This window comes from Mangifera indica, chromosome 3, assembly GCF_011075055.1.
Source record: "Mangifera indica cultivar Alphonso chromosome 3, CATAS_Mindica_2.1, whole genome shotgun sequence".
Classification (NCBI taxonomy): domain Eukaryota; kingdom Viridiplantae; phylum Streptophyta; class Magnoliopsida; order Sapindales; family Anacardiaceae; genus Mangifera; species Mangifera indica.
The window spans coordinates 10299982-10441094 of record NC_058139.1 but is presented as its reverse complement, the minus strand read 5'-3'; the positions used below and the strand labels follow the sequence as shown (position 1 = coordinate 10441094).

The window sequence follows — 141113 nt, the reverse complement described above, 5'->3', positions numbered from 1 at the left end:
CTTGAGTTTTTAACAATTAACGATTATCAATTTAAGAATATAACGAAGCTTGGGTGGGAATAAGTCGTTTGGCCTTAAAAAAAAAAAAAACAAAAAGAATAATACAAATATTGAAAGAAATTAATATAATGTAAAATAAATATTGGGTTTGGTGAATATTATCATTGGTTGTAGTAATTACTTTTCATTAATCCTATTTAGTAATTTTTAGGATGGTTAAAATTGGAATAGTAGAAATTATAAAAGAGATCTCTTAAGATAAAAAAGTGAAGTATTGATAGTGTAATGTGTAACCCAAAACATTTTTAGAAAGTATAATTTTACCCCAAAACTAAGTAGTATAAGAAAATCTTATAAAGAAGCAAACATACCCCCTCAATTATGATTAAAATATATTCAATAAAACTAAAATCAAATATAAAAATAATATGATTAGTAATTAGAAATAGAGTAAATTTGTTTATACCTAAGAACAGAGAGACCGTAGTCTTACCTATTGTATTCTTAAACTTAAAAAAAATTCACTCAAAATCTAACTCTACTAATATAAAAAACTTGACATAATGTCAAAAAAATAAATAATTATAAGACCCATAATTATTAGACTTTTTTCAAATTACTATATTGTCCGTATATGTGGTTTTTATTAGTAAATCAGTTGGATTTAATAGTTGGGTTACACCAAAAAGGTGTAAAATCAAGCATACCCTAAAAGTTACTATTAAATGTTATAATTCTCATAATCATAATATAGAGGTATATCTTATAAGTGAGATTTTGAAAAGAATCACACTTTTTTAACATTATTCTAACTATATTATACATTTATGATATGATCTAGTGATCCCAATGAACGATTTTTTTTTTTTATAAATTTCAAAAGAAAAAATAACGTCTATGTCATTTGACAATTTGGTGTTTTTTCTACCAAAATTGAGTGAGAATTTTTAATTTGAAAATTCAAACGGGTGAGAACATGTGATTTTGCCAAAGCTTAGGAGAGACATAACAATTTGCTCTTATAATAGTGAGTGTGCGCTTGTGTGTGACAAACATAAAGATTTATGTACGACAATCCTACCCTATTTGGTTGATGTAGTAATGAAATTGTTCCATAATAAATTAATAAATAAAGAATTTTTTATTTCTAAATATTATATTATTAATTATTAATAAATAATAAATATTAACTTGATTATTCATATCAACGAATAAGAAAAAAGAAAAAAAACTTAGACGTGTATTGACACTCAAAATTAAAGATGGTAATAAATCATATCCATTTTGTGTCAGACTGATTTTAACACAATTTATCATATTTAAATATTGGATTATGTTTAAAGCCATTAATTAATAGGTCACCCTACCTAAATGTGATATTTTAATCAGGCCAAAAGACTTGTTTCCACCCAAGGTTTTATATAATCTTAAAGTTTCATAATTTAATTCTAAGAACTTAAACACTCACCTATGATTTAATTTTTGTTAAAAATCTCAATTAGACTAATACATAGGTTTGTTTAGTCTTCGTATTGATGAATTATCGATGCATCTCCGATGTCCAAGAGAGAGAGGAGTATCAATATAGATGTTAGTCGGCTTCAATCACTGGAGGAATAGTAACAAGATAAAACAAAAAATTCTAGAGAAAAAATATAATAAAATTTTAATTTTATAAAAATTTTTATTAAATAACAATTTTATTTTTAATTTTAATTAATATTTTAAATAAAAATTGATTCATATTTGCGATTTATAAAATTAAAAAGTGAGACCTTACATGAAACCTCGGGTGGGAACAAGTCTTTTGGTTTTTTAATTACAATGACATGGGATTTGGAGAAGAGAAAACATGCCTGATTTCAGAAACTATTTTCCGAAAACCAAGTCAAGTATAAAGATGTGTGTGTCTCCACTTTACGAGCTGGCATTGGTCTTAATGGCGTGGTTCAGCGCTACCAACATGGCATTCATTTGACCAACTTCTACTTGTGAATCAGTCAAATTCTTAATTTGACCAAACATAGTTTTTTGGAATATTAAAGTCTTAAGAAATCATTTTCACACCCATCTCATAAATTTTAATTTTAAAAAATAGTTAAATTTTTTTATAAAATTATTAAAAAAGAAAAAATAACTTTCAAGTTAAACAACACTCTACATTCAAGTTTTATTTTAAAAAATTATATCCCCAATTCATATCTTAATATGTCTTTCAATACTTTAAAAAATAACAATTACATCCTCAAAAAATTTGTCAAAATGCATTTTAAAGTTTATTAAAATTTTGATATTATTAGATGTTTAAGTGATAAATTTTTAAATGGGTAAGAATATTTTGATAATTATATATATATATATATATATATATATGTATATTTACTATTTATTAATAATAGTTTTGTGATTTCAAAAAAAGGGTAAAATAATCATTTCTAAGAAAATTAAACAAATTAATTAGTCAAAATAAATGATAAGTGATAATTTGACTTTCGAAATTTAATAAACGGGAATTTTTCATCGAATTTTGGCTAGGAAATAGTCATTTGGTCTTAATTTAATAAATAAGGCTAAAAATATCATAATAATTTAACTTCCAAGTATTATATCATGTCTTTTTTACTTTTTAATACTATATCATGGCTTTTTTCTATTAAAAAAGTTATATTTTAAACAAAAAAAATTGTAATTTAAATAATTCAAGAGTGGAAGTTTGTTACATCTAAAGATTTACACGAATAGACATTAACACAAATTGTAATTGTAATTTCAAAATCAAGGAAGTAGGGAAAAAACTATGATAAAAATGTTTACTCCATCATCACCCACCATCACACCATCATTTTGTCATCGTCAATCGAAGAAGTAGCAAAAAAATTATATCGATGATTTTCTCTCGTTAGTTTTATTAAAAAATGTATCAAACAAACCATTTTCAAAGAAAAATATAATGAATTCAAAGTAACAAATCTTGCTTCTACCCTTTTTTTTTCATTTATAAGATTCCGTTCGCATAATGTGATAGATAAAGCTTGTTTCAAGAATATAAAAAGAGATTGTTAGTTATGTTTTCGAAAGAGAAAGAAGATTTTTTTTAAAAAAAAGAGATTTTTAATTAGGTTTTCCTAGAAAAAAGAAGAAAAAGTGAGATTTTCAATTAGACATAGGAAGGAAAAAGAAGAAAAACTAATAAATATTTCAATTATATATAAAAAAAAGCAGGAAAGGAGATTTGTTAAAAAAAAAGTAAATTTATTATTATATCCCTTATATATTTAATAGATGTTAAAACAAATTAGAATTTTAGAGAAATTTAGGGAAAATAATTATTTTTTCCTTTTGAATTTTAATTAACTATTTTTATCGATAAAAAGACTAACAAATAAAAAAATTAGACTTATCAAACTTAAATATAAAAAGTTGGCCTAATTAAAATAATTATTTATGTATCAATTTGTATACTCAAAAATATATATACCTAATTTTATTGTAAAAAATATTATTTAATTGTTATAAAATTATATGTCCAAATAAAATTTATTAACTTATTCATATAAACTAAGGTGATAACATGTAATTAGTTATGTGATTAACTACTTTGTCTCTCACTTCGATCATTCAATCGTATGTCGTTATATCATATTATATATACAAATTATTAAGATTTGTTTGTACATATAACATTATCTTAAAAGATAATTTAAATGATAAAAGATGAGACTTGATGTATAACAGTATAAATTTATCTGAATCGTTCTCTAAAAGATAATTTGAATGATAAAAGAGAAAACTATATAAAAAGTACACAATACTATTTGAATCAACTTTTAAAGAATAACTTAAATAGTAAAAGAAAAAATTTTATATCTAAAAATATATAAATTTAAGTTTTTTAATGATAAATTAAGTTAAATTTTTAATTAAACTTCCCTATTTGATATAAGAATCTAACTCAGATCCTCTTTGTGGGCACATGGAGTCCTCTTTATGCGTACATATAGGAATCAAACCTTCCACGGTGTGAATAAGACTCCAAGGATTGGCGCCAAGTCTTAACTGTCAAATGAAAACCCGCCCTAAACAGAGGCGGGATTTTCAAAAAAAAGACTAAAACAATTCACCCAGTGACGAATTCGATGAGGTGTCATTTACGTGTCACATCTTATTTATTTCTCCAACTATTCTCTTTGGGTCCCTCCTTTTCTTTATAACTCCGTTATCCACCTAGATTTTCCCGTGCGACATGGCCCCACTTCCGTCTGATTCGGCGGGAAGATCACTGCATTCCCGCCCAAGAATTTATTACAGTACGGGCTTATAGCATTGCAAACTTTAAACCTTCAAAAGACCAAACGGCATTATTTATGTTTGACGATCACTGTAGAGACGGCGCGTGGGGATGTCACGTGGCAGGAGTTAGATGTACAGACAAAGTTAGGGGCTAAAAATTTATATAATTAGTTAAGTTAACGTGGTTTCTGACAGGCGTGCACGTGATCACCAGACAGTGGGGCCTACAAATGCTGTGGCGTTGAGGTGCGTTTATGACAGGATGATGAGTTGTGAGTTGAAAACGTGTCCAAGATTAAAGAATTCAAACGGAATGCCCATTGTTTAAGGAAAGACATAATAAGTCCGAAAACGTGCCTCCACGACTACGTCCAAGTGATGGATGTATCACCAATTAAATGCATCCACGTGATATATCACCTTTGTGTCCACTGACTTGTTCACGCTTTCCCATTATTCGACTTTTTTTAAAAGGAAAACTTCCATGGTTTCCATAATAATCTCATACAAAATTGACTAGCGTGTAAGATCAATGATTTTTCCATCCCAAATAATTAATATAAAATGTTTTCCTATCAAAATTTTCCTTTGAAAAATCCATGACAACACCAATAAAGCTTCTAGAGTTTTCAACTATTAAGTTGTGAGCAATTAATTAATCAAATAATATGTAACAATTAGGCCAAGTTTTGTGTCCTTTACACAAAAATTGGTTTGAACGACAATCAGAGTTATTTTATCCAAAAGTGGCAAAAAAATGAATCTTATATGACCAAACTCATAAATACAACGCTTTAAATGTTATAGAAACAATGATTAGACGTATCACCAATTTATCAATTGTCAAAGAACGTGTGTAACAAATCCTATCACTTACAGATAATAAGAAGAACTTCACACGATGATATATCCTTTCAACATCTACAAGATTCATTTTCTAGTTCATCTCATGTCTTCAACAAATAAAAATGTCTCTTATCAAATTGGGATCATACAATTAATGTAATTTTTTTATTTTTTATACCATTATAATAACAATAAATTTTAAGAATTGTATTTGAATTAAGAACATTTAGATATAATATTTGCATGTAATGTCTCTTGGGCCTTACTGGAGAAGGTGGCCAAATGCACTCAGTAGATAACATCTCTTGACACATAAAGCAAGACTGTCATCAAACAAGTACTATCATTTCATTGTCACCACATGTTGGCTCTTTATCTAAATACAATAGGTGAGGTAACTTGAGTCGTCGAGCCCGAAGACTTGAATGATAGTTAGTGGATACCATATCTCAACATAAATAGCAGACATTTCTTCAAAAAGATATTATTTGCTTAATGCCTTTGGTGTTGAAACTCTTTCAATCACTTGCCCTATAATTTAAACTTGTGTGACTACCTGAATTCCCATTAAGCCTATTCAAAGAAGATGGTCGAACATAATCAAGTAGATACCATCTCCAAGTGCATGGAAAGCACCTTTCATTAAAGAAACATTGTTTGCTCAACGTTATCATGTATTGATGGCCTAACTGATTGGTTGGGTAACCTTAGTTGTCGAACTTATGGACTAAAGTGATGACCCATGGATATTATCCTTATACATATATACAAAGGCAACCTTCTCTAAAAAAGATATTATCTGCTTAATGCTACTATGCATTGAATTTGCCTTGAAAACCAAAGCAACCCCAATCACCAAGCCTAAAGTCCAAAAAGACATTAAGCAAATACCATCTCCTCTTATCCAAAAGTTATTGTTTATTGAACATTATCATATATTTGATGCTCAAATTGGTTGGATACACAACCCTTATTACCAAACCCATGGGCTAGAGAGGTGGCATATAGATACCAACTTTTGATGTGAAGAGACAATGAACATGATCATCTTATATGTCGATTAGTCACTCCACCTATTTGTTAACACACTCTCTTTTATTCAACTTGATAGCACACTCCCTTTTAGTTTAAACTTGCCTACATAAGTGAGGGAGTTGAGGGCATAGTTAACTTCAATCCTTTTTCTTCCTTAACAATTGTTCCCTTCGAATGGCTAGCTCATCCCTTAAGGTGCTTCCTTCATGAATTCTATCTTTTCCTTTTAGGCCAAAAGTTATCTTCTAGAGATGTAATCTCATCCCTGAGCAAATGACTCTCTCACTTATAAGCATCTTCCCTAATTAATGAAAGTAAGGAACGCCTTGTTGTAATGGAGAATGAGCATGCTCGTGACCTATAGACATGGCAAAAGTTGTTATTAGAATAACACTCAAAACGGTTGAAAATAGAAGCTCTTGAGTAGTAGGTCAACCCATATTATAAAGGATATCAAAATTACATAGTTAATGTTGATTACAATTGTACCTTATCTTGTAGAAGACTTCGTAATACATACTTTCAATTGGTGATAATGGCCATTATGTTTATTTTGATATGACAAAATTAAGAAAAATGATCAATCTTGGACTAACATTAGTTAAGGCATGGTGAAAGTTATGACCAATATTTTTCTACCTTTAAAAATGCAGGGAATGGGCATGGAATGACCTTTCCATTCAACTAAAGACAAAAACAAATTTGAGATCCATAACGAAAATCTAGTATAAAAGGATGTCTTTGGAGTCATTCAAAAGTTAAAGAGGCATTTTAAATAAAGTTTTATATCGATCAAAACTCAGACACTCAAAAAGCTCACAATTTCTTTCCATCATTTATCTTTTTTATTAATAAATTGTATCTTTTGAGATAAGTTTCATGTAACTTTGTGAAATCAGCTTATTTATAGACACTTTCATTACAACATTCTATTGTATTTAAAATTTGTAACGGAGAAATCATGAGAAAATTAAGTCTATTAATTGGATATGAATGAGTGGGCAAAATGGTTAATTGAAGAAATGAACATAGAAAGCTAGAAAGAAACCCTTAACCACTTTAAATTAGCCGAATATTTTACTTCCTTTCTCTCTTTAGATTATCAATAAAACTATATATATCTATTTTAAATATATAAATGAGTATACACTAAATATATGTTATTACGTGATTTTGTGATTTTAAATTAAAAATAAAATAACAATCAATCAAATAATAATTTATATACTTAAAATATTAGATTATTACTGGGTGGTTATTATTTCAATAACTTATTTAGCTATCGTATTGACTTAGGTAAGTTAATTATTAACCTTTACAAGAATTTCACAACTCCTATTCACCCCCTGTTTATAAGTGTTTCTAATCATATAGTTTTATAGGTGATGACACAATAGACATAGACTTCCAATCCATAAGACGAACCATTTTAAAAATTTCACCGTCTTCATCATTGCTTACATAAGATTACCTCTCTAGTTTTACATACATCTACCCACCGGTGGAATTTTAGCCATTAACGTAAAAATTACTAGATAATATAATTTTTTGAGTTGATAAAAAAAGAAATTTAACTACATTTCAGGTGAATTTTAATCAGGCATGTCTTAAAACAATTCATGCTCTACATTATTCAATATTAATTATAGGCTATTAATTATTTTACATATTATGAGGGATAAAGTTCGAAGATATTGAATAAAGATAATTTGTTAATATCATGGTTCAAAGATTTGATTGGTTTAATTGTCAATTATTAACTTATTTAATTGAATCATATGTAAAAATGAGTTTGACTCAATCATTATAAAAAATTGTTTTTTTCTCAAAAATTTATTATAAAAACTTGAATCAAAACTTTATTTATTATATTAGAATATATGTACTATCAAATTAAATTTATTTTGATATTAAATGAGTTAAATTATATATTTAAATATAAATTATACAAAAAAAAATTAAATATTATTTTTGAATAGTTAACAAGTCTAACCACTGATCAACTGATATAATCACTGATTAGACTAAATCACTTTTTCATTAGATTGATATCTGATTCGATTATAAAAATATCGGTTAATATATTTCAATAATATATTTATAAGAAATTATAATCAAGTTTTTTGCCAAATTCTATTAGGTCAATAAGGCATTAATAATTTTTTTCATGAACAGGAAATTCAAATTATTTTCTATTAATTACAATAAGATTCTATGTCCGTTAATAAGTGATTTATTGCCTTTTTCAGTAATTTGAGTTTGTTCTTGTCCATGTTATTGATTTTCTTTCATGAAAAATTATAATCACTGTTATTGCTTCCATCAGTGCTGACTTAAGTATGCAGGTGTTCTCTTTAGAAGTAAACCTAAGCTGAAGATACACGCATGCCGATCTGGCGATGTTTAAAGTCGAATATGCTCGTAATCTCATTAATGCAATTTGAACCAACGAATGAGATTGAATCTTCTGTATCACAATTTGAATAGGGGAAAAGTGCTACTTGATCCGATATTTTTAAGAATCAGATGAGAAAAGACGGATGCACCCTTGAAAGCATAAAATTTTGGAACTACGGAGACGGTGAAAGTGGTGATAAAGGAAGGGTAAAGATGAAATATAGCCGAAAAAAAACAAGAAAACCGGCCCGAAAAAGTGACAGAGGAAAAGCCGATACGAGCGGTGTTGTCACGTGTGGACGTCATAATTCGGGTCGGCAAAATCACAACTTAATTGAGAAGCGAAGATGGGACCCACCAATTCGCCAGATGGAGAGACTCACCCCGTTGATGAAGCATCAACGCTTGTATTGAGTCGAAAGCACGCAAAGTACACTTCAGTTGCAGACGTGGCGTCGGAGCTGGAAACTTTAACCAACCAGAGTCGGTGCTGAGAGGACACGTGGATGAGGTTAATTCCGTCTCTATAAATGGCAAAGAAGCGTGGTTTTCCATAGTACAAAATTTGAAAAAAAAAAAATTGGCGATATTTATATAAATAAGAGAGTGAGAGAATTAAAACAAGGCGTGGTTTGCGTTGCGCTTGCAAGAGAAGAGAGAGAAATAAATGAAGTTTGGTATTTTCTAGAGAAAACGAAACAAGAAAATTGGAGAGAAAGAGTTTGGTGGGAGTTGTTAAAGCGATTTGGTCGAAGATTTAAAGCTAGAGTTTTAAGAGGATCTGGCATTTGATTTCTTCTCTTCTTGTTCTTTCATACTTTCGTGGCATATTAAAGGTTGGAGTGTTCTTCTTCTCTCATACTTTCGTGGCTTATTAAAGGTTGGAGTGTTCTTCTTCTCTCATACTTTCGTGGCGTTCTTCCTTTTTTCTAATTGAAGAGAAACAATGGAGTGGCATTCTTGTTTAGATGAATACCAGAAGCTTGTTATCAGAATGAACACTCCCAGGTTTGTTGTTACTTTTTTCAAATTAAACTTTTAAATTAACTAATTGTTTCGGGGATTTGAAATTTTTCTTTCAAAAATTCATAGCCTTTACTGTTGTTCCAGATCTGGCCATGAAATCGAGACTCGGTTAACGATTTTTTAAATATTTTTCTGACTTTTCTTCAAAGCTTTCTCATCTTTGTAGAATTCAATTTCTTAAATCATGCTTTAGACTTTTCAAAGATCTGTCTCTGGTTGAGTTTCTGGAACAATCACTTGAAATTTTCAAAATTAAAAAGCAGTTTCACTGAATTGACCTTTCGGTGCTTTTCAGGGTCGTCATCGACAATGCCGTTTGCCCCACGGCAACTCTCGTCAAGGTTAGCTTTCTCGAAACCTGATAGCAAAATTGAAAACCCAGGAACCAGTGTTAACTTCAGTGGCTGAGCTCGTTCATTAATATTTCTTTTTAACAGGTTGATAGTGCTAGAAGACATGGAATCTTGTTAGAAGCTGTTCAGGTTCTCACGGATCTGGACCTTTCGATAAAGAAGGCTTACATTTCTTCTGATGGACGGTGGTTCATGGATGGTAATTTTTTTTTTCCTTTTTACTGTTTGTTAGAGTTTCTTTGAAAGTAATATTTACACGTTTTTCCTTTTTATCTGTTTAGTTTTCCATGTGACTGATCTGAATGGAAACAAATTAACAGACGAAAGAGTTATTCGCCACATTGAGCAGGTAAATATGATTTATTTTAGAAATTTACTTCCAAAAATAATTGTAGAATTAATATTTTGAACTAACTTCTGATCAATATTATAGCTAAAAATTTATGTTTTCCTTATGTTTCTGTTATACAGTCGCTTGGAACCATAGAATATGAAAGAGTTAACGGGTTTTGCGGTTTGACTGCCCTTGAACTAACTGGAACAGATCGAGTTGGCCTGATGTCAGAGGTTTTTGCAGTATTAGCTGAATTACAGTGTAATGTGGTAGAAGCGAAGGTGTGGACTCACAACGGTCGAATTGCTTCGCTGATTTATGTGAAAGATTGCAATTCAGGATCTCCAATTGAGGACTTACAACAAATTGATAGAATCGAAGCACGTTTAAGGAATGTCTTGAAAGGAGATAATGACATTAGGAGTGCTAAAACGACTGTTTCTATGGAGGTCACTCATACAGAGAGAAGGCTACACCAGATGATGTTTGCAGATAGGGATTATGAGAGGAAGCCCATTTTTAGTCGGTGTACTAATTACCCTCTAGTAACAGTGCAAAATTGGGTGGAAAGAGGGTACTCAGTCGTGAATGTTCAGTGCAAGGATAGGACTAAGCTTTTGTTCGATGTTGTTTGCACGTTGACAGACATGGAATATGTGGTGTTTCATGCTACCATTAAGACAACTGAAGACAGAGCGTATCTGGTACTTATTGTTTTGTTTATTGGATTATCCCTTATCTGTCAGTTTCTCAAATTGTGATTATATTAGTGTCTTATTAACTCAGTATATTTCAATGTTGTTTCAGGAATTTTATGTTAAGCACATTGATGGAACTCCAATTAGTTCAGAACCTGAAAGGCAACGTGTGATTCAATGCCTACAAGCTGCAGTGAGAAGAAGAGCATCCGAGGTATACTTTAGCATTTCTTCTCAGTTGAATTACTTCATTAAAAATATTTCTCTGATCTGCAAATAGTAAGGGTAATTTATTCGTAATCACAGGGTGTGAGGCTAGAATTATGCATGGAAGATAGGCCAGGGCTGTTGGCAGGTGTGACTAGAACATTTAGAGAAAATGGTCTCAATATCACAAGAGCTGAAATATCCACAAGAAATGAGACGGCAGTAAACACATTCTATGTAACAGATGCCATAGGAAACCCTGCAGATCCAATGATAATTGAAGCAGTTAGACAAAAAGTTGGATTGAGTAATTTGAAAGTGAAGGAATTGCCAGTGATGTATAATGAGAAGTCAGAAAGTGAAGAGCAAACAGTTGGGGTTGGTGGGACAGTATTGTTATCACTGGGGAGTCTAGTGAGAAAGAATCTATACAGTCTGGGTCTGATAAGATCATATTCTTAAAGTGGGAGAAAGAAGAATTGTTCCCAGCACTAGGGTTGTTGGCAATGGCATATTCTTTACTTGAGGATGGGGGTTTGTGTTGTGTAGATACATGTGAATGAAAAAGGTGGAATTTGGTGATAGTAGAAATTAAGTTGGTTATAGTTGGGTTTGGTTGGTGGAATAGATAGACAGATTGGAGCTGCTCCACCATTTTTATATTCAATATAATATTCTTTTTTGTATGTTTTGTTTTGCTTGAGGGGAAGATTTGAATTAGAAGGGATGGTGGGGGTTGTTGATATAATATTATTAGATTTATGGGTGGCTGGCTGGCTTCTGGCTGGAAAGAAGAAGAAGAAGATTAGGTATAAGAACAGAATGAGTTTATACTTGGTAACGCCATTTGTACATAAACTACTTGAAGAATTATTTAGTTAATGGTTGACTTCAATTTTTTAAATTCATTATTCTTCTTTCTGTGGCTTCTCTCTCTTCTTGGGTAAATGTTGCGCCGACCACCGTCCGAATATGTGATTCTTTACAGCTGGATCTCTGTAGTCAGGAAAACTCAGTCAACCAAAAGGCCTGTATCTGTCTGCATTTACAAAAAGTCATATAAACAGGGTAATTAAATGGTGGTCTGTATCAAATATCAAGAATTTTTTTATCGTATATTAAATATTATATTATATAATATAATTTTTAAAAAACAAAATAATAATAAAAATAATACAATATTATTTTAAAAAATATCATTAAAAATTTTAAATTATATATATTTTTAAAGATATAATAATTTATATTAATAATATATATCATATTATAAGATATATATTATATTATATTAATTTGATATATTTAATAATAAATATTATTTTTTATTTATATTATAAAAATACATATTATATATTATATGATGTTATAAATATGTATATAAATACTTTTAATCATTTGATTTTGAAACACCCTTAATATCTTGAACAGAAATAATTACGAGCGAACATATGTATAATAACGATAACAAATTAACTAAAAGTCTAGCCATCTCGTCCGGACAACTTTTGCTTTAAAAATTATATTGTATTTATTCTATTATTGAAATTTCTTTTTCCACTCAGGAAAGAAAAAGCTTTGTCTAAGGGTCTAGGATCATTGCCTTTGTAAACTTGTTTCAGCTTTAAACATATGTAGGGTAGGGATTGAGTTAGGGGGACTTGTTCGGGACAGGGGAAAAAATTAATTATTTTATGGATAAATAAAATAATATTTAAATAAATATTTACAAAATTAGAGATGTTAACAGAGTGGATAGGGGGTTAACTATTTTAATATTCATCCTTATCTTGGCATGGAAAAATTTTTCCAATCCTACTCTGTTTCCGGTATGAGAATGAAGGGAAATTTTTGTTCTTTTCCTGCGAGAAATTTTTCTCACCTTCCCCTCCCCATCCTTACGTGAAAATTTTCTTATATTTTCTTTTCCATTTTTATTAGAAAAATAATTAGATATATATTAAAATTTAGACATATTTATAATAATTTAAAATTTTTAAAAGTAACATAATATTTAGGGAATATGTAGGTGAGATGACAATTGGGGGGGGGGGGGGGGGGGGGGGTGGTGGAGAGGGTGGAGATAAATTAGGAAGGGGATAAATTTTCGTCATTTTTGTTCTAATTTCCATCTTTATCGGAGAATTCTCACTCCATTAAAAGAGGGACGAGTCGATATATTGATTTTATAAATTGAATTATTATCTCTATACAAAATTAATGATAGATGTCTATTATTTATTAAGAATTTAAAAATAAAATTAAAGAAAAGAATGTTAATATTAAACTCGACAAAAAAAACATTTATCATTATTTATTGAGAATTTGTAAAGTTAAATAAAAGGACATTAATGTAAAATAAAAGTCCAAGAGACTTATTCCCATCCAAGGTTAGTCTATTGTGAAACTCTCACCTATTAATTTTTAAAATTTTAAATATTTATCCGTTAGTTGTTAAAGTTAAGAAAATTTGTTAATATTAAGGGTATAATTGTTATTTTGCTAACACTATTAAAAAATAAAGTTTTATCTTATTTCTTCATCTTAATTGTATAAACTAACAATTTTTTCTCACTTTAAGTTTTGAAAATTTATTTTTCCCCCTAGGGTTTATCTTTTCCTTTGCTTCTCTAGCAACCAAAATCAATTTCATTCTGTCAGTGCTCTCTCAACAATCCGTTACCGCTCTCTCTTCGTGAGCATATATCCACGATTATATAATTGCTAGCTTTAGTTGGAGTTCAACAGAGAACAATACAATGAATTAACTAAAAAGAATTTGATCTCCCTTACCTATGCTATTTTATCTTTACTTATAAGACAAGAGGAAAAATTGTATAGGAGATATGTTTATATCTTAGTACACATATAAAATGAAAAATAATGATGATCATTTCTATGAAATGGAAAATAATGATGTTGTGAACATTATCCTATATTAACAAGTAATCGGGATGAAATGCAATTTAATGAAAATCAAAAATCAAGTTTGTCATGTTAGTGAGATCGTGTAATAGAGTTGATAATGCCAAAGTTCCACTCTCCCTTTTATTTTGGGTAGAGAGACTTTTATGGTGTTTAGGCTAACATGAGGTAGGTGACCTATCTAGTCGTTTCATGATACTGTTATATAATAACTAATTGTGTCTTTGGATATCATTTTATAAGTTTGACTAAAAAGAAGTTTGACTGTATAACAATTATCTATGTCGTAACATTTTTAGAATAAATAGTTTTAATATTTACAACATCTATTTAATCTAGTTATACTATTTTAATTCTTGTCTCTATGCATGACTAATTTAATATGTCAATTTTCAAGGCTGTTATTGCTTATAATTTGAAAATTTTCTAGACATTGTATTGAACCTAAGGTATCAATAAATAATTTTGTATTTTGTTAGTTGGTAGAATAACTATTTCACACTCGATTTTTATTTGGATAACCCTTTCCCACCTTTGAACATAAAAAATGACACTTTCCCACCTTCTGTTTGATTATGTAAGTAAAAATCTATTAAATTTTAAGGTAAAATCATATAAACTACAAAGATACTCTTAATAATTGATTTTTGAAGTTCACATGTTAATGTGATAAATTTAATTATTTTTATAATCTTATAGAACTGTTAAAATGACAGAAACTTCCTTTTTCATAATTTATCACATAGTTACAACCACAAAACCATCACCACCACCACCCCCTGCCATTGCTTACAACACCATTTTCCTTTGTGTACTTATGAAACTCTTTCGGTCAATGATAGAAAAATCTACTTTGCCCAATCATTAAATTTTGTCATCATCCTTTCCATTTACGTTTTTATCTTTTTTTTTCTTTTTTCCAATCACAAATCCCCCTCTAACGGTTTCAATGGTGGTGTCAAAAGTCTCCAATCAAACATGCAATCATTTTTTATTAGGACCGTAGTTCTATCATGCATTTTCTTATGACCTTCGTCGATAATCTCTTTAACACTTTGTTTCCTCATCAACATCTTATCTTAATTGTTTAGGGTGAGACATTAAGTAACTTAACTAGTAAATATAGTTACTTGATTTTGTCTAACAGTGAGATTTATAGAGAAGATTTTTGTGTGGTTTGAGATGTATAATTTTAAGAAACTTAAGATGACACTATCAACTCTTATGAAAGTATGAGAGTTATCATGTGATGACATTTATAAGATGATTTATGTACACGTCCATTATAAAAACATTTATTGACAGGTGTTAATATAATAGTTTATGTATATTGAGCATATGAGACTGCACTATAGTTTGTTTCTTACGGGCCAGTGAGATACTTTATGCACACGTTTATAATAGAGACCACCTTTGGATAATTATAGCAATCCACATATATTATGTGCATTGAAAAGAGACTGGGCGAGTTTATTTCTTCCTGTAGCCAAGGTATCAATGCATTTACAATCTAGTCCAATTGATAAAGCCAAGTAAGTGAAGTGATGTCCTTAAGATGGTAACTCAATAGCCATACTTTTCTGAGGAGTAAATGATAAATTGCAACATATTCGTGATTGTGAGAAGGGACATGAGAGGAGCCCTAATGACTTTAACCATGTGCAAGAAAACCATGTCCAATATATATGAGATCTTTGGGAAACTAATGACAAGTTAGTATAAATAGTTACTGTTTCTTAATTTAATAAGTTAGTCCAAATCAAATATTAATCACTATTAAATTGGAACGGATAACTGGTTTAATCTCCAGAAATTGATGTGAAAAGTAGTCAAAGCTGAAAAAAAAATTACAAGGTTTGGGAGAACACCTACTACATGCCTTAGGTTTTTGAAATTATCTCAAATTTGAACTGCATCATTAATAACCTTTTGAGTAGTTGGCATTAACCTTGTTAGGTTACATAAATGTTATAGAGTAAAATTGATCTATTACTCTCCCCTATGCTCAAAATTTCAAAAAAGTTGCCTACTTCATGCCTAATGAAATTTTGCCGTAGTTCCCTTCTCGTGTAGCCTCTCCTCGAGAAGTAACTATTTACAAAAACAATAATTCATGTCTTGACAAATAGATATATATCTCCCGATTAGAAGATATAATCTATCATTTAGCATCATTTCCATGTCATATGTCCACAAAAAACAATAATTTGATGTCTCATCAATTTCAATTATGATCTTATCTTTAATATAACTATTTAATATATTAATATTTGAATTTTGAGTTGTAATTACTGCAATCCCTTTGCGTGAATTATATCTCATCTATATTTAAGTTTAGTTTCGCTTCATCTTAAGTTAAATAATGTAACTCTCAAATCTAACAATCCTCTTAAACATTTTAATTCTAAATCGAAAACTTTTTTAGACATTTTTTTATACTCTGTACATTCACTTTATCAGAACTCAGTTATAAATATTATAATCGTGGATACAAATTTCTAAACAAGTTAAAATATGTGAAAAAATAAAAACTTTAATGTACCCAATTTTCTCTTTGCATTTATTGTCTATCACTTTAATAGATATGAGTGTCTATTATCAAATTATCAACGTGGCTACTATAACCTATCCTCCTAAGATTTCGAGTGTAATAGTTATTAACCAAAATCCCGTAAGGAGTTTGTATCAGTAGCCTCGCTCGGCCTGCATATAATTAATTAATGCCTATTGAAGTGGAGCTGTGGAGGTCAAGATTATACAAACACATGACGTTAGCCATGGCATAAGCATGAATGCGGGTGACAATTATGAAATGAGGACTCAGTTTTGATATATCATGCCCAACCTCTTGACAAGTAGAGAAACCTCTTGATTGGAAAACATAATTCATCAGTTAGCATCCTTTCGATGTCATTAGTCCCTGGCGAAAAATAATAATTTTACGTCTTTTCAGTTTCGATAGTAACCATTTAGAAAGTTAATATTTGAATTTGAATTTTGAATTATAATTACTAGTTGTGTAACCTCTTCCCTGAATGATATATCATCTATATTTAAGTTTAGTTCTATTTCATCTTAAATCAAATGATATAATTTTCAAACTTAGCAATTCCCCTAAACGCTCCAATTTGAAGTTGAATTCTTCTTAAATTTTTTTTTATAATCTATACTTTTACCTTGTCCGAGCTCTCTTCTAAAATTACAAATATTATAACCGTAGACATAAAATCCTAAACAAGAAGTTAAACTCTGTTTAAAAACACTATTATGTAGTTAATTTTCTTTTTACATTTATTTAATATCACTTTAGTAGATATAAGTATCTATTATCAAATTATCAACACTACTACTATAACCTATCTTCCTCCTATGATTTTGAATTGTAATTACTAGTTGTGTAACCACTTCCCTAAATGATATCTCATCCACATTTAAATTTAGTTTTGATTCATCCTAAGTCAAACGATGTGACTCTCAAACCTAGTAATTCCCCTAAACACTCCAATCTGAAGTTGAATTTTTTTTATAACACTTTTTTATAATCTATACATAATACATCAATAAAACTGTATGCACAAATAACGATATATTATTATATAATTAAGTGATATTTTATCTTTAATCTTCAATAATTAAATTTAATACATCTTTATTTATAATTAAATTATACATATAATATTATCTTTTATACATTTACCTTGTTGAAACTCTCTTCTAAAGTTACAAATATTATGACCGTGAACATAAGTCCTTAAACAACAAGTTAACCAATTTTCTCTTTGCATTTATTTCATAAATCTATTGTCAAATTATCATCGCACCTACTATATAATTAATGAATAATTAAATGGTGTATTGACCTTAGTAATTAATGCACTGGAGCTGTGGAGGACGTTTGATGTGAAATAAGCATGGACGCAGGCGACAATTATGATATGAGCACCCAATTTGATACGTCATGACCAACCTCCTGTGCAACTAGCTGTATATGAATACAAATATTTTGTAGTAAAACTAAAAAATAATTATTTTTTCTTATTGTCGTGCATTTTCTATTACCTTAATGGCAACTTCGGCAAAAATTCGACTTGGTAGATGCCAAAACTGAAAAAAGAGAACATGGGGGTGGGGAAAATACAATGTTGGTTTTTGTTGTATAATCCTCTTAGGGCAACTAATAAGACACCTTCATGCTCTTAATTTATCGACATTCCAATTTTACTGGATGTCTCCAAGAAAAGAAGCATCAACACAAAGGTTATTTTATAGAGGAAAGTCGGCATGTTTAGTACTTGGTCGTCCAGAAATGCATTTAAAAACAATACTTGGGATATAATTATAAATATATATTAATTACAGATAATCTTGCTGCCATTTTCGTAGACATTTGTGGTTGTTAGGGTATCAAATTCCATTTGGCAACGCCTACTTGTCTCTGATGGGGCGTTGAGTTTTGCAAAATGTTGAATAAAGATGTATAATTGGGGGGAAATCTTTCACTCAATTTTGGTGTGATTTTTATATATCAAAAAATCATTAGGAAGGGAGAAGATGTTGATGGTAGATTGACAATATCTCAAAATGAATCATTGAAAAAAATGATTGTAAAAAAAGAGAATATATTTTGTGAAAGTGTCACTATAATACTTTGAATTTTAAGAGGATAACTATTAATTCTAAAATATAGCAACTTTAAATAATAAAAAAAATAATTTTTTAAAATTAAGATCGAAAAAAATTATTAATTTTTAAAAATAAAATTAAAAAAGATAAATTTTTATTTTTTAAATAAAACTATTAAATAATATTTTATTTTTATATTAATAAAAAAAATTAATGATAAATAAATATTTAAATTTTAAAAAAATTACATATATTAATTTGAGAAGGAATTAATCTTTGGACGAGAGAAAATCTTTTGACATTTTTGATAAATCCCTTCCAAATTAATTATTTTAATTAATTACCCTTATTTAATTGGATTTCGAATTCGTTAAACGTCTTCCTTGGAATACGAAACCAACTTACTAACAAATGTGTGTTGAGTTAAAGACAGACAGGTCTCAAAAGTAACGCATGAACAGAGGGTTCACATGGCGGAAACTGCGGCGGTTAAGGTGGGTATGTATGGGTGTTCACATGCTGGCGTTTGTTGACTCTTCGTTTAACGAACCAACCACATGGGGAAGATTTGAAGACTGCTTTTAATAGTAAAATATAACAGCCTTTGACCATTTTAAATGAAATTCTAAAGATGCACGCATAGAAACCCTATTTTTCTCTTAATTTATGTTTTCTAATATTTATGGCATGTAGTTATGGCCTTTGTCGGCTACCATAATTTGTTTTTTTTAGACTGCCAAAAGACTTAATCTCAATCTTATAATTATCATTTTTTTTAAATTTAAATATTAATTTATAGTTTAATTTTTATTAGAATTTTTTATTAGATCTAAAGATAAAATTATTATTTTATCAAAAATATAAAAAAAATTATAATAGTATCACATTTCTTTAATTGAGATTTTAAAAATTGACAATTTTATTTCAATCTTGATATTTCTAATTTTAAAAAGTGATTTTCCCTTCCCCAAAATTCCTAAGTTTTGTTCTTTCCTCTCTAATGACAATCTAGTTATGGTGACTCATTTTTTATAGTCATTCAACTATAATAACCCATCTCTAATAATTATTTTTTCATCTCTATCAACGAAGAAGAGACGTCTTTATCTCACTGCCTTTTTTTTAACAAAAAACAAAAATGATCTCTATATCATTAATACAAAAAATATATAGAATCTCGTTAGTTGAGTAATACTGGTAAGGCCAACAATGGGAGTCTTTACTATCTATGTTGCTACATCAAGTCATCAACTAAACCCAGCGGTGCAATGAAGAATAATTTTAATTTACCTTTATTTTGTTCGAAACACATGGCAAGAAAATCTTCAAGAGATTCAGCTTGTGACTATTTAATTGGCTTAATTAACAATACAAACTTCTCAAAATTCCCATGTGATTTGGAGAATCAAAATCTAACAAAAGCTTCTCTTCACCTTATTATTCTTGACACTACTAAGAAGTAATTCTTTGCGTATGACTCAAAATTTTAGGCTGCCATTACTGTCAATGGAAGTGGGTTTGGCTGCATGCATCGCATATGTTCTTAAAACACTAAAAAAAAAAAAAAACTATTCGCAAGACAAAAATAACAATACAATAAATATTCGGTTATTATAAGTGTTATTTTGATGATTTTAGCAACTCATTATTTATAGTCTTATTAAAAATAAATAAATAAATTTATGATTTTAATAAGAAAAAATTATTATTAAAAGTTTGTTTTTCGTCATTTAAAAGTTTTAACCACTGAAAAATTTCACCTTTACTTATCGTTATATCTTTTCTTGTTAAAAATAATAACCATATAAATACTTATAATAGGAAAAACTATAACGATATGTGATAACAAGATTTTTTCTACAATTAAAACTTTTTAAAACAAGAAATAAACTTTTAATAATTATTTTTCCCACTAATGTCAATTCTTTTCGTGGTGAAACTAAACCTTATAATAAGTCATTGATTATTAACTCCAATTAATAACAGGAAAGTTGAACTTTCAAGGGTTAATATGATGTTGTTTCTATTGGCAATACTTTGGAATTATAAGCAGATAAAGACATATGATGGTCTTTTGAAAACCCTAGAACTGTTTTTTATATCGTCGCAATATCATTGTAATGTTCTCTCAATTAAAATAAATCAAGACAAGAATCGAGCCTCAGCACCCAGCTAAACTAGATGGCATCTCATTAGGACAAAAGCAGATTATACCTTTCCATCTACCAGGAAAGACAAGAAATAAGCTCAAAAAACAACTAATAATTATAATAACAATAAAATTAACTATGTCTGTTGTTTTCTTTGTCAAATTCTGCCTCGGGTAGGGATTAAATATTATATATAGTTTGACTGGCTGGCAAGGGGCTGCAACATCCAGCCTCCACTTGTTTGCTGAATATCTACTTGCCCTTTTCTTCAAGAGCCATATTCTCTTATTTTATGATTCCCTTTGGCCTTTGCTACTCCTTGTATGTTAGTGTTCATTCAACTTTGAATTGAATTCCCCAAATTCATCTAATATAATATGTATATAAATGCTGGCGCTTACTTTTTTTGTGGGTGAAGAAGATTCTCGTGCATTTTGATAAGCTAGCTGTTGTCTCATCACTGTGTAGCTGATAAAACTATGCATATGCTTCGTCGGCAAGTAGAATAGTTTTGTTATTAACTTATTGTTAATTATCTCTTTACCGTTAAAAGAGTCGGTAGGTAGCTTTCATTTTATAATCAAACCACAATCTTTTATATTGTCCTGCGTTTCCTCTTTGGACATTTGGTGCAAACTATACTGTCTTATTGATTATTTAGCATTAAAAATATCCCTCAGATTCCACTGATTTGGTATTAGTAATAACACTTTGTGGATCACTACTCAAGTCATACTATCATTTCGGAGTGAAACTAACTATATTAAATATATAAAACTCTGAGTTCAATAATTAATCTAATAATCAACATATTAAATAAATTAAAAGTATAATTTTAATACGATTCTAATGAGTTTTAAATTTAAACTCTTTCTCTTAATAATTTCAAATTCTTTATCATTCAAACTACGTCTTAAAAACAATAACATTTAAAAGTTGTCACAACGTATCTACCGTAACTTTTCTTACTCATTTAACCGTTGACCTAATTAATACGTAATATGCAATATTCAATCCAATTTTGATCATCATTCATCATGTGCAAGTACTACTACATCTTTTGGTTTAATGTTTCTATCATTGGCTGCCCCCCGGCCTGCAAATAATTAATAATATTAATGTGAGGGTCAAGATTATTAAAATATATATGATGTTAGATATGGCGTAAGCATGAATGCAGGGTGACAATTATGATACGAGCGATGTGATATCATGGAGCAAGAAATTTTGGAGTCAAACTAAAAAATATTTGTTCTTTCTTATCGCCATGCATGTTGTATTACCCTAGAGACACATTTGACACAAATTCGGCTTCGTAGATGCCAAGAACTGAAAAAAGGGAACACACAGCTTGGGAAAACACAATTTGGGTTTCTGGTTGTATAATCCCTAAGAGTAACTAAGAAGGCACCTTTTCTGGTCTTAATTTATTGAGGTTCCAATATTATTGGATTTCCTCAAGAAAAGATGGCATATATATTACTTGGTCTTCTAGAAATGCATTGAAAACAATACTTGGTATAATAAATATTAATTACAGGTAATCTTGCTGACACTTTCGAAGAGTTTTGTGGTTGTAAGGGGAATCAAATTCCATTTGGCATTTCTTACTTGTCTCTGTGCGGCGTTGAATATTGCAATATATTAATGTTTAAGTAAAGATACGTCACTGCAGTGCTGGGACTAACGGGTTCATATGAATGTGATCGCTCTGAGAGTCAAATTACAACATTTTCTAGTCATTTAATTAAAAATTTAGATGAATTCGTGATCTGAGTCAGTTCTATTTGAAGATAATGTTGTAGTTGAGTAGATTCATGTTCGTACATCCACTACCACAACTTAGTTTCATAAATGTCCAAATGTTGGATCATGTTATGCACATGTTCATGAATTTTTTACTAGTCTTCTGTGTGGGCATCATTCGACTATACTTATTCCGACATATTTAAAAAAAATTATCCAATTTATTGTCAAAGTTTATCAAATAAGAATTATAACCATATCTTAAATAGTTGATTATCTATGTAAGTATAGCTCTAAATATATTTAATAAAAACCTAAGATTTGAAATGCGACCTAATTAATCTATATGAGAATGAAACATTTAACCAATATTTACGATATTTTATTTTTTATCTTTTCTAAGTGTCGTATCATTATGAAACTTTTATTCTTGTAGCCAATTAAGATACTACAAATTTGACATATCCCAAATATCTATTCACCCAATTCATTTTTCAAAGGTCCTTTTGATTTAGTGAAATATTTCCATTCCTTATAAATGTGTCTATTATTCATTATTTTTGAAGAGTTGTTGCTCAGTTGTGTTTGGTTGGACATAGTTTCAATCATGCTTCGATTTGAAATGTCTAGATATTTTAAGTGAAAGAATGGCAGTAGATCAAACATGTCTATCTTTTGGGTTCTTGGAGGAAGAGAAATATGATGCTTATTAGTATCAAATTTGAAGAAGATGATTCTCTTACTTCAAATTTGAGGAATCTATTATAAATTTAACCTAAAATATGAAACACTACAAAATTGAGAAAATTTGAATAAATACTAAAATAGATCAAATGATAAAGAAATGAATGAATAAATATAAATGGGAAGAAAATTGATGAAATTGAAGAGAGTTTAAGAGTTGAGAACAAAAATATAGTTGAAAAAATGTTTTGTGAGAAATGAAATGAGGGGGTTTGGGGAAGGGTTGATTTGGGCCTTTGGGCACCTCCCCAGGCTTAGACCAGTCTTCGCTCACCCCCGGGATTAACAATTGTTTGGGGGTGGAAGCAAGGTCTGTTACTGAAATGAACATTTCAGCCCAATATTAAGTACCTTCGATTCGGCCTCATTATGCCTAAATCTTTCTGTATAGTGAAATAATTGTCAGTCCAATTAAAACCAAAAGAAAAATTGAAACTTCGATTGAAAAATTTGTTATCTTAACTACAGGATGACAAAAAATAAAGCAATAAATGATCAAACTCCTCAGTCAATAACCAAGATGACCGCTTTGGGATCTTCTAATCTCTTCAAAATGATTCAATCAAGACAAATAACCCAAAACGCTAATGACTCAAGAAAATGGTGCAAATAATTTTTTAAACATGAAATTAAATTCCAAATTTTAGTAGATTTTAAAAGATTTGATGAATATTTGACTTGAAGAGAATTCTACAAAAATCTCTCCCCATTTAAACTCATCCAAATATTACCGATTGGGTCAAAATCAAAATCAAAATTAATCAAAGAATGTGACATCTATTTGACTGTCCTACAAACAAAAACACAAGAGATAAGAGAAAAATATGACTGAATGATACAAAGATTCTCCGAATAAAATTTGAAAAATAAAAGTTTTTTCTCATATTTCTTGCAAAATGAAAAGGCTACAAGAAGGTGCAAATATTCAAGTCATTCCCTGCCACGAGGTGCCAAAATTCAAAAGAGTTTCTTGCATAGTTACGAAGGCTGTCAAAGTGTTCCCTTATTTTCGAAATTTCCTGCCACAAGATGCCAATAGTCAAAATTGCTTCCTATAAAGCTATAAAGTTTCAAGATATTTAAAAGATTCGTCTATAAAACTTAATAATTTTTATAAAGATTCAAATTTGTAATAATTTTATTAGTTAAAATAGTTCAATACTTATAATATAGATGAAGGGTAAGATCTCGATTAAGAACCAAGTTATCCTTTTGCAAGTTCAATAAGATTTTTAAAAATTTTTTCATTCCAAATTTATGTGAAGATTTTGGATTAACAAATAGAAAATATTCTATTTTCAATATATCAAAATATGGTATCTACAAAATATAGTAAACTATTTATTAACTCTTGTCAATTGAGATCACAACCCAAATTTACATGAAAAATTATAAAGAAAAATAAAGAAGAAGGAATTAAAACTCAAAATGCTTATTGAGTTTTACTTTTTACTTTTCACTTTTCTACTTGAATTTTAAGATTGTGTAATTCTTAAAAGCTTTCTCCCTTTTTAACTCTACAATTTTCTTCACATATTGAAACAAATGGCCCAATGATATAAAGAAAAATGAAGAGGCAAAATAATAATAATAATTAAAGCTCAAAAAATGTTTACAGGGTTTTACTGTAACACTAAGTTTCTACTTAGTTTAAAGATGGTATAATTAAATTTCCTAGGGATCTTCTTTAAACCCATGAATTTTTCAAAGCTCATAACATTTCTTGTGGGATTCTCTTCAAAACCATGAGTTTTTTCAAAGCTTAACCAACCCCCTTAAGTCCCAGAATACTACTGCAAAACTTGATACTTCAACCTAATATACTTCTACAAAACTATACATTTAAACCCAGAACTCAATCACAACTCTAAAATTCAACCAAAAACACAACAAAAATACCTTATTTCAACCCAAAAATACAATTATCTGACCAAACCAACTTCAACGATAAACCCTAAAATGGGACCTCCAAGTGGAGATCGAATCTAATTCAGTAGTAGGAGTTGTGCTTGTCACTTACAGGCAACCGGGAAGATTTCAAAGGCATTTGAAAATTTAAAGAAGCTTTATTTCCACTGCCCAAATAGATATTGCCACTACAATAGTTGTTGGAACCTAAAGGAAGATTATTTCAGTCCGTGATGAAGCTTTAAATTTGTGCAAAAGTAAAATATCGATTAGGGTAGAAAAAAGGTATACATTATCCCATATCTTAGATGGCTCCTTATTTCCATTGCATAATTATTAGAGCCATGGCTAACCAAATATTGTGGTTATTATTCAATCCGTGAAGAGATCACATGTACCATAAAATTTTAAAAGCATTTGCTCCAATAACAGCGTCTTTTAATACTTTTTCATGGGTAAATGATTATCTCAAAGGGTGAATAATAATTTAGGATTAAAACTTTTCCAAAAACATTTAATAATTTACTAAACGAAAATATTATTACAAGCATCAGGTCGTTGTAGTATAGTGGTAAGTATTTCCGCCTGTCACGCGGACGACCCGGGTTCGATCCCCGGCAACGGCGTTGTTTTTTTTATAACACAAGCTTTATTTCAGTTTTTAACCGGATTTAATTTTCTCACGTGCTACCAAAATTGAGTTGACATTGTTTTATACAATAAAAAACAACAAAAATAAATTAAACCCTTTTCCAGTAATAATTGAATTTAAAAATCAGCATTTTGTGGTGTTGTGTTTGCATTTGAAAACTTAATAAATTTCTAATTTGAATTATTTTATGGTGATGTGATCTTCCTTAAAGTCTTAAATGTCATTATCTTCACTACAACTATTTTATTTTATTTTTATACTTTTTAAAAAACAAAATTAAGAAGAATTTTGGTTTAAAATAGGTTGAAGCTGAATAATAGGATGATATTGGCGTGAGAGTTGTAAATTGAAAAAGGGCAATAATTTTGAATGCCCAACCGAATATTCAGATTATGTATCATTATTTAATTATGTTAATTTAAAATAAATCAAATATATGATAACATATCATCTGGATATCTAATTAGATAATTAAAATACAAAATATTCCTTATATTTCAGTTGTTGGAAGGTTGATCCATGCTCAGGTTTATGCAAAGTCTGACATTACATTTGTTGTTAGGATGATATAGAGTAGAGTAACCTAAATATAAACTATTAGAGAACTACAAAGAAAATGATGCAATACTTTCAAGGAACCGATGAATATATGTTAATATATAGACAATATGATAATTTGGAGGTACTTGATTACTTCGACTCAGATTTTGCTAATTGTGTTGATTTAAAAAAATCAACTTCTAAGTACATTTTCATATTTATTGGTGGAGCCATATCGTGGAGGAGTTCCGAACAATCATAGATTGTTATATCTATTATGGAGGTTGTGTCCGTCTCTTATCTGAGCTTAGAATTATAAATTTTAGTTTTACACTACTAAAGATTTATTGTAATAATTCAGTTGTTGTCTTGTTCTAAAAAGAATAAAAATAATAATCGAAATAAATATATTGACATTACTCATATGAGAACGTATAAAAGAGAATAAAGTGTTAATTAAACAATTCATCACAAAGTTTATCCTATGTTATAATTGTGATAGGAGTTGATTTCATTGTGTGATTTGGTGTATATGCATGTTTGTATAATGAGACTCATACGCACTATTGGGTTAATTTGTTTTTTGTTATTTAATATGCATATTTTTATTGAAAATAACAATTATTTTGAACCAAAATAAGGTATAAAGAAATAAAATATATTGTGATACATAAAAAATAACACTCATTCTTATAGGATTTATGCCCATGATGTGCAATTTCATTTTTGTATATAAGTAGAGACTTAATTTAAGTCTATCACATGAACTCATGCATTGCATCCAATATAATCCAAAGTGAACCATATGACAAGAGGATATTTATTTGCAAATGGGAAATAAATTATACATAACACAATGTTACTTAAAAAAGGAATAATTTTTTGGGTGGTTTCACTTTAAGCATCACTAGGCAAGCCATTTATCGTTATTTAATGTTTGACTTAGAATCTTACTATCTTTCCCATCATAAATTTATATCTTGTCACAAATTTTTCATCACTGTATTAGAAACCCAATGAAAGAAAGGTCAGGAATTCAACAAGAAGCAGCATAAAGAACACAAATTTATTAATAAAAGTGAAAAAAAGGAACAAAAATGGCATTCAATAGAAACCTTGAGAGAAACAACTTAAAAGAAAAAAAAAGACAAACTTTAAGGAGAATTGAGTACCTGGAATAAAAGGTTTTACATTTTATTTTCTTCACAATCTTGAAATCAATAAAATTATGTGTATTCATTTTAAATATATAAATATATATATTTATATGTATTATCATATTTAATGATTTTAAATTAAAAATAAAATAATATTTAATTATGTAATAACATATATAAATATATACATATTTATATATAAAAAATAAGTACGTATAGTTTTATTATTTTGAAATATAGGCTATTAATATTCTAAATATAAAATATGAAATTTGGATACTATATTAAAAAATATATATTTTGGTTTATATAATTTTTAATTTTTTAATTTCAATAACTTGTTTTTAAGGTGACATTAAATTAAATTCATATAATAATCTTTGTCCAATACCTTTTAGAAGTTAGAGAACGAAACAATGTCCAATAATAATAAAAATCAAAATTAAAAGTCAAGGAGACAAATGCAATGAACTTTGTTTCAGGGGGTGCCCATGCATCTAGGGCTGGATTCGAGCCGAGCCGAGCTCGGGCTCGGCTCAGCTTTTTAAGGGTCGGCTCGAGTTCGGCTCGAGCTCGACTCGAGCCGAATTCAGCTCGGCTCGAGTTCGGCTCAGTAACGGCTCGGTTCGACTCGTTTATTATATCAAAACGACACCATTTTGTATATATATATGGATCAAAATGACGCCGTTTTGTATAAAAAAATTTTTAAAAAAATATACCGAGTCAACCCGAGCTAACTCGGGCTTGGTTCGAGCTCGATCGAGCCGAGCTGAGCCCGGCTCGTTTCGGGCTCGAACCGAGCCGAGCCAAGCTCGAACTCGAGCTGGCTCGGCTCGAATCCAGCCCTACATGCATCCCCTGACCCTATAGTGGCTTCGTCCCTAAGTGCAACTATTGAAGGCCATGTGGAGTCATTGGCTAATCAACATTATGAATGGATGCCACCAAGTCTAGAACTTTTTAATGGCGTTGACACATAACACAGGGCCTCATGCGCTAGGTGGCATGAGTTGAGGCGGAACCATACTGGGCATTGGAACTTGGACAATTGATTGTGTAAATATTCATATGTATGGACGGAAAGGTTCCCAACGTGCAATCAAGTCAAAATGGGCACAGGTGGACAACATATGTCAACTCTCAGGAGACAGGTGCACATAGGCAGACTTGAGTGTGTAGGGTGCACACTGTCGATAGCAACACTTCCGAATGGTATAGAGAGACTCAAGAATCATTAAAAACATTATGGGCAATTGTTATTCAGACAAGGAGTTGAAAAATATGCACAAAACCAAGGCCGGGTGAACAGGCAGAAAAACAGATTTGCGGGCTTTGCGTTTTTGGACGACTTGAATGACTAAAACAGGGGTTTTTAACCATCAGTGTCCAAGTCAAAGAAGGGGACTATCAAGATGATTTATTATTCTAATAAATATTTTTTATGTTAATTATTATATTAATTAAAAATAAATTATATTTTTTTAAAAATCAATAAATAAAATATAATTATAATAAAATTAAGATTATCTTAACAATATTTTAATATCTAAAATAATAATAAAAATAAAAATAATATTTTTAGATTATTTTATTATTAATAATAAAATATTATGTAAAATATTATTACTTAAAAACCAAACATATTACCCCAATCAAATGCCCACCAGAAAACAAAACATCACCAAACTACGAAACCCACAATACAATGTCAATTTATTAAAGTAGCAAAATCAAATAAGTTTTAACATTCCATAGAAATTGAAAAAAAATTACAGATTATAATTCATTATGTTCCCACTATACTGCTGGCATCCGATCCATTGAAAAACAAAGATAAAGAATGAAACAAGGCACATGACATAAAATGCAATTTTTAACAATAATGTAGTCACGTCCTATTGCTTGTAGGAGTGGAAGTCATGTAATATTGGATTTTGGTTGTAGGGTTGGATTCGAGCTGAGCGCAGCCAGCTTGAGCTCGGTTCGATTTATTTATGGGCGGCTCGAGTTTGGCTCGAGCTGGCTCGTTTTTCATTATCAAAACGATATCGTTTTTAATATATATTGACTAAAATGACATCGTTTTGTATAAAAAATTTAAAAAAAAAAATCTATCAAGCTAACCCGAACTGAACAGAGCTCGATTTGAGCTCGATCAAACCGAACAGAGCCTAACTCGTTTCGGACTTGAATCGAGTCAAATCGAACTCAAACTCGAACTGACTCAGTTCGAGTCTAACCCTAGTTGGTTGTGGTGTGCAATCAAGAAGAAAGAGCCCACTTATAAAATGTTAGAGTTTGAGTAATTTGTTCATTTAAATTGAAAAAATTTTAAATATATTAATTTGAGATTGAATAATAAAATTATATAAAATAAAATTTAGATATATCCAATATAATGATACGAGTCTAATTATTATACTTAAAATTTATTTATTCGACAAAGTTGATCAGATTCCAATTAAACAATGAAGAACGTGAGAGATTTTTCATGACAAGTGTTGGCCGGGTAAAAGGCAGAGACAAGATAAGGACAGAACAGGAAAAAGTTAGGGATTATTTCCGTCAATAGGGAAGGAGGATTTCTCATCTCTTTAAAGCTGAGACAAGGAAAGGACTGGAAAAAGATGGTAAACTCACACAAACAGCATGAACAGATCCAACTTTTCATTCCACTCTAGCATTAAACATTCTTCATCTTAATGAAATTACACAAATTACCCTTTAATAAAATTATATATATAAATAATAATATACTATTATATAATTGAATATTATTTTATTTTTAATTTTTAATTATTTAATTATATGATAATATATCATTATTTATACAAAAAATTATATATAAAAATTATACACATAATATTGCCACTCGACAATGGAAACCGAAAGGGTAGGAAGTTTTAAGTTTTCTAAATTACAATCGGTTGTTACAGTTCTGACAGTTCTATGGTCAACAGATGCTTGGAATAGTGCTAAATCGCAAAGAGAGTTTGTGAAAAATGTATCTAATTATATTTGCCAATAATTGGTCTTCCCCTCCCATTAAATGAATTTAAGCTTTACCCTTTATTTGCATAATTTTAACTAATTTCACCTTTAAATTTTTTTTTTTTTTAACTCAGACCTTACTAAAAATGGAGAATATGAATTAGAATAGTTAAGTCTAGCTAAAGGGTTTTTTTTTAAATAATTCAAATTAAAATTTTATAAACATGACAGAATCTAGTTAAAGTTAACTATGTTTGCAATTACAAATTTCGGTAACAATCAACAAATTTTGTTCAAGTAACAAGAATACCCTTGTTTAAAATATAATATAAAATATAAACATAATCAAACAATCGAAAACAAACATAGAATAAAAATTTATGAAATTGTCAACGTAACCATCTAGATATGAGAAAAAAACAATCATTAAGGGTTTGTTTGGTTTGGATATTTTTTATCATTAAAAATGAAAATTTATCAGAAAATATATTATTTATAAGATTAATGAGTATAAATTAGTATTAAGTTTGATAAATAATAATAATAATAAATAATTATTATGTTCGGTTAGATGTAATAAAAGAATATTAAAAGATTATTTTACTTAAATCTTTTTGTTATAATTACTATATAATATTTTGTATGTTATTTGTTATATTACTTAAAAATAAAAGTAGTTTTATCTTAAAAAATTAATAATTAAGGATAGAATCGTAATAAAATTAAGATTAGTTTAATGATTTTTTTAATAACTAAAATGGGATGGTAAAAAATTACCATAATATTTATTATCAATAAATCAAATAAAATAATGTTAATAATAAAAAATAAAGTACATGAATAATATTCGGTTATCAATAACCAAACAACCCTTAAGTGAATACAAATATTACAAGCCTTCGGTCATTCTCCATCATATTTTCCGGTTAAAGGGGCTATCGGAAATTCATGCCAAATTCTATAAATTTGTATACTCAAAATTTAACAAATTTGTCTTTAGATTGATCCACAGTGTCCGAAGTGTAGTGATTTAATATCCATAACCTAGTTTGCTTCCATGTACTTTGATTGGATTCTATGAAAGGAGGGAGACTGTTTCGCTTTCGGGTTCTTAGAAAAAGAGAAGAAGAAGTACGATGTTTTGTAATTTTTTGTGCACGCATAGAATATGACAATTTTGAGATATTTTATATTATTCAATCATCTAATTTCCTCAAACTATTTATTGACAGTTAATATAATTGGATCAGATCAACCCATCATGAATAAATCTTAAACCCAATAAACACTATTTGAATCAATTCTAATAAAAGACCATATTATATAAACTACACATATTTTACTACAAACATATTACATATATGATCATAAATAAATTTATATAAAAAAAAAAATTATTATACCTTCAAAGCTAAATTGAAACGAAACCATAGCAAGTTTGAAGCACACGTTTGGCCGCTAATGTGTATCTGGATGTGGACTTAATAGACTACCACAATACAAAAAGCAAATTCAAATGCAACTGTCAACATTGGAATAACCAAAAAGACTTCATCAATACTAGACAACAAAGGATATTTGGACTTGTTCGTGTTTCACCAATTCAATATGTCAAAATCAAGAAAATGTGTCATATAATCTGCGACTTTATTAAACCAAGTCAAAACTTTGTTCACTAGAGTGAAACAGAAGAGTTAGTAAATAGCTATATATCCTATTTATCCATATAATGTTATTTATCTTTTAAAAGGGTTGATCAGTTATAGATTTTGAAAATTATAATTCTTACGAAAAGAATGTGATCGTTATGAAATGATTATTTTAGAAATTATTAAATAATATTTTTTTTGTTTTACCGATCTTGTTAATAAGATAAGATTATACGGGAAAAATATCGGAGATAATGTTGTTGCAAAAACTAAAATTAAACCAAAATTGAGAAAATTGTATTGTAAAACCGGTTAACCAGCCCATCGGTTTCGGTTCTAATATTTAATTTTTTTTAGTTGGTTTCGGTTTTTTATTTTAAAAAATCTTGGGCTTCAGTTAATGGACCGATTGTTATGTTAGACATAAATTATATTATTTATATATAATGTGTAAAACGAAAACAACTGGCGCCTTGTTCAACTGGTCTATCCAATAATTCTATGTTACCTGTCAAATCCCTTCACCTATAATTATTTTTGCAAGCTAAAAAATTATATTAATGAGAAATATAAATATTAGTTATTTGACGTGGTCATGATTTTTATGCATAATTATTAATATTATATTATATATAATATAATATATATAAAAAATAATATATATTATAAAGTATATTAAACTAATATAATATAATAGATATATGATATGATATGATATAATATATATTTTATGATACAATATATATTATCCAGAAAAATAATAATATAATAGAGGTTTATATGAAAACTCTTGAATTTTTAAAGATATATGTAATATTTTTTAAAGTAATGATATATTAATTAGATTTTTTATTTTTTAAATTATATTATATGATGTAATATTTAATATATAATATAAAAAATTAAATTTTTAATAATGATATGATACACAATTTTACTATCATGAGTTCATGAACTTTACACATATGAAAGAGTATGCATAATAGATTTTTTAATAAAATTATTAAGGTTGTACAGATGATTTTTGCATATTTAATTTTTTAGTTTTTCTAATCTAAAAAATGAAATTTTAAATGAAATTGATTAAATTTTGAAAAAAAATTTGACGGGTTGAAAAACCGAAAATGCAATTAATCAGTCCAACATGACTATTTAATCAATGTTATTGGATTGGTCATGACTCGCATCATAGAAAAATCGAAAGTTTCAATTTAGTTAATATTTTTAGTTGATGCATCGGTTATTCGACTATGAGTAGTCTTATTATTGGGTTGGATTTAAAACAAGTTTAGTTTATACAAGTTCAAACATAAGTCCAAGACAATAAATATGAACCCGAATATGAGTTTGTAAGTAAAACAAAAAATGAACCAAGTCTGAATCCGAACTAGAGTCGTGCTCAATTCACGAGTCAAACATGACTCATTTAAACTCTTAGCAAATGACATCATTTTCAACTCTACCTAAAGATAGGGTTAGATTCAAAGTGGGTTTGTTCAAATTCAAAACGGGTTTAGCTCAAATGAGTTTGAACACGAATTTGAGATAACATACACAAATCCAATCATGAATATGTGTTTGAGTGAGTTCAATAAACTCGAACCGAATCTAGGCCAAGTCCAATTTAAAACAAAACGAAGGCGAGTTAAGCCTTATTTAAGCTTAGCTCAACTCGTTTCCAACGCTACTTATTGCCAACCTCCATCTTCTATGGATGGGAAACAACACGCGCAAGTCATGTTGTTAACCAAATTGCAATGGTGTTTTTAAATGTAGATCTTGTAGAGTTTTGGTTGTGTGGGAGTGATGGGTTGAACAAGGACGATGAGATTTGGAGCAACCGTAGGAGAGTAGATTTAAATGACGGGGAGAAAATAAAATTTTAAATGGTTGTTGTGGCTATCACATTAAGACAAAATGGAGAATCATTTTTTCCCATCCAAGTTTCTTTTCATTTTTAATTGCTATAAAAAACATATTTTCATTTTAGATTAACTTCTATTAAAAAAATTAATGTCATAAAAAAAAAAATTTGAAAAAAAATTTTCTATTATACGAAAACTTTTAAATATAAGAATTTAACCTTTAAAATTTCAAAATTTTCAATAATCTCTTGAAAAATTTTAAAAAACTTATAATAGTTTTAAAAAATTATAATTTTCCCCTGATATATAGTTATACAATAAAGACATCTCTATTAATATGAAAAAAAAAAAAGAGAAGAAGAAAAGATAAGAGTACAAGGAAAAGCAAAAATAAAAGAGTTTTTATATAATTTGGATATTTAAAATGTTATTTTTATTTTTTTCTTAATTTAAGATTACATGATAATTTCATATTATAAAATAATAAGGATAAAATGATAATTTTATTTTCTAATACTATTATTTCATTAATAAAATTTAGTTTTGAGTGGAAAAAAATGATATTTATACTTAATTTTAAATGAAAAAATGTTTTAAAATTAAGGTTTGAGTGGGAAAACGTAATTTCACTCAATATGAAAATAATTTGTAAATATTTAAACAAAAAAAAAGTAGCAATTGGATGTAAAAAAAGTTTAATTAATAAACCAGGCCTGATGAGGACCACTTGGAAAGAAGAGTTCAAGTGGCAATTTCTTATTAAAAAAAATTAGGAAGCTTTTTATATCATATTATATGTAAAAAAAATTATGTAATATGTCAGGTGTGACAACCGACCATAATTTAAAAAATAATAATAATAATAATAAAATTATATGCCCATTTGCAAGCCAATATTCATTAAAAAAACAAAGGAAGAAAATAAAGAAAAAAACAAAAAAGATGGTCGTGGGAAGATAATAACCTTATATTGTGCATCGAACTCATCAAATATATATATTTTATCAAATACTCTTAAATAATTAAATATTTGGTCTGTTCTTATCTAAACTCAATTTTTTTTTTTAATTTCTTTTATTGTTTTTGGTAACTTAATCTAATCAAAATTTTCAGAAAGATACCCTTTGGTTTTGCTATTTCATTTCATCTTGGTCAATGTTTGTGGTCCCCTCGGAAAACATTGAAGAGTCAAAATTTACTGGAAATTAAATCAAATTTGTTACGGAATTCTTCTTTTCTCACACAGAATAGAAACATTGAAGAGCTACAGGTAATGGTTGTGAGGCCCCATAAAAAGGTAAGGCTTGCCTTGCCTTGTCTTGCCTTGGCTGGCTTAGGTTAGGCCACTCTTCTTTTGTTTTTTTAATTTTTCTTCCCTTTTGCGCATAATTTCTTCAAGCTTTGGCAATCTAAATTTATTTACTTGTCATTCACTCAATTTAAAAAATAATAATATTTATTTATTATTATTATTATTATTATTAAATCAATTTGTCCACTTTCTCTGCCCCTTAAAAAAAGAAAAATCATCTACCCACTTTGATATTTATTTTAATTTATTATTTCTACACCGGATTCCAACTAAAACAATATAAAATAATTATCAACATATTTTAACCTATTATATCGACCATTACAATTATAATATAATATAATATAATATTATCTAATTATTTCCTTTTTCATTTTTCTTTTTTACTCTCATTTCAGATATACTTACAAAGTTAGCTCAACAACAAAAATCAATGTTTCTTATTATCTCATCTTTTCTAATTCAAAACTTCAAAATCAAGATCAAATTTCAATCTTTTTCTTCAAATTTCCCATAAAAACAATATTATTATTATTATTAATTATATTTAAAAATACCACCATTTTTAATCTCTGTTTCAGCTTTAATTATTCTTTCTAATCTCAAAACTCTGCTTCTGCTTAATAATAATCACTGCCAGCCAAAACCTCTTCTTGTTTATCAGCTTTAGTAAGTTTAAGTTCTGAAAAAATTTTCTTCTTCTTCTTCTGGGTTTTAGATTTACAGGTTTATTTTTCTGGAATTTTTTTGTTTTTTTTTTTTTTTTAACTTTAAGTCTTGCTGCTGTAAGTTGATTGAGCTTAAAATTCAAATGGGTTTTCTCTAAAACCCTCCAAAATACGTAAATTTTTTTTATATATAAAAATAGAAACTTAGGGTTTATCTATGGAAGAAGCACCGAGAAAACCAGTAACTCCAGCCACAACGGGTGGGGTAACAGTTGTTGGATCAGATGCTCCTTTGGATTACCAGATATCTTCAAGATCCGAAAACCCGACCGCGAACCGGAACCCAAATACTGGATCCGCCCCTGCTCCTGCTCAGCCTGCGGCGGCGGCGGCTGCGGCCACGTTCCCTGCTAAGAAAAAACGTGGTAGACCCAGAAAGTATGGACCCGATGGCACGGTCACTATGGCTCTCTCTCCCAAGCCCATATCTTCGGCGGCACCGTCGCCTCCGGTGATCGACTTCTCCAGGTCGGCTGAGAAGCAAAGGAAAATGAAGCCGGCCGGCTCGGTCAGCAAGTCAAAGTATGAGCTGGAAAATTTAGGTAATTATAACAAAAGTTTTATGAATAAACATTGGTACTCGATTTGGGGTTAAAAGTTGAGATTTTGAATGGTTCTGATAGTATTTTTGGAGTGAGCGAGTGAGTTGAGAACTTGAGATGTATAAACTTTGGTGGTGGTGGTGTTGGTTAGAAGTGGGACCTTCGATTAGATGCTTATGTTGAGAGATCTTGTTATATTGTGTGTGTGTGGATCGGTTTGGTATAGGAATGATGGAATCTCGGGTTAATGGGTTGTCATTTGGGTACTTGTTGGGTACCTGATAAACTCTGCTAAATGATGCAGGACAGGACACCTGTATACTTTTTGTTACTGACTGGGTGAGACTGAGTGAACAGGGGAAATTTTTTTCTCCATGTTTTATGTTTCGTTATGATTTTGGTGTCATATTGCTCTGACTGATTTTTAGGCTCTGATGTGTTACGTGTTAAGTGGGGTGAGTTCTCTTCCAAGTGGGTAGATGAATACTATGAGTTAATGACTCACGCCTTTGACTTCTTATTCTTGCCATCTTTTTATACGGTTGGAGCGTTGGCTACGCAGTTTACAAGTTTTCATTTTTCTGAAGCGCTAGTGAAAGCTTGAACATTGACGTGATTACTAAATTATCTCCCTGTCTACCTCGTCTCTTCACTGGCTTCTTTTGTACCACAGTTAAAATAAGCATCTTTTAGATATACAGCCTTCGTTACTTTGAAGAAGCAAACAGTGGAGTTTTCAAGTCATCAACACTTTATCATTTTTTAAGCGAATTGAATACAGTGAGATTGAGCATTTCATACGCAGTAGCTAGTTACAGAATTATCTCTTCTTTTAACTGCGTGACCACTGACTAGTGGGTAATAGAGATTCTGAGCTGTCAAATTCCCCAACCGCAGGATATATTTACCACATATGTTGTGAAAGGAGTCTAATTCTTGTTAATTTTTATTTTATCTCAGTCAAATTTTCATGTTGAGCATGAGGAAGTATCTACTTCCATTCCTTGTGTACTTTTATGTTTTATCGATCAATTTTCAGTTGCATGTTATACATGTTATTTTTGACATCAAGAAGTGAATGTTTTTTTTTTTTTTTCTTTCAAGCATGAGAGAGCCATAGAAGGGAAATGATGCCATTTTAAATAAAACCTTAGATTTGTGAAAGCAGTCTAATTCTTGTTAATTTTTATTTTATCTCAGTCAAATTTTCATGTTGAGCATGAGGAAGTATCTACTTCCATACCTTGTGTACTTTTATGTTTTATCGATCAATTTTTAGTTGCATGTTATACATGTTATTTTTGACATCAAGAAGTGAATGGTTTTTTTTTTTTAATCTTTCAAGCATGAGAGAGCCATAGAAGGGAAATGATGCCATTTTAAATAAAACCTTAGATTTCTTACAAATGTTAAGGTCCTTGTGAACCAATAGCATCTTTCACTGTTTACTCTTATCATTTAGTTTGTAAGGTTTCTACTAGAAATATAGTCTATTACAACATTGTTTAGGTGTATTGATTTAGAATGTGTGGTTGAACAAATTTGCTATTAAATTGTTATATGATGTGCATATTTATCTATTTGCTTTGGTTTCTGTATTGGTTGAAAGCAAGGATAATACCATTATCTTGTGTTTTCCTTTTTGCTTCCCTTTTCCCACTCTAGTCTCTTTTTTGTGAATTCAGTTTGTTACTTCGAAAATTTACTTAAGAAACACACATGCCTTGTGTATTGAGTATGGTATACTACAAATGTACTGTTTGTGAATCGTTTTCTTAATTTAATTGCAATAGTTGTTACAGTTATCCAGTTCTTTGGATTCTTATACCAAAGTGATGGCATGTGTTATTGTTTTCCTTGTGTTACTGATTGCTAGACTTATTAAATTTGGTGGCGCCATTTTTTATTCAATTAATAAGTACAAAATACATAAGAAGTCCATAATGTCTATCAATCTTGATAAATCAAAGGCTAGGAGAGAAACAGACTTACTAATCTGAGAAGATGATAGTAGTTCTTGTACTCCTATTATTCAATGAATGTAGAAGATATAAGCTTAATCATGTTTCCTACAGAGTACTGATTTTTGAAATTGTGCATGAATTGCCAGTTTGCTTGATCATGGTTATTGTCTGTGAATAAACAATTAATTGCAGATTGAGAACTTCCACATTACTGTTACTTTATCTTGTTTGAATTGACCTTTTGTAGGGGAATGGGTTGCATGCTCTGTTGGTGCTAATTTTACACCACATATCATTACTGTTAATACAGGAGAGGTATATTTTTTATCATCACAGTTTCTTTAAGAATTTTGTTCTTTCTATATTCATGGTTTGAATGCAGTATCTTCTGTATCTCCTGGGCTTAAAAAATAAAAACCATGGTTGGGAGAACTGTAGACATAATTTGAGCTATTGGCCCTAACTTTCTCTTTCCTATTTTTCCATCCAGGAAATTGCATAGTCTTAAGAAAGTATTGAACTTAATTTTGCTGCTAACTTCTCTGGAATGATTTCTGTGTCCTCTTAGGTTGGATGGAGTAGGTCATATACTAATTTTCTGTGATTGTGATTTGTTTTAGGATGTAACAATGAAGATCATATCGTTTTCTCAACAAGGACCTCGGGCCATATGCATTCTCTCTGCAAATGGTGTGATCTCAAGTGTAACACTGCGTCAGCCTGATTCTTCGGGGGGTACATTAACATATGAGGTGGTGCATTTTCCTTTTGAATGAGATGCTTATATTTGGTTGACCTATTATAAGTCCTTCAGATTGAAATGGCAGTTTGATACTCAGTGTTAAAAATAAGATTCACTGTCAAATTTTTTTTTTTTTTGGGGTAATTTGGTCTGTCAATCTTGGTGTTACATGAAAGTTAAATTTTTTATCTTTACCAACACATTGTAATGGTGTACTTGTGAAGATTCAGATTGAGTTTGTGTTCACCTTGTTGGAAGGAACTAAAATAGCAGTACTCTGTCTTGTTCTTTGTATGATTTTGTTTAGAAAATTTTAACTTAATCATGAAGTTAATGGTGCAATATATGAAAGTGCTGGAAGAATGATCTGCAGACTAGAATGAAGTTGGTAGTAGTAAAACATTCATATAGTTGATGCTAAGACCATAGCTTTGTCATTAAGACTGGAAGAATAGAGAGCAATGCTAGAAGGACCAAATTGTTGTCATCTCATCCTTGGAAAACTGATTAGGATAGTTACTCAATCTTGTTCTTCAATGCTGCTGTACCTGGGATTTTCTTTCTTGTCATTCATCTCTCTACCAGATGTTAATCAAGTTTTATGACTTCAAATGATATTTTCCTTCCCTTGATGCAACCAGTTTTATCTTTAGTTGAACCTTTACTTTCACATACATTCTCCATCCCTAATTTTATTCCTATTATTTTTGTTTAATTTTAAACTGGTAACGAACAGAAATCCCATTTGTTTCCACTGTTGTTCTTGCAGGGTCGGTTTGAGATACTTTCCTTATCTGGTTCATTCATGCCTAGTGATAGTGGGGGAACAAGGAGCAGATCTGGTGGGATGAGTGTTTCATTAGCAAGTCCTGATGGACGTGTTGTAGGTGGTGGAGTTGCTGGTCTTCTGGTGGCCGCGAGTCCTGTGCAGGTTTGTCAATTTTCCTTTGTTTTTTTTTTTTTTTTGAACATCTTGATTTCATGATTGCACTTCAAACATCTTAAGAGTTGAATCTTAAATTCTTATGGCGTTTTGTTGGTATATCAGGTTGTAGTAGGCAGCTTTTTGGCAGGGAACCAGCATGAGCAAAAGCCTAAGAAGCAGAAACATGAGCCCATATCCACTGCTACTCCAACTGCTGCTGTTCCTATTTCCAGTGCTGATCCAAAAGGAAATTTTACTACCACATTCCGTGGCGATAATTGGTCTCCATTGCCATCAGACTCGAGTAAGCCTACTGACAATAATGCATCTCAGCCTGTAGGGTGATGTAAAGAGCCTCAACATATCATGTAATGTACCCATTGCTACTGACAACATCAGCAATCAAACTAAACTCCATTTGTTGAATCTCACCTCATGTGTTGTTTTGTCTGTAAACTTTGTGAAATATTTATCATTATTCCATGAGTTTAATCTGGGGTATTACATGTTGTAGTTAGGCGATTAGGTAGGGTTCTACCACTGTTGTGTCATGTAGAATTTTGATGTAATATTTTCTTCTAGAGTTGCCTTTTTCTTTAGAGTGATGGATTATTATTTCCAGCATTGTTTTGTTTTTGAACATCATTCACCAATTGCTTGTTTATCCTATTATATCTCAGCGACGGTGGTCTGACCTGCCTGAAACACTAACTTCTTTTATGTGTTCCAATTTTATGATGTCACTGCACTAGTCACTTTTACAGCGTTTTGCTTCACATTCAGAGAGTTGAGTCTTAATCTCGAAAGAATAATATTACATATACAAATAAATTTTACTTCTTATTTATACAACCTAAAATAAAAATATGTTATTATGTTATTGAGTGATTTCGAAGTTAAAGAAAAGATAAACAATAAATTAGTAATATTTATTTGTATATATAATTTTACTCATCTCTTCGGTCCACAGTTGATTTGTGGATTATATGTCTCTGAAAATTGATAATTTTAAGTCAGCTCTCATTTGCATCAGGAGCAGTTATCAACGTAATTAAATAATTTAAATACCATTATCAAGATTTATTTAATTGCTAAATAAAAAGTTGAGCTTCAACTTCATCTCCCAAGAATATCTTTCTTCATGTTCCTGCCTGTAATATGAAGAATAATGCCTATATGAAGCTGGCTGGGACAGGGACTGGGACGCTGTTCTCTGTATTTCTAATTTGTTTGTAGCTGCTAATTCTGCTTATGAACAATTCATTATCAACAATATTTATTCAGCTTTCATCAAGTCCTCTTTATCGTTGTTTAGCATCATCATATTCACCATATAATTGTTGGGAGCCACCAGCCATATGCTAACCAATTTGAGGTCTGCCCTTTGTTCGACTTCATCAGAGGCAACAGTAATGAAGATGATGAATATTGTGGTTCCAATGGGTATAAGAAAGGTAAAAACAACAATTGCAGCGATGATTAGATTGGTTGGGAAGATGAAGACAAAAGCTGTGCAAATGGTGAATACAATTTTATGCAGTTCATATTAGTGTCAATTTATATACAAATATTAGAATGACCATTCTAAGGAGGTGGAATGCCCATTAATGTTGTATTAATCAACATTAATGTTATAATTAATACATAAAATAAAGTTAATTAGAGATAAAAAATGATCATTCCTATGACTGAAACGCCTATTGATTATAACATTAAACTTATTTAATATTTAAATATTTTTTATCGGATTTGAATAAAATCAATTTTTATTTATATCACATCAGTTTATTCATTTATGAGTTATATCAATTTGGTCCCTTAAAGTGATAATATCTCAAATGATCTAAAAATTGTCGTCTTAAATTCCAAAAATGATACACTCTGTGTAAACCAATGCTTTTAGGTATTGTGATCAACCTCTTTTGTTTATGACTCATATGTACTTTGTCATATTGATAGTAAGTAGATTTGTGATGAATCTTCAATCCGTCAACCATTTGCAAATAGATCAAGATTAGTTTTCAATAAGATATTAACTATCTAAATAATGAAGTGTCAATGATAGATGAGAACCTGTCGACAATACGATTGTTGTACAATTCGATCCTTTTATTAATCGATACCTCATTGATGTTGAGACACAAATGTAATGTCTATCTCATATTCTTTGGATTTGCATTACCTGACTTTTGTAGTAATAATCAAATAGTATTAGATTAAACAATAACCAAATCCCAATGATGTCAAAAATTTAAGTGATTGATGATATCCATTAGTTTCACTAAGTCTGACAAAGATATATACTCTTATACTTGTAAGTGGTGAATCTTTTATTGATTCACTATCATTTTTATATATTTCTTAATATAATTAATCATTTTTATTTTGATAATCTTTTTTTAAAGATCATATTAAACCATTATTTTGATGTCAAGTTATATTGATCTATGTATAAGGTGGAATGATGACTTCAAATTAAAAGATCATAGATACCGTCATGTGTTCTAGATCTTGGCCCTTGCTAGAGCTTGACCCATGACCTCTAGATCATGTGGTCGACTTTGTCCATGTTCTTATCAACAATAACCCTCTCTATAACAACGCCTAAAACAATTTTCTTTATGGCTTTTTAGATTTTGTCCATTTGAAAATTTTTGAGTCATAATATCGATGCAATACTGATGGAAAGCTTTGCTTTTGCCTGATTAAACAGTTATGATGCGATCAGGTATTGTGACTTTAGGGGAGAGAGTGAAAAAGGAAAGAGAACATGAACGAGGAAACACAAACCGATGACAGATGACCTTAGTTTCATTTTGTAATGAAATTGTGCCTTGGGAGATTTCTTCTTGCGTTGGATCTCCTTGTTCGGATGCTGGTGATTCAACTACTACTTTATTGTCAAGTGATCAGTGGTGTTGAAGGATTGGAATGAAAGTATAATCCTAGCTTTAAAACTAGTTAGGAACCTGGTTGTTGTCGACTCCCCAGACACCACACAGAGTCAAAAATTTTTTAATGCAAATCCATTTAGATGTCTTAAGCCATGACTCAATCGCTAGTTTGTTTTTAATCTCATTGAGGTTGTGATTTGATGCTTGAAAGTATGGTTGGGGTATCTTTCATTACTTTAGCCTCTGTTTGCCTAACAAAGGCTGAATGATTTAATTAGTCTAAGTATCTAAAACTGGGACTTTGACTGGAGCAGAACAGAGGACTCTGAGTATGTTTTCTTCTTTTTTTTTTTATATTTTAAAATGTAATAAAATTTAATAACACAATATAACCAAAGGTATAAATTTGTCATTTGTCACATTCAAAGGTAAAAATTTGACATTTTAGTTAGAAAATAGTGGTTCACATAGGGCTGGGTTAAAAACCTAATTTTTAAACTATTTTTTCCATGTTTTTGTGAAGTGGCTGAGGACAAACTTGTCATTTGAAAATTTAACCGCGACAACTATAATAATGGTTTCTTTAATAAATAGATGCATAGATATCATTATCCGACAATATATAAATAGATGCATAGATATCATTATCCGACAATATATAATTTATATTATATGATATAATAAGATATAAATAAAAACTGATATATATCATAAGATGTATAAAATTAATTTGATATAATAAATATATAATATAATATAATATATATTTCACGATACGATATATATTATTGTTACGAATTAATATACTTTAAAAAAATATATATATATATAAATTTTAATTTTTAAATATATTTAAGATATTTTTAAAAATAATAATATATCTTTGTTATTATTTTTAAAAAATTATATTATATATGATATGAAACTAATACCTAATATAAAATATTTGGTTTTGGAGACACGCTATCCTACCACCATTCATAAGTGCGGCATTTCATCAAACACAAAAGCACAAACAATGTTCCAGTGAAGCACATGGCATGGCAATATGAAATCCACGTGGCATGAACCCAAAACCCTTAAAGCCACGTCTCATCGTTTCAGCTCAGCTTCTGTCTCTTTCTCTGCTTCTCTCTTCTCCTTCAACCCTACTCCACACCTTACACAGAAGCCAAACATACACTGCGTAAAGAAAGAAAAAAAAAATGCGTTTTATCAAACCACATGGAAAGGTCTCGAAATCCATATTCTCCGTATGCCGTAGGCTACACAATGAACACAATCTACACCATGCTGGTTCAATGGCCTCGCTCCTGAGATCCCGGTCTGTTGTCCGGTTCAGCGGCCCAGAAACTATTAAGTTTCTACAAGGTTTATTGACCAACGATGTAAGGAAGTTCGGTGAACTCCCGGGTAAGAGAGACAACACGTCCACGGTGCCAACACCCAACTTGCCTTCTGAGTCTGTTTCGCCTGTTTACGCGGCGCTTTTGACTCCTCAAGGGAGGTTTTTGTACGACTTATTCTTGTATTCCCCGCCTAGACCCGACGAAAAGCTGAACCGGCGGGGGTCTGGACCCGCTTCCAATAAAGATGACGGGTCCGTCGAGTTGTTTGCTGATGTTGATGGGTCAGTCTTGGATGAGTTATTGCAAACTTTTAAGAAGTAAGTTATTATTATAATTGAAAAAAAAAAATCTTGAGTTTAAAATTTATGCTACTTGATTTGAAATCTGCCTCTCTATTTTATTTTGAGTGCTAATTTATGCTGTGTTGAGCGAAATGCATCAATTATGAACATTGGAAATTTATCATTCTCATATTTCAACATTGTTTCCTGACAATCACTGGACCTTATGTTTAGTTGAGTATTAAGAATCCATGTCTTTACTTTTGTTGCGATTAGTCAGATGCAGGTATAATTAAATATTAAAAAATGTATGATATTTATTGGAAGTTATCAATATCTCATGTAAGTAAGGAAATGCCATTCTTCCACTTAATAGAGAGATTTAGTTTCGAAACTTGCAATTTGGATTGTAGCTCCATAGAACATAATAGGATGTATAAATAACAGATGCTAATTTATGGAATGCTGGTGACTTCGTTACAATTGGGTTAGATTCAAGTTAATTTACTAAATGTTTTGATATTGGAAGCTTGATTTGATCTATTATCTTTTTATTGGATTTTGTTTTCAACAGAGCCGAGTCTGACAAAATGTGGTACAATTAGGTGTTTACTTTTTCTGCTTTACATGCTTCAAGTATTCTGGAAATGTATAAGTAGGAGTGACCAAAATAGCAAGAAATGAGACACAATTTATGCAACTGCCTAGGTAGCCTGTAGGTCCAGTCTGAAGGATTGCTCAAATATTCAAACATAAGCAGTCCCAAAGTTTGCTTTTAGAGTGGCTTTGTGATGATTAAGTTGTTTTCAGTATGCTGTGTTGTGTGCAGGGTTTGGGCACTGTTCTTGTTGGTGATATGGTCTACTTTTGCCAATTTGTGTATCTTTGTCTTGTTGCTGCAGATATCGGTTGAGAACTAAGGTTGAGATTGAAAATGTTGCCGAGGAATTCTCCTGCTGGCAACGTTTTGCTGAGAAGATCTCTCAAGCATCTTCACCTATAGAAGAGCCAGAGGCTGGTAGTGTTGGCTGGGGCAGTGGTATTGATCGTTCTGGTGTGTCAGCTTCATGTGGTAACAGTGATGGATGGCAATGGTTTAAGGATCCCAGATTGGTGTGTCTTGGATACAGGGGAATTTTTCCATCTGGAACAACTCGTGAGTGTTAAAAACTGCTTCATAGACATGTCTTTATTTTTATCACCATGTTATTTAAAAGGCTCAGAAGCATGTCATAGTCATCTATTGCATCTTGTAATTGTTTAAGTTGCAAAACTTCGTTTTCTTTTTGTCTGTTGCAGCACCTTTGGTGGAGGCTGACAAAGAAACAGGTGAAGAGAATTACGTTTTATGGAGATTAGAGAAGGGAGTCGCTGAAGGCTCAACTGAAATTCCGAAAGGTGCTCTTTGTTTTCTCCTTTAGCATACTTGGATTTAGGGTGTTTAGCAAAATAAGTGAACTGACTAAACTAACCACATTGATCACTTCAGTTTGCTTTCTACAATTTTCAAGTTACAAAAACAGGGTAAGTCTTATTTAGTTGCAGATTTTAATGTTTAGAAACTGAGTAATTCATCGAATCAAAATATACATTATTATATTAATATGTTCATCAATTATCTAAATTATAAAATAACATCTCATAAGTTATTGCTGATGTGTCAAGCTGTCATGATTGTTCACTCACCAAATTCTGTGTTTGGCCATTTAAATTTTGGTGAACTCAAACCAAGCACATCATCTATTCCTATTAATCAAACTGGAGAAATATTTGGCTGGATCTGTTCAATTTACATGGCCGCTGTTAGGATTCAGTTTTTCAGAAATCAGTCAAATTTGATGTGGTTTAATTTTTCTCAGAAACCACATTATGGACATCTACCTCAGGTCCATAAGTGCTTCTCTTTGTTTATTCTAATATGGCATGGACTCTTCTTTTTCATATCATGAAACTGTCCAAACCCTTTTATTGAAGAGTTTTAATCTTTTTCCCTGACCTTTGTATTTATCCTAATTAGGAGAGGCGATGCCATTGGAATACAATCTTTCTGGTCTAAATGCGATAAGTTTTGATAAAGGTTGCTATGTTGGTCAAGAGTTAATTGCTCGAACACATCACCAGGGGGTTATTCGCAAGCGCTTGCTTCCTTTAAGGTTTTTTAATGATAAAGGAAAAGGTAGGCTACTGCATTGACCTTCTGGTTACTTATTTCATAATCTTTTTACATTGCAAGCAATGCCTTTTTCGTTTGGCAGAAGTAGAGCAGAAAGTTGCTCTTGGCGCAGAAGTAATTAATATGAAAACTGGCAAGAAGGCTGGAAAGGTAACAACTGCTCTGGGCTGTTGCGGGCTGGGTGTCTTGCGGTTGGAGGAAGCGTTCAAAGTATCAGGTGTCTTGACTGTACAAGGACAGGAAAATGTGAGGGTTGAGGCCATGAGACCCCAATGGTGGCCTGCTGAGTGGTTTCGAGAGCATCAACTGGATACTGCGGTTGCTTAGAGAGTTGTATTATTTGAGGATAGTTGTGGATAATGGTTCTCTCTGCGAACCATATGAATACTGCAGATGGTGGCGTTCAAACTCTGGCTGTGCTAGTATATACACTTCAAAATTTGTAGCCTCAAATAAAAAGAGGATGATCTGAGAGAATTTGGGTTGTAGTTATTGTCATACATGGGATAAGTTATAAACAGAAACCAATAAATATATCAATAATTTAACTGTTTTAACCCCTAATCTGCAGTTGGTTGAGTTCCAAGAGAATTTCAGGGTCTTGAGTCGATTACTTTTTGTGTTTGAATAAAAGAATTGATAATTCAAAGTTAAGAGAAGTGGGACTCTGCTTAATCTTTGAAGCTGTGTCTTCTTAGGATGTCTCCCGTCCTGGTGGATCCCACTACAGGTGGATATTAGCGGGTGACATCCTCGTATCTAATTCTATATAGCCTGCCGCATAGATTCAGTAACTAGTTTCCACACCATGCACCCTATGGGTTGAAGGTTGATTGCCTCCAGATCATCGGTTAAAAGTAGGAAGCGCTTTGGAACCACCTTCTTACCATTTGCCCCCATCATCCACAAAATTGACAGTACCCTCACCACTGTCACCTCATGATTGGGACTCAAAAGTCAAGTGTACATCCCTGTATGAAACTGATGCAGAATTGGGGAAGTAACATCGCCTCAATTGTTGAACCTCTGACACTGACATAGATAATTGTATATCCATGCATGCACTCACTAAATAGTACGCCCGTCATCAATGTAAATTCTATTGAGCTAAAACGAATATCCACCTTACTTAGATGAAACCAAAACTCTTATGTAGGGTTCCCAATTAATCTACTAGAGAAGATCAAATGTATTAATATGACACTAAACCTATGTTCCTCCAAACAAGAAATTGATCAAAACATGTCCCTCAAAATAGCTGACCTTACATAATTGTTATTTTTGCCCTGATATATACTGTTAACTGGACTCTAAATTAGTGGGCATCGTTGAATTTAAATTCTCTCTCTCTCTCGCGGTGATTTACTATAAATCTCTGAAAAAATGAAAATAACATTTAAGTTGGTCAATAAAACCGTGAACAGTACTGTGAACAACAACTTTCATTACTAGTTTTGTCAACTGTAATATGAACAGTAACATGAATGGAAACTTTCATTCATTTTTAGCCAAAGGATTATTTCCCACCCAAACTATGCTGAATTCTCAAAATTCTCTTCGTTAATTTTGAAAATTCCATTTACTTGCTCATAACTGTTTAAATATGTTAATTTTAATGGTAAAATCGTTATTTTATATTTAATATTAAAAATAAACTTAAATATGATTTCATTTCCCCCCCCTAAATTTAAAAAACTAACTTTTCTCCCTTAAGTCAAGTTTAAAAAGATCACATTTTTCCCCCTAGAGTTTAGTTTTAAAACCCGTTCACTTTCTCCGACACCATTACCAGCCGTCTCTACCTCCCGACGGTTTCTCTGCCACCGATGACCAGCCCCAACTCCACCCCAACCCATTCGACACCAACAGACTTTGTTTGGGAAGATAATCGTCCATTTTCAAGGTATAGTGAAATTCCTAAAACCAAAAACAAAGAATAAATATATCGATTATCAATCTATAAAACCATTTTCAAGATAATTATGATAAAGAAAGTGAAGAAAAACCAAAATTTGGAACCAAAATCATCCAAAAGTCACAGAAGAACGTGAGATGAAGTAATCAAATTGGGTATTAACATCTCCTTTATGTATAAGGGCAATTTCAATAGAATTCGTTCTTTCCTCAATTGTGTAAGGCCGAAAGACTTGTTTCCACTCAAAGTATGATGAAATTCTAAAGTATCATTCTTTAGTTTTTAAAAACTTAAACACTCACGTATGAGCGAAATTTTGTTAAAAATCTTAATTAGAGTTAGAGTAAAATTGTCATTTTAATAATATTGTTAAAAATATATAAAATATATTAATTCCTTCCTCAAAATTTTAAAAACTCACAAATTCACCCTTTTCAACAACTTTTCTAGGTTTAAAAAATCACGTTTCCCCTCAAAACTTAGGTTTTTTTCTTTCTTCACCTTCGATCACCATCTCCAGCACTGACGAAGTTCCCTTTTCCACGCTAAGCCATCACCAAAGTCAATTGTCGCATTCCCTATCTTAATCGTCAACCAAACAATTGTCTAGGTGTGTTGTCATCCAAATGCGTCTAGGCGATTTTTGTTTGAATTCGTTGAATCCAGTCAAAAATCATCTAGACGACGAGTCTTTGACCATAAGACAATTCTTTTGATGTTGGATGAAATGAATTGCCTTCATTTGACGAAAATGGCCATCGAAGAGAGAAGATTGATTGACTTTAAAGATAGTGGAAAACCAATCAACGACTAAAGCAAAGACGTAGGAGGAGAAAAAAAAACCCTAAAGGTGAAAATGTTAGTTTTAAAAGTTTGGGTGAGGAGAGAATTGCTATCTAGAGGGAAATGTGATAAATTTTTAATTTTTTAAATATTTTTATTAAATAATAGTTTTATCTCTGATCTTAATTAAAATTTTTAATAAAAATTAATTTATGAATGAGTATTTAAATTTTTTAATATTGATGAGTGATACGTTGGAATTTCACTATACTTTGGATGGAAAATAGTTTTTTGGCCAATGTATAATAAAAAAAGTTAAAAAAAATGTATTGAATTATTTTTTAAAAAGTTAAAATTAATTAAGTTCCCCATTTTTAATCTCACCTTTAAACGAGTCTCTTAGAAAGCTAACGCCCAAAATTCTAGCCATTCACATTACAAGTCAGAAAATCAAATCATTTCTCATTCCCTCGATACTGAGAGAAATTCTCAAAAGCAGAACCGAGAAAAATGGGCAAGGATCTGAGCGACGACCAGATCTCGTCAATGAAGGAGGCCTTTACATTATTCGACACTGATGGTGACGGTCGGATCGCTCCTTCAGAGTTGGGGATCCTCATGCGATCACTCGGGGGAAACCCCACACAGGCCCAACTGAAATCGATAGTTTCTGAGGAAAAACTAACGGCGCCGTTTGATTTTCCCCGTTTCCTTGAACTGATGAAAAAGCACATGAAACCGGAGCCGTTCGATCGCCAGTTGCGTGATGCGTTCAAAGTGCTGGATAAGGATTCAACTGGGTTTGTCTCCGTGGCGGATCTGAGACATATATTGACGTCTATTGGGGAGAAGCTGGAGCCCGCCGAGTTTGACGAGTGGATTCGGGAAGTGGATGTGGGGTCGGATGGCAAAATCCGGTACGAAGATTTCATTGCCAGGATGGTGGCTAAGTGAATTGATGGTTTTTCAAGAAATGAAAAAAATTGTTGTGCTTTTGATATTAATGTTGTGTGGAATTATTCTGTCTGTTCTAATATATATATATATATTTTTGTTTTTGTATTGGGATTAGGGTTTGATGGAAATTTCTGTGATGGACATTTGTGTTTCTTTAATTGTTGAATTATTATTATTTTTTTGGCCAACTGTTTCTGAGTTGCATTATGATGTTGTGTGTAGCTATGTTACCTGTGTATGGATGTTGGAGTTCTTCTTAATTTAATTAGTTAGAAGTAATGCCAAGTTTTTGCTAACTTTTGTAAATGTGGACCTATCTTTTGATCTTTGAGAATATGTGGATTTCATGAATTTGGATTTGCTTCATTTTTGTGTGAGAATACGGAAATACTCCATTATGTGCAGAGTAATGCATGTGTTGTTTGGACTGATAATATGATGAATGTATAGAAGAAGTTATTCATGATTTTTTGGTGTTTGTTTGAAGTGCTAATGCATTAAGTTTATGTGTGAGAAATGTAATTTTCTGTAATAAGGCCAGACATTGTTATGTTCTATTTTTGTTCCACATGTCAAGAAATCTATGAATATGAGAACCTAGTTAGTTTTTAAAGAATGATTGATGGTTTACAATCATAAGATATTGGTCAGTTGAAGGATAATGAAGAAGTTGCTTGAACAGTTATAATACATGTACCCAGATTATCTTTTAAGTGGAAGCAAGGCTATTTCCAGATCTGTAGGTGATTTTGTTTTATTCATCTTCACGGCTGTAATGATCATATGGCAACTAGTTATCTTTTGATAGTGTACACAAAGCTTTTCTCGTATGCTTGATGCAAGCCTATTGTAATTGATCCATGGTGTGGAAGGAGAGGTCTGTCTCGTAATTATGGTTGGCTTATGTATTGGTGGTTTGTGGTAAAACTTATGTTGAGTTTTCTACAAGTTTCCATTATAGGCAGCATTTTTCTGGACACTGCTTACTAATGATTTTATTTTTCTTTTCAATTGTTTTGCATGTTAATACTCTGCAATCATGTGAATATTGAATTTTCAGACTGATAACTTTTTTGAGAAAATAGTAGTTGTACAACATCTGTTTTCACAAGTTACTGTCATTAGAATATTCTTAGGGTGACCATGGTGAATTCTCATAGATAATATTTATAGCAAGCCATCTATCAGTTTGAAGGTTAGAATAAAACTGTTAGACCTCCCATTACTATGGTGTACAAAAGAAAGCCTGTTATGAGAGTACAAAAGGTGGTACACGTGGGGGGACAAGGTGAAATTGGTGAAGTGGACACAAAATAGGAGATATATAAAGGATTAAGAGAGTGAAATGAGGAGAGGAAAATGTTGTTTTGAGTATGAGACTGCCTTTGGCAGGTTGTCAGAAAATTGTCGATATTGCCAATTCGGTTCATTTTTATCGGTTGTTCTTTTTCTTTTGGCAGTTGTAGTGATTGTAGCAAACCTTGCAGCTGATAAATCCAACCAAACAGATTCATAATCCATGGATTATGGTTAATTTTGTTGTGTTTGGGATTGTTGTTTGTTGTGTTGAGCCGAATTTGCAGTTAGGATTGGATTCGAGCTAAGTCAATCTAAAAAATAGATTGGTTTGAGTTCAGTTCAAATTTTATGTAGTTAGTTTGAGTTCGTTTGAACTGATCGATAATGTCGTCAAAGTTCCTATTTGCAAGTGGGAACATAACAAAAAACCATTGAAGATCTCAAAATTGCACAATATGTCTGAGAATTTTGTAACTTATATTGTTTCTTGAAATCACAATATGATTTTCCTTTCGAGAACTGTAGCCACATATTTTCTATTTCATATTAATTTCCTGACCTCGATGTAGACTTGGCAATGCATGGATCGTGCCTGAAGAAGCCTGGTCTAGGACAACAATAAAATTCTTTCACAGCACTGGGAAAATCTAGGCATACCAACCAGCATATCAAAAAAATGTCACACCATTTAAAAAAGGCAATAATAAATTATTAACTTTAACATATAATCAATAAAACGTAAGAGACTGTATGACCATATATGCTATTATAACCAATCAATCATTTTCATTTGGTAATAATAGTATTTTAGAATGGTTTATTCTAACTAGTGTATCACCTACATTTAAAAAAAAAATTTAGAAAACTATTAAGTTATGATACTGATAGAAATTATGAACTAATGAAAATAAAAATTATAAATGAATTTACTCAATATTATGAGATTGTTCAATTGATTATGATGTATGAACATCTAATAATCAAGATTTAAGATAAATGCATGCAACAACTAATTATAAAAAAAAAAAAAAGAAAAATTATTTCAAAACCCTTTGCACAAAAATTTTGTCAACTGTTTGCTCTACCATTACTAGTTTGAAACTTTTCCAAAGAAGTCATGTAACAAGATGTACTCCCATGTATAAGTAGTGCACAACCATTCGTGTGCTTAGTGCGAATTGAATAAGGTGTTGACCGAGGTTGATTTTGTCTAGAAAAAGGGTTTTGTGGTTACGAATGCTCATGAATTCATCACATGCCCATTCAACAATACATTTTAAAAGAAAAATATCTCTTTCGAGTGTTAACAACTACATTCAAGTAGCTAATGCCCATTCGAGGATCATTAGCTAACTACCAATCATCATGAAATCACTTAAACCGAAGCATAAAAATGGTCTTACTTAGCTCACTTTCATAGATTAGTGAAAATTCCTCTAATTGAGGCCTTGAACAACAATAATCGGGTGTTTAAAGCTGAATTTGGTGATCTATGACTTTTTGCAATCTAAAATATCAAGTGGAAAATAGTATGAAATAAAACCAATGCTTCCTTATATAAAGTTCAACCTGGAATATGTTTGATACCCCAAGAATGGGTGCTCCTCTCTACTAGGATGGGTGTTCCATTGAGGCAATTATCCCCAATTTGGAACATGTGTTTCTCTTCTTGGATTGACACTGCTAACTATGGAACGAGTGTTCTTCCAAATTTTCGAACACAACACCTCAGAACTTATCAAGTCCAACCGCATTGTAATTACTTGATTACTAAATCATGAATAAACTTAAAATGGCTATTTAACCTTGGGATATGCCTATGAGTATTACATCTTGGGGCGATTGCATTTAGACAAAGCTTGAGCTCAAGATAAAATTAGTTGATTTAAACTCGATTTGAAAATTTTTAGGTAAACTCCATAGCTTATATTTTTATTAATTTCCCTTTATATTCAAAATTAGGAAGTAAGATCTTTGGAATATAAGTGTCAAAATTTAAACGTTTCAAGGTTTATAATATTTTGTTCAAGTCAAATTGTGAGCTCATGAGCTTATTGAGTTAATCTACATTAAGCTCGAATTAGCTTAAGAACCACACTCGAGCCACTCAAGCCCGAGCTTGGGTTAGTAATAATCAAGCCATACTTGATTCATTTGTAGCCCTAGATCCAATAACATAGAATGGGTAATTGATAAAATTGTAACTTATTCCTTTTATCTAATAAATATAAAGAATCATTTAGAGAAAAAAGAGAAAAAAAACCAAGAGACATATAAATTGATATATAATTTCATATGACTAATATCTATCATTTAAAATTTTATAAGTATTATCGTAAGTTAGATAAGGAGAATTTTATAAAATCTCATAACTCTCTTTAAAACTTGTTTAAAATCAAGTCATTTTTAAAACATCTTTTTTATAACTTTTATTCTTACTGAATTGATATCATAACCGTGAATATAAACTTCAAAGCAGTAGATTATTCCATGTTAAAAGACGACTCAGTGTCCAACTTTCTCTATCTATATTCTCTTTCATTGTAGTAGATATTATGATTAATTAATTGATCTTTACTACTACTATCATAATTTATATTGTGCAAGATTCTAAATTGTGTATTTCAATTTATAAAAGAAATCTCATTAACAAGAATGATTCGACTAATAGTAGGATTCTTAGACTTGGTCAAGGCAAACTAGGATATATGAATCTACCACTACTACCACCTTGGTTTCCTATTTTGTGGTTTGTCAAAGAAATATTTATTAACACATTTTTCTCCAAGTTGATGTTTATGTTATCAATTTAAATGTGACTTCCCTATTATTTATGCCTCTATACTCATTCTTCCAACTTTCAGCTGTAACAATCCATTTAACCATGCATGCTAGCTCAACTAGATAAAACTTGATAACTTTTGGACTCATTTCCACCATGGAAAACCAAAGTGACCCAGAGATACCACCAATTCTAGGAATATTTTAACTGCCCATGAGTGAAAATTTAGGTCTTTTATACTTAACGGGTATCATTTTGATTTTTCAATAAACCTCAAGTAGGAAAAAGTTTTTCAGCCTAATTAAAAACAAGAGCAGTTGAAACTAATAAAAAAAAGTAGACAATAAATATTAGTTACTGTAGGTTTTTATCTAATTAAATGTTCATAGTCAGATTGATTAGAAGCATACACATTGAAATACATCTCTGATTTTACCAGGTTTACTATTACATTGTCTTTCTCTGTACTCACCAGTTATGCAATATATTTAAGCAAAACACAAAGCATTAAGGCAAAATCTACATGTTCTAATATTGAATTTGTAATTTACAGAATTCAAATTTAAAAAAATATAACTGGAAATTTGACATGTTAAATGTACAGTAATATCAATGTAAAAAACCGATTCCTTACAGAAAGCATTGGCAAACCTGGACTGAGTTTAGACTGTCTAAACGTATAACTTACACAAACAAACCACCGTCACCCTGAAATGTTCGTTTTACAGCAATTGCAGGAATTTCCAACGACAAAGAGAAGTGAGATTTAATGTTTCCACCATATATAGAACATAAATTTCTAATGCGATTTGCAGAAGGATTTCAGCGGCTGTGATTTGTTGCTTTCTTAACAATTCACAAGGCAACAAAAGCATTTTACCTCCATGACCCACAAGGCAACCTAAAGAGTTGCCGAGGGGTGGATCATCTAAATTATGAGATTCTGAGCTTTCTGGAGGTAACTGACTTTCTGCAGATGGACTTCCAGAATTTCCCTCTTCATCTTTGGGAGGGTTGTCAGGCTCTTCGTTGCCATCATTTTTTTCACTATGATTGCCACCACTACCATCCTTTGAGATGCCTCGGACCAAGTCTGGCTGAGCGTCTACCCCAACTCGTCTCAGGTGTAGCTGTCCAAAGCAGACACCAGTTAAATTACAGTCATTCAATCACTAAAAACTACTAGTTTATGGCTTCCTCAAAAGACCCTTAATCCAAATAAATTTTATCTACCTGAAGATGTAAATTGACTTCATCTGGGCGTGAAAGAAATGGGAAATCACCTCCACTTTTCAAGAAAGCACGCCTTGCTTCAGGATACCTCTCTCTCAGTTGATCTTTGAGTAGTTGCGGAGTTGCACAGTAGTCATTTGTCTTCAAGGAGGAAGAAAGTAACCATGCCAAAGGAATTAACAAAGCTATCAGCAAAATTTTACACTTTGTTTGAGTATCAATGACTAAAACCAAAACTCCAGAAAATTAAAAATTAAAACAGTAGATCGTGAATGACATTACACATATAAGATCAAATCCAATACAAGGTGAGCAGAAATTTGGTTTCAACATATAAAATTGGGGGAAAAGAAAAGAAAAGGACAGTGGAAACAAAGTATTTCCAATATGATCAGTCTCCAATTAAATCAGAAAATTTGCAACTCAATTTTTTCCTAAAAAACAAGAATCACTAACCACCGTATGTGAATATCAAAACTTTAGGAAGATTGTCCAACGACACAAATAATTGGATTAGCAAGCTTCCAATTTCAACAACCAAAGTTGGCAATAATGATTTCACTAATCCATTGGTGTGAGTCACTTGGAGAGATGATTCTTAACTACATTAATTCAATGTCAAAGTGCAGAATTCACCTTCATTTAGTCATCATTTTAAGTTCTGCTGTATACTGGTTCAGTAATTTCAACTTACAACTTAAAAGCAGGCATCTGATTTCAAAATGAAGAATTAACCTTTCTTCTCATCATGTTTAGTTCTGCCTTAAAGTACAATTATCAAATTCACCGATAATTTAACATACTTTTGAATATTGAAAAGAAATATATATTTTCTCATAACATTTGGCTTATTCAACGCCAGCAAGTGTTGGCATATAACTAATGCTTGTGTTTTCTCAAGTTAGTTTAGTTTCAATTAGGACCAAGTAGGCACCAATCCAAAATTTTTTTTTCCTCTGAAGAGTATGTCAGTAAAATGATATTATGCACACACATCAAACGAGTTTCAGATGACATACATCCATTATAGTGATATATGAGTCTGAAAGCAGAAGAGTTCCGACTGAAGCAGCATCAACTGTCAAAGTCAATCTGGATGCCAGGTCTTCTCTTGACAGTGTTTCAATCTGAATAGCATCAAACAAATTAAGTTCTTTTATACATCAAATGGTTTTTGCATTAAAGTAGGCTGAAACACAAGTTAATGTTAGAACTGGGTTCACTCGTGAAAAATACCGGACAACCTCTCCCTGGATGCTGGTAAACAGTGAAGAAGGCCAGAGATAAAAGGCATAAAAGGGTAAAATGGAAAATGATTCTAATGAAAAAAGCACCATCTGAAAAAATGACAGAGAATTGAAGCCTAACTGTAATTCATAATTGGTTAATATTTTTAATCACAGTAGATTAAAAATAAATCCAGTAACAAGGAAACCACAAATATTAATTAAAATCTCCAACAACATACTCCACTTTCAAATCAGGTAAATTTTAACCCAACCTTCAAGTAGATATTCTGTCAGAACAGTAATGAATATAACAGTTTCAGTAAAAATTGACAAAATTTCCATTATGTGGATAACGTGGACCAGATTGCATATCCAAACCTATATGCACACAACAGCAAAAAGCTGGAAACAAAACTAATGGTTTGTACAACAATAGCATACGCCTATATCTCCCATCCTTAAAATATGAGAAAAAGAAATAGAAAAAAGAGCTATGTAAATACCAGAGATTTTAGAGATAAAGCAATATGATAACTTAACCTCTGTTGTGAACAATATAACTGCAATGTATGAGAAGGTTCAGGTTTTCATAAAGATAACAACAATAATAATAACCATGTGCCATTACAGACATTACCTGAGAAACAACAAAATCCACAGAATCTGCAATAAATGGTTCCTGTGGGCCATCACGAATTCCAGTTAAGATGTATCTTTTGAGCAAAAAGGAAGGTGTCCAACTAACACTGCACAAGGAAATATTACAATTAGGCAAATTAATGTGTTAACAGCAACAAAATTTTACAAGCACATCATCAGAAGAAACTTGTCAGGCCAGCAAAAAATCAAAATAATAAAGAAAGGAATTTGTTATTAACATTTAAGCTATAAAGAAAAAATACATATATATTATATATAGAATCATTTCTAGAATACACATTTATATAAACAAGCAGCAGCCTAAGAGTTCAATAATATATTTATAATTAGCAGAAGCCTATAAATATTTTGAATGTAACATACATCTTGACCAATAAATTTCAACTTAAAACCTATATCAAAGCTTCTTGACGTTGTGGAATAGAGAAGTCAATTAAGTCTCAGCAACTTGGCTAGAATAGGATGATTGTGGTTGGAACAATAAAACTTAATGAGGTCTGAACACAAAGCTTGAATAAAATGCCCAATAATAATAACAAAAATCTGCCTTGATTGTATTAGGCAGCCCTACTTATACTAGTTAGGAGAAATCCTAACATCAACCAAAAAGTAAATAAAACAATCCCAAATAAATTAAAAGAGCAAAGAATCCTAAATTAAGTAAAACAGGCCTACAATAAAGTTTTAAATAAACTATAAAGCCAATATAAAAAGCAAATTCCTATTTTGATTAGGAATCCTATCTTGATTAGGATGCATTGCATCACTTCCACAAGGACAATGTTTCAATAGCTGAAAGTAAATAGTCTTTACTGTCATAACTAGATCCCAATAGTAATTTTCTAACCTGGCTAATAAGAGGCAAAAGTCATCAAGAAAGATTTTGATCTACACAACCAGAAAATGTAGCAATTTGATATCCAGTCCATAGTCATTATAAACAAGCATGAAAACATACATGGGAGCCCATGGCATAGCAGCTGCAAAACTACGTGTATCCAAAAATGTATTTGATAGTACTAATGATCTAACTCGTCTTGGGCGATGCTGAGCAAAGAGTTGTGCTAGGAAGCCTCCAAGGGATGTACCATAAAGATGTATCTGTATCCAACCAATTTATCAATCTACCAAATAAATACCCTCATTTTAAGTAACTAATAGCATCAGATAACCAACAAATATAATGTGTCCAAGATGCAAAATATTAATTGCATTATCTAGAAGTACACTCTAACAGTCAGTAATTAATGTTATCATTCTATTTAAAGAAAAAAAATGTTCCTAAACAACTTTAACTTCCATCCACAATAAGAAAACATTCATCACTAGCCATATTAATATTCTTAAGATGTGCCTTTAAGGCACACATTATGGGGATCAATGTTAATTATATTCTCATCGATTCTGGTTTAAGATACATAGGTATATCCAAGTGTCTATATCTACTAGCATATTCTTTACCGGTGTTGAGCTTCACTGACAATTTCATTCCCTTTAAATATGAAGAAACATATGCTGGCAGTAAGTTTCCTCGATCTACATAAAAATCTTTCATAAGAATGAATGGTTATTTCCTCATGTATCAACACATTGAGTGAGTAATTATAAATGGCTCCTTTTTCTATTTGGTTCTACAAAGACAGGGCAAACAAGGCTTGAATAGATTGTATTATACGATGCAAAAGTTGTACCATGAGAAAATAAAAAGGAGCTGATCATGTCATTGAGAAAATAGACAGTCTACTAATGTTTTTAGCACAATCATTCCTAAGCCAATGATCAATTCCTTATTTCAGCATAGGCCTTGTAGTAGAAAACACAACATAGCAGCATCTAAGTTCAATTTTTTGAGTTTGTGGCTCTCTGCTTTTAGGCTACCTGTGTGCCAGCCGTGCCTTTGGAAAGTCTATGAGCATGCTTTAACTAATTGTAATATTTTAAGTATCCAGGTCCTTTTCTTTTTTCCTCAAGGAAGTTGGATACATAAAGAAACAGAAAAGAAAGTGCCATTTTGAAATGTAACAACTTATGATCAAGTTCAGCAGGCATTTGGTACATAAACCAGCCTCACGCATCAAAATCTAAGTGATATGAATTAGAGGCAAATAGATAGGAAAAAAGGCAGCAGTAAGAAACATATACTACAAAATAAATGGAACTCTCACATGATGAACATCAATAGCATCAAGGAACTTTTCAAATGCTTGAATCCACTCACGATGATTCCATATGTGTGGAATATCTACAGATATCACCCGGTAGCCCTGAAAAGAGAATACCATGAAAATGGTAACAGTCCAAACTGTGGGAATAAAAGGACAGGCCAACATAAGAAATTTCCACCAAAATGGTATCTATCTTTTTTATAGTATGTGCATGTGGTAATAAATTCATCCTTAAAGAGTACAATATAAACCTATCTACATGGTTCAGTAACAAAATTAAAAAACAAAGCAAAGGTCAAAATGTTTAACCTTCATTGCTCCAGTGTAGGATTTTTAATCACATTATGATGTCAAATTCAGAAAAACTGAAAGTATACAAAAAAGCCTCAATGGAAAAAGAAACTTCTACAATGAACTGAATTGGCACCATTTGAAGTGAAATTAATGCACCAGTCTAAATCCATGGATACAACCATTAATTCAGATAACAACAATACAGTGAAATAAGAAACCTTGTCAAAAATACTGTACCACATGTATTTGACCTTAATTAGCTTGAATTCATATCAAGATTAAGAAAATAGCTGGTTTGATTTTCTATGTTTTCCAGCAAGGGGAATCACAAGAAATGTGGTATTGCATATACAGTGTTTTCCACAGATCTAAAATTCATTAACTGACAGCAGATGTCTACCTACTAAAACAACTAATGAAGCAAAAATCCTTCATAATACTTTACTCAACTGGAGAATAGTACAATGCAAAAGAGAGAGTACAAGACAAAGAAGTTCATGAAACAAGCTTTTTTTCTTGCGTTCACTAAAAGAAAATAATTCTATAAATAATAAAAATTTGCATTCTTCTGTCTAACACTATATTTCCTAGGGGACATTACCAATCAGCAGACAACTTTTTATGAAACTAACAGAACAGAAAGGTACAAGTTTTGAAATATACACAAGGGACAAAATACATTGGAGGATATTAAATTTAACATTTGATAAGGGTGAAAATGTATTTGAGAAGTTCACTAAGAAATTGCCACCCAGTCTGGCCAAGCTAATTTGGCTTAGAAATGATGACAAAGAATTGATCATGCTCCAGCTGTACTGTCTATGATCATCTATGCAAGAACTCAGTCTTTCTTTAAAGAAACAACTGAGAACTCTCATTTCATTTTCATTAAGGACATGCAGTCAAAGGGACTACTTGGAGGAGCATTCCAAAGTAGTAGGAGTAGGCGTTGGAAAGAGAGGATTGGACTCAAAAGGAAGGATAGAACCAAAGCGAAACACCTACTTCAAGGCAAGATATGCAAACCAAGTCAGAGAAATAGATATAAGGATTGAAGTCAGCAAGTGAAACCACAAGGACAAATGAGTTCTTGAGCTCTCTCCTCTTTGACTTTAATTTTTCTTTTCTTTATTCAATTTTCATTTAGATTTCACTTTTTAGTTTTAATTTTGTTTGTTTCTTGGATTTTTTCTGTGGTTTTTCTTTTTTTCTTTTTTAAATAATTTCACTTTTTAAAAAATTATTTTCTTTTTATATTAGTTTGTGGCATTTAAGTCTTTTAGCTTTTTTGGTTAAAGTTAACAAAAACTTTAAGAATTCGATTCCTTCTCTTTGTAAATTGAAACTGGTCTCTTTTTGCATTCATTTTGAAAAGTTGTCATAGATTGATAATATCCCATTTCCATGCTATGAAACTGCTCTCCCAGCAATGAGGGCAAATTTTGTAATGGAAGAACAGCATAACTAAGATTATATCCCAGTTTCTATCTAAGAGGTGACTGGACCTAGAAGATATAGACTGTTTTTCCCTAGGAAATTTAAGAACATCAGAAAAAGGCGGTAGACATTGAAAAACTAAAATGTATTAAAACTAGTTATTTAACAGTACTCTAACACACTACAAAATAAAACTTACAACCTTCATGGACAAGGACATGATTTGTTTATAGTAGACTTCTGCTGTCCCTGCCGTACCAGGAAGACAAATAAGTGGAGGAACCACTTTTGGCCCAAAATCATAATATCGCCACTGCTTTGTGCCAATCTGGAAGGAACAGAAAAAGAACGGAAGTTCCTATATGAGACACCCTATAATTTGATAAAAAGTAACATCAGAAATAACTAATTTAAACGGTGGTGCTCAGATATGACATAATCTTGCCCTAAAATAATTCAAATATCTAGCCTCTTCATTGTGATTCAAAAAGCTAGCACCAATCAGGCAAAATAAAACAAACCAATGTCACTTAGCCAACACCCTACAATTTTGATGAAAAAGAATCTGTTCATTTGAACAGGCAGTGAGTTACCATGGTTATACAGTCAATCCAAATAATATAGATATCAAAAAGCTAGAAAATCTTAAACTAAAAAATTAATTTTTGATTGAATTCTAAATTCATCACTACATATGCCACTGCCAAAAGCTTCTCTGAAAGATAGAAATAGCATGATTGTGGCATAGATTTATCTTTATGCTTAGTAAAAGTACTACATAACGGAGCCAACGAACTAAATCCTAAAGCAAATTAAAATAAAATGAATTCCCACATTGAGTCACTGCAGTTGACTAATTAACATATTAAAACGAAGCTAAAGGTAAGACACCTTATCCCCAATCAAAATGCAAAAATAGCGAGACGGAAATTGAGATAAGAGATAACCACATCAACTTGTCTCAAAATTGAAATGAAAAATAAAAACGAAAAAAAAAAAATCCTCAATAAACAATCTTACACAGAGCCAGTAACAACAGTAGTCAACTAACAAGGAACACTTGGGACCAAAAAAAGAAGCACACATCCAAATCATTTATTTTGCAAAATAAAAGTGAAAAATAAAAACCCCAACACTTAAAATGAAGATTAACGAAAAAACAAAAGCAATCGGTCAATAAGCTACAGGTAAGAAAATAATCCAGTCAAGAAATGAAAGGAAAAAAAAAAAAAAGAAAGAGAAAATTACAGGAATCTTGTGAAGAGGAACCTGAGACTTGAAGTGGACAAAATCTCCGGGCGCCGAGAAGACGCCTTTCATTGCTAATTTTTGTGCCTATACATTCATTAAAAGTCAGATTTATGAAGATCAATCGATCAATCAATTAATAGTTCATATATATCTGCCAACAAGAACTATAAAATCAAAAACTTTTCTCTCTCTTTTATTATTGTTCTTCTGTTCGTGCGCATTGGCTGTAATTTTAATTTTAATTTTAATTTATTTTTCTTTTGTATTTTGTGGGATTTGACGAGAAGACGTGAGCGGGCACGTGGCTTTGTGTGTTGATAACAGCGAATTGACGGGACCCATTTCAACTGTCAGTCATCGTTATCAATGTGCGACTCATTTGAGAATTTAATTTATGAGTATTTTATTTATTTTATTTTATTCTTGCAAATTAGGGATGATAAAATGAATGGGGTGCTACAAACATACGTGAGGCCAAAGCACTATTTCTCAAAAACTTAAATAGCTATTTACAGATTAATTTATATTAAAATTTATTATTAAAAGTGAAAGTAAATTTTTTTTTTATAGTTAACTTTAAATTTTAAAATTTTATATTATTTATTTTTTAATTTGAAAAACTAAAAATTTTGTATTTTTCTTTCTAAACTCAAACCCTAGGTTTTAAAATCTAAAATTTACAATGACGATGAAGGTAAATCTGGACAACAACAAAAACACTCGTGACAATGACAAAAGCACTCAAGATGGCTGTTTGATAATGAAAGAGAGTTTGAAATCTAGTAGATGAATAATCTGATTTGTCTTAAGTCATTAAAACATTGTCTTGGATCGTCCTCTATCGACAAAGAGTAACGAGGACAATTTGTCTCTATCCGTCCACAAACAAAGAGATAAAGACTTTGTTTTCGTTTGTTCGTCGACGTCTCTTTGTCTCTTGACAATAAGAGAGAGCAGACTAATAGTTTGGGTGGGAAGAGAAGGTCGTCGAAGACAGAAGGACAATCAGAGAAGGAAGAAAAAAAAGAAACCTAGGTGTGGGGTAGACATGTCAATTGGGTCAGGCCAAACGAAGGCCCACCCAGTACTATAGCATATTGGGCCTGACCCATGGGTCTTCTACACTAGGTTGTGGGCTTTAATATTAGACACATAGACCAACCCAATCCGATACTGTTTAAAAATTCAAAAAAAAGGTTGTAGCAAGGTTTTATTTTTTTTTAACTTTTTTAATTTTTTCTATATAAATCGATCCTAATTTTTTTCATTTTTAATTTATTTACAAATCTCTAAATCTCAATTTTTTCATTATATTCACAATCTCATTTTCTCTCGTTAACTATCTTTCAAAAATTGTTTGAATTTACAAATAATAATTCTTTATGTTTATAATTTTATTTTCATTTCAATTTTATCATTGCAAAATATTACAAATAAATTCAATGTTGAATAAATCCAATGTCAAATGAATTCATAAATTTGGATATTAAGGATAAATAGAGAAATAGTATGATATATATTTTTTTATTTATGTTTGTTATTATACAGTATGCAAATTAATTTATTTATATTATGTCATAAACTTATAGTATTTTTGATCATATAACTATGGTATTTCTTCGTCACAAGTGAGAGCTCATAAATAAAATATTCGGAGTACTGTTCTCGATTTTAATAATTGAAAAATAATTTGTATTTAAAAGTTTTAATTAAAATTTTAAAAAAATGTTTAAATGGGTGGCCCAACCCTATATATAAGTCGACCCAACCCAAAGGCCCATTATTGTGTGGCCTAGGGTTGGGCCTGACCCATGAACCAAATGGGCTGAGCTAACCCTATTTGACTCGACCCATTGACGTGTCTATATGGAAGAGAGAAATAATTACTTTTTAAAATTAGAAAAGTTTAAACAAGAGTGAATGTGTTAGTTTTCAAAATCTAAAAAAAAAAATAAAATAAAATTAATTTTTTTATATAATATTATTGAAATGATGAGTTTACCCTTATGTATAATAAAAATTTTAGATAGAGTTTGAATAATTAATAAGTGTTTGAATTTTTAAAACTCTATCAACATAAATTTGAAAATAGAGTAAAACTTGGGTAGGAATAAGTCCCTCATCCTAAGGTGAAAGTGGGCTGCAACCATAGGAAGTCATCGAAAGATAGGGCTGGATTCAAGCCTAGCCGAGCTCGAGCTTAATTCGGTTTGCATATCATCGAGCTCGTGAAAGTTAAGCTTGAACTCGGTTCAAATTTGGTTCAGCTAGTTTCAGGCTCGAGCTTTTAACTAGCTCGTCATTAAAATGACGTTGTTTTAATACATATTGATCAAAACGATATTATTTTGTGTCAAAATTTTTAATTTGTAAATTTGACGAATAGTTCGAACTTGTATAGAGTTAGCTCATTTCGGATTCATTTCAACTGAGCTCAAACTCAAACTTAAATAAACTTGATATGAATCTAACCCTAACAAAGGACTTGCAAACCCATCCAGTACAACTTGTTTATTTAAACTAAAAAGAAACAAAAGAAAGTGACTTTAATTTTTCTATTTATTTTCGCCGATTTTCACCTCACGTCTCATTATCTTGAGTCTCTCTCAACTCTTTCAACTTTCAAGCTCCCAATTCATCAGATTTATTTTAAAATAGATTCAAATTCAAACAAAGTTAATCTTTTTTTATTATTTTGATAATAAGAAAATTAATACATCGATGAATCAAGAAATAAAAAATCACACTCATAATTATCACCGTCATCACCAAAAAAGAAACAGAAGCAAAAGTTTAGGTTTAAAAGTATTTCAATTAAATATAAGATATAATTGACATTAAAATGATTTAGCACGACCCTTAAAGAATAGTATGAGCAACAAAAAAAGAAATTTTATGTATAAAAGAACACGAATTTAAGTCTCTTTTGATAATATATCAAGATCAAACTTTTGATTTACTACATAGAATGTCATAATATCATATTTTTATGGTTGACTATAAATCTCTCTATCTATGAGAATTTTATATCTCACATATGTTTCAGAGGGATCTATATGTCTTACATATGTTTTTTTTTTCAATAACTCTTCACTCTGTTTTTTAGTAGGACTGAATATCGACCTAGTAAAAGAGTAGCCAAGTTCAACCCATTGGTCTAATCAATTACCTAGTGGTCAACCAATGAACTATTTAAATAAACATTAAAAATTATATTCAAATAATTTTATATAACTAATCATGAAATATATAATATGAATTGATGACTTGTTAATATAACTCCTAGGAATTGTAAAATTTTTTATATTTCTATGTGGTTTGATGGTTCTTTGCACCATACCTAAAGATTGAGACTCATTTTTTGTGCTAACATCTATACATAGGATTAGACCAAGGTCAAATCGTATATCAAAAAAGTTCTAATTGTTGGATCACGATCCATCCTTGCCCAATTGTTTGTTAATTTGACTAACTTAGTCTGAATTTTAAAACCATTCTTCTCTTGATACAACTAATATCTCTCTTCTACAAATGCATGTTGGATATGTTATACTTTATTAGAACACAAACATAAGAGGGTCATCATTGATATAAAATACAATGTAATGTCACAAGGCAAGTCAAATGTCAAAGGATAGATTGACTCATCTGCTTTGATTTTGAAAATTTTTTTAATTAATATATTTCATAAAGTTTTTGCATTAACCCTTAAATTTTATTGATTTGCTTTAGAATCAACTGGACTTAGTCGAAATTGACTGTTGGAAGGTTCTCGTTAGTAACACCCCCACTGATCCCTTTAACTTCCTTGTTGCATTGTACATTAAATTTCATGTCTTGAAAGGAGTTTGAATCAAATGGCTGATGAATTCTGAAGCATGGAAATAACTTAAGATAATTATTTGGCATCAACATTTTGGCAGGTAATGGAGAATTTGTCCATATTTTTCCAATTTCATGTCTTCACTAATTTTACTAATATTTCAGAGTAAATAACATTTGATTGAAAAAAAAAATAGTGTTACTCTTAAAAATGGTAATTATCATTGCTGACAAATCATGACCATCCAAAGCTTACGCACTATGCTTACAATTTTTCCAATCAAAGATGAGAGCAAGGACGAGAGTGGTGGGGAGGCTGCTTTCATCCCCTGAACAATTTCTGAATTTGCACTACTATGATTACTGCTACTCCTCCGAAGATAGAAGGTTCTGCTACCAACATCTCCTAGTAGCTCTGATTTATTCAGGCCTGTTCAAAGGATAACAAAAAAAGGTATAGCTTAATTATGCCTAAACCCAATAAAATGGATTATTCCCTGGATAATACTCACTTTGAAGGCTGAAATAAGAGTGATGCAGCTCAAAAGAGGATGCCTCTTCTCTGCTAAGTTTGGGTGTCCGCCCTTCTTCATTGTATTTATCTACAACAAGCTTAATTGTTTCATCCACTCTGGATCCCAATTTAACCATGGCCCTGATTGGCCCCGGACTTCCCTCCACTGTCACTTTAACTATCACTTTACCATCCTTACTATATCCCTGAAACCACACTTCACATATTTATGCAATCAGGATCGATATATTTTTCCCTTTTTTAAGTAAAATTTTCGTTAAAACATACAGGTAAACAACGTTTAACAAACTGGAAGAAAAGCTGACTATGTGTGAAACCTTGAAATTATTTTGGGGAGAGAAAGCCATCGAAGAAAGAGACATTGCAAAAACGTCCAAGCATGTCTGTGGCCTGTACAAAATTCCTTCTCTTTGGTGCGCAATACGCATTGGTTTCTGATAAGCTACATCTCCATCGCCATCGCTGAAACTACACAGACTCGGCTCCGACGAGCATCGCTTCAATATCTCAATATGCTTGGGCTGTTTAGAGGGTCCCCTCCACCTCGGCGACGGCCTTGATCTACGGCCACCACTGTTCTGTATCCGTTGCCGTAGATTACTGTTTGGCATGGTATGTTCGAGTTGTTGTGTCCTATTGGGTCAAACTTACTGTGCGAAGACAAAAACAGGAACGAAAATATTTCGAAGAAAACAAGCAATTTGAAGTCAGATGTTGGAAAATTAGGTGCCGTTGCTTTTTGTTTGCGTGAAAGTTAGGCTTATTGGATTTGTGTCAACTCTTAGGTAACAACTGCTCTAACGTGTTACATATACATAGTATCTGAAACAGGTAATAACAGTGGATGGATTATTGCATTTCGGTTGGGTAAAAGGTTATGTCTTAGTGTATAAATGCAAGAAAACATTTTTTATCGCTTGAGTTAGTTCCTGAAGTGAGAGAAATTTTTTGAAGTGAAAGAGATCTGATAACACCAAACAACGGTATCCAAACCCTTATTATAATAACTTTACTTAAGTCTTTATGAGAGTGACATATTGATGTGAATCTTTAATCTATAATTTTTTTCTCTTTTAGAAGATAACCCACATTAATTAGAAAGGAAACTAAGGTATACCTTGATGTAAAGGTCTAACCAAGAGTTCATTATTTTTTCTAATGAGCCACAATTATTGGAAAGAGGTTAGATGTTAGTAAATGAATGCAAAAGAAAAACATTAGTTAGGAAAGAAGTTAGGTATTAATGATACATGTGAAGCAAAGTCTCACTTCCTTGTGTCAGTTTTCCGGACAAAAGAGATCTAATAGCAACTAATACATTATGAAATATTGTTATTTTAATTTGATTAAAAATAAAATATACATTTTTTTTTTCTTGGCTGAATTTGATAAATATATTTTTGAACCAAACTTACATTAATGGTTGTAAAGTAATCAAAGGTTGAATTGTAGGTCCTATCAAGGAGGCATTATCTTTATGACTAGAATAGTGTTGTAGTTGGTGGCAGAGTATGACTAGTTCCATCCATATGTTGAACTTGGAAGGGTAGCTGATTTATCTAGTAAGTGAATTACATTTCCACCCCCAAAGATTGGCTTAAAAACTTTTCTTCCCTTAAATGCATAAATCAAACTTTTTCATTCAAAGCCTAAACTTCATAAACATAATAAAAATAATAATAATAACAACAGTAGGAGGGCATAACAGTTATTTCACATTTCCAAAATTTTGAAGACAAATAAAAGTTTTCTGAAGTAGCTCATGCATGTTTCTCTTAGTGGGGAGAGTAAGTCAGCATTACAGTTGTTATTGCTATTATCAATCCATTTGTAAAGCTCAGAGTGTAATAGAAAATGTCCAAGTTGTATGTTTCTCTTAGTTGCCATGTTGAATACTAATGATCATCGAGCTTCTTGCAATGCTCAAGTGCTTTTAGACAATTTGTCTTCGCTTCGTTAAAATTTCATTCGGACGGTCCCCATGTACAATAACCCTTCAACACCACCATGACCTCCATAAAGTCAACCACCAACATTGTAGTCACACGGTCCCAAAGGTTGGTCTTAGTGATAAAGAATCAAAAGCTATTTGTAAATATTTGGAGTTTGAATAACTCTAAATGTGATGTATCATAATAAAATTTATTTTTTAATTTATTTAATTTTTAATTATAGATCTAAATGATTATGAACCTCCAAAGTTCACCGTAAGGATTATCAAGGTTAACAAAAAAAAAAAAAAAACATTGCAGCCACACGCCACAAGCAACAAAGTTAATAGAGTTTCGATGTCAAAAAATTTAAGTGGCCACAAGCAACAAAATCTACCACCACCACCATATCAGAATTCAATGCCACCACCATTACATCAACAATTACAACCGAATCAACATCCAAATCCGAGATTTTATGTCCTTAAATAAAATCAGAGTGAGCAAAGACAAAGTCGAGGATTTTTTGGGAATCGGAGTCAATGAAGTGGTGGATGTCATTGGGGGACTGGATTCTTTTGGAAGAAGTTTGAAACTTATGGGGCGTTTGGTTTGGGTAATGTTTGATTACTAAAATAGAAAGATTACCTTGAAGATAGATTACTTAGAAGATTACTGGATATAAATGATTACTATGTTTGATAAAATTTTATAGGTATAAATAATTATTGTGTTTTGTTAAAGGTAATAAAAGATTACTAGTAAATTATTTTACTTAAATACCCTTGAATATAATTATTTTTAAATATTTTTTATATTATTTGTCATATTAATTAAAAATAAATTTATTTTTATTTCAAAAAATTAATAAATAATAATTTTTTTATAATAAACTAAAAATTACCTCAGTAATCTTTAAATACCTAAGGTGAAAGTGGTAATCAGATTACCACTTATATTACCTGTCACGTCAGCATTAGTAATAAAAGATTACTGTAATTTTTTATTATTCACAAACCAAACAAAGGAATAAAAGATAAATTACCAAGGTAATCTTACATACCTGTAACCAAACGCACCCTATAAGTAAAATATGTGGGAGGTGGGTATATTTCAGAGTATGGTGGTGGTGGTGCAATAAGTGTTGGGGCTAACACATTTATGGGAGCGATTTGTGGTAGGGGTAGAAGAGGTTTGGGGGGGGGGGGGGGGGGGGGGGTGTGCGGGGTGGGGAATGATCATGTTGATGTTGGTGCAATTCCCTTTTCATGTTTGGAGAATGGAGAAGGGAGTAAAAGTCAAGGGAAACTGAAGTGTCTAGAAGAATGGGTTGTCATTGGTGGAATTGGATGTCGATCTCGAAGCAAATGCTAGGCACTATATGGTTCCATAGGTGAGGATGCTAGGCTCTCAAATTGAGAAATGAACCATCCCTCCCTCCTACAGCAACCTTTGCCTGTATCTCTACTTTTGGATTTCGATCTCAAACTTAAACTGATAGCTAATTGTCTGAATGAAAGAGTGGTGACCAACCAGATTAGTGGGATACTGATTGACAACAAGATTTTGTGTGTTCAATCGTTTTGTTAGTTTCTGGAGTTAAAAAACATGGATACCATTTCCAATCTAATGTCAAGTAAATAAATTGACTAAACTTGGCTTTTGTAAATGATATCAGAAAATCTGGGGAAGCGAGAGGAAATGAGAATGTTTGAGAGGGGTGAGAAAGGGGGAAGAGAGACTTAGTACAGGGGTACATAGTCATTATAGTCTTTGTACTTTGCCAGAGCTCGGTTTCCACTAACAGAGTTAGGTTTAGTGTAAAAAATATAATTTATGCATTCAAGTGAAAGCTGAGTCGTTCTTGCTGCTAAGGGCCGAGTCGTTGAAAGCTGTACAATTAATCCAATGTGATGTTGTGATTTCTAGTGAGCTTTGTTTGCCTTTTATGATCTGGTTATGCAACATCTCCTTGTAAATTTCTAACATGGCTATGTTATTTATTATAGAGGAACAAGCAACTACTCCCGAGGGGGATCTCGAGAAGAAGAAGCTTGTTGAGACATTAAAAGGTGCCAACAGGAGAAAACATACTCCATCTTTTTTTAGTCTTGAGTCATCTAGCCTCGCAAAAGAATGTCTTGCAAAGGTCTAGAGGCTCTCTGATTCTCCAGTGACAAGGACCGTCTCTGGTAAGCAATCTACTCCGGTAATAAGGAGCAAGATTGTTCCCTCTCAAATGAATATTGGTACTTCTGTCTAAAGGTAAGCGGGTTTGACTATCCTGTAAAAATTTCAGAAACCAAAATCAAAACAGGAACCAACCAATTCTTAGAAATAGGAACTGAAATTTGGAACCTGTAAAGCCAGTTTTGAATGAGAACCGACCTTACAGGTTTCAAGTAGATTCCAATTCTCTCTCGAAACCTGTTTTTCCAAATTTTTTTATTTCTATGCTAATGTGTAACATATGTTTAAATATTATTTGTTGAAATCCTATTTGAGCATTGGGAAAGCTAGAAGATTAAACTTTAGTATTAATAAAATTTGCAATACAGAAATGAAAGATCTTACAAAATTTAATTTTACTAATGCTCTTGTTTCGGTAGCCTCATCCTATGGCAGAGTTTAAACATAATTGTACAATGGATAGACTGTATAACATTTAAATCTGATCTTCATAGACCATAAAGCCACCTGCAATGCTCTTTGAACAGGAGCAGCACCGGAACACATTGGTTGTATGTTCACTGTTCTTAGGAAAATTCCCAAAGTCATTTCTTCTTCAATTTATAGAGAAAGGAATATATATTTACTTAGTTTTCAGATGTCTCTTCACCAGCTTTATAATGTTTTTTTCATTTGCCTCTTCAATTTAAAGCATTTTTTAAATTTTTTTTTTTTTTTATATATATTGCAGTTTGATAATGTTACAATTTTTTAGATGATTCTTTTTTCCGGGTTGAAAAAAATTAGTTTATCACCACAACAAATTATATAATACTTTTCAGTTCCACGTCGTTAAGAGGTAAAACCAAAATCAAAATCGAAACTACTATGATCCATATAATTAGAACCAAAACCTATTCAAGATAGATCGGTTTCAATTCAAGTACCCAATAGTTTCAATTTCAATTCAGTTTTTCTACTCACACCTACTTTTGTTTATGGCCCTTGGACTAGAGAACAAGCTCTCTTGTACAAGTTTAAGAATCAACGTAAGGCGAATATAAAGACGATCTCAATTCAAGCTCTTGTTTATCTTCTCTTGTGTCTTCCTAACAAAATTTTTATTTATTTATTTATTTATTATTATTATTATTATTATTTTGCTAAGTACGTATTAAACAAAGCTAAGAGACTTGAAAATCCGAAACAAAAGAAATGAAAAAGCTGAAAATAAACGACTAGCCAAGACCCAAAACTAAGACATAGCTCAAGGAATAGACAAAAAACCAAAAACGCCTAATAGGCTGCTCATGCATGCATGCATGCTCTTGTTTATTTTTTTAAAAAGAAATTTACTATTATTAATTTACTGGGTAAAAAAAAAAAAAAAGTTAAAATAATGAGCTAATAATAATAATAATAATAATATATTATTTATTATTTAAAGAAATTTATGCGTGACAACTTACTTCTTCAAATTTGTCAAAGCGTGTTTTACACGAAGATGCATTGAAAAGACTGGTCAAGGCATCCAGGAAGTCCATATATTTGACATAAATTAACAACCAAATTTTTATTAATATTTATAAAAAAAAAAATAGCAAAAAATTTTATAATTAAATTTTAAATATTAAAATAAGAGTAATACTATGTGTATCCACTTTGGGTATACAAATGTATACACACTCATATGTGTCGTCATATGATTAGTTATTGTTTTATTCTTAATTCAAAATCATCCAATCACATGAAGACACATATAAATGTGTATATATTTGTGTATCTAAAATGAATACACATAGTTTTATTGTTAAAACAAACAATGAAGTAAATAAAAAAGAGAGAGGAAATACGGGTTAACCCTATGCTAATAGAGGAATGTTTTATGTGTACTTTCTCTTTTTATTTTTTTTTCTAGTTGCATGCGGGGTTAAAACCGTAAACACCTAAATAATACAATTATAAGGATAAACAATTTTATTAATATTATATAAAAACTAAAGCAAGAGGTAAAAAAGACAGCATAAAATTAGTAAGACAATCAGTAGACATGAAGAAAATACACCTCCCAATTGTTGTATAATAATGGTAGAATACCAATAACAAAATATCTACTACTATTTTACTATCAATTTTCACAAATAAATTATCCACACCCCTCAAAACCATATTGAGACCAATTAAAACTTATTCGTATTTCCACTTGAAAGATAGAAAATAATTAAATATAGGCCAAAAGACTTATTGCCACTCAAGGTATAGTAAAATCTTAAACTTCTATCTTCCAGTTTTGAAAAACTCAAACACTTATTTATAAGTAAATTTTTGTTAAAAATCTTGGTTAAAATTAGGGGTAAAATCGTTATTTAATAAAAAAAATTATTATATTTTTCTCCCCAAATTTAAAAATATCACAATTTTTTTCTAATCCAAAGTTTGAAAAATAATAAATACTCTTTTAGGGTTTGTTCCTCTCCTCTCTAGCATCGATTAGCGGTCTCTGACTATCGATTGTCCTCTCTCAGGTCTCTCTTCCTTGCCTTTCCAACTGTATTCAACCGAGACAAAGATGATGCATGATGAAGACAACGTCTCTTCGCCTAAGCCGAAGATGACCGAAGATGCAAGGGAAAGAGATCGGAGAGACAGATAAGGTGGGAGGGAAGATGACTAATAGCCGAAGATCACCAATCGACATCGGAAAGGAGAGGAACAAACCCAATAGGGGTACTTGTCACTTTTCAAACTTTGGCTTAGGGGGATATTGTGAGATTTCTAAATTTGAGGTGAAAAAAATAAATCTTAATTTTTTTATTAAATAACGATTTTACCTTTAATCTTAACTGAAATTTTTAACAAAAATTTATTTATATGTGAATATTTGAGTTTTTAAAAATTTGAGAGTAAAAGTTTAAGATTTTACTATACCTTGAATGAGAATAAATTTTTTAGTTATAAATAGATGATATATCATCATATAATTTATTATTATTATATCTATAATTCAAAATTATTCATCTATCTGATAATATATTTTTTATATAATAAAATATGTGAGCACACGGTGTTTTGCCTCGTTAAATGTGACAATATTCTAAGTGCATGTTTTGCTCACAAAACTTCAATTCCATTCTTTATGAAACAATGACCAAGGTTTTCAACACTTACCCATGCATGCTTGCACCCACTAAATTAATTAACCTTGATTAATATAGTTAATCAAAATTTACATTAATCCAAGCCAGAAACAGCTCATTGCATCATTGAGAAAGAAAGAGTTTTCCAAAATTCTATTGCAGCTTCATCATTTTCATGAGATATTCTCCTTAGCTATCTTCTACCTGCTCTCACTTTACCTTCTCTCTCATTTTCTAACAAAACCATAGCTGCTTTCTTTCATTGCTCATCTTTATTAATTCTTATCTTCCCAACCAAATACACAACCAAATTTTAAGAATTCTTTTTTCTCATCTTCCTCAGTCAACCACCCAATTATAAACTGCACAAATAACATATATTTTAATAAATTATAATCATACACAGAAAGCCAGGGCGGCCATTTTCTTGTTTTCCTTGAAACTTACGTGCGTTTTGTGTTGATTAATGCATGTGAAGATGGAAGCTGCAAGAGAGCATTGTGATGATGATTCAGCTCTTTCTCTTTCTTCTTCATCTTCATCTTCTTCTTCTTCGTCAGCTAGCATTGTTCCTGATTTATCTTTCTCCCCAGCTCGAGCAGCTGCACAGCCACGGGGACTCACCTTTACTGAGCTTGACTGGACCACCGTCGAGCACCGGTTCGACCGGCTGGCTTCAGCCCGGAATGGGCCTGAACCGGTTGTCAAATGGTCGGATTTCGGTTACTGCATAGGTAAGCCACACCCACAGAGTATAAATTCTGTTATATACAACATTATAATATGATTTTTTTTTTTATTATTATTTTCTATTATATATTGCAGGGATGCAGAGATCACCAGAGATTTCTGATGAGATTCTCATGGCATTAAGAAGAAGAAGAGAATGTATAGCTGATATTACAAAGAAGGAACTTCATGAATACTGGCTTCGCATGGTTGATCCTCATATAAACTCAAGAATTCAATTATTCTTTGACATGTAATTAATCTCCATGCACCTCCATTTTATTTTGTAATTTGTGAAATTTTGTTGAATCTTTTCTGATTGAAGTTTTAACATTCATTTTCTTCAGGATTGATAGAAATATGGATGGAAGAATCACAGGAGTGGATATCAAGCAGGTTCATTGAACAAATCCAGGAAAAAAAATGTTGGTTTCTTTCCTTTTTTTTTTAATGACGACAAATTTATTGGTAACTTTTTGCAGACAATTTTGATGAGTGCTTCGGCAAATAAATTATCAATAAGTCATGAAGAAGCAGAAGAACATGCTGGTTTAGTTATGGAAGCGCTTGATCATCATAATCTTAATCAAGGCTATCTTCAGGTATCAATTTCCATTTGATTATAATAAATGAAATGAATTTTCTAAAGTGGATCAATAAAGTGATTAAATGAACCATTTTGCAGGCATCTCAGCTGGAGATTTTGTTCAAAGTAAGTTCACCAAGAGCCTCATCCTATGCTGGCAGTGTTCAGCAGCAGAATGGCTTGTATCAAGAACCAATTTCAAGAGCTGAAATCATTTTTCGAAATTACTGGCGCCGCGGATGGATAATCTTGTTGTGGTTGATGATTTGTGCCACACTTTTTGCCTGGAAATTCATTCAATATAGTCACAGAACAGCATTCCAAGTCATGGGTTACTGCCTCTGCACTGCAAAAGGAGCAGCCGAAACTTTAAAACTCAACATGGCTATAATTTTGCTCCCAGTCTGCCGGAATTCCATCACCTGGCTCCGCAGGAACCGCCGCATAAACTCAGTTATTCCATTCAATGACAACATCAACTTCCACAAGGTAATGCAGCTTGTAAAATGTCCTAGTGCAGAGTTTTTAGCCTGCGTTGACATCATATTTTTTCCTTTTTCGGGTATAGTTGATTGCAGGAGGGATAGTGGTGGGTGTGATTTTACATGGGGGAACACATCTGGCTTGTGATTTCCCAAGAATCAGTGGCTCTGACCGCTCAATTTTTCGGCAAACTATAGCGGCAAGATTTGGGTACCATCAGCCTTCATACACACAGATTTTGGCCACAACAGAGGTTGCAACAGGACTTGCCATGGTTGTACTGATGAGCATTGCATTTTCACTGGCAACAAAATGGCCTCGCCGGCAGTCGCCTTCGCTACCAAGATCTGTTAGACAAGTCACAGGATACAATACATTTTGGTACTCTCACCACCTCTTCATTTTTGTGTATGCCTTGCTGATTGTTCACTCCATGTTCCTCTTCCTAACCAGCAATGTTGCAGAGAAAACGGTAAGCCTGCGTTTGCCAACTTCGTGTTTGCAGCATCTACTTGAATGAATAATACCGATCTTGATTAAGATCTTTATGTTAAAATCTTCTTGTGCAGACATGGATTTATATTGCAATTCCAGTTTTGTTGTATGCTGGAGAGCGGATTTTTCGAGCTGTAAGATCAGGGTTTTATGAGATTGAAATCTTGAAGGTAATTTATCATTATAATCTGTCATAGGAAGAAAGAGTAGAGATAGAAATTCATATTTTCTCAAATCTTTGCATATACAGGCAAGTTTTTATCCTGGAAAAGTGTTGTCCCTCAAATTGAACAAACCAAAAGGGTTCAATCACAAGAGTGGAATGTATATATATCTTCAGTGCCCTCAGATTTCACCCTTTGAATGGTAATTTACCTGAAAAACTAACCTTTTCTCATAAACTATAGCCACTAATAGATTTATATACATATATTTTTAATGTTTTTCTCTACCTTTCAGGCACCCATTTTCACTTACTTCTGGACCAACAGATGATCACTTAAGTGTACATATCAGAACTCTGGGAGACTGGAGCTATCAGCTATACAGTCTCTTCCAAGAGGTAAAATTTGGCTAAAGGAAGCAACACGCCTTTTTTTTGAAACCCGCGAAATAGTTGAGAATCGACATGTTTTTTTTTTTCCAGGCTGTGTTAACTGAAGCAAAGGAGTCACCAAAAATTTACATTGATGGACCATATGGTGCTGCATCTCAAGACTACATCAAGTATGACATTGTGGTTCTCATAGGCCTTGGCATCGGAGCCACACCTTTCATAAGCATCCTCAAAGATGTAGCCACAGGTCTCCAGAAAACACAGTTTGAGCAAGTAAAACTCGTCTCTGTCTGCAACAAAAAATCAGAAGAAAACTCCCCTGTAATTTTAGCCATTGACAAAGTATATGTTGGAGTGCATGCAGGTTTGTAGCAGCCGAAAGGGTCCTTTAAAAGCCTATCTTTACTGGGTTACAAGAGAGCAAAGCTCCTTTGACTGGTTTAGAGATATCATGAAGGAAACATCAAAATCAAACCTGAAGCAGGTACATGTGTTATTCGCAAATTTCACTACAAAACATCAATGGTTTTCACCATTTTGTTTGCTATGACTGTTGCGTAGTCTGTCACAGAGATACACAACTTTTTAACCAGCATTTATCAGGAGGGCGATGTGCGATCTGCTTTGATAAGTATAATCCAAGCTTTATATTACTACAAAACCGGCATCGACATTGTCTCCAGAACACCAGTAAGTGTAGTTCTAGTTCATAGCTTACCAGTAGTGATGCTTATTTTAGCTAAAGTGATAGCTGCATTTCTAGGAAAGCATCCAACTCTAGAATGATTATAACCTATTGAGCTTACAGGTGAGGACACATTTTGGTCGACCAAATTGGTTCAATATCTTCTCAGGATTGGCACAGAGGCATAGAGGAGCACAGATTGGTGAGATTTCGACAAATTTTCTTTAACGCATCTTCATAGTATCAAGAAATTCAGCATGAGAAATCGAAAATTCCCATCTTGAAATTTCACTTGACCTCTTTGAAAAACCTAAAACTTAATCCAAACCGAGTGATCGATTATAAAAGGAGGATTTATGATGAGCTTAAGCATTCTGCAAGCTTTGTTTGTCAAAAGCTTTTTTCTTGGGAGACTTTAAGAAAAGCCGGATTTTGCTTGGGTCAATTAAATTATTGTGGGTAGAATTTGCAAACCTAAAAGAGAATAAAACAATATTACTTACTGAAATTGTGGTTTTGGCCTGCGATAGGGGTATTCTACTGTGGACCATCGACTTTGGTAGGAGAGCTGGAGAGTTTGTGCACCAAATTCTCAACCAAAACCAATACAAGATTTGTGTTTCACAAAGAGAATTATTAGATGTATTTTCTATTAGTGATGCTTTACTGCCTACTCCACAATAGGAAATGGCATAACTACCTATTAGTATTTTTGTACCTACAATCATCCCTCTTTTTTTCTTAATTGTTCTTGCTGTACTAAGCCAACCAGCTTCAAATAGGAAAAAATTCTTAAGTTAGAATTTGTAAGACATTTTTCATGGGAAAGCTTTATACAATTGATGATGCAATATATAGGCACTTTTAATTCCTATGATATTTTGAAAACACTGCAAATATTACGGAAATGTGGCATACATGCCCACGCACATGATAAAATTGAAGCCTACGACAAAACCTAATCTTGAATCAACCAGATAAACCCTAGCTAGCATGATAAGGCTCTATTTTCTAAGGCATCAAGCCAAACCCAAGCAATAAGCAAAAAATTAATTACATTGCACAAACCAGCATCCAAATTGAGGGAAAGGAAAATAATGCCATTGAAATATTAACTTCGAACATTGTGAAGTCCTCAACCCAAAGTTGGGGGAAAATATTGATTGGAACAACCAAAGAATTAACATTTAATTCCCCAAAACGAAATCTTTGACACCAAAGATTATTGGAATAGATACAAAAAAAAAATAAAAAAAGATTACCACTGTGAAGTTCGAACAAAGTCTCCACCTATAACTTATTTCATCGTCATCAGATAACAGGCAGAACCATTCTGCATTTAGCCTTCCAGTGCTGATGCTCCAGATATAATCTCAATCAATTCAGTGGTGATAGATGCTTGACGAGTTCTGTTAAAAAAAATGACCAATATTAAGTAGCATCGATCAACTATCAAAGTTTAAGTTCTAATCCATGTATACAAGTAGCTAAAAGTTAAAGGCTGAAGGATTATAATCCTATTAACATATGAGAGAGATAGGAAGAGAGAAACCTGTTATATGTAAGAGTGAGGCGGTCAAGCATGTCACCAGCATTTCTGCTTGAGTTGTCCATGGCAGACATCCTTGCTCCTTGCTCACTGCAAGCATTCTCCAACACAGCATTGAACATGACCTAACAAAAAAGAGAATGGCTTTTCTCTCGTTTAATTGGAACATATTATAAATCTGAGGCAGAAATTAGAGTAACCATTTCAAAGCTAACTATAGAATCACTTCAAGGGTAAGCACTACAAATAGAAGGAAACATATCATATAAAGATCTACTACAGATTTAGCAGTAGATGAAATGTGCAAATTTGTAACTAAAAATTCTCCACAAAACATAAATTTCTCAAGCCCACCTCAGGCACAATTAGATAGAACTGCCAGACACAAAACGTCTAAATAAACAAGAACTGCTCACCAAAGTGTTTTAATCATTACAGTTCAGGTTTCAGTAAGTGGGGGATGCTTTTTCCTTAATTACACTGTTAGCATTGAATCCAGTGAAATTCTGCTTTTGCATGATTAAACCTAAAATTAATTTAGTCCAATGGTACAGAATTTTTTAATCCACTAAGTTAATTATGAGTATCAGAGCATAAGAAACCCAGTATCATCAATGGGTTTTTTTAATATATATAACATTTATAGGGCTACAGTATTTTCTTATATTTTTAATAACATTTGTTGGGCTAGGACCTAGGTATTACACATCCATACAAAATCACATATCATTGAAATTAATTGTTGCAGTTTCTTCATCTGCAATAAAATTCAATAGAAAGAGTTCTCTTTATATCACATAGTTCCAGCAACAACAAAACTTGAAACAGAAAATGACAGCAGCAATAGTACCAAAAAGAACAATCTCAATATTGCCTGCATACGATCCTTTGTATAGAACCAAGGCCAGCAAAACTGTTAATTGAACCAACATGACTTACGCAAGAAAACTGGAACTCGGCCAGATTTTGAAGTATTTCACCCTTTGTCTCCCCACCTTCAATTTCATAGCTATCTAGCTCACTAATTTTTCCCCCAGATTCAGACTCTCTCTCCACAACCTATATTAATTATCATAAAATAACATCACAAATGAAAAGCTGAACACAACCATAATAATAAATAAATGTACAATTATTAGGATTAAGCATTAAAGTCACCTCAGGAGACAAGACAGTTGCCATTGTTGGCAGAAATGAGACTACAGAGTGGAACTTGTTGAACACAATCCTCAAAGCATCGAATTCCACATTCTTTAAGATGTCATCAGCAAGAACAGCAACCTGAAAGGAAAAAAAGTGATCAGAGTTTAAGGTAATCAACAAAATGATCTAGCGTTGTACAAACTAAAACAGCACTAACAGTAAGCTGAGGAACAAATTTGGTGAGGATGTGAACCCTGCCACCAAAAACTGCATACGTTTTAGTCAAGATTTTCAATTAGATGTGACACACATACGGATATACCAGCCGCCAATGTAAGGTTTTGAAGCACAGAATGATTCTCTACTCATCATGTGAAGGTGAAAATACATTGACTAACCTGGGTATAATTCAGTGGATTCTTCTGCAACTCAGTTATGATGATCTCAATGTCCTTCTTTGAGTCACGTACGAATTGTGCCTTTGCCTTCTCTCCTAGGATAACATACTTAGTTTCTTTGTCGGGACCTAAAAAGCAGAAAAAGATTTAACTTATAAGAAAAATTTAATACTCATCAGTAATAAGGAATAAAATTCCACAAAAAAAAAATCAATTGATTAGCAAAACATACCAGAAGTCAATTTGTGCAGAGCCTTGCTTGTCTTGACTGCTGTGGAGTTAATACCACCACACAGACCTTTGTCAGAAGAAATGGTCACGATAACATTCTTCTTAACATCGACACCTACAATTCAACCATAAAAAATATATGAGGGAAACAAAAAAATAAATAAATAAATAAAAGAGTAGAGAGTAAAATAGAATAAATAAAGATTGGACAGGAAAGAAAAGAAAAACCGTTAGCAAAAATGTTATAAATCATGAAGCAAGAAACAATTCTGAAGCACATAACATCTCACATAATCAGGCAGAACATTAGTAGCTCCAACTTTCATAGGGCTGTTAAGAAACCGATATTGGGAAAGACCAGGCTAAAATCATTTAAATTTGAATTTGAAAATTCATATGAAGAATTATTCTAAACTATTCTGTTAGTCTATGCTGACAATTGTAATAATGTTCTCTATCAACTCCTGATTACATAGCACAGCCTACTTGAATTTGAATACCAAACTACTATCAAAGCACCCCAAAGGGAGCCTGCAAAGAATGCCCAGACGAACTGCCTAGAGTTCAAATGATTAAACATGCAAATCCATTTTACAGATGACTCCAGAATGCAACAACATGGCCATTCATTGTAAACATCATTTAAAAACAGTGTAGAATCACTAAAATGGTAATTCTTGGAAATGACTGTACGATGTCATATGAAATGGAAGAAAGCATGAATGGAATAAATATAATGATAAAAAGTCAAAGATGATATCAGATGTTTCCAGACCAATAAGTTTGACAGACAAGATATCTGATCAAAACTTATGTGAACTTAATTAAAATAAATAATAACAAATTTTGGCAACACATACTAGGAATGTCACCAAGAAGTGCTGAAAATGGCTGCCACAGGCCACGGGAATTTTCAGTTCTTACTTGAATTGCTCTTAACTTTGAGGCTGCAACCATCTTCATTGCCTTAGTAATTTTCTGAATATTCTTGACACTCTTCATCCTGTTTCTAACTGCATTGATATTACAAAAACAACCATCAACAAACATTAACCATGACTCACTTTGGTAAAATGCAGCAAAGATGGACATCAAAGCTGCCAACTACAACCGTTAATAACAAACAATAAGACTTACCCACTTGAGTTGAAATACTTCGAACTCCAGCATGGCCATCCTCCCTGCCCATTCAGGCCAATTTATCAGTAATTCACACAAAAAGCAGAAACAGAACAATTCATTTAATACAGGAACACAAACATTCAATAGGTTTTATTAAGAAACAAAAACCATAATTTGAAGTGTACAAATTGATACTCCTCAAATTTAACTTAAACATGATTAATGCAATACTCAAATTTAAGCACACATTCGTTTTGTCACTAATGTTGATACATTTGGTTAAACCGCTTGTACAGTCAACCTTTTCAGTTCCAATTATACCCATCATTTAGCAAAATTATTCATACATTCTCATTCCATTACCATCAAAACTACAAACAAAAACAAAGTAGAACAACTAAACTCGATTCATTCAGCTCTAAAAAGAAAGAAACTGCCAATCCAAGAAAATCCATTCACATTAGGGGAAAAAGCAATTTATCGCAGTTGGTTAAACGATTCCTTCCCAAAAACTAACCCAACATAAAACATAAAACTCATATTATACAACACAAAACAATTTAAAACTAAAAACTTCAGTCAACCGAGATTTAATAAAAAATGAAAATAATAGATTTTATATTTAATTTTTACATTAAGAAAATTAACCTAAGACACAAATATGAGGAGCTTTCAGAGTACTGATCAACAGGGCAAACAACAGGTGAAACCATTCAACAAATAGAGAACTGAGGTGAGAATTAAATAAAGATCGGTGACGAGATATTGATCCGGTGAAAGTCATACTCAGAGAAGAGAGAAGGTCTAACGGCGGTGATTGGGCGGGGAGAGAGAAGAGGGGCGGCGAAACGCCGACCTTCGCGTCTGAAAGCAGCCATGGCCATTTTGGTTATGATCGGTCGCGAGAAACCCTAGATTAATATCGAATGCTGCAGATCAAAGCTATATGTGCGCGAGGGTTGATCGAGCGAGGGTTGGGAACTGAACTTCGTAATGACAGGGGTTTACTTGAAGACAGATATCAGTACGGCGTCGTTTGTTTACATCAACAACGACGTCGTTAATGAGTATTTTCAATGTAATCTTTCTTGTCTCCAACCACCTACCCTCACTTTATAGGAATTTTCCCCAATCCCCCTAATCATAAAATTATTACTCCCCAAAAGAGGAATAATATTCAAGGCCAACATTCAGATCCATCAAAATTCTTGAAAGCTATTCTATTCTTGTTATGTTTGAATTCATATTTATTTTAAATATATAAATAAATATATATTTATATTATTATATAATTAAATAATTTTAAATTAAAAATAAAATAATATTTAATTATTTAATAATATATATAAATACATATTTATTTATATATTTAAAGTGAATATATATAATATTATTTTTTATTATAAATCTATACTTATATATTTTTTATACATAATTTAAATACGTAAATAATATGTCTTTATGTGATTGAATAATTTTAAATTAAAAATAAAATAATATCTAATTATATAATAATATATCATCTATATTTTCAAATATCAAATAAAATTATAAATTATTAATTTAAAATTTTTTAAAATTTAGAAAAATTAATATGACGAGTTACCTGCAAATCTGCAATTGTCCACAGGCCAGCTTGCTAAGGAATTGCAAAAGCATGGCCCAAAGGGATTGTATCTGGAGCCTTGCTTGTCACCTCATCAACCCATAGTACAAGTCAATTGATGGCCCCTGACAGGGTCCAGATCATAGGTAGGATAAGTAGTGTTGGATTTGGTTTGATATGACTCACTGTCGTGTTTGTATAATACAAGGTAAACCCAAAATATCCGTCAATTGACGGGCCCTGATTTGGTCAGGCCGCTGGGCACAACAATTAGGCCAAATTCGGTTTGATATGACCCATTCTCGTGCTCGGATAGTACAAGGAACCGTAGCTGTTTAATAATAATGTAACCGTAGCGACCTTAAAGCGACTATTCCGAGCAACCCCTGTTCCTCAAACAAAACCCAATTAGCTTCAGCATCCTGAGCTTAAAATCCCCCCAAAAAAAAAATTAAGTCTATACAATGGCATCTGAAAAACGATGCCTCTACGAGGTGCTCGGCCTGAGCAAGGACTGCTCGCTGGACGAAATTAGATCGGCCTACAAGAAGCTTGCCCTCCAGCGCCACCCCGACAAGCTCGTCCAATCCGGCTTGACTCATGAACAAGCCACGGCTCAGTTCCAAGAACTTGCTCACGCTTACGAGGTCCTCTCCGACCCCAAAGAACGCGCCTGGTACGATTCTCACCGCTCTCAGATTCTTTTCTCTGACCTTAATTCGTCGTCAAACTCTGGCCCCAACTCTATTGTCCCCAATCTCTTCTGTTATTTCTCAAATACCGCCTTTTCCGGGTATTCGGATTCCGGTAAAGGTTTTTATAAGGTTTATTCGGATTTGTTTGATAAGATTTTGAGGAATGAGATTAATTTTGCTAAGAAATTGGATTTGGGATTGGATACGGTGCGAGAGGCGCCGATAATGGGGAATTTGGAGAGTCCGTACAACCAGGTGACGGCATTTTATAATTATTGGTTAGGGTTTAGTACGGTGATGGATTTTTGTTGGGTGGACCAATATGATGTTATGGCTGGGCCTAACAGAAAATCTAGGAGGGTGATGGAGGAGGAGAATAAGAAGTTAAGGAAGAAGGCGAAGAGAGAGTATAATGAGACGGTTAGAGGTTTGGCTGAGTTTGTGAAGAAGAGGCATAAGAGAGTGATTGATATGGTGGTGAAGAAGAATGAGGAGAGAGAGAAAAAGAGGGAGGAGGAGAGAGAGAAGAAGAAGAAGTTGGAGAAGGAGAGAATGGAGCGAGCTAGTAGATATGAGGAGCCGGAGTGGGCAAGAATCAGTGACGAAGTTGAAAATGATGTTGGGTTTGAGGAGGAAGTGGAGGAAGAGAATGAGAAGAAGAGAAATGAGTTCTATTGTGTGGTCTGTGGGAAGAAATTTAAGAGTGAGAAGCAGTGGAAGAATCATGAGCAGTCAAAGAAGCATAAGGAGAAAGTGGCAGAGTTGCGTGAGAGTTTTGTGGATGAGGATGATGAGATAGATGGTTTTCAGGATTTGGATGGTGAGATGGAGGAGCTTGGTGATAGGTTTAAGGAGGGCTTAGGAGTTGAGGAAAGAGAGGTTGAAAATGGGGTTGGTGGATTGAGTGGTGATGAAATTGAGGAAAATGAGTTTTTTGATGTTGAGGATAGTGATGAGCTAAATGGCATTACTGAGGGATTTCATGATGCGGATGATGATGAGAATGAGGATGAAGAATTGAGTATGCTTAAAGCTATGGTTTCTGGGCATAAGACTAGGAAGAAGGTAGATTTGAAGCAGGATGATGAGATTTCAGAACCTCAAGTTCATATTCAGAATGTGATTGATGAGGATGAGGTTATGGAATATGATAACCAGAAGAGCACGAGAAGGAAAAACAAGAAAGAGAGAGGTAGAAAGAACACAGGAGAAGCCACAAAGGGTGATAAAAATGGAACTAAGGGTGAGAATGAGGAAGCTAATGCCCATGATAGTTCACATATGGGGGAGGAATTCACTTCCCTGCCTTATGTGGAAAATGTGAGCAATGGTACAGGGGATGATCAGTCAGGAACAAATCTCGGCATGTCAAACCAACCAGTTGATGGAAATGGGACCACAAAGGACAAAAAGGCCAAATCGAAGAACTTGTCCAGAGGAAAGAAACCAAAGGTAATATCATAAGTTAGATTTTGTGTCGATCCTTTATCATTTACTATACATTTCATAATGCATATTTACTGACATTGTTTTGCTGAAATCTTTTTACTTCCATATTTTGTTGGATCAACTGCTAATTGGTTGATTTATAGTTATAATTTAGATAGATTCGATGGAAAAGGGATTTTTGTATTATAAGAACCTCAATCGGTTCTAGGGCCAAGAGTAATTCTAAGTTTTAAATATGGCTCCATTATTTTTGTTATACACATTGCCGCAATCTATGTCTTGGTGGATTTTTGACTGTGAATTTTAAGCATATGGTAATAATGCTATGGACTATTAATGAAAGAGTAAACAAGGAAAACGTATATAACAGGGGAGAAATTTTTCTCCTTAGGTGCCCTAAAAATATATTTATAAATAAAAATCTCTAGAAAGACAAAAACTGAATGGTTCTAACTGCTCAGAGTACACTGCTCGAGAAAATATATATCCCATGGTCATAAATTTTAAGTTAAAGGAAACCATGTGGAGCACAATGTTTACTGTCTCTTGCTTTGTTACAAAGCTGAATTTGGCGCTGCGCAGCAATCACCATATTTCACCTTTAGGTTATTCTTGCTTTCTAGCTTGTAGAGGCCTATCAGAGATGGCTAAAATATGAACATTGTTAGTTCATAGATTCTGATGTTACTATTATCCATTACAATGTTAGTTTCTTGCCCCCATCTAATTTCCAGAACATGTGTCATGACTCAGGCTGCATCAAAGAATTCTGGCAATTCGTGTGAGAAATGCGGAGAAGAATTTGAATCACGGTCCGTCCTCTGCTTTTGAAATTTTGCATTAGTTCCCTATATCCTGTAAAAAAGAAAATTATGTGATTGTTGCTATTGTCATGGCAGGAATAAATTGCATAAGCATTTAAATGACACAGGTCATGCCTCTTTGAAATTCAGATGAGATTGCCTAATATCTCTTCTCTGGTGAGTAAACCAGGTCATGGTTTTATTACAAGTTTTGTTGCACATGTACATGCATTGAACATATAAAATTTTGATCCACTCGGAAATTTTATGACACGGGTTGGCTGGTTGTAAAGAAGAGATCATTGATATGGTGGTGATTTGGTGAAGATGAACCCGAGAGAAAGTTGGAAGAGGAAGAAAATGAATGAATTTTATATTTTTGCGTGTGAAGGATTTGATTATTTTTTTATTTGAGTTGATATAATAAACATTATGTGAATTTAACAAATTTTTTGTTTTACAACTTTAAGTATTTTTTACTGTAATTTTATTTGATTTTATTTAATCAATTGAAAAATGAAAAATGGTTTACTTGTTGGGTTTTAAGTTAATCAATTAGAACATAAATGTTGAATTCAGCGTATGAAAATATAGTATTAAAGTTATATTATTATATTTTGAGCATTGTCATATATATCTAATTTCGAGAATTAATTGGATATTTAAATAATGTGTTATAATACGATTAAATAATATTTTATTCTTAATTCGAATAACTTAATTACAGAGTGACATATTATCTAGTTACCTAATTAAATGTACATAGTTTTACAATAAAATTATGTATATATATTTTTGATTTTTGAGTACATGATTGAGTATATAAATGATGTGTTATAATGTGATTAAGGGATGTTGAATTAATAATAAATAATAACTGGTAATATAATGATATACCATCTGTATACTTAAGTATATACTTAAAATTATATGCACATAATATTATCCATAGATTTATTGTTTTACTTTTAGGGACAGTTTGGTTAGAGATATAAGAAATTTACTGCACTAATCTAAAAAAGGATTTCGGTAATGGTCAGGTAATATGAGGAATGCTCTTATTACTACCGTAAAAAATTATTAAAATAATTTTGATTTTATTATAATTTTATTTTTATTTATTAATTTTTTTAGACAAATATATCCTTACTTTTAATTAATCTAACCAGTCGCATCAAGCATATTTTAAAATAATTAAATTCAAGAATATATAAATAAAATAATATTTTTTTATTATCATTTATCAAATAAAATAATTATTTATATTTAATATATTTATCAAATATCTAGTAATTTCTCTTAATTTTTATAATAAAAGATTACTTTTACTTAAACTAAATACAGGTGCTATTTTATTGGTGATAAAGGAAGGGATATCTCAAGAGAATTTTGAAATTCATTCAGACTTATTTGTTTAATTTCTTTTAGGACATAAAATCATTATCGAAAGTTTCTCATTTGGAATCTATGTTTCGGTAAACATTCCAATAGAAAATAGTTATTACCCTAAATATAATTTTTGATAGAAAATATATAAGTAAAATGACTGCTTCTAAGGTGAAAAATCAAGTTAATAAAACTGATGAAACATTAAAACTTTTAAGGTAAAAGTTTGAGTTAACATAACTACTAAAAAATTAAAACTTTTAAAGTAAAAATCTATATAACTGTATTTTGAATTTACTTATCCAACTAATACGAGTAGGGTTTTCGGTTACCAAAAAAAAATGACTACTTCTGCGTTAATGACAAATGCCCAATTCAATAAATAAATATCAATGTTGAGCTTCAATATTCAAGTTTAAATAACATTGAGGAGTGATCATTCTATGCACACCAATTAACAAGCACAAAACCACAAACATTTTAAATTCATGAAAACAACTTCCATTTTACTCGAGTCCAACTTCTAGTCATTCTAAAATCCAACTCAAAGCTATCTAATGCACACCAAGAAACTTAATTACATCATGTTTAAACATTGACCATGATAGAAAACAACTAGTCCTACGTTCACATATTTGATATTCATCTTCAACCGGAGCTATCTTTGCAGGCACATTGAAAATAAGCAATTTGGATCAATTTCTGATAAACACCTTGTTCGAAGAAAATGTTTAAATCTCCAGAAATCACGCAATCATCGATGTTTGTTTGCCCAAATCATTGTTAGATACTATCCACGATTCACTTGCATCATGAAAGCAAAACCTGGAGGAGCAAAGAAATTGACCCAAGGATAAATAACATGCTAAAGGGCCAACTGGCCTTACAAAATGACTAGAGGATTGACAAACTTATCCACAGAAAGCAAAAGAATGATATCCTAACATCCTGGGAATTGTGTGACATGTAAACTATTTGAAAACTGTAAACATCACCTTGACTTTTGAAGTTCAGGTTACACACACACACACACACATACACACATACATACACACATACATACATACATATATATATATATATATATATATATATATATATATATATATATATATATATATATATATATATATATATTAAACAAATTAACCTAGCCCTAGCTACCATAACCCAAAATGTAATCTAACTCCATAGTTTTAACTTCAAAATTAAAAAGCAGTCCAAATCCAGCCAAGAAGGCCTGATCAAAACTGGTAGTCCATGATCATGTGAGCCAGTCTTATAAGCATAGATAGTCGACAATCTCACCTCCTTGGTTTCAGAAACTAAGTAATCCAACTGTTGACATCCATTTCAATTAGTTCTTTGGCAGTTGCTAAATTTATTCCTAATATCACTAACACCATAACAACCAACAATGCATCACAGCTGTCCAAACACAACCAGACAGCAATACATCACAATGCCCCATGTTGGTCAACATAATAATCAAGTTGGTCAATGTATAATTTGCATACATGGATACTAGCGATTAAGAGCTGTGTTATTCATTTCCGAAACCAAGAAGTTGAGATTGTCCTTAAGCCACGAGAAACAAACAAAAAGATCAACTTCATAATTTGAGCCAACCAACATTTACCATAAACCATTCATGCTTACTTTAAAACTAACCAATCATGGACTTCTTCACAGAATTTTTTTTTTCTTCACCCGCAAATTTGATATTGAATTTAAAACAGAGAAAAGACTGTTGTAATAGGAACTTTACAATCTTTTTAATAGGGATACTGCTATAATGACACCTGCCTTGGCTTTCTAGTTCAAGATTGCTGCTAACTCTCCTCAGACTAGGGCTCTTGTCATCTCATATACCATATAACGAAACATCGCTTCCAAAAATAATTATGGTGAAAAATTCCAGAACAAAAAGAATACCTTGTAGAAATATATGATTAATCATTTTCTCAAAAATTCAACCCTTTATCTAGAACATTCCACTTTATATAGATAGCTTATGCAGTTTCCAACACAAGATTCAGAAGTTTTCTACATTAAAATCTAGTTCTCGTCATTCTCTTTGGATTTCCAGAGACAGGTTACTGAAAGAACATCTACTGGTCTGACTTCCTTCTTCAAGATTGCCTCTCTCTCCTTAGACTAAGGCTCTTGACATAGCCCCAAAACAATATCGAAATCATACAAAATGTGAATCATGGATTTGTGCTCAATAATTCATAGATGTCAAATTAATAACAGTCTATCATCTAATATATAGAGGTGATTGAATAGCCTTAACTTCGACATTAATATGTGATATCTATGGCATTTTCCCCAACAATAATTTCCATTAGGAACTAGGAAACACAACGAGTCCTAAGGTCTCCAACCAAGCTTTTTAGAAGCTTAATTAAGGGCGGAAGACACAACTATATAACCTTACAAAGTGTAATAAAAGATAAATAAGACAATTGATGGTTTGATCTGAAAACCGAGCTACCTGATGGCAGTAAAGGCTTGTCTTTCACCATTCCAACTCAATCTCTCATTGTTTCTCTAACATATTGGAGGGTTGAAGTTCCTAGATACCAGATGACTCTAGGTGCAGAGCATTGGGTGGAAGTTCTAGGTATATGAAACTCAATTTTATATGATGTCCAGATTTTTGGTATTAAAGATATGGTTGTAAACCTTTATAAGCTTTCTAATGCTTCCAATTCATACCAATGTAATATGTGCATCAAATAATATCGTTAAAATATGAAGAAGCAATCAAACAAAGAATCGATGCAAACTCTTTCAAAAAAAAAAAATTTATGATTTACATAACTGTTAGTAAGAAAATCCTTTATGCATCATTTATGATTTACACAATTGTTGGAACAGTTGAATCCTATGTATAACTTATTTCATGTTAGAACCTTTGATGTGAGCAAGTTTTCCCCAATTCTATTGTCTTCCACTAGGATCAAACCATTGTTTCCCATAACACAAAGATGGATCATCTAGGAAAGGCCCAGCTCATACCAATGAGTAATCAACCAAGCAAACAATAACAATTGCCACGCTACCCTAGCGCATATAAAATGATCCATTGAAACATAGGAATAACCAAATTGAACACAATTATTATTGAGTTTCAAAGAAATCACTGTTTCCTATGTTACCTACATCTTTTACCCTTTATACAACATTTCAAAATAAACATTACAGCTTAAAAAACCATACAGATAATCAGAAACAGAAGAAGAACTGACTAAAAATAGGGGCAAATAACATATCAAATCATACAGAAGCCAAAATCATTCAACCAAGTCATTGGAAACAGAAAATTTCTCAATTTAACACCAATTCAGTAAAATAACACAAACAGAGTACAAGCAACCAAACATACAATGTGCATTGAATCCTAAAGATGGGGATATATATAAGTGGCAATCTATATTAACAGAATGAAATCACACATGCAAGATTAAGCATTTCACCTACAAAGTTGAATCACTTAGAAACCAAAAGAATTTCAGGTTTCTTCGCCTTGCTAGGTGTATTGACATTGGAAGATGAATTAGCCTGGCTGGCGGTGGCAGCAGCAGAGGCCTTTGCAGCTGCAGCAGCTCGCTCCCTAATATCAAGCCGAATCAAACTCCTAGTCCCTATAATTGCCTGAGGGACCAAATCATGAGAAGCCCTAGCATACAATCTCCGAATGGCAACTGAAGCCGAGTCCTTAACATCTTGAGAATTCATTGGCCCCAACAAACAATGCCCCAATATCCTCAAAACAGGCTGCAAAAATTCCCATGGTAAAGGAATCCTCAATCCCTTCAATTCAACATTTACATTTGCACCCCGGTTCTCTTCAATTCCCAATTTCTCCAAACCTTCAACAACCAAATCATCAATGTCATGGGCATGGCCATTTACATTTTCACCCTCAAAATCCAACTTATATTGACAATCACAATCTTGCCCAGCCCACGCCGCCGCGACTTTACAAAATTCAAGCTTAGACCAACTCGGCATCTGCGAGATGTTCTTATAGTAAGAATCAAAAGCGGTTCCAAGAATACAAGCACGCTTCGTTGACTTCACCGCAATCTGCGGCTCCAAAGGTGCCGACAATACTCCAACGGACGGCCTAGATTTGTTCTCATTAGCTGACTTAGTCGGCTTGTTACGAGGAGTGTTGTAGAGTGAGGGTTGAGATAAGTCCGGGATTTGCACGAGCAAGGCTTTTCCGGCACGTGACTTAACTTCAGAGCTATAAATCGCTAGAATTACAGCTTCAAATCCAGAGAGAGAAGGAATAGAAAAGGTTTTGTGGGAATGAATACGATAGAGATAAATAGCAGAGAGGAGAGGGACGAAAGAGAGGACGATGAGACGAAGGTGGGAATCGGACGAGAGATACGTGTCGTAAAGCCATTGGCACAGGGGATCAGAGCCGGAACCGGAGGAAGGAGCTGATAGGGCGGAGGAGATGAGTGAGTAGGCATCTGGAGAAGAGAGAAGAGAGAGAGCAGGACTGTCGGAGTCGGCGAGGGAGGAGAGAGAGAAAGAAGAGGAGGAAGAGGAAGAGGGAGAAGAGATAATGGATGCTAAGGCGAGAATTCGAGACCTGGCTTTGGAGACAGATTCCCACCAAGAGTGCATAGGGTCGTGATCGGAGGTGGTGGTGGTGGTGGTGGCGGTGGTGGTAGGGTGGAGAGTGGAAGAAGAGGTGGAAGAGGACGAAGGGGAGTTGGTAGAGTGGTGGTTGTGGCGACGATTGACAGTGAAATCCATGGCTGTTGGGGTTGGGATTTTGGGCGGCGATCAATAGGACCGTTGATGCCAAGCCTACTGCTAATTTAACAGATATTTTTGAGAGGGATTAAATTAACTTTTTATTCCTTGAATGTACAAATTATAGCTCCGCCGTAAGCGATGAGAAGAGAAGAAAGGCTTCCTTTGGAAGAGGTTAAAGTCTTACTAGTGATAAATCTTATATAATAATTATGGTCTAATTATTATAATTTAAGATTTATTTATCTAATAAATTCAAATAAGATTTTTTAAATATAAAAAAATATATAAATAATAATTTTCAATCCAAAATCTAATTAAAAATAATTAATTTTAACTGTAATTATTTCACTTTTGAAAAATTATTTTTTCAACCTCAATCTCCTTTCTCCGCTACCATTAGAGTCACCTCCAATTGTTCCCTTTGCATTTTACTTCTAGCATCCAATTGTCTTTAATCTTAGTTTCCTTTCTCCCTAACCATTGGACATCTTCTCACTCTTCTTTCTTGGTCACCTAAGACACCGATTGGGTTGCAATATGACAAATTGTCTCTCGATAGCCCAATGCAATATGAACCGATTGGGATGATACTACTTAGTTTGTGCCAACTCACGGCTTAGGAAATATATCTCTTGACAGCCTAATTGGTAGCGAAAATGAGTCTTTGATAAGTGTTAGGACAAAATTGATGATAAAGTAAAGAATTCTGGCTGTCTTCAAGCACCCTTAATCTCAATGCAACCATATCTAAAAGATTTTCCTTCGGGCTTTACTCATTCTTTTAATGAATATCAAGCAAAATTATATGAAATACACAATCCAAATAGATTATCAAATCCTTATATATCACAATGGATCTTGAAGAAAAGCATGAGACACGACATGGACACACTTACTTTTCAGTTCTTACTAGGAGTATGAGGAGGTAATCATGAACAACTACATTGTGGATCACAATTGATTCTCATTGTCGATCAACAGGGCAAATACTTGGTGAACTAACTGTATCATTCGAAAGAAAATGTAGTTGACAGACTACTCATATGGTAAAAAGGAAAGTCTTCCAACTGCTTTGTCGCTCCACCTTGCCTCCAATTGCTTCTAACCCTTAGTTTCCATGAGTGATGATTAGTGATTTTTGCGAACATAGTTACCTCTAACAATCAAATCCCTTTTTAACTTCTTAATTTCTATGGAGTTGTCACTGTTTTCTACTCCAACAACATTGCAATCAAAATCTCTAATCTCCAACCATCGGTGACATTGTCAATGCAAAGCTTCTACCCAAGGTAACCACATTGTACAAAGCAGAATCGAAGGTTTTGGTCTTGACTGATTACTTACCAACCAATTTTGTTCTAATAGTGGCATGTGTTAAATCAGACAAAAAAAAATTACTTTTTGATTTCTGAATATTTACTAGAGATGAATAATATTTAATTCCAAAATTTTATTAGATGTATTTTATGCCTTTCATATATATTAATTTTAAGATTAGTAATTATAAAAAATAAAATAAAATATCATTAGTGGTAATGTAGCCAACGAATTACCCAGTGCAATCCTAATTTAATCACATTCAGGATGGTGCGATTTGGTCGAAAACACACTTGGGATGATGGGATCCAATCAAATCTCACCTATCTTGGTTGAATCACACCCCACACTAGGAAAGTGATATAACACTGAGATAGTGTGGTCCTAACTAGAATCACACATTTACACCCTAACGTGTGATTCCAATTTAATTACATCCTTGTACCTTGTCAATGTGATTCTTGTAAGACGCACCAAAAACACTATTTTAATCATTTATAGTTGCGATGTTTCAAAATAATCTTGTGTTGGTTAAAATTTTGATTTTTCAATTAAAAATAATAGTTAAAGTGATAAATTTTCAAGTTGGTCATGACTTTGAGTCATACAATTTCCCACATAAAAGAATGCAGTAATATCTACCAACTTTCATGAATGGTGTTTTGCATTGGGTTATGGTTCTAAGTTGCAAAATTGCCAAAAATGCAATAAAGTGCCGGACATGAACCAATTTACTATAATATACAATATTTGGTTAATTCTTAAAAAAAAAAAAAAAAAAGAGAGAGAGATAATCAAGAAGTTCTATATGTCTATGTAAAAGAGATAAAAGATCATATGTGCTTAATAACATGTTTAAACAAGTAGTTTGTGATTCATCTAAATTCATATAATTTCTGATAAAATACGGTGTTTTGTTATTAGTTTACATAATTTATGAAAAAAATTACCTAAGCACCCTTAAATTTTTGTTTCGATCAACTTTTTGATCTAACCTTTAATTTAGTTTATAGTTTATTTCTCTCTGTATATTGTGTAAAAAATGTTAATGTGACAGATAATTTTACGATAATAAAAGATTATACATATTGTGTAAAAGATTATACGATAATAAAAGACTTAGAGTTAATGTTTTTAAAAACAGATTGGTGATTGAATTAGTTGTCTCACTGATTTATGGTTTGATCGAGAACTGGTCAGTTCAAATTATTATCAAATTATAATGAATAGATTTTGTTTAAAAATTTGTGAAAAACAAAATCAATTAGGATACTTATACCTATGATGATTTGAATATATTATTTCTAAGAAGTAACAATTATTCATTTGATTTTAATGAAACAATTAAAATAAAAAAAATGTCTCAATTTCATGATACAAAAAAAAAAATTCTGCAAGTTATTATCTATAGAGGATATTTTAATAGATATGAGATATTTTTTTCTTCTTTTTACTTTTATTTTGAACTTATTTTTCCTTAAAAACCTTTAGAAATTCATCCAATTTAATCTAAAATAATCAAATCAATTAGAAATAATTAAAATTTTCAAAAATACCCTAAATTTTGGTTAAACTCAATTCTGTTGGTTTTAACCAATTCACCAATTTTGACTGAATCAATGAATAAACCGCTTTTTAATATTAACTAGATTGGACTTAGAGCCAGTTCTTGGTTCAACTAGTTTAACTGGCTTGTCCAGTCCAGTTTTCAAAACAATGCTTAGAGTAAGGGTGCTTGATCATTCTTCAATTAGCAATTGAGTTTTTCGTATGATTGGTTTATTTTAATGGCCAAAGGATTATTTCTCACTCAAATTTTAACTCAATCTCAAAAACACATATATGACAGATGAAAAACTCATACACTCATTCATAAGCTAACAATTGTTAAAAATTTTATCCAAAAACCTTAAAACCTAAAAAATTTATATCATTCCCCCATAGTTTAGAAAACTAACAATTTTTCCTATGATTAAACTTTAAAAAATTCATTTCCTCCCCCATTTATAGGTTTCATCTTTGGTCAACAATCTTCTCAATTCCAACCAATGATCTTCTCTGATGAAAGACGACCATTTATCATTCATATCAAAAAGAAGCAACAAAGAACAACACTTTGTTGTCCTTCGTGGTGGTGGGTGATTGTCCTTAGTGACTAGATCCAAAAGATTGGTGAAAATGTTGGTCATAGGCTGAAATGGTGGTGGCCACAAAAGAGAAACAAATCCCAGGAATGAAATTTAAATTTTTCAAATTTTGAGAATAAAGGTGAAATGTTAGGTTTTTAAATATAGAGGGAAGATAATGATATTAACTTTTAAGATTTTATAGTTTAGAGATAAAATAATGATTTTACTGTTATTTTTAATTAAAAAATTTAATAATAATTAATTTATAAGTAGATATTTGAATTTTTTATTTATTGAAGTAATGTTTTTTATACCAGGGAAGAAAATAGCCATTTAGCCTATTTTAAGCTAATAACCATGCCCTATAAACTATTGTCAAAAATTTTGTTGCAGTCAATAATCTGGCCATGCATTTATTATTGTCCCATTTAATTAATTGTCTCATTAATTTTTTAAGCCATAATAACATTCTCATTAAATTTGGTAACCATAAATAACTATAACTAGAACTCTCTCTCTCTCTCTCTCTCTCTCTCTCTCTCTCTCTCTCTCTCTATATATATATATATATATATATATATATATATATATTCTCTTCATCAAATTAGGGTTGCTCAATTCATGGCACTGAAAATAACAATTGGGTTCTACCACCTTTTCTTCCTAATAATTCTACAAGTTATCAATGGGTTTGAAGGACAAAAGGGTTTTGAAGATCTTGATATAGATCAGCAACTCAAGATTTTGAACAAGCCATATATCAAAAGCATTAAGGTATTTAATCTTCTAATTTCTCATGAATTTCCATGAAAGCATTAATTTGACAAAGTAATTATTTTGATTTTAGATTGAAGGAGATACATTCGATTGTGTCAATATCACAAAGCAACCTGCTTTTGATCACCCTTCACTGAAAGGCCATGAAATCCAGGTACATCTAAACGTGATTTGATAGAATTGATGATAAAAAATAGGTTCTTATTTTTTTAATTTTTAATTTTTAATTTTTTTTATATGTCATTTTATTTTTGAGAATTAAAAAATATTAATAATTATTAATACATTTTATTTTTTTATAATATTATATTTATTAATTATAGATATATTTTAGGTTAATTGGGAGACATTAATAATTAATATCCTAAGAATCCAAAAGATATTATTTGAAAAATAAAAATTAATATTATATTTTTGAAAATGAACATGCATTCATTATTAATGTGTTTTATATTTCTTATGATATTATTAACCCCTTATTATAATTAAACAAGTAATTTTGATTGCTAGGTACTTCATTAATCTTCATAACTAACCCACACATCTTGCTTAAATGAAACATCTCCACAGATGAACCCTAGTTCATCCTTGAAAGACATGGTACCTGCAACTTCACCATCAACCAAGAAATATGTTGGAATAAAAATTACAGATTGCCCATTTCAAACTGTTCCCATCAGGAGGACACTCAAGGAAGATTTAGTGAGGCTTAAAACGTTTATGAAGAGCGCCAGAATGAAAAATGTTCATCCAAACATTGCAAGGCCTCCTGGTTTCCATGTAAGTTTCTTTTTTCTTGATTCAGCTTTCTCCATTCAACATCGATCATACCGTCCATAATTTTATACATTTAATTTTTGTTGTCAGTATGCAACATTAATACTGCGAAGCATTCCAAGTAAAAGGTATTTTGGAGGCCAGACAACTATCAATATACAGAATCCAAGCGTTAAAAATGGCCAACTCAGTGAAGCATTCATGCGAATTCAAGGGGGAACTGCAGATTCCATTCAAACAGGATGGATGGTAATATATATAATATTTATGTGTTATTTTTTATAAATACAATAAAACCATATGTACAATTTTTTTTGTACAAACAACGGTGTATCATAATATGATTGTATTTTATTTTATCTTTAATTTTTAACTATCCAATCATATAATGACATGTCGTTGTTTGCACACGTAATATTACTCTTACAAATATATTAATTTAATTTTTTAAGGCCAAATGACTAATTCCCACCCATACTTTGATTTTTATATGTTAAGTTTGAAAAAATCAACTGTTAATTAAGTTATAGTTAAAGGGTATTTATGTCTTTTTCTAGATATTATAATAAAGATATATTATGAGGTGTCAATATTATTTTATAAAAATTTACTAATGGTAAATGAGTATTTTTCTTTATTTTATTTAAAAAATTATTATAATCATCTTATATATTTTAATAATAAAATATAGTTTTAATAATTTATAATATCGTGTTTACATATTTTAATTATTGTGTATTTTGGTATTTAATTGTCAATTTTAAAACTATTAATGAACATATTAAAATTTTAAAAGTTTTTAAAATACCTCAAATTTTTTTTTAAATTTTAAAATCTCTTAAAATTTTTATTAACATCTCTAATATTTATTTTAAAAAATATAATTATATGTCATAAATACCCTTATTTATATTTATATCAATAATTTTTTTTGTTATTTTAATTAAAATTAATATAAATTAAAAATAAAATTACTTTGATAAAAATTGGGGAGCACAATGTTAATTAACTTGACGGTTTTCTTTGTCATATAAATAATTTTAGAACAAAGTTAACAATTTTTTTAACGTATGGGTGGGAAATTGACCTTTTCAAACCAAACGTTGAGAATCGTAACTTCACCAAACCTTGGGATGAAATTAGTTCATTGGCCATTTTTTTAACTCCCAAGTTTTGTTTATTTTGAATCATAATGCTTAGGTGAATCCAACGCTACAAGGTGATAATCTCACTAGACTGTTTTCCTTCTGGACTGTAAGTATTCGTGTTACTTTCTTCATTGTTATCACATTGCACTCAGAAACCAAGTCTTATTTATTTATTTGTTTCTCTAGAGTGGCAAAAGTGGTTGTTTTGATATGCTATGTCCGGGATTCATTCAAGTTGACAAAGAAATCTCTCTCTCCACTGCATTTCGCAATATCTCTGTCTATGGAGGCCAACAATTTGATTTCAACTTTCTTGTATTTCAGGTACCCTTTTCAAACTACCCTCTTCCAACACAATGGATTTGCTTAAATCTGTTACTATGATTGACAGGATGTAGAAAGCAGGAATTGGTGGCTTAAAGTAGGTGACAGGCATATAGGCTATTGGCCAAAGTCCCTCTTCACTTATTTATCAGGGTCAAGTGTTACGGAGGTTTTATGGGGCGGAGGGGCATTCAGCATCCCGAAGGCGAATGTTACAAGTCCAGCCATGGGAAATGGTCATTTTGCAGAAGAAGGTTTCAAGAAGGCTGCCTATGTGCAAAGTATTAGAATTGTAGACGAATTCAACACACTCAGGCCTCCCGATACGCGATTAATGCAATTATTCAGTGACAACCCTAGTTGTTACACCATACGTCCTTTTATGGATGCATTTAGATTCCTATACGGGGGCCCCGGAGGAAACTGTGGACTGTAATGTAACTGGCTTTTTATGAAATAAAAGTGGTAATATTTAAATGGATTTTAGTATTTTTTTAAAGTTAAAAACAAACAATATATGGAGACTTATTTTGATAACTTTCATGGTATAAGAGAAAGTTTCATATATAAGAGAGTATGAGTAGTTTGAATGACAAAATATGAGACTCTATGTATAAGAGAGTATGAATTCAAATATTTTTTTATGATATATCAAAATTAAACTCTTAACTTACTTGATTCAATGGTTTTTTATTTTTTCCGAGGAGGTTCAGTTGTTTGCCATTTCCCATCAATAGTTGCTGTAGTATCCAAATTTGGAAAGAACTAAGAGTATATTGGTAAATCAGTTCTAGTATTGTTCCTAAAAAATACATGTTTTTCTAAGGGATCCTATAGTAAGTGGGCAATTTAGAAAAAAAAAATTATTATTATCTTATTAAATGAAATAATAATTTTCTAAATTCTATTGTAATATAGAAGGGAAAGACTATCTCTAAATTATATATTTTATTTTCGGGTTATTAACATATTTTTAGGGGTAAATCAGTATAATAACCAAGATTTAAGGACTAAATCAGTATAATAAAAAAAATTAAATGTATAAGATTTTATCTTTATCACTAACATTTCAACAAAAACCCTAAAATCCTTTAACTTCAACTTTCATTATTTTATCCCACAATCTTATATCCAAAATTTCACATAAAAAATATGAAATTAAGTGAAGAAGATCAATATGTGTATGTTTTTTTGTCTTTTTAAGTTAACGAATTGTTATATTGTAAGAAAAATGTGTATACTTAGGAGATTTGAATTATTTTTAGGTATATTTCATAAGTTTGTCATATATACTAAACTTTAAACTTGTATACCAAACTTCGAATGGGGTATGTGCAAGATTTTAAAATATAAGTGGGTTTAAGAAATTTTCACTATCATATTCAAGGGTGTATATGCAAAATGTAGAAGCTAATTTTTTTTTCAATAGTTCAACTCCTTACACATTCTTTAACAATCAAATTAATATTGTGGCGAAACACATCCCTAATAGGAATATTGTCTTTCCCAATGCAGATTTAATTTCTTTTTAATATAAAAAATTGTTATTACGGTAGCAATTACTATGACTTTTCCTTAAAAATTCTAATACTTTATCAATTTTACTAATTCCTCTTTTTAACACTTGTTATTATCTAAGAGATGTATTATAACATTTTGAAATTTTTGTTTTTAAAAAAAATTATATTCTTTTTTAACTTTCAAACTTAATTTATTATAAAGTTTCATAATTTTTTTCTAGTTGAATTTTACTAACAAACCTATATTGTGGACAAAAAATGAATTTTATATTTCAATGTCACTTCACCCAATTTAGTCTTTGAATGTTCTTTCGATTTAATAAAAATATATATTTTAAAAATGAATTTTGGAATAAAAATATATGTGAGTTGACATAAGAATTAGTAGAAGCAAAAAAATAAGAATATTTTGTGAGGAATGAAAAAGATTTGAGGGTTTTTATAGTATAACTTTTTTTATTTTCACTTTTCCCCCACCCACAATTAGTCTGACCATTGTGGGAATGGTCAATCAACAATCATCCAATTTGGGCCTTGAGACTTAATCCAACCTAGATCCGTTCATCCCCTCCTCCAACTCATCCAATTTGGGCCTGCTTCCCAAATATTTGTTGGAGCTTTATCCCGGGCTTAGAGCCCAAACTTTTTGTCTACCTCTAAGTCGGACATAAAATCTGACCACACAATTCGAGTTTGGTATCTTTGTGGTAGGAGATTATTTCTACTTTTGAAAATCACATCACATGCTGCTTTACAAAAACATGAAAAAAAAGAAAAAAGGGGGCAACTTCCAAAAAGTAGAAGAAGAAGCTCCTTTATGTTATGGCCCCAGACTCACATCAAATTAGGGTTTTTGTTTTTGAGGATAAAGTCCAAGTTAGGCTTCAAGACCTTGTAATATTTAATTATCTTCTCTATCTTTTCAAAAATAGAAAAAAACCCAAAAAAAAAAAATCAAAATAAAGAAATACAAAAATTTGCCTACCAAATTTCTCGATATTCAAAATATATCTATAAAAAAAGAATTTATAGAATTGTCCGAATTAACGAAAATATGTATGTAATAACAATCAATAAACTTACGCATACATAGTTTTTTTATATAATTTAGATATACAAGTATTATTTTATCATGCGATTAGATAATTTTAAATTAAAAATAAAATAATACTTAATCACATTATAACATATTATCCATATATTCAAATTATATATAAAAATATATATACATAATATTACTCAATAAATATATAATAATGTAAGATTGGAAAGTGAAAAAGAAAACAATAAGATAAATCTTCAAAATTACTAATTTTATATTGCATAATATATAATTATAACAGGCCTTTTTTTTTACTTGCGTTATCATATTAAAGTTACTATCGTCAAAACCAAATCCTATGCGGCCCCCAATGTTTGATGAACTACCCAATTCCTCTATTCAAGTTTTAAAAAGTTATATTCTCATCCATTTATCAATATTAAATGTTAATTTTAACAATTAAAAGGTATTTTCATTATTTTGTCTAAATATTATAATAAAGAACTTATTTTATCTCTGAGGTTTTAACTTATTATGATAACACCTTTGTCAAATTGAATAATAAGCAATATTGAGAGTGTAAATATCTTTTTAAAACTTGTAAAGAACAAATGGATATTTTCATATTTTCAACTTATTTTGTTTTAAAAAATTATTATATTTACTTTTATATATTTTAAAACTATAATTTTAACCAATATAGTATTTAATATGACATTTATATTTTCAATATATTATATTTTATTAAATTCTTTGAATATGATTGTTATTTTTAAAATTATTGATGAACATGTTAAAATTTTAAAAAATTAAAAAGCACCCCAATTTTTTTTGGATTTCAAAATCTCCTCTTAAAAATTTATTAATACCTATAATATTATAAAAAATTATATTTTATCTCAAACATATAATTGCACCTTAATTTATTTTTTTTCAGATTTAAAACTTCACCTGGCCCCAAAAGTAGTATTTATTGAAAATTGGTATGACATCAATTCAAAAATAAAAAACAGAATTGCAAAATAAAAGAATAATTATTATTATTTTTGTTAATTTAGTGAAAAATAATTTTCATGAGCCTCCTCGCACTGTGTTGTAAGTTGTAAAATATGAATAAAATTATATATATTTATTTTAAATAAATATATATTAAATATATTATTATATAATTTAATAATTTTAAATTAAAAATAAAATAATATTTAATTATATAATAATATATAAATAAATATATATATATATATATTTATTTATTTATTTATTTATCTGACAAAATAAGGTAGCACAATGTTGCTGGTATAATATATGTGATATGAAAGGCGAAGATAACAAAGCAATGGGGTCTTAATTCTTTCAGAGAATCCAACTGTAACTTTACAAGATTCAACAACCTCCCTCTCCTATTTCAAAGTTAGGTTTTACCGCATGTTCCTCCGCTAATTCAAGCGCTCGACCCCTCTGGTTTCCTTCTTGCAACACACCTGAACTAGCTGAGAGACCCCATTTTCCTTTTTTTTTTTTTTGGTCGCCGCCTCATGTTTTTGGTCAAGTTTCATTGATGGGTTTTGTATTTCAGAGGCTTTTCTCAAATGGTTAAAGATTTTTTTTTCGGAAACTTTGGGAAAATCGGTTATTTTATGGTCTCTGGCTGGACTTTTTGAGAAATGGAGTTTTTGGTTTGATGGGTTTGGCTGTACATGAGTTGTTTTTTATTGGGTATAGCTTGTAATTATGATAAATTAGGCTTTTATTTTCTTCTTGTTACGTTGTTGCTGTTCTTGATAAGTGGGGATTTTTTTTTTTTTTGTGGGAATGGGGTCTGTTCAATGATGGGCTTCGTAGTAAAGAGGTTGCTTTCAATTGAGTAGAGTTTAGGTATCTGTTCACAAATGTGTGTGTTGTGCAGTTGCTGTTGTTTGCGACACCGGTATTGTTTGATTATCTGAAGATTTTATAGACTGAGAAAGGTTGCATTACATTAATCTGTTTGATGAACTGGTTCATTTGTTATTTTCTTTGTAGTTTCGATTGATTATTCTTTGTTCGAGCTCAACAGTGTTTTTTAGTTCCGGGGAATTGGATACTGATATTGCACTGTGGTTTTTTTTACTATTGGCCTGAAATGGTGGAGTACTTCATTTTCTAAGATTCTAAGATTTAGAAATAGGTATCAAGTTTGGATTCATCTATTGTTCTCTTCAGGTTTCTGTTAGTCAAAGTCGACCTAAAGGGAAACTGCTGTTTTGCGAAATTTGGTTTGTGTTTTCTTCTGTGAAAGAGAGATCACAAATGGATTTGTGGTTTGTTGTAGCTGCAGCAGCTGCTGGATATTTAGCCAAGTATTGGCAGAATGTTTCTAGGGATAACTTGTCAAAGTTGTCTTCAAAGGGTCCAAACATTGAGAAATCTGAGTCTCCTAGCAGCTCCTTTTGCAGTTTGGCACAGAGGACAAATCTAGACAAAGATGTTTCTATGGATAAGAGAAAAGTTTTGGACCATAGTTATTCTGATAGGCATGAATCAGATGGTGTTTCAGTTGCAGAAGTAGCTTCTACTGGTAAGATTGATAGTGAAAAGCTTGGAGGCTTAGGAAATTATGAATATTGTGATTTACTTTCAATATCCACCTTACCACCCATATTGTTGCATGGGGAAAACCTAGAAGAAAGTGGATTGAATGGTGATATCGTTGATGATTCTGGTAACCCTTCTACATTGGATATGGGTTACTTTCATGGTTCTGGGATGCACAGAAGCTCTCTTAGATATAAACATTCACATCGCCATTTTGTCAAACCTCAAAATTCCTTTGAAAGTTGCCTTATGGCTGAGCTACACCCTAAACACATGAAAATGGAAGAGTTTGTTCTTAGTCCCCTTCCATCACCATCAATTCCAACTGTTAGGCCATTGCATGTAACTGATGGAAGCTGGATAATTAACAGAGCAAGCAGCGATTTTGGAAGTGCAAGGTTTAGGATTGATAGTAATATGCTGCATAATGAAGCCCATTCAGGAAAGTGTGAAAACGTACTAGGAGTTCCTCCGCTACCCCAAATCAGCTCTTTGGATGTCCCTAAGAAGATGAAATTTAAGTCGGGAAATGGCCAGGTTGGAAGGTTGAGCAGTTCCAGTAACTTTAGTAATGGATCACTATTTCGCACTCAAGGTAGTATGTTTTACTCTTCTTTTTGAAGTTACCTTTTCAGTTAATCACCAACGTACTATTATGAAGGGAATTTATTTTTCTTTTATTATTCATACTGTATTGTCTACAACTTAACTTCCCAAGTAGTCGTTGCAAATAAACACCACCTTTACTCACTCCATTTTCTGTTTCTATACTGTAAAGGTAATATCTTGTATGTTGAGAAAGTCTGAAGATACCTTTTACTACAAGCTGAAGAAGAGAACAAATTCATTATTTTTGAGACTGTAGTTGTCTATATAGTTTTGCTCTATGCAGTTGTCAGTCCAAGAGACAGTGTAGGGTTAAGATTACCCTAGGATGGTAGCAATTGAAGTACTTCTAGGTCATGGTCTTAACCTTGGAGATAGCAGTTTGACAGTTTCTAGAACAATATCCTTTCCATTTTCAGCCTTAAAAATTTGTTTCTAGAGACTGGTCATAATTTTACAAATATGGAAAACTCATTGTTTACATATAAAATGAAAAAAGAGAGAGAGAGGGAAAAAAAAGTAAACATCTGCTAGGATGTACCTCTCAAAAAAAACAAATATCTTTGACATGATTCATCTGCACTGATGGCCTCACATTGCATTCTGATTAGAGAATTTTGTATTTGACATTCTTATCATGGACATTTAACCGGTAATGTATACATATTTGCAAATAGTTCAATAGCAACTACACAATTGTATCTTTTAGGGACTTCTGTTCTGCACAGTTTATATCATGTATCCACTACCTCATTCATCTATTCCATGGATGTTTCTTCTCTAGTTCTTACAAAATTCTTGTGCTCATAATTTTACACTCTTCAGGTTCACAGGATGGAACAGCTCTCTTTTGTCTTGGAATTTTCATTGGTGTAATATTCTCTTTCTTACCAAATAAAAGAGAAGTATACAAATTGAAGGAGTTGTTGAGGCAAACAGACAACTTGGTCCAAGATCTACAAGAGGAACTTGCGATGAAAGATTCATTGACTGTGAAGGAACTAGCTGTTGAGAATTACAAATCACCAGATACATGTGACAATTCCTTTCATGAGAGCATGACAAATACTTTTCGCCCACAACAATTGGACATAAAGTTTGATGATAAAGAATTGTGTGATAAGAAAACTGATGAGGGATCAGAAGCTCTGAGTAAAATTGAAGCAGAGCTTGAAGCTGAACTTGAGAGGATGGGACTAAATATGAATTCATCTAGCTTGGATAGAAGATTGTGTGATTGTGATGAGGTAAGTGTCACTGTTTTTCTTAGAATTTGGCAGAGATTAATAGATTAGTATCATGTCAACTTGTGTGATGAACTATTTAAGATTTTTCCATCCTGATGTTGGTGTAGTGATTCAGGTGTCCACCTTTTGTAGGCTTCGTGTATGACATTTTAGCCCATACTTGAGCAACCATTCTTTGGGGCTTTTCCAATGCAGATTATACAAATTATTTAATTTGAATCAAACAGTCAATAACTGGAATGTGTGCTGGATTGATTTCTCTTAGTGTATGATGTTTTAGCCCATGTTTAAACAACCATATTTTGGGGCTCTTCTCTACAATACAGATTAATTTGAATCAAACTGTCAATAATTGAAATATGTGCTGGATTGATTTCTCTTCTCAGCCACAGAACTAGACATAAGTTGTGATGTTTGGATCTGAGTGTGTTTGTATGCTTTCTTCTATTTTTGGTCAATATTGAGAGTATTAAAAATGCCTTAAGATTCATATGTCATTTGGTTGCGTCCTCAGTATGCTAAACACCTTCTTCCTAATCTTGAGTTTCAGATGTCATAAAACAGTAACAATACACCTTGACAAAAAGGTTGATATATGTATAAAATCCTCTAATTGTAAATAGTGAGAACCTATACCTGTTTATGTTTTCTGTAATTAATAGTTTTTTCTTGGGTGAGCTGATTTCAGTGAGCTGTTTATTTTTGTGAGGGCTAATTGAGCTTATAATATATACAGCTTGACCCAGACTTTGAAGCAGATTTAGCTCAAGGTGAATTGAGAACTGACATGATCAATAAGCAATTTGCTGACCAACCTGAGTCGGATAAAGATGCAAGTGGAACCTCCACAAGTCATTCTGCCAATTATGAAGTCTCGCCCCGGGAGCTGAGCTTGCGTCTGCATGAAGTGATTCAATCAAGATTGGAAGCCCGTGTGAAGGAGCTTGAAGCAGCCCTTGAGAACAGCCACTGGAAGTTGAAATGCTTGGAATCCAAGGAAAAGAACTCTTGGAGGAAGTTATCTAGCAGTGAACTTAGATATTCTTCCGATGAAGAAGGTTCTATATTTAGTGAATACAATTCCACAGCTGAACCTGTAGTTATGAATTTATCAGGGGAAGCTCTAGATGCATACAATGAGGCTTATGATGAACAAATGAAGGCAAATGAGTCAGAAGAAGAGGATTCACCATCAGGGTTTTATGAAAAGAATTGTCATGATGGAAGGGTAAATGGTTCTTTGGCACATCTAACACACAATACGGAGATAATATCAAAAGAATCCAATTATAATCTAGGTGGTGATGATAACAGTGACTTTGATGATGAGATGCAGAAGCAACTGATAAAACAAATAGTAGAGAAAACCAGGAAAGGTTCTCCAGCAGTTCTGAACGCTCAAAAATGGTTGTTTTTTATGGAAAAAGATGAGCACTGAAATGAAACAAAACAAATTTTTGCAGTGTGTATATAGTAATAAGGGGTTAGACCAACCACTCAATTGTTGATTCTAACTTGTACAATAATACCTTATTACAATACCAGTGTTCGTACTGATAACATCTCTCAATTAAAACGGAGGTGATTGTTTCCTTCATAGTGTAGCATTTCAGGCATTGGCAGTAGTACTAATTGGACCCAGAAAAGGTATATTTTTAAGTCATTTATCAGAACAAACTGGAGGAAGAATAAATTTACGGGTTCAAGAATCAAGTTCGCATTGACAATACTAGCAAAAAAAAGGCAGAAACAAAGTGAATCATTAACTACAATTATTTTCTTGATTACTGTTGCTCATTTCGTTTCTCACAAAGAACACATAAAACCATAGTTCGATAAATAAAAGCCAGCACAAAATGACAAATGGTTCGTACATAGGGGCTAAAAACTAGAACCAAAAACAGTTTTACTAATAAATTTGGGTGGAAACGAAATAAACTGTTTTCGCGTTTGAAGCATATGATGTCAAGCCCTTTTGGCAAAGTTATCAGTGTCATCTTCATCCCTTGAATTTCCATCCAAAGGTTCACCCTGGTCAAAATCTTCAGCAGCAGCACTTTCATCACTAGCAAATTGATTACTGCCAAACCCAGCCCCAGTATTTCCATCAAATCCACTGTCAGTACTGCCACCCCCAGCAGAGAAGTTGAAACCATCACTGCTATTGTCAAAACTTCCGGTATTTCCACTGCCAAAACTGTTTCCACCTGAAAAGTTTCCGAACCCAGTATTTCCATCATGGACACTGTCAGCACCACCGCCACCACCAGCAACACCATGATCGCTACTATTAAAACCTCCAGTACTTCCACCACCATAGTTACCAGCTCCCTCATAACCAGAATTTCCACCACCAAAACTACTAGGGTAATTTCCTCCACTTCCATAGTTGCCATCACCACCATAACCGGCATTATTACCTCCATAACCTCCTCCAGCAGCACCATAAGCATTGTTATAGTTACCCCCATACCCACCTCCACCTCCATAACCGCCGCCTCCATAACCTCCACCTCCATAACCACCGCCTCCAAAACCACCACCACGAGGTCTATCATTTGCATAATTAACTCTTACACGACGGCCATGAAGATCCTGTAACAATAATAATTTTAAAGAAAATTACAAAAGTGCACTGGAAAACAAAAGTTTTGTTTTCTTATGGTTAAATCAAGGGGTGCAGTAAAACATTAATTAATGAATAAACATAAAGTATAAAATGTCATGTTATGAAACAATAATATGATTCTAACAATTGCTAGTTAGGTAAGCTATTAAGAATGATCTTGAGACATTAGAAGCACAGGAACAATATTAGCTCTAGCAACAGATTGTTAGTTCAGCTATTACAACAGTAAAAATCCATATATAACCATATGATATTTCAGAATCTATTATATTTAAACAGTCAAGGGTCCATCTCCTAGGTACTTAAAATTCTAAATACACAATAGTTTGTCAAAATTCAAGCAATTCGACCTTGACATCATTGAAGAATGGTGTTAACATTATTTTAAGCATAGAAAATCCTGCATCCTTGCAAAGGGCAGTAGAACTTTTGAGGTAGTATACTAGATTTTGTACATACCGTACATAATAGGAGGGCATTTCTAATAAAAAGTATCCAATGTCATTCATGTAAGCCCAGTGCACTGCTTAAACTATGGCAATAACCAAAGTAATAGGTTATTCCTGTCCTAAAATCACAAAACATTTAAGATGTTTGGTTGAGTTTAATTGTCCCTGTAACAATGAAAGCTACATCATCCCAACACCAGCAATTAATTGCATGTCCCAGACAGAGGACAAAGAAAAGAAGTGATGTCACCTGTCCATCCAAGGCCTGGATCGCACTAGAGGCCTCCTCTGGAGAGCTGAATGTAACAAAGCCAAATCCTCTGGATCGACCAGTCTCACGATCCACAATAACTCTAGCTGAAATGAGAAAAATGCTAATAAGCATTTCTGCTGAAATGGCACAAATAACCTTGAACTGCAATTTTATGATAACAACAGTCTTGGGAGGGAGAGAGATTAAAACACAGCCACTGTACTCTCTCTCCCACCCCCTCTTTCCCCAATGCAATTATGCAACATACAGACACAACCAATTAATCAAACAATACTCATTGACCATGAACTTCAACTGCATCATTCAAAAAATTTCTTCACTCCATCCATTTAATAAAATTCTTAAGTTAGCACCAATTAATCAAACAATGTTCCTTAACCATAAACTTCAACTGCTTAATTCAAAAAAATTCATTCACTCCATCCATCCAATAAAAATTCTTAAATTAGTGTAAGGAACAGTTTAATTATACCCATTATATAAGAATACAAAGCTAAATACTCACCTTCTGCAACATAACCATATTTACCGAATGCTTCTCTTAGACTTTGGTCATCAGTGCCATATGAAAGTCCTGCAACAAGAAACAAGTTGAAAATTATCAACTAAAAAACCACCAAAAGAAAAAAGAAACTTATCAGAGCTCAAAAAAAGGTGGACGCACCTCCAACAAAAATTTTTGAAGATGACATATATCGTATTGCTTGATAGATGGAAGGTTTTGATGCAGATATTTCACCTGTAATCTGCCTGCTAGCAGTCTGCCTAAGTATACTCCCAACCTTACCTAAGAACGCCATTGTAGTAACCTGAAAAAAACACAAACATGAAGCTTCAATAAAAACAACTTTGTAGAAGAACAACAAAACAAGAATGTCTTTGGTCAGTTACATGCTACCACAATATCAAACCATAAACCATTCACAAACATCTCAGCCTTTATTAAACCCAACAGACTGATCCTCAGCCAAATATACTTCAAGGAAGAAGTCCACAAACGTAAAACTTTCACATGTTTAATCCAAACACGAAGAAATCATATTCCCAATACAACTAACAATATTCACGAGAAAAAACACTCATAACAAAAACATCTTCGCATAAAACAACAAAAATTTTTTATAAAACCAATATCATAGATTAGTCAACCAAAACAAGCCTTTTCATTAAAGGAAAAAAAAAAGTTCATTTCGTTTCCCGACGATTTTATTTCCACTCTACCAACCTACTCGGCAACCAAACACAAAAATCTAAAAGAAAAACACTAAAACCTCATAATAAAAAGCATTGAAAATAAATAAATAAATAAATAATACCCTAATAAATTGCGAACTGAACAACTCTATAACCTTTAAAAAAAGAGAGAGAAACAGAAGCAAAAACATATGAAACGGAAGAAAAGGAAAGATTGGAAGCGAAATAAAAGGGAAATTAGGGTTTCAGGAAAACAAAGTCCAAGCCTTACCTTTGGTTGTACTCTCTCTCGAGTGCGAGACTAAAACCCTATGATCAACGGGGTTTTTGTAGGTGACAGAAATGAGGGCTTCAGTAGAATATCGATTGGGGCAAACTCATCTGGGCCGTTGGATTTTAAGGTGCGCTGTGACAGGCAGTTGGATGGGGGAGAATGCATGAGGGTGTGATTGAACATATTGGCAGTACGCTAGTATGACACGTGTAGCATCTTTATGGGTCTGTTCTGTTAAATTGTAACAGCTTGAAGTGCCCTGGTTTTCGTTTTCTCTTGGAGGAGATTTATTTATTTTTTCGTATTAATTGATAACAATAATATTTTTAATCTTAATTGTTTTAACCATAATGTTTAAAATATATCATTTTAATTATTTTTTATTTAATTATAATATTAAACTAAATTTGAATTTTATTTTATTTGATATAATAACTAAATTCAAAGTATTCTCAAATTTAATTTTTGTCAAATTATATCAAATTCAAATTAATGTAAATTTAAACTTAATTTAATTCAAATTTAACTCTTATATTAGTGTAGCAAAGATTATGATCATTGGTTTAGAAATATTATTATTATTTAGTTAAAATTTTGAATATTTATATTTATTAAAAGGCAATTCCACCAATTTTTAAAAAATTCAAATATAATTTAAAATAATTATTATTTGTCATCACGGATATTTTTGAAAACAAAACACGCAAAGTTAAAAAAAAAAAAATTAATATTATGATTATACCAACACGGCCAATCGTCCAGAAGAAGAAAGTCAAGACAAGAAACGCCCCGGTCGGTAACCATTAGGTCTCCCAACAACATAAACACTTCCAAGTATCAAACTTGATCCAAAATCCAGCACCCAAATGGCTGAAACTCAGAGACCAGCCACAATTATTGATTCTTTAGGAGAAGAAATCGTCAGGATTGTAACTCCCGTTTCAATCTGCATGCTTTTGGTGGTCATTTTGGTCTCTGTTTTGAACTCAGACTCATCCTCTTCCTCATCTTCAGTTACAACTATTGCTACAATTGCATACTCTGAGACCAGCTCAGATTCTTCTTGGGACAAATTCTTAGGTGCCCTTTTGAACTCTGTTGTATTTGTTGCTGTTGTCACTGCCGTTACCTTCCTTTTGGTGCTGCTTTTTTATCTTAGATGTACAAAGTTCTTGAAAATCTACATGGGGTTTTCGGCTTTTGTTGTGTTGGGATTTATGGGTGGTGAGATTGCTTTGTTTTTGATTCAGAAGTTTAGTATCCTAATTGACTGTGTTACATTCTTATTGGTTTTGTTTAATTTTGCTGTTGTTGGTGTGTTGGCCGTGTTTATATCGAAAATGGCCATTTTTGTGACACAAGGTTATTTGGTTGTTATTGGTATGCTGGTTGCTTATTGGTTCACTCTTTTACCTGAATGGACTACTTGGGTGCTGTTGGTTGCCATGGCATTGTATGATCTTGCAGCTGTTTTATTACCTGTTGGACCACTAAGGCTGTTGGTAGAGCTTGCGATATCAAGAGATGAAGATATCCCTGCTCTGGTTTATGAGTCTCGACCTGTGATTAATACTGATTCGGGTTCAAGGAATGGTGTAAATCAAAGGAGGGTGTGGAGAGACCGGAGAAATGCGGAGCATGATTCAGGCGAGAACTTGAACCATCATTTGAACTCTAGTGCTAATATGGGTTCAAACTCAAATTCTAATACTGTTGTATCAGTTGTTAGCGATGGTAATGATGCAAGGTTGACTAGAGCTGAAGAAGGGCAGGTTGTGGAAGGGGATGCTGAGCTGTCTGCACCTTTAATTGATCAAAGGATGAATGGTCGTATGCATAGACAAGAAGACAATGCATCGAGTGAAAATTTGTTGCTAGAAGGTATTGGATTGGGGTCAACTGGTGCTATTAAGCTGGGGCTCGGAGACTTTATCTTCTACAGCGTGTTGGTTGGTAGGGCAGCGATGTATGATTTTATGACTGTGTATGCATGTTATCTTGCTATAATAGCTGGTCTTGGTGTTACACTGATGCTATTGGCCTTTTATCAGAAAGCTTTGCCTGCTCTCCCAGTGTCAATCATGCTAGGTGTACTGTTTTATGTCTTGACTCGACTCTTACTTGAAGTCTTTGTTTTACAATTTTCTTTGAACCTTCTGATGTTTTAGGGATATAATTGATATTATTAGTATTTGACAATTGTTCACAGAAGTTAGTGAATAATTTTCATGATTTGTTTGTTGTAATTTACATTATTCCGACATATGATTGTATAATTCAATTCTATACTTATATAGCTGGTGCAAAACTTCTATAAGAAGCTTAGTTAATTCTCATGAAAACTTTGATAATGAGTTTTAGGAAGAAAATTTAAATGAGGCTTTGTGTTTACCCCATTATGAAAATTCAATTTGCCACATTTTACAAGCTTAGATGGCAAAAAACTTAGGAAGACTCTGTCTTGGGGGAGGGGTAGAGGTTGGGGCAGGGGGTCCAAAAGACAGGAAAGCTGTGATTTGTGTTCTTTCAGCTTCTTTGAAGATTTTGTTTGACTAGCTTTGTTGGCTAGTTTACACTCTTTACATTGATGCAGTTAAGAGAGCAAGTATGTAATTTGCTGCTATTAGATACCTCACTTGCCTTTCCAAAGTGAATTAATTTTCACTTACAAATGAAATGTGGAATTGTTTTAGCATCCTCAGCAGTATGTTATGAGGTACTTCACACTCCTCTCCTTTTGAGCATAATTTTTTTTGGTTATTTCCAAGTTCTTGTGATACAATAAATCTGCATAGGCTGGTTTTCTTCTCTGTTGCTGAGTATTTTGTGATTTAAGACTGATGCAATCAACCATTTCTATTTTCATGTTCTTAGGATACTCACATGAGTAGTTTGTTTGAGCTTATATGTGGAACACACTTCATTTTACAGCCTTCTTTCTGCATTCTGGTATTCAAATGAAAGACAAATTTCAAAGCATATTTATGTGCATTTGTAATCCATGTATGATACCTTGTATATGATACCTTGTGCATGCCTGTCTTGTTGAGAAAACCAGAAGATCCTTAAATTTTGGGGGCACTCAGTTGCATTAGTGTTATACTAGGTTGGATTAGTTATGAAAAAAATATTTTTCTGAAAAGTATTGTCTAGCCGTGCCTTCACTCACTGCTTTAATATGTACTAAGAATAATATTACAAGTTCAGAATCTATTATACTGCCTGTACCAGAATAACACTTGAACTCATCCCACATGTACAGAAAGGTCAGAAGAGACTGAAACTGGTGAACCATTGTTAGGATTGGGACACTTATCCTCATTCTATAGGATAGGTTTTATTATAAAAATTGTAGTTAGGTTTCAAATGGGAAAGGAGGAAAATTAGTAGGGTTTTTGGTATTGTAGGCAGCCACTTTTGGTTGATTGTGGGAGGTCTCTGGCGTCTCGAGTGGCCGGAAAATAGGAGATCTTAGACTCTTTGAACTATCCGGTTATCTTCGTGGTTTTTCTTATCAATGAAATAGTTTTCATTTATATTTTGTTTACAGTTTTATTTTCACTTTTGTTGAATAAATTGTTAGGAACTCTAACAATCATCAAAACAGATTAATATTTTTAAAGTAAAAACAATCTCTTCGAAAAAAACCAAGTTCCTCCACACTCCAAAATTCCCCATTTCCCCCGTCCTATCAAACAGAGATTTATTTATGTAAATGAGGCAGCAGTGATCAATACTCTCCCTTCAACTGACTATTTAAAAACAAATCTTCCCATTAACTATAAGAGCTAACCTTCAGCAATTTCTGAACTTGAATTCGCAGGATTTACTGGGTCCTTTCTCATGCCAATACTGAAAGAATATTAGCATACTTATTCTTCTCATGACTTGGAGTTTGCAGCTATTGTCTTCGCTCTTATAGAGAAATTATTTATATGATTAGAAATTGGCCAAACGACTATTTCCCACCCAAGGTTTAGCGTTTTCTCAAAAGTCCCCCCTTTAACTATGGAAATACCAAACACCCACCTATGATCGGTTAGATTTAACCAAACCCTAACGGCTGAAAATTTTATCTCCTTTTACCCCCCTAAACTTTAAAAACTGAAATTTTCCCCCCGCCTAAGTTTTAAAAAATGGCAGTTTTACCCTAGGGTTTGGTTTTGAAATCTCTGGCGACCTCTCCGGCTCCGTTGCCGACGGCCGCTCCCTCCCAAAGGAACCTCTCCTTCCGGCGATCTCTTTCCTCCCATTTGGAGGTCCGATCGGCGCCCGGAGACGCCGTGGGAGGCGACGAACTTCGTCGGGAAGACGAAGTTCTTCGTCTTCCCAGACGAAGACGACGGCGTCGTCTTCGTCTTCCCGACGAAGTTCGTCGCCTCCCACGGAGTCTCTAGGCGCCGATCGGACCTCCAAATGGGAGGAAAGAGATCGCCGGAAGGAGAGGTTCCTTCGGGAGGGAGCGGTCGTCGGCAACGGAGCCGGAGAGGTCGCCGGAGATTTCAAAACCAAACCCTAGGGTGAAACTGCCATTTTTTAAAACTTAGGCGGGGGGAAAATTTCAGTTTTTAAAGTTTAGGGGGGCAAAATTAGCTTCTATTTTAATTTATTTTTAATATTATAGCAAAAATGACGATTTTACCCCTATCACCGTTAGGGTTTGGTTAAATCTAACCGGTCATGGGTGGGTGTTTGGTGTTTCCATAGTTAAAGAGGGGACTTTTGAGAAAACGCTAAACCTTGGGTGGGAAATAGTCGTTTGGCCTTAGAAATTTGGTGTAGTCAGATCATAAAAGTCTGAAGCATTGTTCAGATTACCTTGAAGAATTATGATTTCTCTTTACGTTATTGCCCTAGTGAAACTAATATTATTGAAGATGCTTTTGGATAGAGAGTCTGAAAGCAAGTTGGCTAACCTTTCTTGGATGTGAGTTACAAATTTTCAAAAGATTTTGACTGGAGGGTTATGATACAGACCTGGTTCGATGACACCGTATGCGACTGTTTGTTCAATTAATTGTAACGTCGGTGAATCACTTCAACAACAATGTAACAGAATATGTATGGAAACAATATTGTAACAAGAACAGTAGATATGGAAAATATTTGTATTGATAATTTCCTGGAATACAGATATTAGTTCACAGTTTTAATGTTTCTATCAACACAAATATTACAAAAGTAATTAACATCAACAGATGCTAACGCCCCACAATTAACACAAAATTTGACTAAATTCGTAACAGCACAAAACAACTCCAGCTTTCAAGAGGCTGGTCTATCCACTCTCTAATTCTTCTTCATTTCTTGTTCTTTGCCCCCCCAGTGCTACCCCCCAAGTCTATTATCTTTCCTTATTGCCTTCCCAGTTGACCTTTCCTGGTTTGCCATTTTTGGTTGAGACATTTTGGGTGTCCCTTTAAACAGCTGCGTCTTTGTTATCTCTTTTTCTGTTAATGCCAGTTCTGTCTCTGAATCCTCTGCTTTTTCCTGTCTTCCTTCTGTTTCCTCTAGGCTTTCTTTTGCCAACAGTTGTCTGCCATTTGTTTCATCCTGAATACTGCCACCTGTCCTCTCTTCAACTCCATTTTTCCTTTGTTTCTTCACATACACTTTAATCCTAACAGCTTAGTATTCAAAGTGAACAAGTTCCTCTTCTTGGCCTACTTGGTCAGCCTAACATTCTTCAAATGGTTAATCATGCACAAATGAATTTTTCTACATTATGAGATAACTGGTAGATGGTCAGCTGAATCTTCTGGGGTTCTGATAATTACTGGATGAAGGTAGTTATAGTCCATTGACTAGAGCTAACCTCCCTTGAAATTCTTACAAAATTCAACTCATAAAGTTCAAATATCTGTTAACTGGGCACAACGTGCTTATTCCAGTGTCAACTAATTTTTCAGGAGTATCAAATTCCTAATGAAGAATTTATAAACACAGACAGATAGTAAAAAAGATAGAGAAAGCATGAGAAAGTGAGTGATGATACAGAAGGAAAAACTTGCTAATGAAACAGAACTAAACCAAGTTCTACTTGAGCATTCTTAGTTCAAATGTGATAATTACAATATCATTTACATCTATGGCAATCGATGTGAAAAGCACAACTGCAATAAGAAACAGAAGATAATGAGTGAAAAAGGAATTTGTTGAAGTGTTATCTCTTTTGCCAACTGTTCAATGGTTTTGGTGATCCTTCAAAAAGATCCATGAGCAATGACTCCACATCATCTACTGAGTACTTGATGTACTTGTCACAGATACAGTTTCTCGCCAGAAAAGTTCTATATGCAAGGATCACTTTCAGCGAGCTGGAGATTTGTAGATCTTCCTTAAGCTGAGAATCTGGGATAAGCCACTGAGTTTGGCTTTTGTATACCTCCTCAAAGGCAAGATTGAACCTCCTGCACCTTTCTTTAGGAGTTTCCTTAAAGAAGGTATTTGAATGTGGGCAATCTCTGATAAAAGAAAGGACTGAACTCCACGTGGCCCTCTCATAGCTTGTTGCATGCTGCTGAAATTTCCCATTATGCATACGGATCCATTCATCGCCTAAGAAAAGCCTGAGGTCAGAACCCTTAACCTTCTTAACCATGTAATGTATGTTATTCATAAGAAAGATGTGCTGTAGACCCTCTTCTGTGTATAATTTGGATTTGTCAAACAGGTTGCATTGAAGAACAGATGTAACTGACCGAAGATGACAAGCCAAAGGACAAAAAGTGACTGGAGATTTGTCTTGATCATTCGCCGTCTCAACAACTGGATTTGTATGATCCCTATCTTCGTCCACAAGAAGCACATTAAGGGATTTATCATATGAAGTGAGGGTCTTGATGTAGTTCATAACATACCTTGTGAGAGGATGAATCCCACCTTGAGGAAAAGGTTTTAATGATCTGTTGGAAGCTATGGCTATCTGAAGTTCAGAAAACGCAGCCCTCGCAACATATCCCAGTTTCCTTAGAAGCCCATGGAACTCAATCCTAATATAAGAACCAGCCTCTTCATATAATAAACCATCTATATCCAAGAGAAGATCCTCCAGAACCTCATACATGTCAAGCAAGCGAAACAATTTTTCTGGCGAAACAGAACTCATTGCTACAGCCTCCCCAAAATTCAATAGGCAAATTAAGGATGCCTTTGCAATCTCTACAAAGCAAAATGAGCTAATAGTTCCATACTCTCCCAAGATCTTATTGCATAAATATTTCTCACTAGCCAGATAGACCCGAATAATGATCTTCATTGCCCAGTTCCATTTCTTGATCTCACTGCTCAAGGTAGGCCAATTCATTTTCAGCACATCTTCAATGCTAAACTTCTTTAATTTGAGAATGACAAAGTATTCAGTCAATGCATCTTTCCTGACACCAACATAAGCCTCGCAGAACTTCTGATCATAGTTGGCCGCAAACATTATATTTGCAATGGTCTTGATATCGGGAAGTACATGAGGTTTTATCAAGTCCACAATATAATCTCCAGAAACCCTGCCACAGTTTACTCTCCGGGAATATTCATCACTTGATTCATCCTCAATTGAAACAAATGACTCATCATAAATAACATCTTTGCAAGAACGAAAAGACACATATTCTGGCTCAAAGTATTGTTTATGCTGAACAAGAATGTGGATTAGTTCTTCCTTAAGCCTCAACATTGTCATCTGCAGTGCTCTATTAGCCCGGGCAAGTACTTCTTGATGCTTCCCGTTTCCTTCCACAGACAATCTTCTTAAACTTTCTAACAATGTTTGAATTTCCTCAATAGTCCCTATATAGTCAGAAACTTCCTCAGTGCCAGTATCCCGTATCATTGTTTGGTTTGACCCCCAGCGCAAGATCCTATTCTCAGCACATTTGAGCTGTTCCTCTACTTCAGCAAATTCTCCTCCTCTGCTTTCAGTGTTTTCAGTCATTTTGGACAAGTGTCCATCAAGATCGGCAAGGACTTTTCTCATGTCATCACTTAAATTCTTGGCTGCCCGTAATGCCTTCACAACGTGGTAAGCAGCAGCTAGCAAATGTTGTTCTCCTTCATGGTGGGGCATCATGGACTGATAATCAGCCATATTAAAGAGAAAAAGCAAACAGTAGGATTGTATTTATGCAAACCTCAAACTATCGCCAAAACAAACTCAAGGCAGAGCCTTACCCACTCCTAAATCAAGTTTTGCTGAACCCACACCTAGATTTACTTCTGGGAAATGAAAATTAGAGATCAGAACTCTTAAAGGAGAAACTATACTGCTCAAAACAATGGAAAAAATTAAAAAAAAAGGAACTAGAAGGTAAGACTTTTCTCAGTTACCATCTCAAATGACAGCAGGAATAAATATTTAGTACAAAAACATCAATATAATACAAGAAACAATGACAAAACGAAACTCTCAAATGGACATCAATTGAAACTTTTGCTTGAATCACAAAACCTTCACTGTGCTCCCTTACAAGATGATTTACATGTTTTTCTTCACTTATGGAGCGTACAGAAAAACTGATCAAATAAGGATAAATAGCAAATAGAACCTCAGAACTCAAGAACCCATATGAAGATTTGACCAAGAAAGAATCTCAAATTATCAACTTTGGTCCCTTTTGTCTCTCACCAATTTTAGCTCATCCTTCTAGCAATGGAAAAATGAAAAGAACCCTAATGACAAAGAACACAGAATCAAAATTCAGCTCAATCTTCTGACAAAGAACACCTTGAGATCATATAAATACAGAATAAAACACCATCAAAGAAAGTCAACCAGTGTAAAAACAACCAAAAAAAAAAAAATGAAATGCATAACAAAATTTCCTCAGAAGAATTAGACTCTCTGGGAGGCAACAAAATAGAAGAAGATTAGAAACTAATAACTTTAAATCTGAAAGGAGAGCCTGTAATGCAATTTCATGGTTGTGGAAAAACGAGTACACGCAAGGGCAAGGCTTTGCTCTGTAGTTTCCCTCTTGGACCAACCATCAACTTTTCAAACTTTAACGTGTACTAGAAAGAATGACAATAATCCAAGTCAACAGACGCCAGTTTGTAGATGAAAACTATGAAGACACGTCTTATTCCTGAGGGCTTGGTGGCCATATGGTGCTCCTCTGCTAACCCAAATGTACTCACTAAACCTAAGGTACCTATCAATACCGCTGTCATGCATCAAAATCAGATCTTTTTTCAAATCACTCAATCTAAATTTCACTTAACAGACGTGATTAATTAAATCTCAAAATAATAATTCGATTTGAATAAAATTTAAAAAAAAAAACCACTAAAAAATTATGAAATGCAATGCGATCATCTTAAATCTTTTTATGATCACTCCATTCATGTAAAATGTTTTACTTTGAAGAATGACACATTTTATCTTTCAATTCTAGCGTTAAAGATACTGACTTGGCTGCATATCAAATGTGAAAAACCAGAGAATTTACGGTAGAGAGAGAAACCAGAATATATTGAGAATTACAGAGAGAATTTGTACAGAGAAAATGAAATTGATTATCTTAATAATATAATTATTATATTTCATCCCTCTAGACTTGTCAAATTAACATAAGAATATATATATTCTCCCTCATCAACGTTCATGGTTAGGAAATTGCAGTGAAAATGACCAATGAACATGTGCTGAAAATGATGTTGTGGGATCAGAAGTGATGAACCAAAGGCCATAAAATTCTTTCATGGGTTTATAATTTGGTAAATTTTTGGACAACTTTTGGATTTGGTTAATGGTATTAAATGATTGTAATAAAATAGTTGAGTAATATGTCGTGTAATTTTATTATTATATCAAACAAAAATAACTTTAATTCTAATTAATATAATAATAATACTTAATATAAAATAATATCTTAAATTAAAAATCTATTATTTTAAATTTAAAATGTTGTAATTTTTAAATTAAAAATAAAAAAAATTAATTATATAAATATTACTAAGGCTTCGAAAAAACTCCTGGATTGAAGAAGTTAGTTATGGTGATGGCGCGGCGCGAAGGGGTGATGGAGTTGGTTAAAATATGGGGAAGAGAGAGAGATAAACGCCTATTGCTATGCCTCACCCATAAATAATTTTTCTCAGTCTTTTACTCTCTCTCCCTGCGTCTGCTCCTATCCAATAATCTCTGCGCTATCTTCTTCCTTCCTCATTGCATCCTCTTCACGCCAACAACCTGCCAAGGACTTTCCCTCTTTTTGTTCTTTCTTTCTTTTTCTCTCCAATTGGGGCTTCTTGCTCTTCCCTGTAAGTAATTCCTTTTCATTTCTGATATGTGAATGTGATTCGTTTGTTTTGTTTTGTTTTTTTTTTTTTTTAACACTAGTATCAGGAAAATGTTTAGTTTAATTGGGTTAAGGGGAAGAATGTTAAGTTAGGATATGATTTGTTTGTGTTTTGAGGATGTGGGCATGTTTTGCATCTATCCACCTGATTGTTGAAATGCTTTTTTCTGAGAATTTCTGCATTTAAAACTCGAATAACTGAAGAAAAAATTGGAGTCGAAATAATGAATAATGGGGAGGAATGTTGGTCAAGATGTGATTTGTTTGTGTTTTTTGAGTATGTGGCTGCTTGTTGAAATGCACTTTTCTCAGAATTTCTTCATTTAAAGCTTGAATATGAGAAGAAAAAGTGGGGTCAAAATAATGTTTAAAGGGGAAGAATGTAGAGTCAATACGTGGCTTGTTTGTATTTTGAGTATGTGGCCATGTTTTACATTGATCCACATGTTTGTTGTAATTCTTCTTCTTCTTCTTTATTTATTTTTTGAGAATTTTCTGCATTCAAATATCAAATGGGACAGAAATGATCATGTTGAAAGAAGTTATTAAAGTGTACATTAATTTGTTTTCTTGTCTTGCATTCTGAAACTCTGAGAGATGGCTCTTTAAATATTTAGTTATAGTTATAGTTTTATATTTATTATTTGTGATTGTTTATCTTGCAGCATGGCCAGATTTCTTGTACCTTGAGATAGTTTTGGACCTTTTGAACCGGATTTGAAGGCAGACAATTTGAATTATGGAATCTGGACATGAGGGTGGAACTTGCAATGAATTGAAAGAGAATCAAATAGTCAGTTCTCCTAAAGGTATTGGCTCTTCCTCGTCCTCATCCTCTTCAAGCAAAGACCTCACTGATGTAGGTGCTGATGGCACTCAGTTAGCTTCAGCTATTAATGAAGAGGATTTTGCTACCAGCTTTCAGTCCAGGCTTAAACAACCAAATGATGAATTGAATAATGAACTGGCAACAGAATCTCCTCCAGCGCAGGTGATGGAGCGAACTGATGAAGATGATAATGACTCCGCTGATCCTAATAGGATCCCACCTCACGTGTTTGCTAGAACTCAATCTAATAATCCAGCAGAATGGAGTATTGCTTCAAACGAATCCTTGTTTAGCATTCACATGGGGAATATGAGTTTCACTAGAGATCAATTAAGCTGGATGGGAAAATCTGGTGAACTTGGTTCAGCCGGTGACATTCAGTGGTCAGGGCCTTTAATTGACCTCCCAAGTATGGAGCCAGCAACACCAACATCATATAAATCACCTGAGCCTCACATGAGAACTGGGAGTTTGAACCAGGGGTTAGGAACAACTGAAGCTACAGCGGCTGAACCAGTGAGAGAGGTCATAAGTGAAAATGCCATTGATCATACTGATGAGAAATTGAAGTTGTCTCTTCCCAAAAAGGATCCATGTTCACTTAACCGTGATTCTAGCACCAAATCATTTGCATTTCCAATGTAAGCTATTTCACTTGATTTGCCAAAAAAAAAAAAAAAAAGAACTTGTGTGATTGACAATGTGCTTACTACCAAAACTTGATGAGTTTCTTGTTAATAAAGATTGACAGGGGATGTTGAAAGAAGTACATCATTGAAGGGGAAGAAACGACAACCGTCGCAGCCTGTGTCGCCCAAAGCATCAGAACCACAGACTCCAGTAGCAACACAGAGCCCTAAAGCAAACAACAAAACTGCAGGTAAGGCTAAATGGTGTTCATGCTTCTCTCGTTGCTCAATGTGCTAAGGAGGGACATTAGGAGACCCCTGGATGTATATTCTCTGTCCTGAACAGAACTGAGTCCTGTCTGATAACAGTTCTTTAATTTTTTCCCCTTAATTTTGTTTTGTAGCTTTGCAGTTAATTAATCTCTTCTCTTGTTGATTAGCACATCCCATCTGATACATGCTCTATTCTTTGCATTTCACAACATTAATGTACACAAAATTTTGATCCAATGTATGCGACAGGACTAAATTTTGTTTGTAGTATTATTTGAAGAAAGCAATAGCCAATGAAGCAGAAAGATATTCAGTCCAGCCAAATATTGATTGCTGTGTGGTAAACAAGTAAGGCTTCTTCAGGTTCATGTTCCTGAACATGAATGGTTCAATAATTATATCATATGATATAATTTTTAACATATAAAATAATAAAATATCAATAAATAACTAAAAAATCTAATTGATATGTTATTATTTTAAAAAATATCATAAACATCCGTAAAAATTATAAATTTCTCATATACATTTTTATCATGTTATTATTTTTTTTAAGAAGTGTATTGATTCGTATCGATAATATATATTATATTATCTGACATACCTATTGTATTATATTAATTCGATATACTTCAACAAACATATCGCTGTCAGATTACTAAGTACACTCAAAACATTAACAAGAAAGGGACAATATTACTAAAAAAAAAAAAAGGGATAATATTAAGTCTATGTACTTACTTAATTTGGTATAGCATTTTCTAATATTAATTTATTTGGTAAAGTTCTATAAATAGAGTTTTTAATTATATTTTCATTTTTTCATAATAACAATAATAACAATAATAACAATAATAATAAATTGTAAAATAATTTTATATACTGACGAGTAATGAAGCTTCTTGGTTCAAGAATTAATTTGGGAAAAGATGTTTGGTTGTTTAAAAAAAATTAAAATCGTTGACAAAGAAATTCAAAATTTGAGACTCTGCCATAAATTAAATAATAAATATATTGACAAGAAAGGCGACATAGTTTGAAATTTATTCAAACTTTTATTAACAGTATCCGTTTAATTTTTTTTTTAAAAGATTAAAAACCTATTTCCCACCAAAGATTTGTTGAAAGAATAAATTCTAATTTTTAAATTTTAAAAAGTCAAATTTTCTTAAATGAATTCTATTGAATAATAGAATAGAAAAATCAATTTGTATATATTTTTTTATTTTTTAATATATACTTTTCCTCTTATTTATTTTCCTCCTAAATTTTATATTTTATTTTTTCAAAATGGCAAAGGTGTTAAAAAATTTTTAGAGGGTTTTTAGAATTAGGAGAGATTTTGGTATTTTTAATTTTCAATATACCCTTTGATAGTTTAAAAAATTAGAGTTACACATAGGGTTATATTTGAGTTGAGTTTGTTAGAATTTAAACCTGAAAATTTAATTTTTTTACTTCAAGTTTTAAGGGTATTCACCTCTTAAGCTCATAAGTCTAAAAAATTTAATACAAAACAATATCATTTCGATCAATATATATTAAAATAATATCATTTTAGTATTGAATCAAATTTAAAATTCGAATCAAAACTTGAGCTCAATTATTTTGAAACAAATTAGACTCAAACACCTTTAAAGCTAGCTCGAGTTTGATTTAATTCGAATCTACTCTTAGTTAAAAAATCCAAAATTTGAACAATATATAATATTTTAAAATTAATTAAGAGTTTAAATAATAAAGAAAAATTGATGATTTAATATTCATATTTAGTGGTAATAATAATTTTTTAATTTAAAAAAAAAGAAGAAAATTGTTATTTCTAGAAACCAATAAGAATTCACTCACTCCAGTGGATAACAGATGGAATTTGGCTTTATGAAACTTCAAATTCCACAAAGCCGTGGTTAAATCGTAAATACCTAACAATAATAGGGTAATAATAAAACGGTGAAACTAGAACAATTTCAGGCGGTTTCGAAAAAAAATAACGCGCGCTCGCTGCCTCCGGATAGAGTAAAAATCATTTTTAAAAAACGTTTTGCCGCCCAGGACTGCGCCTTTAGATCTCAGCGGGAAACTAAATAGAAAACACAGAAAACTGGCGCCACAGCGAGCCATTAAAATATAAAGAAAAGAATAATCTCACTCCTCAGAATTCATTTTCATCTGCCAAATTCAAGGTCTCAACTCTCAATAACCGGAGCTATTCTCAGGGAAAGAGAGTAAACAGTGGAAATGGCGAAAACAGTTACCCCAGATGCAATATCAATCTTATTGTCAAATCCCTCTCCAGATTCATCCTCTAATCTCCCTGAGATCGTAGTCCAAGTCTTAGATCTCAAGCTCACTGGCAATCGATACATGTAGTTAATCCTCTTTTTGTTTGTTTAAGTGATTTTTCTATCTGGGGTTTTTCCTTAATTTTTTATGAGTAATAGATCTATTGCTTAGGTTGATTTTATAAACTATGCTGAAGAAATTTTGAATATTTTTGTTTGATTATATGAGGCTTGATATAATTATTGTGGGTTTGATTGTAGGTTTAATGCTAGTGATGGGAAGCTGACTGTAAGGGGCATTTTGCCATCAAATTTATCGTCGGAAGTCATCTCAGGAAACATTCAGAATAAGGGCCTCATTCGTATTCTCGATTACACTGTCAACGATATCCCAACTAAATCTGAAAAGTAAGCATCAGTTGAGGTTTTTTTTTTAAAAAAAAAAAAAAAACTATTTTTTTGTGAATAAAATAATGCATTGATTGATGTGGTTTCTATTTTTAAATTGTTTTCAGATACCTGATTGTGACGAAATGTGAGGTGGTAGCGCCTGCACTTGAAATGGAGATCAAGAGTGAGGTGAAAAGCGAGGAAGTTGGCATAATTTTGAAGCCAAAACAAGAAAATGAGATGAAAAGTGAGGTTAAAAGAGAAGGGGCTGGCATTCTTGTGAAGCCGAAACAAGAAATAGTCACTAAATCTGCTGCTCAAATAGTTCATGAACAACGTGGAAAGTGAGTATTCTTGTTTTTTTTTTAATTTAACCCAAATGTTGTTTCTTTTAGTGGGCTTCGGCATAGGCAATTATATGATAATGTTTTATTTCCTAAATCTCAGTATGGCTCCTTCTGCTCGATTGGCAATGACCAGAAGGGTTCATCCTTTAGTTTCCTTGAACCCCTACCAAGGCAATTGGACTATAAAAGTTAGTGTTACGAGCAAAGGAAACATGCGTACTTATAAGAATGCAAGAGGAGAAGGATGCGTCTTCAATGTGGAGTTAACGGATGAAGATGTAAGCTATAAGTTAATCTGCGTAAACATTTTCCTTTATGGTCATGAAATCAATTGTAAATTATTGACGTTTAACATGTTAGTGATTAGTGGAGTAAAATTGATTTGTTTGGTGTAGGGTACCCAAATACAAGCAACAATGTTCAATGAAGCCGCAAGGAAGTTCTATGATAGGTTCCAATTAGGGAAGGTGTATTACATATCTCGGGGAACTCTTAGGGTTGCTAACAAGCAATTCAAGACAGTGCAAAATGATTATGAAATGAACTTGAATGAAAATTCTGAGGTGGAAGAGGCCAGTAATGAAGAAACCTTCATTCCTGAAACAAAATTTAATTTTGTTCAGATTGATGAGTTGGGTCGTTATGTTAATGGCAGTGACCTTGTTGGTGAGAACTACAGATCCCTCTTTATAAATTTTTATGTATTACTTTATGTGAAGCGAATTGATGTAGTTGTGTATTCCAGATGTTATCGGAGTCCTTCAAAGTGTTTCTCCAACAATGAGCATCCGAAGGAAAAGTAACAATGAAATGGTTCCAAAGCGTGATATAACTGTTGCAGATGAGACGTGAGTATATATTTGTCTTGCTTGGTAACTTCTTTTGTCTAGTGTTATATATTGATTGTGTATTATGAATATGCACTTGAATCGCAGGAAGAGGACAGTTGTGGTCTCTTTGTGGAATGACCTGGCAACTAATCTGGGCCAGGAATTGCTTGATGTGGTTGATCAATCTCCTGTAGTTGCGATTAAATCCCTCAAAGTAGGAGACTTTCAAGGTATTCTAAAGTTAAATGTGCAATAATCATGCAAATGGGGATAATAGGCAGTGAGGCTGTACTTATTTGTAATTTTATCTGTATGCTATTTCAGGAATATCTTTGTCAGCAGTTGGCAGAAGCACAGTACTGATCAATCCTGATATTCCAGAATCAAAGAAGTTGAAGGCCTGGTAAATTTTTTGAGATCAATCAAGTGGTAGTCTGGTTTGTCCTTTCCTGCTATAAGTAATTTTAAAAATATTCTTATTGGTACGCAGGTTTGACTCTGAAGGTAAAGGGACTTCAATGGCTCCTGTTGGCTCTGGTTTGAGTCCTTCAACCAAGACTGGAGTGAGGTCTATGTACTCTGATCGAGTAACCCTTTCTCACATAACGAGTGATCCATCAATGGGAGAAGAAAAGGTATTACAACTCTATCTTTTTGATAAAGCACCTTTCATTTTGAAGATTGTTGTGTGCTTTTCAACAATTTTATCTTGAATATCCATTTAATGTAAATGTTAAATTAGTTCCCTGGGTTTAAAGTAGGTTCCATATGATTAAATAAAAGTATGTGCAGCTGTTATAACGTGGATTTGTTTTTACTATTTGTAGCCTGTGTATTTTAGCATTAGAGGATTTATAAGCCTTATCAAGCCTGATCAGACTATGTGGTACCGTGCTTGCAAAACCTGCAACAAGAAAGTCACGGATGGCATGGGATCTGGGTATTGGTGTGAGGGATGCCAGAAAAATGATGATGAATGCAGTTTAAGGTAAGAAACATCTGGATATCAAAGCCATTAAAATTAATAATCTTTAATGGAATCAACAAAGTTCACCTTTTCTGAACATACTCTATATTCCATTTTTCAGATACATTATGGTTGTAAGAGTTTCTGATGAAAGTGGAGAAGCTTGGATTTCTGTATTCAACAATGAGGCAGAAAAGATGATTGGGTGCTCTGCTGATGAGCTTGATAAATTGAAGTCACAGGTAAACAATTAGTAGTTCTCCCTCTAGGCTCCAATTTTGAGTATGCGAAATTCTAAACTAGTTTTTCATTCATTTCATGTCATCGTCTCTTTCAGATGGAAGAGAATTCATACCAAATGAAATTGAAGGAAGTTACTTGGGTTCCATACCTTTTCCGGGTTAGTGTCACTCAACACGAATACAACAATGAGAAGAGGCAAAGGATAACTGCCAGGGATGTTGCTCCAGTTGATTTTGCTGCAGAATCCAAGCTTTTGCTAGAAGAGTTAACAAAGAAAGCTTCTCAATAGGATGTATTTAACTCTGATCTTTAGGCTGTCTAGGTTGATATTGTCTTGATGATGCCAGTTTCTTGCTTGCATAAGATTGATGGAAGTTCAACTCAATTAGGAAATGTGACTGTTGGTTCAGACAACATTTTGCTTGTAATATATGCTTAATTAGTCAATCAAAGTATTTTTTGTTTGTACTTGGGCACTATTATAATTATTCAAGTTCTCATCAACTAGAGCACTTGGTGGTTTCTAAGTTCCCAATTCCATTCTCTGTTCATAGTTGTATAACAGTTGCACAGCTGTGTAAGATTGATGACTTAAGATTTCAATTTGGTTTCTAATTTAATTTGCATTGAATTTGAACTTGAATAGTTCATGATGTGGATCCATTGAAGTTGGATACCTTGCAAAATCTTTTGGGCTCTTAGTCATGCAAATACATCTGAAGTTGAAGCCCTAATTCTTGTGAGATTGGAGAGCAAATCACAAGTTTGATCATCCAGTTTAACCTTCATATATAGACCAGTTAAGGATTGCACAGCATTGAAAAAATATTATAATTTATTTTCTTCAATTATATCTTCACTTTATATTTACCAGAGCAATACCTATTTCATCATAATTTCTTTATTGACAAAATCTCCAACCCAAAATTTATTAATAATAATTTTTGCTGCAATTGAGGTTACAATGGAGGTGATGCTAGGGTTTAAATACATTTTTTTATTTCTAAAAAAATGTCACAACTTAAGAGAAGAGCAAAGACTTAATTTTATGTAGCAATTTTAATGCTTTGGCTTCATCATCTCCTTTATCTTTAGATAGTGGAGACGTCCATTGCTGGTAAAGACGAAGGCTGCCCGTGAAATCTGTGAAGAGTCCATCAACCCCAATCTTGTTTAACCAGTAGTCATACTCTCGATACGGATCTTGATGAAAATCCAAGTGTAAGAATGAGTCTTCATTCCGGAAAGTGTACGGGTGCACCTGCATTTTCAAGTTGCATTCCAGCTCTTCAAGTGTATACATGTACAAATGACTAAATGTAAAGGAAACAGTTCTGAAATGGCAGTGGATGGAATTTCTTGGGCAGAAGTGAAGGAAAGATGAGCACAAACACACAACACAACCATCAAGTGTTAAAATTTTTAACATAACAATGCAAATGTTGAGGCAAAGATATAAAAAATATGACAACCTTGAACATTTTAGATCATGTTTAAAAACTGCAGAGAAGAATTATATAGAAGTTCACCTGTAAGTTACGGGCATGTGCTCTGGCAACAAGACTGGTTGGAGTCTGCATATACTTGTTTACCACTGGAACAACAGTATCCTTCCAAGGTCCGATGCCCACAACATATTCCTTCATATAGTCAAGATAAGCATCGGAAGTGATGTCCCAGTATGTCTGCAAATCACAGGAGCATAGTCTTCCATCAGATATCATTCAGAATGAAACAGAGACAAAATGGTAATCAAAAGCATAAACTTTTAATCTAACGCAGTCATTCATTAACACACAAAAGGTCCAGTCCAAATGTCCAATGCTTCTCAATTATGAAAAGTGAATTGATCATAGCATAAAATTCTTCCAATTACAATGCTTCAAATTAATTTGGATTTATCCGAGCATCACATGTACATCTTAGATTGTTGCATGATTTGTCGACCATTTACGGGAAAAACTCTCAGATTCATCCCACATGAATTCAAAACAAATATAGCTTATTATGCAAAACAAGTTACCAGAAACTAAGGTAGTCTAGTACAAACCTGTTTAGTGTCTTCAGTTAGAACGGTGATATCATCAATCAAGAAGATCTTGGGCAAGTCTGTCAGATTTGATACATACACAAGTGAAGTAGGAGCAAAGGATTGGATAAATGCAGGTTGCTTCAACCAATCTTTTGACATATATTAACCATGGTATCCGTACTTCCTAAGGGTCTCCACAAACTTGTCCTCAAATTTCTTACCACCAGGCCATTTCACCTGTTAATTCATCAATAAGTAATTGTAAACAATTTTGCCGTTCAACATTTTCTGTGACAGTTCAAAGGAGAAAATTACTCACATGCTGATTGATGAATACTGGATTTTTTATCTCTGGGTATATTCCAACAACTCTTGGTGCATCTAGTGCAATTGAAATGTACTCTTCAAATGTAATAATTGGGAATTTTCCTGTGCAATACACACAAAAAGAACAAAATTGATTATCATTATTTTTCCCACAGTCAATAAATTTCTTGTGTACTCTCAAAAAGAGCTTTAATCGTATAATAATGCAACAAACAATAATAGCATATAATTTTCAGCTGGATTTAATGATCATAAAGCTGTGAACCCACAGTAAGATTTAGGGCCTATGATTAACCCTCACCTACTGAAAGTTAAAGAAATGCAAATCAATTAATTGATCATAGAATTGTTTAACTAGATCTCAGATGTTGCAGGTCAAGAGAAGGTCGCCCAGGACGATTATTGCATCCTAAATCCTTTAGTACAAAGTCCACAGGTGCCAAATTAAAATAGTATAAGCTTTTAGAAAATCAAGCTTAGACGCCTCCCTCTTTTGATGATCTTTAGAACAATGAAAATTCATTGGGTCCACTGATTTTTTAAGATACTAAAAAAAACAATTGTCAGCCAGACATGCATATGTGTACTGTGTGAGCAGCATATATTTTTCGTCGACAAAAAATTCTAGGCAAGACCACATTTTTCATCGACAAAAAAAGACTTGATTCTACATTCCTTGCTATATTTAGTTAAATGCTACATATATTATGTAATAAACCATAAATAAGTTTGACTTGAGCCAGTGGATACTAAATATGGAATAAGAAGAAACTCACATAAATGTAACAGGGAGAGTAACTAACCATTGTATTGTTGATCCCGGAATTTGTACCTTTGATTCACCCCCAATGTCTTCAGTTCTTGTAGTGTGAAATCGACTGCATCCAATTGGAACAACTTTTGAAATTTGAACCAAAACTTCTAACCATCGAAGCTTTTATAGAGTTCAATAGGAAGTGAATGACTAAAAACTGATACTCTTACAGACACAGATAAAAACTGCTACAACTTTAATTCGTTGCCGATGCACTAAGACTAGTCAAATACCCAGCAACACAACATGAACATATCCAGGTGGGATTCTAAAGCATAAGATTAAGCAGGAAGAACAGATTCTATACCAATGAAAAAGCCAGTTGTGTTGGCCCCTTGAACCTCATAGGTTGTTTTACGATTTGCAAACTCCTCGTGGTTTGCAATGTCGGTGGTGTCATCAAGAGTAACATCGTGCATGCATATAAGAACACCGTCTTTTGAAGAAAGAATGTCTGTTTCTATGAAGTCTGCACCCTCTTCAATAGCTCTCTGCAAGACACAGTCATAAGTACATATACATAATCAAATGGTAGGTAGACAATTTACTAAGTGATACAAGCAAGATACACCTACCTCTAATCTACCAGCTGATAAGCTATCTAAACAACATATTCAGAAGTTCTGAAAATGATTAAAAAGTAACTACAGTAGATATGTTAACCAGTATATGACATTTTTATCAACATAGAACCACTTTGGGCCTTCCATTATCATTGTATGTGATTTAGATGAACACATAAACATAGACTAAATCCCGTCTTCTGACATCTTTTATCTTCACCTCACTCCAAAAGAAAGGGAAAAAATAGAACACAGAAAAGAAATTGCACGGCATGTAAAATCATTATATTTACATGACAAAATGTACCAAGTATGCAGCAGCAGTTTCTTCAGGAAACTCTCCATTTGAACCTCGGTGTGCAAGGTTATATGGTCGTGAGGTTTGTAGAGGCTGTCTCTCTCCATTAATGATTTTACTAGGGAGTGGATACAGAGGTCTTGCATTGCACCCAACAATGAGTAATAGAAAGAGCAGAGGGGGAAAGCCTGACAAATACCATGATTCAAAATGAATCCATCACTTGTATCTACCCAAAACTGACACCGATGATATGATTACATAAGCACAGCAACCTAATATGATTATTCTACCCCCTCCCAAATATCTGCATTAATCACAGAAAATCACGAATTTCTATTTAACATTAATCAGTGTGGAATATATTTAGAACAAACCAATGTGATTACTTAGCCTAATGTTATCAAATGATTACTCTTCTAGTTTTATAACATCAAAAGGCAAGTCAGAAGCGAAATTGCTTCCAGGTTATACGAAACTGTAAAACACTCCTATATCTTTGCATAGATATACAGGCCAAAATGTGGTCTCAATGCTATAAGCAGTCAGCATACATACTATAAAATATATCTATGATACTAAGAATAGAAAGACAGCACCATAGTTCAGAAAAAATCCATCATCTCAAACAATCAAACAACAGACACACATTCATCTAAACGCTACATTCTCCTATCATTATGACACATTTGATATCTGCCGAATTGAAGGAAGCATTAAAGCATATTCAGTCAAAGATCTTCAGCCATTGTTTATACAGCATTTCATGCACATAACAAACATATCATGCTCTGTCAATGTACGTTGGAAACTATGACCAAGTGATCCACAAACAATTTACCTTTATCTAACAAAAATTAAACAAAATATTCCAACCTGGCCTTGGAAAAAAATTCAATTAAGAACTCGTATAAATACCTAAAAGAAGACAACAAGAGAATCTAAATATTAAATGACAAAAAAAAGGAGGGACATCGAAATCTCATATTAGTCAAACTACAAAACAAACTGAAAAAAACTCATAAAAATTATACAAATATGTATAAAATGAAACTATTGAAAAAAAAAATATATACTACAAATGAATACAAACCCAGAGTCCATAGTGCCGTTTAGACATATCATATCCAATGAAACAAAACCGGCAGAAAAACCCAGAATGCTTAATCCGGAGTAAACTAGAAAATGACTGAAATATCACTAGTTGTTTTTAAAGATAAGATTTTGAAGCTTACGGGTGAGACCTAAACCCATTGCTTTTGCCTTGGTTCTCAATCTTTCAGGAGTGTTTTCTCCACGCTGGTTTGTTCCTCCAAGGCTATGGGCTATGCCCATATTGATAATTATATAGAAAGCAGTAACGTGACAGATATCGAAACAGTTGCAGCGTTGCTTATCGTGCTAGCTTAGAGGCTGAATATGATAAAAACGATACTATTTTGAATTTTAAAAAACCGAACCTCTCATAGGAAAGATAAAATTTGACGACAACCCAGCCGCCACCGGAGCAAATAATGGAGATAAATGATGAAAAAGATATAATCTTTGTGGACAATGTACGCAGCTTTGTAAACTAATTTTATAGAGGTTAACTTCCAGTTTGTTATAATTTTATTTTATTTTTTAAATATTTTTCGTTATTAAATATTGCTTTATTTATAATATAATATATATTATTTTCATATAAAATTATATATATTAATTTTTTATAAGTAATTAATTCAAGATTTTATAATTATGATAAAAATTTAAATTCAAATTTTTAATAGGCTATCAATTTTATTAAATTTAAATAAATTAACATTACTCAATTTTTTTTTTAATTGTTTAGATTGGTTTAAGGTTCAAGTTTGAACATGATGTACCTTAAAAATAATATTTATTTATTTGTATTAATATAACTAATTATATTTTAGCATATTATTTTATACAAAAAGATTTTATATGCTGTAATGTGACAAAACGAAAGTGGGTCAATTAGAGAGGAAATTGTTAAGATAAAGTATTTTTAAAAAGGCCGAGAGACTTATTTCCATCCAAGATATAGTGAAAATTTAAAGTAATTTTATTAATTTTTAAAAATTTAAATATTTATCTATCTGTTAGTTTTGATTATTATAGTTACGGATAAAATTGTTATTTAAAGATTTTTATTTAAACAAACAAAAAATTTTCTTTTTTTCTTTTTAGTTTTAAAAACTATCCATTTCTCATCTAGTTTAATTTTAAAAAATTAACCTTTCACCCTCATCATATATATTTTTAGGGTTTTATATTTTTATAATGAACAGACGCCTCTCTCAAATTTTGAAACATTGCACTTATATCCCAAAAACTTGATTCCATTTTTTTGGCGACAGTTCTTCCTGTCGTTCCTCTCCAATGGTATTTCCCCTCCCTCTTCGATGGTTTCCTAATGTGCAAATTGTTGAAAATCCGATCAAAATGTCAGATTTTCGCACACAGAGCTTCTTGAAATGGTGACAATTTGTGACAGATTGGTGAAAAACGTTGATATTCAATGTCTTTCACCTTCAGGAAATGTCGATCTAAGTTTCTTGAAGACCAAGGACGTCAAAGATAGACGTTTCATACCAATCTTTGTAGCAATTCATCACAGTTTTAGAAAGCTTTGTGTACGAAAATTTGTCCATTTTCGATTGGTCTTGGTGGTTGTCCACGACAGAGGAAGTTACAATTGGTATTGGTGGTTGTTCACAGTAGAAGAATAAGGCCAGTTGTCATCGGAGAAAACTTACCGGAAAAGGAAAGTAAAAGAGAAACCCTAGGAGCTAAAGGGTCACTTTTCAAACTTGGGTGGGGGAAAATTGTAATTTTTAGAAGTCATTTGGCCTTCTAAAAATGGCTCTCATATGATTTTAAAGAAAAGAGAGGAGGAAAGGAGGGGAAAAAAAAAAAGAAGAGAAAATTGAGTAAACAGTCATAACGAGTCCTACTATATTGTAATATATTACTGGCATACTGCCAACAACATATGTTTCATTTATTCTCTGATAGGGTAATCTTCACGACTCAAAGAAAGAACAATTCAAAGTCCAAGTAATGTACCGCTCCCAAACCTTAAAATGATCTCCCTCATATGGTTCAACGAGCACACAACTCTATTCTTAAGCTATACATCATATTAAATGAGCCAATTTCTGAAAGGGAAACGATTGCGGAAATGTCTAAACGGTATAAAAAGACTTCTTGCTGCCAAACTATCGGCTCCCATCCCCAGGTCCTTGTTAGAAGTATTTTGGAGCCAACCCCAAGGCCATCAGTAGACAACCATCTAAATGCTCACCGGACCTCTCTCGAGAAGGTGGTTGATTATACCTAATGTTTATTCTTCCTCAACTAGTGGGACATGCTCCCATCCTCCCTAGTTGTACTTATAAACTTGTTTCTTGAATCAACTTTTTATAATGATCGAAGACAACCAGCTTGTGGTACAAAAACATTCAATATAGAATTTTATTCATTAATTTGATAGAACGTCCAAGATAGAAATTTCCGTATGTTTTAATGTTTTAAATATATAATTAGTAGTTTTGATTAAAGAAGTGATTTTTTTAACCTTCAAGAAGACAAGAACTATAAAAACGATCAGTCTTTCTGTTTGTCAGAAGATGTTAGCGGTTTCTCTTCTTCCCTTCAGACTGTGGAAGTGATAATATTATTAGTTTCTCAGTGAAAAGGCCAAAAACCATTCAATATCTTGCTAAGCTGAGAAAAAGTTTGATTGAAGCTCCTCTACTTTCCCAGGAAGATAATTCTCCAGTAAATTAACTTATTTCATATTTTTATTTCCATTAAATTCTTCAGTCATACTCTTTAAATGATTCATGAAGCAAGAAAAACAAAAATAGTTGAAACAAAGAAACCTATGCATTCATCCATTCAAACATGGTTCATTCAAGAGTTCTCTAAAGCCAAATAAAAGAACATTCCCCTCTTGAGAAGGAAGCTTTCTTTCATCTCCATTATAAAATAAAAAAAACACACAAAGGTAACTGAGAAAAGTATCAGTTCCTACTCAGTTTAGGTCCTAAAAGGGGTGACAAAGCCGCGACCGCCACCACTCAATTCAAGCTGAAAGAGCAGTATACACGGTGATGTGCTTCATGGGGTTCGACACATCTTTGCCACCAGCGTGCTTCACAAACTCTGCTGGTGAAAGAAAGCTGCCATGGCATACGCACACTATACTTACTTGACCTTTTGTGTATGTGTAGAGAAATCCTTCAATTCTCTTCCCATTGGGACCATCCCCAGTGGTACTTACACTTGGCATTTGTCTAATCACATCTATCCCATTGTCTTCAAAGTTTGAGCTGGTGATTCTAGGCCTCTTGTATGGATTCTCAGGCTTGATTTCGGCCGGCTGGACTAGCATTCTATTAGAGGTTGTCCCAGGAGCGATCACAGGTTCCACGTTCCTTGGATCTAATGGTAGGCGGGACTTGCTATGTTGGTTAGATTCTATTTTCTTTGGATCTGATGGCAGGTGGAACTTGCTAGGATGGTTGGGTTCTATTTTCCTTGGATCCGATGGCGAGTGGAACCTGCTAGGTTGGTTAGATTCTATTTTCCTTGGATCCGATGGCGGGTGGAACCCGCTAGGTTGGTTAGGTTCTATTTTCCTTAGATCCGATGGAAAGTGGAACCTATTAGGTTGGTTAGGTTCAATTTTCCTTGGATCACATGGCGGGTGGAACCTGATAGGTTGGTTAGGTTCAATTTTCCTTGGATCCCATAGAGGGTCGAACTTAATAGAATGGTTAGGTTCCGTTTTCCTTGGATCCCATGGCGGGTGGAATCTGCTAGGTTGGTCAAGTTCTATTTTTCTTGGATCTGATGGTGGGTGGAACCTGCTAGGTTGATTAGCTTCTATTTTCCTTGGATCTGATGGCGGGTGGAATCTGTTAGGTTGGTTAGGTTCTATTTTCCTTGGATCCGATTGCGGGTAAAACCTGCTAGGTTGGTTAGGTTCTATTTTCGTTGGATCTAAAGGCAGATGGAACCTAGTAGGTTGGCTAGGCTCGATTTTCCTTGGATCCGATGGTGGGTAGAACCTACTAGGTTGATTGGGCTCTATGTTCTTTGGATCCGATGATGGGTGGAGTCTGCTAGATTGTTTAGGCGCAGCTGAAACTTCTGGTGGTGTAGCTGAACCTTCCTGCCCTGTATCAAACGCGTGCAATTTAAGTTAAACATCTTTAAGCAATCATAAAGGCAAGGCAAAATTAAACCAGAATGCTTCAGCAGCTGAAGACTATCTCACTTCAGAACCCTTGTATACAATCTAAGCTACCCAAGCTCCATATGCTATGAATCCATTGATATAAGAAGCATGCTCTAATTGTGCCCACATTCTCATATGCAAATGAGATATGGATATCAATATTATTCCTTTTTAATGAAGTACTAATCCTATGTTGAAACAAGCAATTTCAAAAGCAGAAAAAAATAATATTCAATCATGTACTGTTTTTCTAGAGATAAGAATTAGAGGCTAAAATATGGCTTATTAAGAGTGAATTTTGGTACTTGGAGAGAATGTAGGTGCTTGAACAGCAAATGATCATATCCTAACATCAAATTACTAGGAATCCTAGAGCTTATACTTGTAGGAAACCGACAGTACCACACCCATATATGCAATGTTATGACAACTGATACTGAAATGCTACCATTAAATCTGCCCAAATCCTATTTGAGATGAAAATGTTTACCAGAATACCTGAAAACCATGATGAATGACAAAGTGACAGTTATGCGTTCGACATTTATGTTTTGGAGCTTTTTTACATCAACATGAGAAGATTGAGGTTGTTTGCTCCTTTTGGTACTGGAGGGAACCTTAACTACATAGACAGGTTTATATAATCTTAAAATATATCCTAATATAAAATCTCTCATTTTTTTGTTAACTTGAGAAAGAGCCGCACCATTCTGTTGTGTAATTACATTCCATACACGAAAAAGCTTTTGAATTGGGTGTCTAACCAGTATTGGCAAAGGCAGATGACCTTCTTGCTTCACCTTTTTCAATTATTATAATGTAATTCCTCTGCACTAGATAAAATGCAGCTCATGCTATTGAACTCAAAGAAATGGAAGAATAGATACATAAAACAATACAACAAAACAGGAAATAAAATATGCAATGGAAATTTATGAATGCATGTCAAACATAGAGACACTTACCATGTAGAGCAGCAAATGCCGGAGACAGATGTGGGAAATACATTCCTATAACAGTAAGCACAACATGGATTAGAATGTGTCGAAATCCTCCATTTCAAACAAAACAACACTCTAACCTTTGAGAACCGGACTCTCGAAAGACTTGATGTGCTACAAGAGATACACAATAAATTTTCACATAGGAACATATTTGCATTGAAAGAAGTAATGTCTCTGCATTCATCTATCTAGTTGTAATATGCCTACCTCTACCAGGATGTTTTGATCCCACATTATGAAGATAAGATACGAACAATGCACAAAGATTAGGAAAAAGTTTTTCTGTGGATATTTATATCAAACTAGGTAGTATTCATTTTTGTCAGGGCGCAATCAAGATCAAATTCTATATTTAAGATCTTTTGTCGATACATTATCAGATTCAGATTCATTCTTACTTTTTGTCATCAAGTAATTGAATTCAAAACATAATTCCATCAATATAGTATGTACTCTTCGCAAACGACAAACCGAAGATTCTTAGATCTTATCATTGCATGTGGATGCCACATAACTGTCCCAAACGGATTCATCAATCTTTCTCTGCATGGTTTCTTTCAATACAACAAATATTTACATTCGAGCTATCATGCCCATAAATTCTCTGTTCTTTCTAAGGTAAAGTTAATACCATCAAGCCCCCAATCTAATGTCTAACAGCAAAAGCAATCTTTAGTTTTATATTGTTTTTCTCCATTTTTATTCTGTTGTTAGAACCATGAAAGTAGTAAACTACACCACTATAGCAAACAGAAATTAAGGCTCAAAATCATGGAAACACATTGAATTCAGATAAAATTCTATGAACATCCAACACCCCAATTATTATATATCAATACACAATCAATAACAAAGCAATCAAAATAGACAGATTAAAAACCAAAAAAAAAAAAAAAACACGAACTAAAGAGATGAGGTTTTCATACCCTTTTGGCTGTCAGCTAGATCTCCTTTTCCCTTGATGTTAACAATGGCTTGATATGGAGAAGGGCTCTTAGCCGGCGAAGGCGCAGGCAGAGAGGGCATTGGCTTCTGCAGGGAAGCTTTAGACTTTTCTTTCTCTTTATTTTCCCTGCTTATCCTCTGCCTCTCCAGAAGCCTGTTCTTTGCCTGAATTCTCCTCATTGCCTGCAACTCCCTTAAAGTTATAAGCCTCTGCTCTTGCTCCCTCTTAGCCGGCAGAGACCAAGACCTCTCTAATAAAAGAGCGCTTTTTTCACTTTCCCCAGAGTCCTTTCTCTGAGTCATGAATCCAGACACTGAAGACGACCTTGTCAGCGAGCTCTCACCCTCAAAGTTAATTCCCAAAGAGAGTCGAAGATTGAGGTCTGGCTGATGAAGATACTGTGAATTTAACTCTTGAGTTTGCTTTGGATTTTCTTCGTCAGGCGAAAACCTCTCCAAAAGATTTGTGGGGTGCTCTTTATTTTCGGCCATTTCATCTCAAATTCTCCTCCTGTCACAATAAACCACACAATGCAGAAGCTCAAAAATCCGAAAGTAAACGACCAAAACGACAAAGAAACAAGAAAAACTTACAGGGTTAGCGACAAAATACAGTGCAGAATGAGAAACCAAAGGCTAAAACGCTGAAGCTAGGAGTGCATGATGGCTAAGAAGCAAAGTGAGAGTAGAAATGATGGAGAATCTGTGAGGTTTGATTTTTATAGGCTGACAACACACGCTTCAGAGAAGCCACGTGCAGGTGAGTGGGGAGTGAGAGAGTGGTGATATCAAGAACAGTTACTTTCAGAGATCATCAACATCACGCAAGTTGCAATAACTCTTACAGATTTTGAGACAAACTTCTAACACTCGCTGCTTGCTGCTTAATACTTTGTCTCTGTTCTGTGTCTAGCTGCTTCCAACTGTTGGATTTATTATAATATTGAAAATGCTCAGAGTTATTAGGTAATTCTCTGCCAACATACACTAAATCAAATCCACTTTTTGGTGTTTCCACTCTTCATTTTTGGTATAATATTCATTATACATTTTCAATACTTAAAGTCTAACTTTTTTATATAAGGAAATTAATTAAATTAGTCTTATCTTATTTTAATTATGTTATGATTTTTAACCCTATTTTTTATTTTACAATTATAATCAATTAAA

The 141113-nt window shown here is 32.4% G+C and overlaps 19 protein-coding genes, 1 long non-coding RNA gene and 1 other non-coding gene across 26 annotated transcripts; 12 read left to right on the top strand and 9 right to left on the bottom strand.

Moving 5' to 3' along the window:
- The first annotated feature begins 9168 nt into the window (after positions 1-9168).
- On the top strand, positions 9169-12094 carry LOC123212309 (ACT domain-containing protein ACR8-like). Its single transcript, XM_044631397.1, has 8 exons — positions 9169-9404; positions 9508-9576; positions 9890-9935; positions 10032-10146; positions 10229-10296; positions 10419-10985; positions 11089-11193; positions 11286-12094. Exons 2-8 carry the CDS (start codon positions 9515-9517, stop codon positions 11646-11648), a joined length of 1326 nt encoding a protein of 441 aa, XP_044487332.1. The 5' UTR covers positions 9169-9404; positions 9508-9514; the 3' UTR covers positions 11649-12094.
- A 13739-nt stretch (positions 12095-25833) lies between these two features.
- Positions 25834-25905, top strand: TRNAD-GUC. Its single transcript has one exon. It is a non-coding gene; the product is annotated as a tRNA-Asp (tRNA).
- A 9947-nt stretch (positions 25906-35852) lies between these two features.
- Positions 35853-40948, top strand: LOC123211948 (AT-hook motif nuclear-localized protein 1-like). The gene is made up of 5 exons (XM_044630938.1): positions 35853-36718; positions 38930-38997; positions 39303-39434; positions 40194-40355; positions 40473-40948. Exons 1-5 carry the CDS (start codon positions 36334-36336, stop codon positions 40692-40694), a joined length of 969 nt encoding a protein of 322 aa, XP_044486873.1. The 5' UTR covers positions 35853-36333; the 3' UTR covers positions 40695-40948.
- Positions 40949-44202: 3254 nt separating this feature from the next.
- Positions 44203-47610, top strand: LOC123210308 (putative transferase At4g12130, mitochondrial). 2 transcript variants are annotated; one of them, XM_044628582.1, is made up of 5 exons: positions 44207-44909; positions 45776-46029; positions 46173-46271; positions 46891-47049; positions 47129-47610. In XM_044628582.1, the coding sequence occupies exons 1-5, from the start codon at positions 44449-44451 to the stop codon at positions 47371-47373; spliced, it is 1218 nt and encodes a 405-aa protein (XP_044484517.1). In that variant the 5' UTR covers positions 44207-44448; the 3' UTR covers positions 47374-47610. The 2 variants fall into 2 exon arrangements, with proteins under 2 accessions (XP_044484518.1, XP_044484517.1); XM_044628583.1 differs by lacking the exon at positions 46891-47049 and having other exon boundaries at positions 44203-44909.
- A 2531-nt stretch (positions 47611-50141) lies between these two features.
- On the top strand, positions 50142-50889 carry LOC123210296 (probable calcium-binding protein CML13). Its single transcript, XM_044628564.1, has one exon. The coding sequence runs from the start codon at positions 50255-50257 to the stop codon at positions 50696-50698; it is 444 nt and encodes a 147-aa protein (XP_044484499.1). The 5' UTR covers positions 50142-50254; the 3' UTR covers positions 50699-50889.
- A 4400-nt stretch (positions 50890-55289) lies between these two features.
- On the bottom strand, positions 55290-63295 carry LOC123211498 (maspardin). 4 transcript variants are annotated; one of them, XM_044630266.1, is made up of 8 exons: positions 63049-63295; positions 62003-62128; positions 60070-60168; positions 58863-59005; positions 57882-57990; positions 57035-57142; positions 56016-56156; positions 55290-55912 (listed from the first exon to the last, which is right to left on the bottom strand). In XM_044630266.1, the coding sequence occupies exons 1-8, from the start codon at positions 63118-63120 to the stop codon at positions 55505-55507; spliced, it is 1206 nt and encodes a 401-aa protein (XP_044486201.1). In that variant the 5' UTR covers positions 63121-63295; the 3' UTR covers positions 55290-55504. The 4 variants fall into 4 exon arrangements, with proteins under 4 accessions (XP_044486201.1, XP_044486202.1, XP_044486203.1 ...); XM_044630267.1 differs by having other exon boundaries at positions 63070-63285; XM_044630268.1 differs by lacking the exon at positions 57035-57142.
- A 3777-nt stretch (positions 63296-67072) lies between these two features.
- LOC123212372 (uncharacterized protein At4g22758-like) lies at positions 67073-68185 on the bottom strand. Its single transcript, XM_044631488.1, has 3 exons — positions 67726-68185; positions 67386-67593; positions 67073-67303 (listed from the first exon to the last, which is right to left on the bottom strand). Exons 1-3 carry the CDS (start codon positions 68017-68019, stop codon positions 67095-67097), a joined length of 711 nt encoding a protein of 236 aa, XP_044487423.1. The 5' UTR covers positions 68020-68185; the 3' UTR covers positions 67073-67094.
- A 6669-nt stretch (positions 68186-74854) lies between these two features.
- LOC123211888 (respiratory burst oxidase homolog protein A-like) lies at positions 74855-79030 on the top strand. Its single transcript, XM_044630849.1, has 14 exons — positions 74855-75379; positions 75471-75627; positions 75722-75770; positions 75857-75976; positions 76060-76449; positions 76529-76915; positions 77013-77108; positions 77189-77304; positions 77398-77500; positions 77585-77767; positions 77859-77978; positions 78056-78184; positions 78303-78381; positions 78710-79030. Exons 1-14 carry the CDS (start codon positions 75112-75114, stop codon positions 78817-78819), a joined length of 2307 nt encoding a protein of 768 aa, XP_044486784.1. The 5' UTR covers positions 74855-75111; the 3' UTR covers positions 78820-79030.
- Positions 79031-79258: 228 nt separating this feature from the next.
- Positions 79259-83712, bottom strand: LOC123211889 (ATP synthase subunit gamma, mitochondrial-like). Its single transcript, XM_044630850.1, has 9 exons — positions 83409-83712; positions 82638-82681; positions 82361-82513; positions 81502-81615; positions 81270-81397; positions 80887-81009; positions 80668-80787; positions 79732-79853; positions 79259-79588 (listed from the first exon to the last, which is right to left on the bottom strand). Exons 1-9 carry the CDS (start codon positions 83504-83506, stop codon positions 79519-79521), a joined length of 972 nt encoding a protein of 323 aa, XP_044486785.1. The 5' UTR covers positions 83507-83712; the 3' UTR covers positions 79259-79518.
- An 834-nt stretch (positions 83713-84546) lies between these two features.
- On the top strand, positions 84547-87565 carry LOC123212079 (DNAJ protein JJJ1 homolog). The gene is made up of 3 exons (XM_044631116.1): positions 84547-86375; positions 87126-87184; positions 87272-87565. Exons 1-3 carry the CDS (start codon positions 84693-84695, stop codon positions 87327-87329), a joined length of 1800 nt encoding a protein of 599 aa, XP_044487051.1. The 5' UTR covers positions 84547-84692; the 3' UTR covers positions 87330-87565.
- A 1481-nt stretch (positions 87566-89046) lies between these two features.
- On the bottom strand, positions 89047-93525 carry LOC123212048 (uncharacterized serine-rich protein C215.13-like). 2 transcript variants are annotated; one of them, XM_044631074.1, is made up of 2 exons: positions 92044-93525; positions 89047-89386 (listed from the first exon to the last, which is right to left on the bottom strand). In XM_044631074.1, the coding sequence occupies exon 1, from the start codon at positions 93341-93343 to the stop codon at positions 92057-92059; it is 1287 nt and encodes a 428-aa protein (XP_044487009.1). In that variant the 5' UTR covers positions 93344-93525; the 3' UTR covers positions 89047-89386; positions 92044-92056. The 2 variants fall into 2 exon arrangements, with proteins under 2 accessions (XP_044487009.1, XP_044487010.1); XM_044631075.1 differs by having other exon boundaries at positions 92048-93525.
- Positions 93526-97402: 3877 nt separating this feature from the next.
- Positions 97403-100299, top strand: LOC123212442. Its single transcript, XM_044631582.1, has 7 exons — positions 97403-97566; positions 97640-97723; positions 98140-98349; positions 98437-98595; positions 99547-99600; positions 99681-99818; positions 99886-100299. The coding sequence occupies exons 1-7, from the start codon at positions 97414-97416 to the stop codon at positions 100252-100254; spliced, it is 1167 nt and encodes a 388-aa protein (XP_044487517.1). The 5' UTR covers positions 97403-97413; the 3' UTR covers positions 100255-100299.
- A 3375-nt stretch (positions 100300-103674) lies between these two features.
- LOC123211300 lies at positions 103675-108404 on the top strand. The gene is made up of 3 exons (XM_044629926.1): positions 103675-105549; positions 106386-106807; positions 107544-108404. The coding sequence occupies exons 1-3, from the start codon at positions 104670-104672 to the stop codon at positions 108243-108245; spliced, it is 2004 nt and encodes a 667-aa protein (XP_044485861.1). The 5' UTR covers positions 103675-104669; the 3' UTR covers positions 108246-108404.
- Positions 108405-108562: 158 nt separating this feature from the next.
- LOC123211301 (glycine-rich RNA-binding protein 3, mitochondrial-like) lies at positions 108563-111774 on the bottom strand. Its single transcript, XM_044629927.1, has 5 exons — positions 111625-111774; positions 110824-110968; positions 110665-110733; positions 110136-110242; positions 108563-109402 (listed from the first exon to the last, which is right to left on the bottom strand). Exons 2-5 carry the CDS (start codon positions 110957-110959, stop codon positions 108773-108775), a joined length of 942 nt encoding a protein of 313 aa, XP_044485862.1. The 5' UTR covers positions 110960-110968; positions 111625-111774; the 3' UTR covers positions 108563-108772.
- Positions 111775-112361: 587 nt separating this feature from the next.
- On the top strand, positions 112362-113944 carry LOC123210022 (presenilin-like protein At2g29900). The gene has a single exon (XM_044628176.1). The coding sequence runs from the start codon at positions 112494-112496 to the stop codon at positions 113793-113795; it is 1302 nt and encodes a 433-aa protein (XP_044484111.1). The 5' UTR covers positions 112362-112493; the 3' UTR covers positions 113796-113944.
- Positions 113945-117634: 3690 nt separating this feature from the next.
- On the bottom strand, positions 117635-120735 carry LOC123212322 (exocyst complex component EXO70E2-like). Its single transcript, XM_044631422.1, has 2 exons — positions 120505-120735; positions 117635-120291 (listed from the first exon to the last, which is right to left on the bottom strand). The coding sequence occupies exon 2, from the start codon at positions 119708-119710 to the stop codon at positions 117791-117793; it is 1920 nt and encodes a 639-aa protein (XP_044487357.1). The 5' UTR covers positions 119711-120291; positions 120505-120735; the 3' UTR covers positions 117635-117790.
- An 857-nt stretch (positions 120736-121592) lies between these two features.
- Positions 121593-123890, top strand: LOC123210761. Its single transcript, XM_044629233.1, has 3 exons — positions 121593-121884; positions 122588-123392; positions 123495-123890. The coding sequence occupies exons 2-3, from the start codon at positions 122662-122664 to the stop codon at positions 123676-123678; spliced, it is 915 nt and encodes a 304-aa protein (XP_044485168.1). The 5' UTR covers positions 121593-121884; positions 122588-122661; the 3' UTR covers positions 123679-123890.
- A 1911-nt stretch (positions 123891-125801) lies between these two features.
- On the top strand, positions 125802-129236 carry LOC123210862 (replication protein A 70 kDa DNA-binding subunit B). Its single transcript, XM_044629354.1, has 12 exons — positions 125802-126019; positions 126197-126343; positions 126451-126669; positions 126773-126950; positions 127068-127338; positions 127418-127520; positions 127608-127732; positions 127827-127905; positions 127993-128137; positions 128330-128490; positions 128591-128711; positions 128807-129236. Exons 1-12 carry the CDS (start codon positions 125892-125894, stop codon positions 128999-129001), a joined length of 1872 nt encoding a protein of 623 aa, XP_044485289.1. The 5' UTR covers positions 125802-125891; the 3' UTR covers positions 129002-129236.
- Positions 129237-129597: 361 nt separating this feature from the next.
- On the bottom strand, positions 129598-134298 carry LOC123210466 (glycerophosphodiester phosphodiesterase GDPD6). The gene is given in 8 exon segments (XM_044628841.1): positions 129598-129973; positions 130242-130397; positions 130763-130981; positions 131064-131173; positions 131875-131949; positions 132193-132376; positions 132756-132934; positions 133991-134298. Coding segments are annotated over 8 exon segments (1254 nt in total). The 5' UTR covers positions 134082-134298; the 3' UTR covers positions 129598-129733.
- A 2320-nt stretch (positions 134299-136618) lies between these two features.
- LOC123212031 (sporozoite surface protein 2-like) lies at positions 136619-140693 on the bottom strand. The gene is made up of 4 exons (XM_044631055.1): positions 140538-140693; positions 139925-140454; positions 138960-139004; positions 136619-137933 (listed from the first exon to the last, which is right to left on the bottom strand). The coding sequence occupies exons 2-4, from the start codon at positions 140433-140435 to the stop codon at positions 136837-136839; spliced, it is 1653 nt and encodes a 550-aa protein (XP_044486990.1). The 5' UTR covers positions 140436-140454; positions 140538-140693; the 3' UTR covers positions 136619-136836.
- On the bottom strand, positions 138440-138950 carry LOC123212032. The gene is made up of 2 exons (XR_006501494.1): positions 138701-138950; positions 138440-138616 (listed from the first exon to the last, which is right to left on the bottom strand). It is a non-coding gene; the product is annotated as an uncharacterized LOC123212032 (long non-coding RNA).
- Positions 140694-141113: the final 420 nt, after the last annotated feature.

Excerpts from the sequence above, each read along its gene's own strand:
- LOC123212309 (XM_044631397.1), top strand. The coding sequence starts at position 9,515 with ATGGAGTGGCATTCTTGTTTAGATGAATACCAGAAGCTTGTTATCAGA. Across the intron at positions 10,986-11,088 it reads CTGAAGACAGAGCGTATCTG|GAATTTTATGTTAAGCACAT; the intron begins GTACTTATTGTT and ends ATGTTGTTTCAG. Across the intron at positions 11,194-11,285 it reads TGAGAAGAAGAGCATCCGAG|GGTGTGAGGCTAGAATTATG; the intron begins GTATACTTTAGC and ends TCGTAATCACAG.
- LOC123211948 (XM_044630938.1), top strand. The coding sequence starts at position 36,334 with ATGGAAGAAGCACCGAGAAAACCAGTAACTCCAGCCACAACGGGTGGG. Across the intron at positions 36,719-38,929 it reads GTATGAGCTGGAAAATTTAG|GGGAATGGGTTGCATGCTCT; the intron begins GTAATTATAACA and ends GACCTTTTGTAG. Across the intron at positions 39,435-40,193 it reads GGGGTACATTAACATATGAG|GGTCGGTTTGAGATACTTTC; the intron begins GTGGTGCATTTT and ends TTGTTCTTGCAG.
- LOC123210308 (XM_044628582.1), top strand. The coding sequence starts at position 44,449 with ATGCGTTTTATCAAACCACATGGAAAGGTCTCGAAATCCATATTCTCC. Across the intron at positions 46,272-46,890 it reads CTCAACTGAAATTCCGAAAG|GAGAGGCGATGCCATTGGAA; the intron begins GTGCTCTTTGTT and ends TATCCTAATTAG. Across the intron at positions 47,050-47,128 it reads TTTTAATGATAAAGGAAAAG|AAGTAGAGCAGAAAGTTGCT; the intron begins GTAGGCTACTGC and ends TTCGTTTGGCAG.
- LOC123210296 (XM_044628564.1), top strand. The coding sequence starts at position 50,255 with ATGGGCAAGGATCTGAGCGACGACCAGATCTCGTCAATGAAGGAGGCC.
- LOC123211498 (XM_044630266.1), bottom strand. The coding sequence starts at position 63,120 with ATGAAAGGCGTCTTCTCGGCGCCCGGAGATTTTGTCCACTTCAAGTCT. Across the intron at positions 62,129-63,048 it reads TTCCTCTTCACAAGATTCCT|ATTGGCACAAAGCAGTGGCG; the intron begins GTAATTTTCTCT and ends TGTTCCTTCCAG. Across the intron at positions 55,913-56,015 it reads AAGTCAATTTACATCTTCAG|CTACACCTGAGACGAGTTGG; the intron begins GTAGATAAAATT and ends TGCTTTGGACAG.
- LOC123212372 (XM_044631488.1), bottom strand. The coding sequence starts at position 68,019 with ATGCCAAACAGTAATCTACGGCAACGGATACAGAACAGTGGTGGCCGT. Across the intron at positions 67,594-67,725 it reads CTCCCCAAAATAATTTCAAG|GGATATAGTAAGGATGGTAA; the intron begins GTTTCACACATA and ends GTGTGGTTTCAG. Across the intron at positions 67,304-67,385 it reads CTCTTATTTCAGCCTTCAAA|GCCTGAATAAATCAGAGCTA; the intron begins GTGAGTATTATC and ends TCCTTTGAACAG.
- LOC123211888 (XM_044630849.1), top strand. The coding sequence starts at position 75,112 with ATGCATGTGAAGATGGAAGCTGCAAGAGAGCATTGTGATGATGATTCA. Across the intron at positions 75,628-75,721 it reads ATTCAATTATTCTTTGACAT|GATTGATAGAAATATGGATG; the intron begins GTAATTAATCTC and ends CATTTTCTTCAG. Across the intron at positions 76,450-76,528 it reads ACAACATCAACTTCCACAAG|TTGATTGCAGGAGGGATAGT; the intron begins GTAATGCAGCTT and ends TTTCGGGTATAG.
- LOC123211889 (XM_044630850.1), bottom strand. The coding sequence starts at position 83,506 with ATGGCCATGGCTGCTTTCAGACGCGAAGGTCGGCGTTTCGCCGCCCCT. Across the intron at positions 81,398-81,501 it reads TCTGCACAAATTGACTTCTG|GTCCCGACAAAGAAACTAAG; the intron begins GTATGTTTTGCT and ends TCTGCTTTTTAG. Across the intron at positions 80,788-80,886 it reads CAACTGTCTTGTCTCCTGAG|GTTGTGGAGAGAGAGTCTGA; the intron begins GTGACTTTAATG and ends TAATTAATATAG.
- LOC123212079 (XM_044631116.1), top strand. The coding sequence starts at position 84,693 with ATGGCATCTGAAAAACGATGCCTCTACGAGGTGCTCGGCCTGAGCAAG. Across the intron at positions 86,376-87,125 it reads CCAGAGGAAAGAAACCAAAG|GCTGCATCAAAGAATTCTGG; the intron begins GTAATATCATAA and ends GTCATGACTCAG. Across the intron at positions 87,185-87,271 it reads GGAGAAGAATTTGAATCACG|GAATAAATTGCATAAGCATT; the intron begins GTCCGTCCTCTG and ends TTGTCATGGCAG.
- LOC123212048 (XM_044631074.1), bottom strand. The coding sequence starts at position 93,343 with ATGGATTTCACTGTCAATCGTCGCCACAACCACCACTCTACCAACTCC.
- LOC123212442 (XM_044631582.1), top strand. The coding sequence starts at position 97,414 with ATGGCACTGAAAATAACAATTGGGTTCTACCACCTTTTCTTCCTAATA. Across the intron at positions 98,596-99,546 it reads CCATTCAAACAGGATGGATG|GTGAATCCAACGCTACAAGG; the intron begins GTAATATATATA and ends CATAATGCTTAG. Across the intron at positions 99,819-99,885 it reads TCAACTTTCTTGTATTTCAG|GATGTAGAAAGCAGGAATTG; the intron begins GTACCCTTTTCA and ends TATGATTGACAG.
- LOC123211300 (XM_044629926.1), top strand. The coding sequence starts at position 104,670 with ATGGATTTGTGGTTTGTTGTAGCTGCAGCAGCTGCTGGATATTTAGCC. Across the intron at positions 105,550-106,385 it reads ATCACTATTTCGCACTCAAG|GTTCACAGGATGGAACAGCT; the intron begins GTAGTATGTTTT and ends TACACTCTTCAG. Across the intron at positions 106,808-107,543 it reads GATTGTGTGATTGTGATGAG|CTTGACCCAGACTTTGAAGC; the intron begins GTAAGTGTCACT and ends TAATATATACAG.
- LOC123211301 (XM_044629927.1), bottom strand. The coding sequence starts at position 110,959 with ATGGCGTTCTTAGGTAAGGTTGGGAGTATACTTAGGCAGACTGCTAGC. Across the intron at positions 110,243-110,664 it reads ATATGGTTATGTTGCAGAAG|CTAGAGTTATTGTGGATCGT; the intron begins GTGAGTATTTAG and ends TTCTCATTTCAG. Across the intron at positions 109,403-110,135 it reads TCCAGGCCTTGGATGGACAG|GATCTTCATGGCCGTCGTGT; the intron begins GTGACATCACTT and ends TTATTGTTACAG.
- LOC123210022 (XM_044628176.1), top strand. The coding sequence starts at position 112,494 with ATGGCTGAAACTCAGAGACCAGCCACAATTATTGATTCTTTAGGAGAA.
- LOC123212322 (XM_044631422.1), bottom strand. The coding sequence starts at position 119,710 with ATGGCTGATTATCAGTCCATGATGCCCCACCATGAAGGAGAACAACAT.
- LOC123210761 (XM_044629233.1), top strand. The coding sequence starts at position 122,662 with ATGGAATCTGGACATGAGGGTGGAACTTGCAATGAATTGAAAGAGAAT. Across the intron at positions 123,393-123,494 it reads AAATCATTTGCATTTCCAAT|ATTGACAGGGGATGTTGAAA; the intron begins GTAAGCTATTTC and ends TTGTTAATAAAG.
- LOC123210862 (XM_044629354.1), top strand. The coding sequence starts at position 125,892 with ATGGCGAAAACAGTTACCCCAGATGCAATATCAATCTTATTGTCAAAT. Across the intron at positions 126,670-126,772 it reads GTTCATGAACAACGTGGAAA|TATGGCTCCTTCTGCTCGAT; the intron begins GTGAGTATTCTT and ends CCTAAATCTCAG. Across the intron at positions 128,491-128,590 it reads GATGATGAATGCAGTTTAAG|ATACATTATGGTTGTAAGAG; the intron begins GTAAGAAACATC and ends TCCATTTTTCAG.
- LOC123212031 (XM_044631055.1), bottom strand. The coding sequence starts at position 140,435 with ATGGCCGAAAATAAAGAGCACCCCACAAATCTTTTGGAGAGGTTTTCG. Across the intron at positions 139,005-139,924 it reads TCTAGCTGACAGCCAAAAGG|GAATGTATTTCCCACATCTG; the intron begins GTATGAAAACCT and ends TTACTGTTATAG. Across the intron at positions 137,934-138,959 it reads GGCATTTGCTGCTCTACATG|GGCAGGAAGGTTCAGCTACA; the intron begins GTAAGTGTCTCT and ends CGTTTGATACAG.